At 45.6% G+C, this 144,179-nt stretch overlaps 1 protein-coding gene across 1 annotated transcript; it reads left to right on the top strand.

The window, feature by feature from the left end:
* Nucleotides 1-42,789: 42,789 nt before the first annotated feature.
* On the top strand, nucleotides 42,790-89,105 carry RPL7 (ribosomal protein L7). The gene is made up of 7 exons (XM_069621211.1): nucleotides 42,790-42,905; nucleotides 46,645-46,747; nucleotides 60,567-60,733; nucleotides 61,725-61,862; nucleotides 64,967-65,076; nucleotides 66,882-67,092; nucleotides 89,033-89,105. Exons 1-6 carry the CDS (start codon nucleotides 42,892-42,894, stop codon nucleotides 67,088-67,090), a joined length of 741 nt encoding a protein of 246 aa, XP_069477312.1. The 5' UTR covers nucleotides 42,790-42,891; the 3' UTR covers nucleotides 67,091-67,092; nucleotides 89,033-89,105.
* The last annotated feature ends 55,074 nt before the right edge of the window (nucleotides 89,106-144,179 follow it).

The following is a 144,179-nucleotide window of genomic DNA, read 5'->3' as shown; positions in this document are numbered from 1 at the left end:
TGCACCATCCTGTCACCACCTGGTGGCGTTCAATGGCGGTCTGACTGTAAATTATTACACAATTCGGAATGTACCCAGAAAATGGGTAGGCACTTAATTTTTGTGAAGATACTCATTACACACTTGGATCATATATATGCAAATTGGGTGCTAGTGTACAAATGGGCCTTTGGATCTTTGTATTTACTGTGCTTTTGTTGTAAGTTATTTATAGTGCGTGCCTTTGTCCCGTGGGGCATCAGGCACTGACAAGCTAAATAGGGAAACATCAGGGTGGTAAATTTGTCATATAGGGTGGCTGTGTTTCTAAATTAAGTGCACCATGTTACTTAGTTAAGATGATCGCAGGGTTTTAAAATCCTTTTTTTTTTAAATTATTTATTTATTTATTTTTTTCTATGGCTCCTCTCACACTTCTCAGGGCGTGCCTCGCAGTGAACTGCAGGCACTTTAAGCTGGTACTAATGAAATCCGCTACCAATTTACTCTCATTCTCTCTATCCCACCCCATGTCCACTTTTTAAAGCTTACCTACTCTGTTAATTACTCATTTAATCTAGTATTTTATTACTCCACTACTGTAATTACTGTTACATTTAAACAATATATATTTCTAATTACTGTTACATTTAAACAATATATATTTCTAATTACTGTTATATTTAAACAATATATATTTCTCCCCCCAATATCTGCTTTCAAATTTTAATACAACCATCATTCTCCAGTTCGTGCAGCAATGACCTCTTTCCCTATGTGTGTTGGCTAATGCATTTGTGCCAGTGTTATTTTCAAAAGCGCTAGTGGCAGTACTACTTGCACTGTTATTTTGTCGCCAAATTAATTCTGTTGGGAACATGGATCATCCACTCTTTACCCCTATTTCTCTCCTCCTGTGGTGAACTGTCAATGAAATGTAGTCCTCCCCCCTCAAGTGCACCTTCTTCTACCTTGTGTGTCTCATTTAATTGTTCTGTGTTAATCGTGTATTCATGAGCCCAGTCTCCTCACTGAAAGATGTGTGCTCAAAATGTAGCTAAATGTACTCTCTTGTGATGCGCTATCATTATGCACCCCCCTCTGTATCGTGCACCCCCATTATTCTTAAACAATCTTCCTTACTTTCAACATGTGTATGTCTGGTGTTTAACAAGTTATGTATTTCTCTGTTAATAAGGTGGTCATATCCACATTGCTCATGATGTCACAAATGTCTCTTCCCTAATGCATGGCCTAGTCGCCCCACTGTCACCCAGAAAAGAAAATGTTTTGATACCTATCACCACCCCTATGCAATTGTCCTCTGCATTATTGAGTGTGCGTGAGTGTGTGTGTCGGCGCGCGTCTCGCCCGCTCTGTCGGTGAAGCGGAGCATGAGTGTGTGTGGCAGAGTGAGTCAAATCAAGTTTGTCTTGGGCTGTCCTATTAGCGGTATAATGTCAATCTATGTCCTTTGAAAGATTTGTTCCCCATCAGGAAGACCCCACCCAGTCATGTAACCGGTACCATTGCTATTGTGTCAGTGTTCTGTATGGGTGCTGGCTGCTGTGCAGTGCCCCTGTGTTGTTATTCTAGTCAGTCCTGGGGTAGTGGTGCTGTCATTTGTTGTGTCTGTACATGTAGTGGTGACAGTACCTGGATTGGTGCTTGTGGTGTCTGCTGAAATGATCCCATCCTGCCCCATGTATCCTCCCCACATGGGCGGTGCATATTGTGGTGATTGTTGACACTGCTATTGTGTGCGTGAGTGTTGAAGCTGTTTTTAACTGCCCCTCCCATCGCATGCTTGAATTATTTATTTTGTGCCTACTTGTCCTCAACTGCCTTTCTCTGCCCCTGTGTCATCAAATATTACACTCCCGGAGGTTCAGAAGGGTGAGTCCCCTCTTCCCTCTGCTCGTGTTTTTTCAACATCAGCTGACCCCTCGCATTTTCCTTTTCCTTCGTGCACACAGTTCAACTGTAGCCATGTGCTTTTTAAAGCTATTCCCGTGTAAGTGCTGTGTATGTGTGTCCTTAGCGATTGCTGCACATGTGCTTTTAAAGCTATTCCCGTGTAAGTGCTGTGTATGTGTGTCCTTAGCTATTGCTGCACGCTTCTGGAGAAGCCGCCTATGAGCAGCCATTGTCTTTTTAATTTACCTTCAGTACTTTTGAATCTTTGCACACTATGTTTTACTGACTTATTTCAGCATGGAAGCTGTGTGCTACACAACAAGTGAAGGGGAGTCATTTCTGTATTGTGTGATACATTTTACCTCTATTCAATTCGAAAATTTCGGTAGTCCGCTGTTCAGGGAGCAAAAGTTAGAAAATAATTGAACATTTTTTCAACTTCTGTGAGCCTTCTTTGCTCCGCACCTTAGCCAGTGCACTCCACGTGCAATCCATCTTCACCAAACCATTGCCTTCTCCGGCACACCCCCACAATCTTGCGCATGTGTCTTCCACACACCGCCTCTGGGTCACCTATTCTCCAAAACCACACCACTATCTCCTCACCATCAAAACTTTGTGTCCTTATGCATCAATCTGAAGGTGACGTCACCAAACTAAACACACAATGCAAATGAAAAGACAAATGTGCATACACAGAACAATAACCCATTTCTCCCAACCCCACAAAAAAATCCCAAAATAAAACCCCACAATCCCCACAGCTGTCTTCCTGTCTCAACTGGAACAAGGTAAACCACAATAAACTCTTATAATTGGACTGCACACACTGCGTCGCCTAGTGCATGATACGCTCCTCACCAGGGGACCTTAACCAGCCAACTATCTTCCGCACTCGGGAACAATGTAGCTACCTCCTGCGGGGAAACATCATCCACTCACTGAACTAAAACGCTCAATTAGCAGGGAACCTCATCTACTCATTGATCTATAACGTCAATTCATAGGAAATCCAGACCCCGTACATGCAATCACCATCCAGACCAATCAGCGCGGCAATCCTGTTCTAGACCAATCAGCGCGGCACTCCTGTTCTAGACCAATCAGCGCGGCACTCCTGTTCTATGTGTAGGGAGTCACTACCCCACCCAATATGCTCAAAAACACAAGAAGGGACCACTGCCACCACCCCAGTCCCAACTACAATTCACGTGCCGATCACTACCAATGCGCTGAATTTTGTGACAATGTACAATCACCCACCACCCAATTTACAATCCCTCCCTAAAAAAAATTTTTAAAAAAAAACACTTTAACATTTCTACTTTAAACATTTCCCCCCCTCAGAGCCCATGTTGCTGGTTTACTTACATTTTCCTATGCTGCACTGGCAATTGCACCACTGCTGGACACTCCCTCAATGCGCTTCACCGGACCCCTTCTCCTGCAGGGCTCTCACCTGCCCTCAAGCGGGGTATTTCCAAGTGGCCCCCGAAGCCTTTAGCCGGTTACGCGTTTTTCCGGTGGTCTTCAGGTGCAGGCGAGGGTCTCACAGCTTCCTTGAGTCGGCGGCAGGGAGCTCAGTCCATCACAGGGCTTGCGCAGGCAGAGCTCAATTACCCATGTTACAATGAGCAATGAGCCTCACAGAGGGCACCAACTTGTCGGGGAGAAGCTGGATCCCCCCCCACCCCCAGGGCAGTGGGGGGCCAGCAGCCATAGCCTCACCAGCTATGGGAGGCCCCAACACCTCCCATATGGCCCCCAGAAATGCAACAGAGTTCCAAGCAGGCAGCAACATGTTTCAAACTGCTTTATTTCTAGGCACAGAAGAGAAAAAAAAGCCAAAGAAAAGCATCGTGTATCGCGAGTTCAGGCGCCGTCTCCCCCGGGGCTGTCTTGCAAGTAAGTTTTATAATCACACTGCAGGCTGACCTCACAAAATTGGATCAGCTCCCAGAAACCTATCTCCTCCCGTTATTGGCTGCAGAGTGGTGGGTTACATATGTAGCACTTATAGAGAGCCTGATAATTGGATATTTACCTCCTGCGTCAGTGGGTTGATTTAGCTGTGCCAGCCCCCATTACCTAATTCTAATCATGTTGCAATGTGACTTTGTTCCCATAACTTTTTAGCTGGACAAGCAGTTCGCACCTGGTTCTGGCTTGTTACAAGTTATGTTTCAATGTTGTGCGTGTCCTTGAGAAAATGTCTTTCTTTCCCAGAAAGAAAAAAAGCACACTGGGTTGCCGTGATTTACTCGCATTTGTGGATAATTAAAAAATGTCTGTCTGCAGAAAGTAGTTTTATCTTGAATTTGCGGCCTTGGCAAGTCGGACTTGTTTTGCGAGGAATGTTGATAAGGCTCCCGCAGCCAGTGTTCAGTGTTCAGTGAGTGAAATGAACTTAGCTGTAATTTTCCTGAAACATAGCTTTACACTGTGCATTTAGACCATGTTAATTCATATAGGCATTTGCAAGCCTTTAAACAGGGATTTTTGTGTTTGTAGATTCTGATATTGCAGCATTGATTCTAATGTAGCATAGAAGTTGCACTGTTGGTGAAGTGGGTGTGTTTCAGCATATTTGTCACTCATGGGTGCGCTGGGGCGCTTGGGGTGCGGGGGCATGGATTTGGTCTCCATTTTCCCTCTTCATGTGGACTCCTCCAGCCCATGGGGGGGTGAATCCAACCAAGCACCTAACTCAGGGAAATTCCCTCCTAACTTCCCCCAGGAGGGCAGAAATTCACCAAATCCTGGGCAGAACTTTTTTCCCAGGTATCCACAAAATTTCCAACCCCAAAATCATCCATCCTTCTTTCCCCACTTCCCTGAGCCCAGACCACCTAATCCGGGAGAGGGGAGGCCAAGGGTGGAGGGGTACTCAAATCTTCCCAACCCGGGGTAGTACCAGAGAAGGGATAGCTACCCTTCCCGGGATCAGCCCAGGGGAGAAAACAGAACCCTGTATCAGCCTGAGCGGGTTTCACAGTTAGAGCACCAGGTCCAAAATATGGCACAGGATCTGGGTCGTATGCTCAACAGAACCCTCAGATGAGCATGCCAGCACAGAATGCCCCAAACTCTGGTCCTGGTGCTCCAGAACAATGACAGGGGCAGCACCCTGACAACCCACCGGTTCCCAGGGAGGAGGCACCAGGGGAAGGGGGGTGTAAAGCTTTGGAAGAAGCTTCCTACCCCACTTGTAAACAGCCCCTGGAAACCCAGGAATCGGAAACAAAATCTCCTACCCCTGAAAGTCTGCCACCCAAGGAGCAGAGGGGGGTAGGAGAAACAAAGGACCCAAACAGACCCACTTTGTGGAGGAGATACAGATCTTCCAATTTGAGGGAGAGGAATCCTCAGAGGATCCTGGGAAAAGGATCTTCTCCTTCAGTGATGGGGGAACTCCTCCCAAAGAAAAATGGGTCCCAAGGGATTCAAATCCCGACTGGGTAGATTTGGGGACTGAACTAGCGCCGCCCATCATCCCATCCCAGAACCAACAACATCAAAATCCCCTGGTTCAAACCCATTCTGGTGACTGCCTCCAAAAAGGGGGGGCAGCCCAGAACCGGAACCAGGAGAACCCAAAACTTCTCCTACCTCCAGTTGCCAACTTTTTCTTTCAGATTCCCAAGACTCTCCACAGAATTCTGCCCAAATCTCTTCTCTTTCCATGTCCAAAACCAGAAAATGAGCCCACCAGTTGTCCAAAAATGTGCATTATCTATGCCCCCTTGCGGAGAAGGAGGGAAGATACTATGCCCCGGTTCAAGTACAGAGGCAGGGTACAATTTTGGCACTGGTGGACACTGGATCCCAAGTTACCCTTCTGTTCAGAAAGTCCTTTGATGAACTTAATTCAGGAAGGGGGGAGAATTACCAAATTCCTCTCACCTCTCTTCATGGACAACTTCAGAACTTTGATGGGAAGGAAATTCCTGTCAAGGGGACTGCGGATTTGAACATTCAAATTGGGCGACACAAGGTGAAACACCCGGTCATAGTAGTGACTCCAGAGGGCACCCCTTGTTTACTAGGGAATGACCTCCTGAGAAGGCTGTCACCCCTAATAGATTGTGTAAACAAGGTTCTCTGGACCCAGACTAGCCGACCCATAAAATTGAAACAGAGTGTCAACCATGTTAGTCTAAACGGCACATGCCACATGGTTGAACAAAAATCTGACCAAGTAGAATTTCACTTCCAGAACAACCAAATTCCAGACGTGACAGTAATAGCAGTAGGACAACAGACTGGTGATGGGGGGTCCTCTCTATTTCTGAAAATTAACCTTCCTTCCAGTTTAAGGTGGTATTCCACACTGGAAGGAAACACTCTGAAATTCTTTACCAATCCACAATCAGACATTCCCTCTCCAATAGTCCAGAAAGATGTGAAATCAGCCCAGAGACTGGCTGATATTCAGCAAATTGGAGAGCAGTTGTTCATCCCAATTCAGTTAAATGAAGGGAAGGACTCTGTTCTCGCCCAAGCGTGCGCGAACAACGGTAAGAGCTTCATCAGCGAAGCCATGTTCCGCCAACTCCCAAAAGATCCAGCCATTCCCACATTTAGACTCATAGACAAAGCCAAGCAGGTGTATGCTCAAAATCTCCATAGGCAACAAGAGCATAGTCCATAATTGTTGGGTCGTGCGAGACTGTCATGCATGCTGGACATTTTGCCTCTGGATCTGGTACTCCGTCTGTACGCAGAACGGGTTATGCTCATAGAACTGCTAGACCGTTTTATTCGAGGTGGAGGTTGTTTGATGTATTACCAGGAAAACGATGTCTGCATTATTCACGTCGTTGAATTCACGTGATTCAGGTTAGTCACGTGTTTTACGGCAGAACGTTCATAAGCAGCGTGGATACGTGGCTCGCTGCTTCTGATTGAACGTTTTGGCATCTTGGTAGCTGAACTTTTCATCTGCGTCCTCACATCCCGTCAGTTGCTTCCTTGGCCTTCATCGACGTGTTCCTTCACACGAGATCTCCTGTATCTGCCTTCAGCAGGTTTTGTTAGCGTGTCTCCTCTCACTCGGGTTCCTGTTTCATTTGTAGGCAGTGTTCCTGTCCGCGTGTAAGTTTCCGCTTTTAATCCCACGCGGACGCTGGAACTCTTCAAGCGCGGCTGTCCTGGCTGCGTGTACTTGGTTCACGTGTAAAATCACACGCGGACACTGGAACTCTTCAAGCATGGCTTTCCTGGCTGCGTGTACTTGATTTGCGTGTAAAATCACACGCAGGCACTGGAACTCTTCAAGCGCGGCTGTCCTTTCTGCGTGTACTTGGTCTGCGTGTATCCAGTATGTGGTTGATTTGAACCTGTGGGGAAATAACAGGTGGACTCATTTCTATTTTGTTCTGTTCGTGGTGGGAAAGGAAGGTGAATCTACAACTTTTATTTGAAGGTGTCTGTGCACAGAACTATGGACGCTATCCTGTGGTGCACCAACCCAGTATCTAGCGAGAGCCTCGTGCCGTTCGTGATAAGTCTCCCTTACTAACCTTCCCTCCTTTGTCGTTGGTTTTTTTCCTGGATTTCTCCATTGACTTTGGTGGATACTCCAGTTCTAAGCCTACAGGTTAGTGTTGGAATTTGCATTATTGCCATTCTATCAGAGAGGTTAGTTGAGATAGTTTCTCATTATGCTTTATTTTTCCTAGGCTGCCTTCCTATTACTCTCCCACACCCTTTCCAGTGATCCTTCTCTATGCCTGTTTTACCAGTCAGAGAGCTGTATCATTTGGAAGGTCTAACTTGTCATCACTTCTATCAAATCGTGTGAATTCAAGGAACCCGGAAGACCCCTATCAATTGTATCCTTTTTGGTTACCGTATCCTTTTCATAAAATACTTTGGGGATTTATGACAGAGACGACACTGCCGCCTTTTACTTAGGCAGTGACATTCTCAATCGCTTTTCCATTAGTTTGGACCTAAGAAAATTCAAGGCTTGGTCCCAATCAGTGGATGATCCCATGGGCCTTGATGACCAAGAGAAAGCATTTAGGTCAGCTCAATTGCTACCTTATGCAGTTGAAATTCAGATTGGAGAGGAAGTCACCATCCCAGAAAGGACCCGACAATTCTCCCTGGAAGTGAAAGTTATAAGAGGACAGAAATTGAAAAACCCTGATGCCTATATTCATTTAAATGCTGCTCTCCAACAGCAAGGGTTGGGGGTAAACCCAACACCATTAGTCAATATAGAACATGACACCATTCCAATAGAGGTGGATAACAGTGAATTAAAGAGTATCACTCTGGCCGCAGGCACCATTGTTGGAATGGCGGTTGATGGCCGACATTTTTCCATTGATCTAGGTAATGAACTGTTAGGACCAATCCCCAAGGACTGTTTTGACAGTGACAGTGCCAGTGATGACAATACAACACCAGACAGGATCTTCACCCAGCATGGGGGGAACTTCCTGGTGTACACTTCCTGCCCTTATGGCACGGAAGATGTGACTTGTGACTTCAGAAGGGATGAGGTGATTTTCCAGGTCCATGAGGGCTGCCTTTCTCACCTGAAGCCACCAGTCCAAATCAGCACTCTGACCAGGGACTTCCCCACCCAGTTGGAGGAGGCTGCTGACATAGTGAAACCAGAAGTCTTTCCAGGCTTCAGGCAGATGGTTGAAGAAAGAGTCAACCTAGCAGATGCCTGTGAGACTCTGGAGCAGAAGCAAAAGTTGAACAAGTTTTTTTGGATTTTCAAGATCTCTTTGCAGTGGACTCATATGACTGTGGTCGCACCGACATCCACACAACAACAATTCCCACGGACCCTGGCATGACTCCGTGTTTGTGAAGCAATTTTGCTTGCATCTCGCATCCATGGAGTCCCTTACTGAAATAATTAAGAACCTTGAGTCCCGGGGGATAATCCGTCCAGTCCACAGCACCTTTAATAATACGGTGCTGGGGATTTTGAAGCCAAACGGCCAGTGGAGACTCTGTGCCGACCTTAGGGAGCTCAACAAACGGGTCCATACTTCCCGATGGCCTCTTCCCTACATTGACCAAGGGCTGGCCCAGATCCAGGGGTCACAGGTATTCACTGCAATAGACCTGACCAATGTATACTGGACTGTACCTGTCAGTAGGGAGGACTAATAAAAGCTGGCTTTTACCTTTGGGGGCCAGCAGTACACATGGACCCGGACTCCCTTCGGATACCTCAACTCCGGTAATGAGTTTAAAATTTTCCTACATAAGGCCATGCCCGACCTGGGTGCAAGGGGTAACCTGGCTTATGTAGATGATGTCCTCATCAAGAGCTCAACTGTTGAGGAACACATAGCGGAGATCCATTATGTTCTGGCACAGTTGAGGACCGCTGGAGAAAGCACAGTGGTGTAGAACCTGTGTTAATTTCTTGGGGCATGAGATTACTCCTCAGGGTGCCTGTCCCCAAGAAAAGAAAGTGGAAGCACTTCAGAAACTGAAGGACCCCACAACTCTGCGGGAATTAAGGAGCCACCTTAGACTGACTAATTACAGTAGAAAGTTCATTGAGGGCTTCGCAGAGATCACCAGCCCCTGATTCATCTTTTGAAGGGGGGGGTCAAGTGGGAATGGGGTCCAGAACAAGCCGAGGCAGTAAGACAGCTCAAAAGATGCCTCTCACAAGCGCCTTGCCTAGATTACCCTGTCAGAAACAAGGAGTTCTTCTCGGAGACAGGGTTCTCTAATACATGCTTGACTGCAGTATTATACCAAAAGCATGACAAGGTCAATAAAGTAATCTCCTATGCGAGTAAAACTTTATCCTCTGTGGAGGAAAAATTCAACGACTGTGAGAAGGTACTCCTGGCAACGATGTGGGCATTGTAGAATTACCGCCCGGGGAACACATCATGGTGGAGACTCCACACTAGCCTCTGCAATATCTCCAAAGTGACAGTATCCAGGCCGGAAATATGAGTAATTCCCAAATTACTTCCTGGATTCTGTCAATGCAAGGCTTTCCTGTGGAGGTCAGATATGGCCAAAACAAGAAGAGTCCCCTCGCGCAAGGTCTGGCTGACTTGCATGATTGTGCCAGAGAAAACTGTCTCGAGGATGAAAGTCTAAAAATCAAGGACAACATGGAGGCATACCTCAATTCCCCACACAAAGTCTTTGAAGAAGACAAGTGTGAGGGAATGCCCACTGTCTATGTGGATGGATGCTCTTACCACGTTGACACCAATAGGGAAAAGAACTCGTGGCCAGCGTAGGGAATGCATGGGTGAATGAGTCCCCAGAACCCTCCGCTGGGTGCAAGATTGGCCCCTGAAGTACTCAAGTGGCAGAGCTGATGGCTGTGCATCAAGCCACCCTCACTGCTGTCCGACATCAACTCCACGAACTGGTCATAATCACAGATTCGGATTATGTATGGAACGGGTTCGTGGAGCACCTGGTTAATTGGAAAACCAGAGGCATGTTATGTGCTAATAACAAACCCTTGAAACATGGGAAGTTAATTCAAAATATTGATGACCTGGTCACCTCGAATAGGATGACCATCTACTGGAAAAAGATCAAGGGTCATTCCAAAGTAGAGGGACCAGACAAAACTGGATGACTTAGCTGATCAGCTGGCCAAAACCGGGGCCCTCCAAGGGGATCTAATAGAGATCGAGTCCCTGTTGGGGGAAATCCAGGTCACTGCTATCACTAGGTCCCAGACAAATGCTCACAATGATCTTTCAACTGCAAAATGGAGTAAGGAGACCCCAGATGCTGATTTGATTACGGCTCAAAAGGGGGATCCAATAATTGGTAGGTTTTATCAACACATTGAGGACCCTGAGAACTTTCCCCTGACGGATACCGATTACATTGGGAAAGAGGGCCTCAGATTGTTGATGAAATGTCCAAAAATGTTCCGAATCCAAGACGGTTTGTTGGTAAGGAAATCCCAAGCTGGCCATGATCAGTGGGTGGTTCCTACCTCATTCCGAAGCCTGATGTTAAGTCAAGCCCATGATGCGGCCACAGCCGGGCATAGGGGGTTTCATACAACACTTGAAATCTTAAGAGAGGTTGCATACTGGCCACGCATGGGGCAGGACCTCGACCAATACTTGAAGGGGTGTCTTGTGTGTGCACAATTTCAGCCAACATCTCTCACACACCGTGCACCTCTCCAAAAGAGGGGGATGACACTGCCATGGTCAGATTTGCAAGTTGACTTTATCGGCCCCGTGATTCGCTCCTCTAGGGGGAATAAGTACATGTTGACCATGACATGCTTATTTACTAAATGGGTGGAATGTCTCCCGGCCCCAAACTGCAAGGCAGAAACAGCAGCTGCCCTGATGATCAATCACATCTTTTTGCGTTTTGGACTACCCCAAAGGATAGAGTCAGACAGAGGTAGCCATTTCACCAGCGAAGTAATGACAAAGATGTGGGAGATACTTGGGGTTGAAAGGAAGCTACATATTGCTTACCGGCTAGACTCTAGTGGTGCAGTAGAACATTACAACAAAACCCTTGTGAGCATCTTAAAATGGTTTGTGGCAGATTCTGGGCCAAATTGGGATATCCGATTACCTCTTGTCCTAATGGCCATCAGATCTACCCCTTCATCTGCAACTAAAATGTCACCATTTGAGTTGATGACTGGACGCAGGATGGTGCTTTCCCAGCATCTGCTTTACAAGACACAAGAGCAGACATTGATCAATGCCTCCACAACTCAGGATAATTTTGAAAATTTAAGAAAACACCTTCAACATGCTTTTACCTATGCTCAGCGAAATCTAGAAAGATCGGCCGATAGCATGAAGACCCACTGTGACTTGAAGACTACCAGGAAAGAATTCAATGTAGGAGACCGGGTCTATCTATACAATTTCCAAAGGAACCAGGCCAAACAGCAAAAGTTTCTGCCTACCTGGAAGGGACCTTTTGAAATTGTAGCGTGCGCTGCTGTTTTACTGGAATGACCTGTGCCTGAACGTTTGTTGGGTGAAACACTTACTTCCAGCATTGTGAGCTGTCTAGGGGCTCTTGCTGGCATACGCTCGCTTCCTGGAGGAGGCGGAGCTCGCTCTTGACACGTGATTCATCACGTGACCATTCTACATTACAAAGTGCAGAGGAAACCTCCCGAGTGGCGTGCGCTGCTGTTTTACTGGAATGACCTGTGCCTGAACGTTTGTTGGGTGAAACACTTACTTCCAGCATTGCGAGCTGTCTAGGGGCTCTTGCTGGCATACGCTCGCTTCCTGGAGGAGGCGGAGCTCGCTCTTGACACGTGATTCATCACGTGACTATTCTACATTACAAAGCGCAGAGGAAACCTCCCGAGTGGCGTGCGCTGCTGTTTTACTGGAATGACCTGTGCCTGAACGTTTGTTGGGTGAAACACTTACTTCCAGCATTGCGAGCTGTCTAGGGGCTCTTGCTGGCATACGCTCGCTTCCTGGAGGAGGCGGAGCTCGCTCTTGACACGTGATTCATCACGTGACTATTCTACATTACAAAGCGCAGAGGAAACCTCCCGAGTGGCGTGCGCTGCTGTTTTACTGGAATGACCTGTGCCTGAACGTTTGTTGGGTGAAACACTTACTTCCAGCATTGCGAGCTGTCTAGGGGCTCTTGCTGGCATACGCTCGCTTCCTGGAGGAGGCAGAGCTCGCTCTTGACACGTGATTCATCACGTGACTATTCTACATTACAAAGCGCAGAGGAAACCACCCTTGCGGTGTTAAGCCCGATGGTGAAAAGCCAACTGGCTGTTGAGCGGCTGTTTGGTGGCACATTCAGAAGGGAGACTCCAGTGTCTAGGCACTTTGATCCCTGAGGCTCTATCCCAACAACCGTTTCAACACTTGTAATGTTCTGGTTTGTTCTGAAAGTAATGTACTATATTATATACTGCTAGATTACGAAGATCCCACAATTTCATTACACGCGCTGGTGAGCGTGGATGAGGTTCCATTTTAATAAATCGTTGACATTTAATTATAAAGTGTTAGGTGTCTGTTACCATACACCGTGCTAATTGGTATTTTATCAGATTTTGGGTGTAAAGCTATATTACTCTTCATTGATCTTTGTTTTATCCCGACAGGCTGAAAATTCTGTCTCTTTATTAATACACTGCACCAGTGCTATATTTACTATTTTAACTATGGCTAACGGATTGCATAGCGGGCGGTACACTGGGGCAATATTGAAAACTTGCACTGAAATTAATACTGACTTCTTAGACCACAAAGGAACTATTTCTGACAATGAGCTACTCGATAATGACACTTCAGCTGTGGTAGCTAACGATGATAATATGAATCATACTGATACTCCAACACGAACTACTTACGTGGCCCAGATTCATGCCGATCCAACTTCACTTCATCCAATTCCATAAAAAAGGAAGTAAATAATTATGCTAGGGTGAGTTTGGGGAGTTGCAAAACCCCACTACTACCTTGCACTTTTAATGAAGACCCATTTAGAATAACTATGAAGAAAATGGCTGAATTAGATGAACAGGTTAATCAATATATTGAAATGATGACCCCATTGGTTTACAGATCATCTAATAAGGAGATTTTCAAACCAACCCATAGAAAGGGCATTGCAAAAACTCATAATGGAATAACAGGTGAAGGAGGCTCTGAAGGGATTTCGCATGCTCTATTGTATTCTCCTGAGCAACTCAAAGACCAAAGAAGGTCTATAAATGATGATCCTGAGGGTAATATATCAGAGAGGTGTAGTGTTGAACATCAATCTCCTAGCCCCCTTCCAGTGATCACAAAAATATTAGATCTTCTTGATAAGGGTCATGAGCTTACCCACTTGGAATTAAAGGAATTAAAGGCAATTATGCATTATTTCTGTTCCAAGATGGATAAAATTGAGGGCTTCATAACTGCAATTGATACCCTGAGATCTTTGCAATATGAAACGGGTGGCCAAAGATCAAGGGAACTTACAAATGAGTTTTATGAGAAAAGCACACAATGTTCGCTACCTGCTCAATTAGAATGTAACAATTCTGGACAATCACATGGGGTATCATCTGAGCCATTGAAGTGCAATTGTGAGAATGATTTGAGTGAGATTAAATCATCGATAACTGCATTAAATGATATTATAGTTTCTCATCTATTTAACAAAGCACAGCCTTCCGATATGCTGCGAAGTCCTATTACTAAAGTTCCAATTTTAGATCTGCCAGATAGCCCTTCTGTCTTGTTGGATGAAATTGAAAAACAGAATAAAACGGAAATTGAAAATACTCACACTGAAGCAACTCCAACCTTTATGTCTCGCCGGGTAAAAAGGATGCATATGCGTGCTGTGAAAAGACTTGCTAAAAGAAGGAGGGAGGCGAAGAACACTAAATCAACTTCTATCCTAGAAATTGCAGATGAGGAGCATATCAACTTGGAGGAGTTGTCAAAAGAGAGCCAGTACGCCCTCACTCCTGCTACTGAAGTAAAAGTGGAAAAAGGAGGAGGAGATCTAGGCACCCCTTCACTATTGAAGGAAGACGTGCACACCAACATGGGAATCATAAAAACTAGTACCACACAGTTGGCAAAATCAAATTCTCAAAAAACCTCAACTTCCAGAACTGTGATACATCAAAAAATACCTATGAATATTACAAAAGACCATTCAACTCAGCAAAATGAAACCGTAAAATCTAACACAGATCTCATTACTCAAAACTTGGCAAAAGCCACTTTATGTGAATATTTCCCTATAGTAGGTAGATGCTGTACCTCAAAAAATCAAATAAAACATCAAGACGAAGCAATCAGCGCCCCCTTAAAAACACCTACGAGGAAATCCTATAGCGAGATATGTACTAATGTTCCTAACGATCGTACACATGTAAATAATGTGTGCACAGTGAGGAATGAAATACAATTAGAAGTAGCAAATAGATACAGTAATAAAATGAATGTAACACGTGATGAGTTAATAAGGTCTGAAAATTGTTTATTGGATAAAAAGAAAAATGTAGTGATGGTGAATGGCCAAGGTAAAAAAGCGGAAATTGTTGAGACACATCTCAGGATCCAGCCTGGGAATTTATCAATTGATGAAGTAAATAATGTGGATGCCCCCTTTGCACCGAGGTATATATCTATTCATGGTCCTCCTTTAAGAAGGTCCTTACCTGAGAACCAAAATAATACGAATAAAGAATACGATCTTTCCGATAGCGGGAGCACATCTTTACTTAAGTTGAATCCCCGTGTGGCTACTAGGGCATCCCCAATGGTTACTACATTAATAAATACAGGAAAAAATACACCTCCAACTAGGCACCGAGATAGTGAATTGGAAACACAGTACATTATTGGATTTGAGGGGGATGAAAGGATATTGGCGGATAAGCGCATTAATCGATCCTTTACATTCTCCAAATTCTCAAAAATACCTCAATTGAGAATAATCAAGTCTGAAGATATTACAAGGGTTTCTTTGGCAAGTGTAAATAATCACAGGGCGTTATGTTATCTTACCTCTGAGGCTATTATGAAATTTATCTGGTCTAATCACGAGGAAATAAAAAAGGAGGGTTTGACGATGTTTACGTTTGACTGCGAGTCGGAGGCCTTAATATTTCTAGAAACACCGGCCAAGGGTATTGAAAAGATAGAAGAAACAGGTAGGCCTAATCCGCAATTTGAAGCAGGGTTGGATGGGGGCATGTTGGAGATTTTGAAAGTTGCAGCGAATACAAAAGGGATACCATGGCTGGAACCTATGCTTTCGGTAATTTTATGCCCAAAATTACCTACCCCTGCTAAATAGCCATCCAATGACACAAATATGCAAATTATTTCCTGGAATTCTTGCGGATATGTAAACTTAATGAAGTGGCACTCTGCTCTAACTTCTATAGATCAACCTACAATAATAATGGTACAAGAAACGATGAAAACTGAGCCATTCGTAATTCCTGGGTATTTAACTTTTACCTCACCTGCAAGAAGATCCTTGCTAGGACGTCCATCTGGGGGTCTGTTGGTTGGAGTTAAGATATCCTTGCAGGCTCAAGCGGAATTAGTTTGGGAATCTGCCAGTATACTGGGGATTCATCTTACAATACCCTCATTTAGATATTCCTCACTTATGATAATTTCCCTATACTGGAATCCAGCTGCCTTATCAGTCGACGAGATGCTGGACGAATTAGATGCATGCTTATTATATATATCTGGCAGATACCGGACTTGTGAAATCATTATAGGCGGTGATTTTAATTGTGATTGTAGAGATTTGACTGAATCCCACAAATTTAAATCATCCACTCTTTCTTATAGTAGAGGAGTTAAATTTAGAGAACTCCTCACTGAGTGGGATATGGATTTAATGGTAAGAAATGGCATGAATCTACGAAACACATGGGAAAGAGGAACGATGCACTCAATGATAGATTATATATTTGTATCTCACAATCTTATCATGCATATGGCTCCCCTAGTAATAGGACAGATTGAGATAGGAGATCATGCACAACTTTCTACCTTTTGTCAACTAAAATGCCATTCGCTCATGCCAAATATTACCTTGGCAGTGGTTGAAATTGATCGCCCTCTGCATTCCATCAGATGGAATCGAGGGATCTGCAATTTTGTTGTTAAACAAATCTCCTCGGAGATTGAGAGGATCAGACGTGCAGGGGGAAATTATGAATATATATTGTGCTTGCATTATTCTGATATAGTTGTCACAGCACTTGAGCGACTTGGCAAAATACAAAGTAAGTTGCAACATGCACATTCGTATGATCATACATGTAAAGTATTAAAAAGGGAAAAGAATAGGGCGCTGAGATATTTAAAGAAAAGCAACTTGGGCATCGAAGATAGCAAGGCAAGGAGGAATAGAATATTATCAGCCTATAAACATAATTTGAGATCTGCTCGTATTTTAAGATACAATGATGTAAATTGCACATTAATTCGAGCCATTTTGGCTCATGATACACGAGTAATTTGGCGCACTTTAAAAGCTAATAATAAATGTGTGGCATTGAACTCGCTAAACTGTATTCCTGAGCAGACTTGGCAAGCATTTATAAAGGTTAAATACCAATTGCCTTGCAATTTTCGTTTTGTCCCAGATGTTTCTCTTGAATATTCTGAAATCCCAAGGCTGAAGTGGGATTGCATTGACATCATGTGGGCAATCTCCAGGTTGACATATTCAAAAGCTGCAGGACCAGGTGGTCTTCCCCCGTGTCTTTATAAGGCGGATCCCGTGTTGTGGGCTGGCATCATAAACCATAAGTTCAACTCTATCATTAGGTCTGGGGAGGTTCCACCCTCATGGCTCACTGCTAATATAGTACCCATATTTAAAAAGGGTGATCCATCTCTCCCAGAAAATTATCGTCCAATATCTTTAATTGATACCGAGGCTAAGATTTTCTCTATCCTTCTCTTAAACGAATTGGAGAAAGTAATTGAGGCGAATAACGTGTACTCGAAATACCAAACTGGATTTAGGAAGAGCATGAGTACAACCTTAAATGCTCTTATCATGTCACATGTCATTGCGGGAGTAAAAGAAAAGAATTCTAATCCTGTTTATATAGCAATGATCGATATGAGTTCAGCTTTCGACACGGTGGTCCGCAATTTATTGTGGAAGAAAATGATGAAGATAGGGATTCCAACTGTGCTGATGTATTGGATCATTAAGTTGCACACGAATACTTCGTATAGAATAAGAATCTCTCCGGAAGGTGGGACCACTGCCCCCATATGTACAACAATTGGTGTGAAACAGGGTTGCAACCTGGCGGCTACCTTATTTAATTTATACCTATCTGATCTAGGTGAAAATTGGGGAAAAGAGAATTTGTTTTCGGTTAAAGTGGGGAGTATTCATCTGAAATGGATTGCATTCGCTGACGATATCATCTTGTTTGACCCTACTCCAGTAGGACTCCAAACTAAACTCTCATTATTTGAGACTTTTGCAAAAGCTAATAACTTGACACCTAACCCAGCAAAAACTGCCATTATGACCTTTGGTGTTAAATCAAAAGGAGGGAATTTTAGATGGCAAATGTTGAATACACAAATTTGTCGTGTGAATAATGCGATCTATCTAGGGTATCATATATCAGCCCTCAACTCCATTAACGCTTGGTCAATTATAATTAGAAACAAAACACGACCACTACTGTCCCAAATGAAAAGGATCTATAGTCAATATTGCAAATTCTCTTTAATCCCGCTAATAGATTTTATGACATTACAAATTGAAAGTGTTATCTTGTATACATTAGATATTTGTCTATGCGACATGACAAGCGTGTTGGACAACTTACAGGGCTCTCTTTTGAAATCTGCAATGTCTCTCCCTATGTCAATTCCAAATGCCATTATTCGACATGAATTGGGGCTGGTTGCATTATCATCTCGTTGGAAATGGAGACAGCTGTCTAACTATGTCAAGATTCATTATCCTCCAATTAACTCATTGTATATCGATCTAAATAAAATGTTGGGTTCTCAAACTCCAAAATCCTTTTCTTATTATCAACTGAAAATGCAACAAATTTTGGACAAAGCAAATACTACTGTTGAGGATATTCATTATCGTCCTGGTTTTGCTAAGAAAAAAATCTTTGAAATGGATTGGTGTATAACAATTGATTCTATTAAAACCTATGGGCTATATAAAGAATATGGTATACATGTAAAACAGCGCATTCCACGTTATGATCATGTTTTGTTATTCCCCTGTGAAAATATCCGAAAGGTATATATTCGATTTAGACTAAACCTATACCATACTAGGGAAAGAACTAAGAACTGGGAAATGAATAAATTAAATAATTGTGTGGGATGTCGATTTGCTGAATGTAATGAATCTTATGAAACATTGAAACATCTTATATTGTATTGTCCGCATTTTAAGAACTTAAGGACACTTAAATTGAGGAAATTTGTAGAAATTGAATTTGAGGACTGCCTGGAAGTTTTGTGGTCCAGAATGATGCAGGGATCATATAAACCCTTAATATATGAAGTGGCAAATTTTTGTAAATACATTGAAAATGAATTAGAGTTATTTTCCAAACTGTAATGATTGATTAAATGAGTATTTGTAAGATTTTAAACTTTGTAAAGGTCCTACATGAATTGTCATGTATTTTGAACCAAATGCAAATAAAAAAAAAAATAAAAAAAAAAAATAAAAAAATTGTAGACAAGATCTCACCAGTCGCCTACAAGATCCGCATCCCCAAAGGCAGTTTGGCGGAAGGGGAAGATAAGAGGGTCCATATTAATCAGCTAAAGTGTTGCCATCCTAGGCACACTCTGCAGCAACTGGAGGAGTCCTCTGGAACCCCAGAGGGGGCCACTCCAGATCCATAAAATTCCAACTCTAAAATATTCCACCTATAGTCTATAAAATACAATAATAAAAATACAAATGTCTCCTGATTATAAAATGGATATGCCCGCCCCACTACATTAATAGTGGTGGGGAAATGTCTACGAATATGTTGTTGCCTTTTTGCTTTGTCATCCTAGGAGAAAGAAACCATGGAGACTGACCAAGGAGGATGACCCGGGGACCGGGAGCAAAGATCCGAGGGGCCAGGGGTATCGCTCAATACTTCCATCAGGACTGGCGAGGAGAACCAAGCGATCCACCCCTGATGGAGGAAAAGACGATGAACTGTGCCATTTGTGGAATCCGGGGAGATGAGGCTGACGTCCCAGTCTTGTGAAGTTCCATCAATGCAAGCTCAACGGCCTTCGCAAGAGGGGGGCTTGTGGGATGTATCAACCCATTCATCCAAGCCCTGCAACATCACTGTGCATTGCTGGCAGCAGAAACATCATAATGGCCACTGGAAAGCATGCTGCTTGCCAGAAATCACCAGAAAATGTGCAGTAAAATCCTGAAAAATAGGCTGCCATCCACTTTTGCCTATCTTAGTGAGCACAGGAGATCACTGCCTAAAGCCACCATTAGGCTATCCACAAAGCAGCCTGAAACCACTTGGAAATAGCAATGCTGATTGCCAAAAAAAATACAGAGCTGTTTGGGAATCCGTTTCTTGAGTGTCAAAAATGTGCTAAAATCATGGCTCACAAAACCACCAAAAAGATCCAACCTTCTTGTTGGGTGTTCCACATTACTCTACTGCAAGAATCCACATCAATACAATATCAGCAGGAATCATATGCTTTCAGAGCAAAATACCCTTTTAAAGATACTGATGGAAAGACAGCTGTCAAAATGGGTGTAGTACTGTTGCTCGCCTCTACCAAGAAGCCAGCGTCTTAAAACCATTTTTGTAAAGTTGAACATGGAACCCCAAACTATGCCAAAGAAATACTTGCTATCAAAAGCCTAAGGGGTGGAGACAATTTAAAACTATATTCTGAAATGACTTGAAGGAAGCAATTGTTTAATGTATGTATTAAAAATGTGGGTTATATTGTAAGAGAAGACAATGTGTAGTCATTGGTTGCAGAGTTAAAAAGTTTCCCACCCTGGGATCAAACAGATTCCACACCTTTTCCCTGGACAAAAGAAGCTTCCTTCTGCCCTTGGCCAAGAGATTGACAGACTGGTGTGAACAGGAACTAGCCAAGGCACCCTGGCATGTTGCTCTCAGTCAAGACAATGGATTCTTTGGGATGAATAGGAATATGCTGATTTGGGTGTAATTGGTCAACAACTGCTCTGGGAGAGACAGGACATGTGACCTCTGAGGCAGCCAGCTCTGTAAGCAGAGACAAACCATTGTGTGTATTGAATTGTAAGCAAATATATGTTTTTATAAAATTGCTTATAACAATTTTTACCAAGCTGACAAAAATATGAAACTTTGGGATTCTTAAAATGAAAAATTCACTCACAATGTAAGAGTAAGCTGGACGCTGTGTGATGTTCTGAGACCAAACCCCGAAATTTATTAATATCACAGCTGCAGTGTTGTTGCTATGAACATAAGAACTTACAGTAATATGCCCAGGGAGGATCTGCATGCATGTATCAAATTTGTTGCAGAACCAATATTGGGAAACTCACCAAAAGTGCGAATAAGTGGTCATTTCTGAACCCAAGCTCGTAGGAACATGGGACTTGAACAGAGACATGCCTTAATTAATCTGTGATGTGTATATGTATTATGAAAAATTTGTGTATCTGGGAAATATGTTTTTTGGGAAAAATTGATTTTCTAGGTAAAAGCAAAGGGGAGGGAGTTCAGTTATGCCATAAACACAGCATCACTCTGAGTCATTCTGACACGCTGATCCTTTCTCGAGTCAGGGGATAGGGAATTCTCTAACCTATCAAATCCTTAGAGGGTTGGGCATAGAGAATCAGCCTAACCACCCTCTTTGGAAACACATAAATAGAGACTGCGTAGGACAGATAAGGGACTCTTTCCACTCTTCAACCGATTTCTTACGGATCACCCTGTCGGAAGACACTCTCTTTTTCTACTACTCACCGATTCCTGCGAAGCACTCTGCCAGACCAGAATCAGACAATATCCAGACAGAGACTCCAGACTCCAGATCTAGATCCAGAGACCAGAACTTAGAATCTGGACTCTAGAACCTTGAAGCAGAGAGGCCTAACCCAAAAGCTGAATCCTTTTCAGCAGGCTTTAGAATCTTTTGCAAACCTGATTCTCACATTCAACAGCCGGGCTGAGCTGTCTGCTTCTAGCTAAGAACGCTGTGCTAGAACCGAGGTCCAGACCCAGAAAGCAGTGCTGTAATCTAAGACCCGTCAGATCCAGTTCAAGAGGCCGCAGACCGCTGTGCAGTGCTGAACGCAGAACCCAGAGGGCCTGAGACCTGTCCGGTGGTGAGAGTGAACCCAAACCCCTTGACCAGATCTTTGACGAGGCCCATTCAATTCCAAAGCTAGGAGTGAGTATCTAGTCTAGAACTGTCCTTAACCAAGCTCTTAGTTTAAAGTAATCCTCTTCCATCCATTTCAACCTGTCCAGAACTGCATTATAATATCTTGTGTCCATCCTGTTGATTCCAAATCTGTAACGCGCAATCTGTCATTTGAAATCTTGACTTTATTTCTGAAAATCTACCTTCACAAAAACTTCTGTAACTTTTGAACCGCACATCCTAGAAGCAAAATGTAACTGTCATTTTAAAGCTAAGATCCTAAGCTTTCCGATTTACGCACACAGACATATTGCCGCAAATTGCAATTTGGCTCAATTTCATTTTATGTCAAAATAGCTGTTTCTTGCTTTCCACTGCTGAATTTCGTTTTCAATCCGATAATCATTCATGAATGATTGCTAGTGTTGACCTGAACCAATCCAAAGTAACTATCACTTATTCTGAATATCCTTTAGTGAATTAAAATCAATTTAGCATATCTTCACTTTCACTGCATTCACATTCAAAAGTATTTTTGCCTGTTTTAAAATCATACCCGTTTCTCTAAGCCTGCTGGGGGAACTTGAATTGAACTGCCTTTTTGATTGTATTCCGGAAACCTGTGTGCCCTCATTCCCATCTCTTCACATTGCATAGGGGGGAGTGAGTAGTCACAAGGGAAAAAGTGACCATATTATCTTTTGATTGAAATCATATCGAGTCTATTTCTGTGTTACATTCTTTCCCATTATTGAATTTCCTTGAATCACATAAAGTATTCTCTGCTACCGTATCCTCCATATTCATACTCCTAAGTGATTAAAGAGATTGTTAATTTTGTAATATTACCCATTGTTGATTACCATCCATTTTCATAAGTGTGCTATTCAGATATTATTTTGTTCATAAAGTGTGATATATATATTGTTTAATTCTTCAAATAAATCTTTTAATTTGCAAAACAAACCTACTTCTTGGCTCAGTTAGGTCAGGGGGATTCAAAGAGAGGGGCGTTATATAAGGGTTCATCATCCAGATTTAAAGAACTTTGACATAAAAATATATAAATAAGGGCTTCCATTGGGCATCCCATCCTAAGCATTGACTTAGTTGGATTGCTGGATTGAAGTCACTTACAGATTGGGGGCTCGGTAGCCGGGGATTCTGGATTAGATCTACCACTTGTGCAGCTTAATACAGTGTGCTAACTGACAGGATACATAAATCCTGTTGGGCTACTATGCTGTGTTACACTGTAAAAGGACCCCTCAAAAGGCAACGCTCTAACGAAGCAGTCTGTTTTGCAAAATAAAATAACAAACTTCTGTAAGTCAGGAAGGAAATCAATTTCCAGAATGGCGACATTGGTAGACATCAAGATAGCTAGAGAGCACCTTTTACATAAGCTATTTGTGAGAGATGAGTGGACTGAGCTGGACCAGAATGTGTGGTTGCAGGCGATCACACAACAGGTCACTTCAACTGGGTTAGATATCTGGAAAGATCAGGGTCCCTTACATGTGGCCCTGAGTGAACTCTATATGGCCCCTAAGGACAAGGATGAGCACAACAAGATTGCCAGGGTAGCGGCATATTTATATTTATATATGGAAGCCATACAGGACAAATGTGCTGAAGGCCAAGATCTGGCAAGTAGGCAACTGTTTACATTAGAGAAGGCCCAATCTGATCTGGACTCTTCTGAGCAGAGGCTGCAGAGGAGCGAGGAGTAGGAAAATGATAGTAGGCAGTATATAATTAAAATAAAAGAGGATATTGGTATCCTGCAACAGGAAAGGGTAGACCAGGATACAAGAATTCTGGCCTTGCAGAAGAAGTATCAAGAAGGTTTGGACTCCCTACTGCAGAGCCAGAAAAATCTGGAGCAACAGATAGATTTCAACAGGGCATGCACAAAGCAGGTAGCCACCTTGCAAAACCAATTAGATAAAGAAAAAGAGGAGAGCAATACATTGATTTTGAAAGACCTGGATACCTAGGCAGAGTTTGATGAAGAGCGCCAGAAAGCTGGTGCCCTTCAAAGGCAGAGGGACGACCTGGTGGCACAGAGGCAGGCTCTTGCTCAGGAAAGGGATACCTTAGGCCAGGAAGTCTGCCACTTAAAAGGGAAGCTGGAGGAAAATCACCTGGCCCTCCAGGGACTGGGTGATCTCCAAAAAGAGTAACAAAACTTGTTGGAGCACACCAGGAGGGTGGAAGATGCTCTGGCAAGAAAGGAGCAGGCCAGTAGGGATGGGACTCAGGAGGTAACCCTCCTGCAGCAAAGACTGACCCAGTACTCCAGGACAAACCAGGAAGCACAGAGGGAAAATGAGGTTCGCTGTCAGCACAATGATAGGCTCCAGCGACAGGTAGCCATGCAGGAGAGACTGATAGAGTCTAGTAAGGCCTTGATTCAGGAGCAGAAAGCTCAGGCTCTTGCATGGCAACAGGGAGCAGGGGCCGATAGAGATGAGGTTTGCTGGGAAGGGAAACTCCTGAGCATAACCTCAGGAGCCCTAGTACCAGAGGCCTTCATCTCTCACAGTCCCTGGACTCTGCCACCCCCATGTCTTCTGGCGCACATGAGCCCAGGGCCACGAGGATGGCAGATTACTATCCAGTCAGAAGTAGGGGGCTCATAGGCCAGTACCTCCCATGAATGAATGGGCATGGGCACCCAAGTACAGTGCAATTTAGTGGGGAACCCCAGGAGAGTAGGCCCACTAAGGGCATCCTGAAATCCTCTGCCCAGTTAGGTCAGTGGGGGGGGGTACCCATCAAATCCTGGAAGCAAGGAGGAATCAGAAGACTCCTCTGAGTGTCCCAGGACACAGGAGACTAGGTCCCCACATTCTGCCAGCCATTCCCAGGCTTGCAGAATCCGGGAAAACCTGGAAGATCAGACGGGCACCCCTTGGTGCAGTGCTTCTGAGTCAGAGGATGAATGGACCAGGGTTACCCGAACCAAAAAGGCCTATGAGGCAAAAAGGGCCTTGCTTAAGGACCCCTTAAAACAGATCAAAGCAATAAGGAGCGTCATCACTCCTTATCATAAGAACTCCAAGAATTCTGTTTGGGAACACTTGGAGCTCTTTGAGCAAATGATGGAGACTTTCCATTTGAAAGACAGCAGTAGCTGCATTCGGTACGTAAAAAGGACATTCTCCCCAGAATACTCTAGTTTCTTTGCGGGGCTGGAGGACCAAAACCATTCAAGATGGTCCACATATAGGGTGGCCATTGTAAAGCACTTTTCTGTTCATACCAATCCCCAAGAGGCTCGCAAGGCAGCCTACAATTTCCAATGTGGTGAGGATCAGACCCCACAAGAATGTGCGCAGGAGTTGAAGCATGCCTTTGCGCAGACTACCAAAAGGGTGCGCACAGACAGTAAGGAATTTGTAAATATGTTTTTCCATGCCTTACCCAAATACATCATGACCCAACTAGTGAGAGATTTTCATGAGAAAAGGTCACTAGACTGGGTCATTGAACAGGCCACCAGAATCTATGAGGTGCAGAAGCCCATAGAAAATAAAAATAATGTTCAGAAAAACCCCAAACCGACCAGCACCCCTGCTGCTGCCAAGGTGGCAGAGGTAAAGGTTGCCCCCATTTTAGATTTGGAGATGGAGGGGCCTAAAAACCTGCCTGCAATGAATAATTCCAAGGCCAGAAGGCCCTCGGGCCAGTCACAGATAGGGAGTCAAGGAGGTAGTCCCACAAATGGGGTCCCTCACTCCCCTGACTATGTAGGTCCTCGCTACAAGGGAAACCGACCCATCCTGGGTTATGTGTGGACTCCTCCAGCCCAAGGGGGTATCCAACCAAGCACCTAACCCCAGGGAACTTCCCTCCTAACTTCCCCCAGGAAGGCAGAAATTCACCAAATCCTGAGCAGAACTTTTTCCCCAGGTATCCACAAAATTTCCAACCCCAAAATCATCCATCCTTCTTTCCCCACTTCCCTGAGCCCAGACCACCTAATCCGGGAGAGGGGAGGCCAAGGGTGGAGGGGTACCCAAATCTTCCCAACCCGGGGTACTACCAGAGAAGGGATAGCTACCCTTCCCGGGATCAGCTCAGAGGAGAAAACAGAACCCTGTATCAGCCTGAGCGGGTTTCACAGTTAGAGCGCCAGGTCCAAAATATGGCACAGGATATGGGTCGCATGGAGGGCTCAACAGAACCCTCAGATGAGCATGCCGGCACAGAATGCCCAAAACTCTGGACCTGGTGCTCCAGAACAATGACAGGGGCAGCACCCCGACATCCCACCGGTTCCAGGGAGGAGTCACAAGGGGAAGGGGGGTGTAAAGCCTTGGAGGAAGCTTCCTTCCCCACGTGTAAACAGCCCCTGGAAACCCAGGAACTGGAAACAAAATCTCCTACCCCTGAAAGTCTGCCACCCAAGGAGCAGAGGGGGGATAGGAGAAACAAAGAACCCAAACAGACACACTTTGTGGAGGAGATACAGATATTCCAATTTGAGGGAGAGGGATCCTCAGAGGATCCTGGGAAAAAAAGATCTTCTCCTTCAGCGATGGGGGAACTCCTCCCAAAGAAAAATGGGTCCCAAGGGATTCAAATGCCGACTGGGTAGATGTGGGGACTGAGCTAGCGCCGCCCATCATCCCATCCCAGAACCAAAAACATCAAAATCCCCTGGTTCAAATCCATCCTGATGACTGCCTCCAAAAAGGGGGGGCGTCCCAGAACCGGAACCAGGGGAACCCAAACCTTCTCCTATCTCCAGTTGCAACTTTTTCTTTCAGATTCCCAAGACTCTCCACAGAATTCTGCCCAAATCTCTTCTCTTTCCATGTCCAAAACCAGAAAATTAGCCCACCAGTTGTCCAAAAATGTGCATTATCTGTGCCCCCTTGCGGGGAAGGAGGGAAGATACTATGCCCCGGTTCAAGTACAGGGGCAGGGTACAATTTTGGCACTGGTGAACACTGGATCCCAAGCTACCCTTCTGTCCAGAAAGTCCTTTGATGAACTAAATTCAGGAAGGGGGGCGAATTACCAAATTCCTCTCACCTCTCTTCCTGGACAACTTCAGAACTTTGACGGGAAGGAAATTCCCGTCGAGGGGACTGCGGATTTGGACATTATAATTGGGGCGACACAAGGTGAAATACCCGGTCATAGTAGTGACTCCAGAGGGCACCCCTTGTTTAGTAGGAAATGACCTCCTGAGAAGGCTGTCACCCCTAATAGATTGTGTAAACAAGGTCCTCTGGACCCAGACTAGCCGACCCATAAAATTGAAACAGAGTGTCAACCATGTTAGTCTAAACGGCACATGCCACATGGTTGAACAAAAATCTGACCAAGTAGAATTTCACTTCCAGGACAACCAAATTCCAGACGTGACAGTAATAGCAGTAGGACAACAGACTGGTGATGGGGGGTCCTCTCTATTTCTGAAAATCAAAGGTGGTATTCCACACTGGAAGGAAACACTCTGAAATTCTTTACCAATCCACAATCAGACATTCCCTCTCCAATAGTCGAGAAAGATGTGAAATCAGCCCAGAGCCTGGCTGATATTCAGCAAATTGGAGAGCAGTTGTTCATCCCAATTCAGTTAAATGAAGGGAAGGACTCTGTTCTAGCCCGAGTGTGCGTGAACAACGGTAAGAGCTTCATCAGCAAAGCCATGTTCCGCCAACTCCCAAAAGATCCAGCCATTCCCACATTTAGACTCATAGACAAATGGGAAATGGATCTGGAAGAACCCAATTCCAAACATCTCCTGCAAAGCAGGTGTATGCTCAAAATCTCCATAGGCAACAAGAGCATAGTCCATAATTGTTGGGTCATGCGAGACGTCACTGCCGCCTTTTACTTAGGCAGTGACATTCTCAATCGCTTTGCCATTAGTTTGGACCTAATAAACTTCAAGGCTTGGTCCCGATTAGCGGATAATCCCATGGGCTTTGATGACCAAGAGAAAGCATATAGGTCAGCTCAATTGCTACCTTATGCAGTTGACATTCAGATTGGAGAGGAAGTCACCATCCCAGAAAGGACCCGACAAATCTCCCTGGAAGTGAAAGTTAAAAGAGGACAGAAATTGAAAAACCCTGATGCCTATATTCATTTAAATGCTTCTCTCTAACAGCAAGGGTTGGGGGTAAACCCAACACCATTAGTCAATATAGAACATGTCACCATTCCAATAGAGGTGGATATCAGTGACTTAAAGAGTATCACTCTGGCCGCAGGCACCATTATTGGAATGGCGGTTGATGACCGACATTTTTCCATTGATCTAGGTAATGAACTGTTAGGACCAATTCCCAAGGACTGTTTTGACAGTGACAGTGATGACAATACAACACCAGACAGGATCTTCACCTGAACTTCCTGGCGTACACTTCCTGCTCTTATGGCAAGGAAGATGTGACTTGTGACTTCAGAAGGGATGAGGTGATTTTCCAGGTCCATGAGGGCTGCATTTCCCACCTGAAGCCACCAGTCCAAATCAGCACTCTGACCAGGGACTTCCCCACCCAGTTGGAGGAGGCCGCTGAGATAGCGAAACCAAAAGTCTTTCCAGGCTTCAGGCAGATGGTTGAAGAGAGAGACAACCTAGCAGATGCCTGTGAGACTCTGGAGCAGAAGCAAAAGTTGAAACAAGTTTTCTTGGATTTTCAGGATCTCTTTGCGGTGGACTCATATGACTGTGGTTGCACCGACATCCACACAACAACAATTCCCACGTACCCTGGCATGACTCTGGTGTTTGTGAAGCGATTTTGCTTGCATCTTGCATCTATGGAGTCCCTTAGTGAAATAATTAAGAACCTTGAGTCCCGGGGGATAATCCGTCCAGTCCACAGCACCTTCAATAATCCGGTGCTGGGGATTTTGAAGCCAAACGGCCAGTGGAGACACTGCGCCGACCTTAGGGAGCTCAACAAACGGGTCCATACTTACGATGGCATCTTCCCTACATTGACCAAGGGCTGGCCCAGATCCAGGGGTCACAGGTATTCACTGCAATAGACCTGACCAATGGATACTGGACTGTACCTGTCAGTGGGGAGGACCAATACAAGCTGGCTTTTACCTTTGGGGGCCAGCAGTACACATGGACCCGGACTCCCTTCGGATACCTCAACTCCGGTAATGAGTTCAACATTTTCCTACATAAGGCCATGCCCAACCTGTGTGCAAGGGGTAACCTGGCTTATGTAGATGATGTCCTCATCAAGAGCTCAACTGTTGAGGAACACATAGCAGAGATCCGTTATGTTCTGGCACAGTTGAAGGCCGGCGGAGCAAAACTTTCCTTTCAGAAAGCACAGTGGTGTAGAACCTGTGTTATTTTCTTGGGGCATGAGATTACTCCTCAGGGTCTCTGTCCCCAGGAAAAGAAAGTGGAAGCACTTCAGAAACTGAAGGACCCCACAACTCTGCGGGAACTAAGGAGCCACCGTAGACTGACTAATTACAGTAGAAAGTTAATTGAGGGCTACGCAGAGATCACCAGACCACTGATTCATCTTTTGAAGGTGGGGGTTAAGTGGGAATGGGGTCCAGAACAAGCCGAGGCAGTAAGACAGCTCAAAAGAAGCCTCTCACAAGCGCCTTGCCTAGGTTACCCTGTCAGAAACAAGGAGTTCTTCTCGGAGACAGGGTTCCCTAATACATGCTTGACTGCAGTATTATACCAAAAGCATGACATGGTCAATTAATTAATCTCCTATGCGAGTAAAACTTTATCCTCTGTGGAGGAAAAATTCAACGACTGTGAGAAGGCACTCCTGGCAACGGTGTGGGCATTGAAGAATTACCGCCCGTTTATCCAGGGGGAACACATCATAATGGAGACTCCACACCAGCCTCTGCAATATCTCCAAAGTGACAGAATCCAGGCTGGAAATGTGTGGTAATTCCTGAATTACTTCCTGGATTCTGTCAATGCAAGCCTTTCCTGTGGAGGTCAGGTATGGCCAAAACAAGAAGAGTCCCCTCGCGCAAGGTCTGGCTGACTTGTATGATTGTGCCAGAGAAAACTGTCTCGCGGACAAAGGTCTAACATGGAGGCATACCTCAACTCCCCACATAAAGTCTTTGAAGAAGACAAGTGTGAGGGAATGCCCACTCTCTATGTGGATGGATGCTCTTACCATGTTGACAACAACGGGGAAAAGAACTCGTGGCCAGCGTAGGGAATGCATGGGTGAATGAGTCCCCAGAACCCTCCGCTGGGTACAAGATTGGCCCCCGAAGTAGTCAAGTGGCAGAGTTGATGGCTGTGCATCAAGCCATCCTCACTGCTGTCCGACATCAACTCCACGAACTGTTTATAATCACAGATTCGGATTATGTACAGAACAGGTTCGTGGAGCACCTGGTTAATTGGAAAACCAGAGGCATGTTATGTGCTAATAACAAACCCTTGAAACATGGGAAGTTAATTCAAAATATTGATGACCTGGTCACCTCAAATGGGATGACCATGTACTGGAAAAAGATCAAGGGTCATTCCAAAGTAGAGGGACCAGACAAAACTGGAAATGACTTAGCTGATCAGCTGGCGAAAACCGGGGCCATCCACGGGGATCTTATAGAGATCGAGTCCCTGTTGGGGGAAATCCAGGTCACTGCTATCACTAGGTCCCGGACAAATGCTCACAATGATCTTTCAACTGCACAATGGAGTAAGGAGACCACAGATGCTGATTTGATTACGGCTCAAAAGGGGGATCCAATAATTGGTAAGTTTTATCAACACATTAAGGACTCTGAGAACTTTCCCCTGACGGATACTGATTACATTGGGAAAGAGGACCTCAGAGTGTTGATGAAATGTCCAAAAATGTTCTGAATCCAAGACGGTTTGTTGGTAAGGAAATCCCAAGCTGGCCATGATCAGTGGGTGGTTCCTACCTCATTCCAAAGCCTGATGTTAAGTCACGCCCATGATGCGGCCACAGCCAGTCACAGGGGTTTCATACAACACTTGAAATCTTAAGAGAGCTTGCATACTGGCCACAATTGGGGCAGGACCTCAACCAATACTTGAAGGGGTGTCTTGTGTGTGCACAATTTCAGCCAACATCTCTCACACACCGTGCACCTCTCCAAAAGAGGGGGATGACACTGCCATGGTCAGATTTGCAAGTCCACTTTATCGGGCCGTGATTCGCTCCTCTAGGGGGAATAAGTACATGTTGACCGTGACATGCTTATTTACTAAATGGGTGGAATGTCTCCCACTCCCAAACTGCAAGGCAGAAACAGCAGCTGCCCTGATGATCAATCACATCTTTTCGCGTTTTGGACTACCCCAAAGGAAAGAGTCAGACAGAGGTAGCCATTTCACCAGCGAAGTAATGACAAAGATGTGGGAGATACTTGGGGTTAAAAGGAAGCTACATATTGCTTACCGGCGAGCCTCTAGTGGTGCAGTGGAACGTTACAACAAAACCATTGTGAGCATCTTAAAACAGTTTGTGGCAGATTCTGGGCCAAGTTGGGATATCCGATTACCTCTTGACCTAATGGCCATCAGATCTACCCCTTCATCTGCAACTAAAATGTCACCGCTTGAGTTGATGACTGGACGCAGGATGGTGCTTCCCCAGCATCTGCTTTACAGGACCCAAGAGCAGACATTGATCAATGCCTCCACAACTCATGAGTATGTTGAAAATTTAAGAAAGCACCTTCAACATGCTTTTGCCTATGCTCAGCGAAATCTAGAAAGATCAGCCGATAGCATGAAGACCCACTATGACTTGAAGACTACCAGGAAAGAATACAATGTAGGAGACTGGGTCTATCTATACAATTTCCAAAGGAACCAGGCCAAACAGCGAAAGTTTCTGCCTACCTTGAAGGGACCTTTTGAAATTGTAGAAAAGATCTCACCAGTCGCCTACAAGATCCGCATCCCCAAAGGCAGTTTGGTGGAAGGGGAAGATAAGTGTGTCCATATTAATCAGCTAAAGTGTTGCCATTCTAGGCACACTCTGCAGCAACTGGAGGAGTCCTCTGGAACCCCAGAGGGGGCCACTCCAGATCCATAAAATTCCAACCCTAAAATATTCCACCTATAGTCTATAAAATACAATAATAAAAATACAAATGTCTCCTGATTATAAAATGGATATGCCCGCCTCACTACATTAATAGTGGTGGGGAAATGTCTACGAATATGTTGTTGCCTTTTTGCTTTGTCATCCTAGGATTGAGAAACCATGGAGACTGACCAAGGAGGACGACCCGGGGACCGGGAGCAAAGATCCGAGGGGCCCGGGGTATCGCTCAATACTCCGATCAGGACTGGTGAGGAGAACCAAGCGATCCACCCCTGATGGAGGAAAAGACAATGAACTGTGCCATTTGTGGAATCCGGAGAGATGAGGCTGACATCCCAGTCTTGCAAAGTTCCGTCGATGAAAGTTCAACGGCCATCGCAAGGGGGGGGCTTGTGGGATGTATCAACCCATTCATCCAAGCCCTGCAACATCACTGTGCATTGCTGGCAGCAGAAACATCATAATGGCCACTGGAAAGCATGCTGCTCACCAGAAATCACCAGAAAATGCACAGTGAAAACCTGAAAAATAGGCATCCATCCACTTTTGCCTATCTTAGTGAGCACAGGAGATCACTGCCTAAAACCACCATTGGACTACCCACAAAGCAGCCTGAAACCACTTGGAAATAGCAATGCTGATTGCCAAAAGAAATACAGAGCTGTTTGGAAATCCGTTTCTTGAGTGTCAATAATGTGCTAAAATCATGGCTCACAAAACCACCAAAAAGATCCAACCTTCTTGTTGGGTGTTCCACATTACTCTACTGCAAGAATCCATCAATACAATATCAGCATCAATCATATGCTTTCAGAGCAAAATCCCCTTTTGAAGACAGATGGAAAGACAGCTGTCAAAATGGGTGTAGTACCGCTGCTCGCCTCTACCAAGAAGCAGGCGTTTTAAAACCATTTTTGTAAAGTTGAACATGGAACCCCAAACTATGCCAAATAAATACTTGCTATCAGAAGCCTAAGGGGTGGAGACAATTTAAAACTATATTCTGAAATGACTTGAAGGAAGCAATTGTTTAATGTGTGTATTAGAAATGTGGGTTATATTGTAATAGAAGACAATTTGTAGACATTGGTTGCAGAGTTAAAAGGTTTCCCACACCGGGATCAAACAGATTCCACACCTTTTCCCTGGACAAAAGAAGCTTCCTTCTGCCCTTGGCCAAGAGATTGACAGACTGGTGTGAACATGAACTAGCCAAGGCACCCTGGCATGTTGCTCTCAGTCAAGGCAATGGATTATTTGGGATGAATAGGAATATGCTGATTTGGGTGTAATTGGTCAACAACTGCTCTGGGAGAGACAGGACATGTGACCTCTGAGGCAGCCAGTTCTGGGGGCAGAGACAAACCATTGTGTGTATTGAATTGAAAGCAAATATATGTTTTATAAAATTGCTTATAACAAATTTTACCAAGCTGACAAAAATATGAAACTTTGGGATTCTTAAAATGAAAAATTCACTCACAATTTAAGACTAAGCTGGACCCTGTATGATGTTCTGAGACCAAACTCCGGAATTTATTAATATTGCAGCTGCAGTGTTGTTGATATGAACATAAGAACTTAAGGTAATATGCCCAGGGAGGATCTGCATGCATGTATCAAATTTGGTGCAGAACCAATATTGGGAAACTCACCAAAAGCGCGAATAAGTGGTCATTTCTGAACCCAAGCTCGTAGGAACATGGGACTTGAACAGAGACATGCCTTAATTAACCTGTGATGTGTATATGTATTATGAACAACTTGTGTATCTGGGAAATATGTGTTTTGGGGAAAATTGATTTTCTAGGTACAAGCAAAGGGGAGGGATTTCAGTTAAGCCATAAACACAGCATCACTCTGACTCATTCTGACACGCTGATCCTTTCTCCAGTCAGGGGACAGGGAATTCTCTAACCTATCAAATCCTTAGAGGGTTGGGCATAGAGAATCAGCCTACCCACCCACTTTGGAAACACATAAATAGAGACTGCTTAGGACAGATAAGGGACTCTTTCCACTCTTCAACCGATTTCTTACGGAGCACCCTCCCGGAAGACACTCTCTTTTTCCACTACTCACCGATTCCTGCGAAGCACTCTGCCAGACCAGATCCAGACAATATCCAGACAGAGACTCCAGACTCCAGATCTAGATCCAGAGACCAGAACTTAGAATCCAGACTCTAGAACCTTGAAGCAGAGAGGCCTAAACCAAAAACTGAATTCCTTTTAGCAGGCTTCAGTATCTTTTGCAGACCTGATTCTCACATTCAACAGCCGGGCTGAGCTGTCTGCTTCTAGCTAAGAACCCTGTGCTAGAACTGAGGTCCAGACCCAGAAAGCAGTGCTGTAATCCAAGACCCGTCAGATCCAGTTCAAGAGGCCACAGACCGCTGTGCAGTGCTGAACGCAGAGCCCAGAGGGCCTGAGACCTGTCCGGTGGCGAGAGTGAAGCCAAACCCCTTGACCAGATCTTTGACGAGGCCCATTCCATTCCAAAGCTAGGAGTATCTAGTCTAGAACTGTCCTTAACCAAGCTCTTAGTTTAAAATAATCCTCTTCCATCCATTTCAACCTGTCCAGAACTGCATTATAGAATCTTGTGTCCATCCTGTTGATTCCAAATCTGTAACACGGAATCTGTCATTTGAAATCTTGACTTTATTTCTGAAAATCTACCTTCACAAAAACCTCTGTAACTTTTGAACCGCACGACCTAGAAGCAAAATGTAACTGTCATTTTAAAGCTAAGATCCAAAACGACATTCCAATTTATAATAGTTTTTCCGTAATCGCGATTTACGCACGCAGAAAAATTGCTGCAAATTGCAATTTGGCTCAATTTCATTTTCTGTCAAGATAGCTGTTTCTTGCTTTCCACTGCTGAATTTCGTTTTCAATATGATAATCATTCATGAATCATTACTGGTGTTCACCTGAACTAATCCAAAGTAACTATCACTTATTCTGAATATCCTTTAGTGAATTAAAATCAATTTAGCATATCTTCACTTTCACTGCAATCACATTCAAAAGTATTTTTGCCTGTTTTAAAATCATACCTGTTTCTCTAAACTTGCTGGGGGAACTGGAATTGAACTGCCTTCTTGACTGTATTCCGGAAACCTGTGTGCCCTCATTTCCATCTCTTCATATTGCATAGGCGGGGAGTGAGTAGTCACAGGGGAAAAAGTGACCATATTATCTTTTGATTGAAATCATATCGAGTCTATTTCTGTGTTGCATTCTTTCCCATTATTGTATTTCCTTGAATCACATAAAGTATTCTCTGCTACTGTATCCTCCATATTCATACTCCTAAGTGATTAAAGAGATTGTTAATTTTGTTATATTACCCATTGTTGATTACCGTCCATATTCATAAGTGTGCTATTCAGATATTATTTTCTTCATAAAAATGTGATATATATATATTGTTTAATTCTTCAAAGAAATCTTTTAATTTGCAAAACAAACCTACTTCTTGGCTCAGTAAGGTCAGGGGGATTCAAAGAGAGGGGCGTTATATAAGGGTTCATCATCCAGATTTAAAGAACTTTGACATAAAAATATATAAATAAGGGCTTCCATTGTGCATCCCATTCTAAGCATTGACTTTGTTGGATTGCTGGATTGTAGTCGCTTACATGCGACATGCTAACGGTACACACCAACAGCAGGAAAGTGCAGGACAAGTTTATTTTAGAGAAAGAACTACAGCTGGAAAAAGCCGTTAAGATTGCGAGTGCGGTTGAGGAGACCGCAGGACGACAGAAAGAATATGTCAGTGGCCCCGGCCCAGCAGAAGTCCAGGCTATCGCCTTTAGGACCAAGAAGGAGAAACCAGTCACTGATGCAAGAGAAGGGAAGTGGGTAAGGAAAGAACCATTGAAGTGCCACAGATGCACCAGCACAAAGCACTTGGCGAATGACAGAGAATGTCCTGCAAGAGACAAAGAGTCCTCGGTGTGCAAGAAAATCAGAAATTTTTTCGATAGTGTGCAGGTGGCGAAATAAAAAGTTTACCAACGTCAATGCGGAGTACAACGCAGAGAGAGAATCTTCATCCGAAGAAGAAGGGAGGCCCACTGTGTTAATGGTGAACAGCCCACCAGTCAGGAGAGAAAAGCCCCACTGTGCCATCAGAGTAAATACCATGGAGACGGGAGTCATGGCAGATTTGAGTTCAGACTTAACCGTACTGCCCCTTCGCACATAAAAAGAGATGATGGGACCGAAATGGTTGAAGTCCTCAGTACCCATCACAAGCCCACAGTGTTCGGAGGTGCATCCATTGATCTACTAGGATACATGAAAGTGGAGCTCAAGGGGAGAGAAACTACCACCAGAATATATTTCAGCCAAGAAGGCCCAGCAGTCCTAGGTTGGGACGATCAAGCCAAACTCAAAATCAAACTTAATCCCAGCACAGAAGATCAAGTGTTAACAGTCAGTACAAGAGGAGCGCCGGTTGTCAAAGAGGATCTTCCCAAGCTGTTCTCAGAAGGGCCAGGAAAAATTAAGAACTTCGTACATAAGATACTGCTCAAAGCAAATGCAGTCCCTGTAAAACATAAACTAAGGCCTGTGCCAGCGACAGCCAGAGACATACTCAGGACATAGCTTGACAAGATGATGAAGGAGGGCGCCATTGAAGAGGGCAAAGCCTCAGAGTGGTTGAGGCCCGTTGTTCTCATCAAGAAACAGAACTCACAAGACTTAAGGGTGTACATTGATCTTCACAGACTCAACCTGGAAGTCATCTCAGATAGCTACCCCCTTCCAAGCATAAATGAGCTCATTGTCATGATGAAAGAAGCAAGAGTGTTCTCCGAGTTAGACATGAGGGATGCATATCATCAAATTCACTTGCACAAAGACTCCAAGCCATTAACTGCGTTCATCACCCCATTCGGCACCTGCCAGTTCACTAAGATGCCCTTTGGCCTGTCGTCTGCAGCTTCAGCGTTTCAGCGAATGATGGACTTATTACTACGAGACATAGGAAATGTGTCCTACTTCCATGACGATATACTGGTATACGCTGCAGATGAACATACACATGACGTCACTTTAAAGAAAGTCCTCACCAAGCGACAGGATACTGGAGTCAAGCTAAGGTATGAAAAGTGTGTCTTAACCTGGCGGGAAGCCCAAAAGGAGGCTGTTGAGAATATAAAAGGGTGCATAGTGGAAGCTCCGTACCTACAGCTGTTCAATTCTGAATGGAGTCCAGTCATCACCACGGATGCCAGTGCATGCGGGTTAGGTGCCGTACTCACCCAGAAAAAAGGGGACGCAGAGCATGTTGTGGCATTTGCCTCTAAAGCCCTATCCACGGCCGAGAAGAACTACTCCACAGTGGAGAAAGAGATGCTGGCCTGCGCATGGGCTGTTGAACATTTCGGGACTTATGTGTGGGGCACTAAATTTAAACTGGTCACGGACCATAAGCCCCTCATTCATATGCTCAGTCCAGGAGGGACAAAATCGTTAACACCCTGGTTGGCACGCATCGCAGCCAAACTGCAGGAATACACTTTTGAAATGGACCACATTGCAGGATGGAGAAATGCCCATCGGACTAAATGTCAAGGCTACCGGAGGACAAAGACAAAGCCTCCACCTTCCTGCACGATGAACCTATTGTAGCGTCATTCCAAGACCTCAGGGGGCCAGATTTCCTAGAACTAAGCGAGGGGCATTGGAATGAAGAAGACATTAAAGACCCCACTCATGCTCATAGAAGTCCTCACATCCATATTTCAGAGGGAAGGTCTTCCCAAAGAGCTAGTCACAGACAACGGAGTACAGCTAGTGTTGAGGGAAATTAAGTCATTCTTGCACAAATACAACATTAATCAGAGAAAAGCTGTGTTCTACCATCCCCAAGCCAATGGACTTGTGGAGAGAGCCAATAGGTTCATGAAAGGAGCCATCCAACTAGCAATCGCTTCAAGTATGGATCTATCTGCTCAAAACAGTCAACGAGGCCTTTGGGGTTCACAGGTTAACTCCCAACGGGATCACCCAAATTTCGCCTTTTCACATTTTGAGAGGGAGAAGAGAGGCGTCTACACTGGTACCACCATGATTGACCAGAGTAGGCTCTCAGAGCAGCCTTAAGCATTCCCAAAAAAGCTCACATCTCTGACATAAGGAGATCCAACAACTGACTTACCACAAAAGACAAAATCTCATTAAAAGTAGCCTCACTAACACACAAATCTCTCAACAACGCTTCCCCACAATACCTCATAGACAAATTCCAGAGACAGTCCTCCAGCCGCCCCACCAGAACAGACAACTCCAACCTCCTGATTGTGCCGAGATTTAAACGCATCAAAACCGGAGGAAGCAGTTCCCGGTTAAAGCCGCCCAACATTGGAACTCCCTTCCTCTAGGTTAAAGAGCAGATCAGCCATACCTACACTTCAGGTATAACCTCACCCACTGGATCAAGGAAAATGACCATTAACGCAACACAGCCACGCCTTACTCTCCATGCCTACATTATTTGTACATAATCTGTATATTTACCATTGGACCTCACAGTAATGTAACCCAACCGTTACATCTTTGCTTTGTACCTACTCTGTATATTCTGTATATGCCTATTTAGCATTGTTCTTTTATTTTGACTGTACAGAGTCGCCAAAAACCTTTGCTTGTACATATTTTGCACTTCTGTATATATCCTCACAGCAATGTAACCAAAGCTGAAAACCTTCTTGTTGACCCTTTGCGCCATGATACCCTTGGGTCTGGTGCGCGTTATAAATAATAAAACAAACAAGTAAGAGAGGATGACGAAGTGGATATGACTGAAGTCGTGTGGAGACTGGAGAATAGCAAAGCATGCATGAAAAGATGGAGCGATCAAAGAAGAACAGCCCAAGATCGCAAAGTCAAGGAAGGAGACTGGATCAAAATACGACTACCAAGCAAGGACCACATGACAGGTTCGAAGTTCAGTCAACCAATAAGAGTTATCCATAGAGGGACAAACTACGTCCGCACCGAGGATGGCCGCCCATGGAACATGGAGCGAGTGGCCATGTTTGAGAAGCATTGTGAAGCAGAAAGGTCACAAGAGGAACACAACCCCTGCAAAGGCCCCAACAGAGAGACTGCCCAAGAACAAGAACCATAAGCCAGTGTGAGAGAGACCATGGAGCAGTGGCAGATTTAAGGCAAAGGGCCCCGTGGGCAGCACCTGACACAGGGCCCTAGGTGGGCGGGTCATGGAGGCGGAGCTTTGGGTGGGCGGAGTTAATTGTGGTAACAAGTGCACAATGGCAAACTTTAGGGACAAAAGCTATTTTTTATGAAGTTGTCTTTATTACAGTGACCTAGGGGTCAGTTACGCTCCAGTCGAGCTTTACCTTTCAGAACTTTGAATCTCTCTCGGACCCCTCCTGAAGCTCAAATTAATGACTTTCAACTTTGACCACAGACAGTAACATTTGAAAAAAGAAAAAAGCAGATTTCTCTTTAGTTTATCAGTGTCCCGATTATGCTCCATTGGGGGGGTGAAGGGTTGACAAGCAACAACCCAGGGTAGCACTGCTGCACCATGCGCATGATGCCCTTGTACACCCATTTTATCTCAACAGCAAGTTAAGGTGGCGAGTCACGTGTTTGATCCCTAAATAGTCACGTTTCACAGAGGCCCATCCATCCCCACAAGTCCACCCTTTCAGACAGGGGCGTTGCTAGATTTGGAAAAGATCTGGGCTATGCTAATGTCGGGACTGTCTGGACTCGAGGCTAGCTAGCCTTTTGGTTGTAGCCTCTGAGCTTCTAGCTCTTTGCAACAGATATATACGTGAGATGTGTTCTAGTTATATCAGGCGTGGCATTGCTTGTCTCGTGCCAATCATTTAAAACCAGATAGACTCAGCATATTGGTGCAAGATCCATGGGGGAAGAAAGGGGAGATGTGTTCTAGTTATATCAGGTATGGCATTGCTTGTCTTGTGCCAATCATTTCAAACCAGATTGGTGCAAGATCCACGGGGGAAGAAAGGGGAGGGGGCTGTGGAGTGAGGAGTGAAAGAGAGCAAGCTAGGTGGAAAGAAAAAGAAAAACAAAGGGGGACAAAGAGTGCTTTTTAGGCGGATGAGAGGGGGGACAAGGGGAATACGATGAAAGGCGAGAGAGGTAATGATGGGTGCTAGAGAAGGGCGATGAGAAAGAGGAACAGGAGGGGCAAGTGAGAAGTGGGATGGAGGGATGAGAACGAAGGAGAAAAGAATAAGGAAAAACAGGGAGTCTAGGAGAGGGAGTAAGAAAGATTATATAAAGTGAGTTAAGAGAAAGAAAGACAGAACATAGGATGGAAGAGGAAGTCGTGGGTAAAGGGGAAGGGCGATGGGATGAGATAAGAATGCAGGTGAGAGGATTGTAGAGAAACAGATGAACGAGATGGAGGGGAAGGGAGAAGAAGGGCGGACAGGACGAGAAAGAAAGACACAGAGGCAACGAAGTGGGCCCCTGGTGGCATCGCACTACTGCGGTCCATGAACTCCCCCTCTGAGCTGGGCCCAGAGCCTCTGACTCACTGTGCCAGGGATGGTCCCTGTGCCTGGTGACCATTGGATCTGCCTCTGAATCAGGGCCGCAATAACCATAAGACAACTCTATAGAGTACTCTTCCCCAGCCAAAGCCTGGCCACGCAGCATATCAAACGGGCAGCCGTCACTACATCCAGCCCAGGGCACGCATTACAAATTAGACAACGAATCACAAAACTGACTGCCGAGACCTTCCAGAGTTCACCACACCAGAGGAGAGGCACCGAGAGGCCAAGCAGCAAATGGGTGGGAGGCCCTATGGCCGAGCACTGAGTGAGCAGAGAGGCTAGACTTCTCCCAGCGCCCCCAGAGAAGAAAGAACAATCACTGGATGGGCACTGACTGCACTGCTTTTAACACCTCGGCAAGCCCCATAGCTAAGCATCACCCACCGAAATCCGCTAATTCCGAAATTCCACCACACAAAGAGTCCAAGTACGGAATGTGCGCGGTGGCTGCAGCTGCACACTTCCGTCAATAAGAAGGCCAACCACCTACGTGTCCCATTTGATCCCCACAGCAGTAGCTATGTCGAGGCCCAGCAAAGACAAACAGTCAAGGAGGCAGGCAGTTCAGGACACATCAGCCTAAACTCTACAATGAATTTAAAACGAAACGAAAACACACAGTTGCACACCCGTTAGTTTCGGAAGCACTGACGACATAAAAAATAGTAAATCTGCCATCTCTGTCCTCCCTCTCAACCTGTCTCCCCTTCCACTCCTCACCCCTCCCTCCAGCGCCATGAAGCGGCTTACAGTGGCATAGCGCGGATTACACACACCCTTTAAATAAATACATCCATTTCCACGCAAAGGCCTGCAGACAAATGCTTAGAAACACTGGAAACAAAAAAACACTGGAAATAAAAAAACACCATCATAGCCCCCAAGCCCACAATAGCCAAGCTTACCTGTTTTAGTAAGCAGCAGCAGCAGACAGCAAACACTGCTGGACGACAGCCTCCCTCGACTCGAGTAGCAGCACCTTCTCTTCTGCAGCTAGGCCCGGGCAATGGCGATTGGCGACTCTTTCCTCGTGGCACCACCACACCGGCACATAACACTGAGTCACCTGGCAGAGGCGGATCTAACGGTCTCCTTTCTTTCTCCCTTCCAATCCTGGGCCAGTGTAGGGACGTCACGAGACGTGTCTACGTCACGGTCGTCTCTCAGGTAACACTACCTACACTGGCCCAGGATTGGAAGGGAGAAAGAAAGGAGACTGGACTCTGGAGTGACGTCCAAGACGTCCAACAGAAAGGGCCCTGTGCTGCAAAGGGCCCTCTGCTGCGTGAAAGGGGCGGGGCCTGGCACAGGGGCCCAGTCGCCATTGGTCTGCCTGGCGACCGTTAGATCCGCCTCTGCCATGGAGGAAGGAACAGAGGGAGATGCATGGGAAGCCTCCTATGAAGCGAGTCAGATACTGGACACTAGTGGCAGGAAAGAAGATCGGCCGAGAAGGGAGCACAGAAGACCGGTGAAGTATAATGACTATGTTATGCATTAAACTCTGCTGCGTTAGGGGAGGTGGGTTGAGATCTTGCATGATGCCCAGTCTCGCGAGACCTCGCTCGGCACCCGGAAGAGCCGGGTTGCGAGAGCGCGAAGCGGCATAGGAAGCGCCAGAGGACACGGAGCAGGTCGAGCTCCCAGCACTCCTCTCATGAGAAGAAATAAACATATTATAGAGACTTTATAGACTGCACCATCCAGCACAGTTAAGGGCCTGTTGACCATGGACTAAATGATATATGTTTTGTATGCCCTGCATTGCTGGTGCAAGTTCAACAATAAAGAATTAAGCTTGTTACACAAGAACTTCCCTCCCATTATTATACAAGAAAGCTGAATATAAATTGGAAGGCTTTTTACACAAAAAAAAGTGCATTATAAAATGCATCATTTTAGCCCATTATTTGTAAACGTTTATATTGTTCGGGCACCCACGTTGCACTTTGTTGCTCTCATGACCAGGACATAGTTACACAGATCAAGTTACAAAAAAAAGAATCATCAGCTGCTTTTTAGAGTACTCGATCGTTTGTACCAACACTAGATCTGAAATGTTGATGAGTTTTTTATTTAGAATGAATGATTGTGTCAAGTGCATATATGTTTAATTTTTTATACGGTTTTTGGCTTTTGCAATTCATGCACACTGTATATACAAATGTGACCTTTTGTGCAGAATTCGTGCCGTAAATGTGATGCGTCGTTCAGAATGTTTACAGTGACTATTTATAATATGCAACGGTGCAAGATGGTCACCATCTTGCTCTGCTGGCGGCTGGCAAAAAAATCCGTATCCAACATGGCAGCCACAACTGTATCCTCGAACGTTCTAGTTATTTGTACTCTCTGTCACAGACTTCAACACGCCCCCATGTCTGTCTGGCCCTGAAGAAATACGTCGGCAAATGTGTCAAGGGCGCCGTGCGCATGCGCAAAACCCTCTTTTCCGGTTGCGAACATGGCGGGCACAGAGTGAGTGAATCTCTCCGCTGCTTTAATCGGCTGACATCCTCTCATTAACGCGATTCTACCGGGACTGGTTACCCCGGCTGGTGTTTTATCAGGATCTTTCTTTTATGTCGCCCCGTTATTATAAGGGAACGTGTGGTTTGGAATTTGTCCTTTAGTTAAAGCTGCTGGGATCTCAGTGTTCGGGACTGACAAGTGGCCGGCCGCCGGCTACTTGCACGGTTGTGTGTGTGTGACTCTTGCTGGATCCCCCCAGTGTGTGCTGCCATTTTTGAATGCGGGTGTGATGCCGTTTGTGGTACAGTTGCGGTTAAAATTCCAGTCTACTTAACACCTGTTGTTGTGCAGCCAAAATTGGGAAAAGTTCCACGCACGGCTAAGAAGCCAGGCTTGCAATACAATGCATACGGTGTTTGGGCGTACAGACATGCACGGAAAAGGGACACGGTATTTTGAAGTTGACAACTCCTCCTACTAGTGTTGGTGGAGAAACCCTGTCCATGGATCTACGAACTTGCACTTTCTTTATGCTCCGAAAGCCAGTATTTATGGTAAAAAGTAAATCCGGGCCCAAGTTTATTTTGCGTATTGACTCCCGTGCTAACTCGGGTAGTTTGCTTCTGCGCGACTCAGTTAAAACGCAACATGTCCTGATTGTGTGTTCCAAAATGGAGGTATATAGTACACCTCTGCCTCCTCTCATGGTAGACTTAGTGTAGACTTCAGCAATTGTTGTTTTTTTTTTTTTTTTGTTTTTTTTTTGTTTTTTTTTTGCTTGGGACTGCTTCGGTCTGGAGCGTTGCCATGAACACCTTTATGGACACGCTTCAGCGTCTTCGGCTGTCCTGTCATGAAGGATGCCAATGCAGTGCCAGAAATTAGGGTGATGTTGGTGATTGGTCTACCTGCCGGATTCTGGAGTATTTGCAGTTTATTTTAGAAGAGTGGTTTGCAGCTTCCAGTTTAGTACTGCAGTTTAGGGTAACGTGAGTTTCCAGAGCATGTTGGAAGTGAGCAACCTACCAAAAGGTAGGTTTTTTAACCTGGCCTCAAATAAGACTGCAGATTGTTAGCTCACCTTGACACTCTTATCCTTCCATCGGTAAACAAAGTTCCGAGCTACTCGCTAGGCATACATTTACACCCCCATCAATTCCCACATGCACACATTTCTTGTATCGGGAGACCATTATTACAAGTTAGGGGCACATGCACCTTTTGGTCCCTGGCTTGTCTTTTGTAGCTTTAGCTATTGGGTGATGCTGTGGAAATCCGTTTTGGGTTTATTCTGTGTTGGCATTCATCCACGTTACGTTTGCAACTGGCTCATGTTTGAAGTGATGACGTATTGGTGAGCGGAGAGCTTCCTGGGAAGCTAGCATATAGTTACAGCTACTTTGTAGCTGTGGTTCTCATGCCTAAACAAGTTAGTACATTGGAGGGCGCGTGAAGATGTTGAATAAGGAGGGGGAACATCGTAGAGCCTCGGGCCACTGCAATTCTATGTAATATCTGTGCTGCACAAGAGTGTTGGTAGAAACAGTGGGATTGGACCGATTTTATACATTTTAGAGTTGTGCAATATAAACCGCAAGTTTTGTGACCTCAGACTAGGTTATGAGGAGTACCTGAAGCTCATTTTCCAGTTTACATTGATTGGGTGAGGACACTCGTTTTAGTTACTTTAACATGTTGTGCCTTATTTTGTTTAAACTGATGGCCCCATCCAAGTGGTCTCGGAACGCCATACAAAGTTTAAAAGGGAGGAGAATAAAGAAGCTAAAATGCTTCCAGAATAAAATGAGATTAGCAGAAGGGTTTGCCTGGTTTAGGTGTGGGAAGGTAGGTTTTGAGGGTTTTGCGAAACGTGATGTACGCTAGAGATGTTGGGTGGGACGGTGTTCCAGGTTCTGGGTACCTTTTTGTGTTGAAGTTTGTTTTCGTATGCCAATTGGCTTTCGTGGCGAAAAGTGTAGATTTTGGATGGCTTCCTTGTGTTTGTATGTGTTTCAGTTATTGTGAAGGTTTTGTGGTGAATGGCTTTGTATACCATGGAGTCATTTGAAAGCAATCCTCTGGGGGTATTGGGAGCCATGAGAGAGATGGTGTGATGTGCAAGTGTTTCAACAATTTGGTTGTTTTGGAACTTTGTGTTATTAAGCACAGACATGTTAATGTTGAGTTCTCTGGGACGCTGGCATGCTGCAGTGCCAACTAAAATTTAACTGGCCAGTTAGACAGATTCACTATTAACTAGTATGCAAAAATAGTTAAAGGCTAACTGTTGGTGCAAAGTCTTTCTAGCTGGTCATTTGAATCTTCAAAATTCTTTCCCCCTCCCCACCCCTCAACACAGAATGTAGCTTGTCCTTCCTCTATTTATTAAAAGAATTTTGAGTTAGTTTCCTTTTTTGTGTGCAGTATCAACTCTTTATACAAAACCTAAATGAAGCACCCCGTCCTACCATTAAACCTACTAAAACTCTCCATATCCAAACAAAATGACCAGTTCATCCACACACACTACCACAACACTCCAAAATTATACAGCAAAATGCACACCTTCACAACACATTCAAATGTTGTGCCTATTCACACAACCTATAGACTTGCACACTTAACACCCAACGCACCTAGATGCAAAAGCAACACACATTTTTTTTTTCCCTAAATGAAACTTGGAGACATAACGGCTAAAGCACTCTTGTGCGCTCACACTGACAAACCCTCCCCTTTTCAGATCAGAGCGCCTTTTGCCCTCTGTACATAGCAGCGTCGTGTGGTTATAAATAACATGCATACTTGTCAAAGTAAAGCTAGACCCACAATTAACTTAATTACCAGGTCACATTATGCATTAATAACAGCACAATAAGAAGGGAAGATATCACAACTTAGTTACCACAGTTCTAGGCAGCTAAAGTGGTGGCCAGATCATCGCTCATCAATAAGGCTTTTCACAGCATGTGCTGTTTTTTATGATCTATGGGATTATGCTTGCCAAGATATATGGTTTGAACCCTTTTCTATCCAGCACACAATAGCAGATGCATCATTGCTTCAAACTAAGAATCAATCTTTCATGTGCAACACTACCTTGTCCTTGGCGTCTTTCCCCTGGTTACAGAACTTTGTAGGAAGGGTATTACATTTTAAGCGAATGCAATCTCGCCAAATTCTAATACAGGGAAATTGTGCCATGCTTCTGATGAACCCCCCCTCTACATGGGGGGTTATGGCAGTTAAACCTATGCAGATGATTTTGCAAACAACCTACCAAATTCTGTTTATAATAGTTGCTTAATTTGGTGTCTCTTTAAATAGTGTTATAAAGATTCATATTTACCATAGTTACGTGTTGATTTATTTAACCGTCCTCCTATACGCCAGTGATTGAGTTGTTGCATGATATAATTTTGGAGAACATTACTTCATTGATAATGCCACAAAGCAAGTTGGTACTGGGCAGATATGTTTAGGAATACATTTGGCATGTCACTGCTGTGTACCTATAGCTAGTTTGTGTAACGTAGTGCTAATTTTGCAGCATAGTAATCAACATATAACTACTTTATTTCCCCCAAAACATTTGTAAGAGCATGTACAGTGCTCTTTTTGGTGCTGATCAATTGACTTGCCTCTCCAGGGTGCCTAGCAATACATGGCAAATATGTAGCAGCGTTGTTTCCACAGAAGTCATTGCTATAGTATTTTGGAATTTGATGACGGTTTTGTATTTCAGAGGGAAGAAGCTGCCGTCCGTTCCTGAAAGCCTTGTTAAAAAGCGAAAATCTTTTGCAGCTATGAAGGCCAGTCGAATTAAGAAGACACTGGCACTAAAAAAGGTGAGGCTCTTTAATTTGTATGAACATCTGTGAAAAATACCGCTGCCCTGTTGTTTTTCGGTTGCCTTTATGATTTTTAATCCATGTTTTGGACATGCTACGGAAAGTGCCTCTGGTTAGCTTATTTCAGAGGTCTGCAACCAATCAAGTTCCCAACAACCTCAAAGAAGCATGGGTTATGCCCCTTCTAAAAAATAAAATAAAAAAAAATTGCGACCCAAATGTTCCCACGAACTACAGACCAATCACCACTGCCCCTTTCCTTCAGAAAATTATTCTGGATCGGGTGGCTTATCTGCAAATACAGAAACACCTTGAGGATAACAAACTCCTTGGTCTTAGACATCAGGTTTCAAACCCAGACATGGAACTGAGACTGTCCTTCTAGACCTAAAGATCCAAATGGACGAGGCAAAGGACAGGGGTAAGCTCTCTATCCTCCTACTACTAGACCTTTCTGCAGCCTTTGACCTCGTCGACCATCAGATCCTTGCCAAAACATCTGATCACAGCAGCAGCTTTCCCCACAAATTCTTCTGACTGCACCAAATCTTTTTTTATCAAACAGGACTACCAGTCTTCTCCCCATCAGCTTCAGCTGACCCTACATCAATCCTATGTGGCGTCCCTCAGTGGTCGTGTGTCGCCCACATTGTATAATATAGTTACGGAGCTACTCTTTGACCGTCTGGATAACTCGGGTGTCATCTACACCAACTATACAGTTGATACCCAAGTCCTCATCCCCCTCACTGGCTGCTATGACAATGATTCCAAACTTTTTTCTACCTCATTCAGGCCTGGATGGCGACCAATGCTCTGTCTCAATGACGATAAGATGGAGCTGATGATCATGGGAACTCGGGCACGCCTGAACAAACCCGACTCGCAACTACTCCGCCTTCATCATTGATGGCAGCACTATTAGGGTTTCCAGAGAAATAAAAACATTGGGGGTCTACCTTGATTCAACTCTCTCCCTCAAACAGGTAAACTGCCTAGTATCCTCCACTGCCTACACCAACAAACTGATCTGCAGTTGTAAAGCCTACCTGTCAACAAGTAGCTACCTAATACTGGCCAGAGCTCTTGTGCTCTCCAAACTCGATTACTGTAACACCCTTTTCCTGGGCTCTTCTGAACAAAACCTAAGCAAACTCCAGGTACTTCAGAATAACTCTTTTTGAGAGCAGCACTCGGCCTCCCTAGAGCCTGCCACATCTCCCATCAGACAGAATGTCAACTGGCTACCATCCGGGATAGAATAACGTTACGCACCCTAGCCATCACTCACAAATGCCTAACCAATTCTGCCCCAAAATATCTGGCTAGTTTTGCAAACACCTTCCCACTCGTACTACCTGATCAGCCTAATCACATAATCTGATAGTACCAAGATACAAGCTAAAACAGCTGGAGGAGCCAGCTTCCCAGTCCAGGCTGCCAAAAGATGCAATTCCATTCCTTTCAGACAGGAACCCTCATTACTCACCTTCAAAGCCAATATAAAGAATTGGCTGAGCAGCAAGTCTCCTCCCGCTACCCTGCATACGTACTATTGTGTATTTAAGAACTGTAGTTAAGAATTAACTCATCTTGTGTTTTTCATATTCGTATTTGACTCTATCCCTCCTTTCTCAAGCACCGACCCAGGTTCCTTCATCGTTCTCTTTAATGTTTGAATTATGCCTGCACCTTTGTACATGCCTATAAGTTTCTCAAGCACCCAGTTACCTCAGGGTTTGGTGCGCGATACAAATACAAAAAAAACACAAATGTACAGCGCCTTTATCAACAAGCTTAGAGAACTACATAAAACTGAGAACGGCAGAAGCACATTGGGAAAAGTGCCCTTCAGTAAAAAAAAATGAACTAATTGTAGCAACTTCTAGCTATAAACAAGCTATTATACTTGCCAAAAAAGACACCTATAACAAAAGGATCGAACAAGCGGAATCTAACACACAAGAACTTTTTAAGATTCTAAAAGAATTAGAATCCCTGATTGCCCCTATTGATGTGTCACAGATGCACTATGGTACAGCAACATCCGGAAGGCACTTCTAGATAAAATAGCCCATTTACAATCTAAAATCAATGCGAAAAAAGACCTGTTACTCGCTGACCCTGATCACAAACAACTTCCTAACAAGTCACCTACCTTTGAGCCAACCTGTAAACCATTTAGTTTCTCACCCCTCTCAATTTGGGAAGTAGAAAACATCATTAGGAAACTTAAACCATCGAATTGCCAAGACGACGCTTGTCCTGCTCTGATTATCAAAGCAGCAGCTCATGAACTGGCACCATTCATTACTAATCTTATCAACGCCTCCTTCAAAACGGGAGTAGTGCCTGATAACTTAAGACGTCTGGGTCAAAAAACCCACTCTTGACCCAGCCAACCCATCTAACTATAGGCCGATAACAACTGTACCCTTCTTACTAAAGATACTAGATGGAGCATCCTGCAAATACAAGCTTATCGAGAAACAATCTTCTGGGACTAAGGCAATCCGGCTTCCGACCTGTACATGGCACGGAAACTACCCTAATAGATCTCACTACTCAGATTCAAATTTTAAAAGACAATGGCAAAATAGCACTGCTCTTATTGCTTGATCTGTCAGCAGCGTTTGACTTGGTCAACCACCAAACGCTTTGCCACCACCATCTGCAGCTCACTTTTCCGACGCAGCCACTGCCTGGATCAGCTCCTTCTTGGCTAACAGAACCATGAGGGTCTTTTCTCCTACTGACTCGGCTGAACCCTCACCAGTCCCTTGTGGTGTCCCGCAAGGCTCTTGCGTGTCCCCAACGCTCTATAATGTATTTACGTAGCCCCTTTTCGATATACTTGACTATCTGGGTGTCACGTATACTAATTATGCGGATGACACCCACATACTCATTCCTATCTCTGGCGACTATGAAACTGATAGCAAAACCCACAAGCGTGGATGGCACACCATGGACTTTGTCTCAATGACGAAAAAACAGTTGATTATCCTTGGTACACACGCTAAACTAAAAAAACTAAATACTGCTTTCAAATCGTTCAGTATTGATGGTAAGCCCATCCCTGTCTCTAATAATACTAAAACCCTTCGTATCTACCTCAATGCCACATTATCCTTCACAAAACAAACCAATGCTGTAGCGTCTTCAGCCGCCTACACATGTACACTTATTACTGCATGTAGGCCGTTTATCTCCACTCCCAACTGCATTACTCTTGCTAGAACGTTAGTCTTGTCCAAAGTAGATTATTGTAATGCCCTCTACTTGGGCACTAGCCGCAAAAATATTCACAAACTACAAGTAACTCAATAACGCCATTGGGGCAGCCCTCAACATCCCCAAGAAGTTGCATATGTCTGAGACTAGACATAATCTGCATTGGCTCCCAATAGAGCACAGAATATCCCTCCGTTCTTGCCCTTACCTACAAAGCCAGGGCTAACCTCGCACCATCCTACATCTCTAACCAACTTACCCCACACACATCTACAAGACCACTCAGAACAGCTCAAGTTAACACTGTCTATACTGAGATTTAAACTCCATAATTCAGGAGGAGTTAGTTTCCCTGTACAAGCCTCAAAGCTATGGAACACACTACCTGTTTCAATCAGGTCTGTAACCTCCTTCAACCTATTTAAACACAACACCAAACCTTGGCTTCATGACCTGGACACATTGACAGCTTAACATCCTAGAGCTTAGATTTACTGCCTACCCGCTGTAAATATTGTAAATAATATTACTATCTGTCTCACCTTCGGCCCGCTGCCTTAATTGCAACATGTATGCTTGTACCTGTAATACCTATGTATTTATTTGTAACCGCAACTATTGTAACTGTTGCCTACTGCTTGCTAATGTAAGTGTACTCTTATGTATCTTAAGAAACGTATGCGCCCGTATGCCCCTGGGCCTGGTTGCGCTTTATAAATAAACCAAATACAAATTATGACGGGGGAGTGACGCCCTCAGAGTGCAATGAATGGGAACATTGAAAGATTAAAATGCATCTGCATTTTTGCCAAGGGAGTTGGGTGGGCAGGCTGTGCCTCAGAAAAGGCTACCCATGAAGGTTGGGCATGTGGGTGGGTGCTTAGGTGGACTGGAATGCACCAGTAGAGGAGACGGTGTCCAACTAAACAGAATATTTGACATTTTGAAGCTGCATTCTAATCGCAGAGATGTTGTGCTTTGTTTTAAGTTTGGTGTATGTCGTGCCGGAGAGCGGCCGTGCCTGCGACTATAGTTCATAAGCATGGAATGCATTGGCTATAACTTAATGAATGCTTGGGTACTCTTAACTACATTCACCATTCTCCTAGAATCTACCCTCACCTGGTTATAATGCACTGGATAGATTGTACATTGATTGTATCATGCTCAAAACACGTCTCAGAGCACAGCAAGGCAAGCAAGGGGATCAAGGAAGACAAACTGTCTTACTAGGCACAGTGACATTGAGAACCCACAAGTGCAGGGGCGGGGGGGTGCAAGGGAGAGTGGAAAGTGCTGAACAGCACTGGTAGTGCAGCCAGCATGGTGGCGAGTTCAGGGTTTAAATCGCAGACAAGGCGTGTCTGTTAAGTGCAGGTAAGGGGACTGTAGTGATACAGACCCAAGTGCAACGGTTGCCAGGAGGTAGTGCGGGCGAGTGGCTGGGTGGGCACGGGCCTGAAATCAGAGGGTAGCCAGGTGCACACAGATCAACAAGGGAGAGGAAGATCGAAGGCAGAAGCAATGGGGGAAGGTCTTAAGGTGCTTCTGGAACCAGAGCTGGTTCTTAATTTTCAGAGAGGCTGTTCCAGGGGGAGGGAGGGCCCCAGGTGTGGAAGGCGATCTACCCCCAACATGTTGCTTGGAGAAGAGTTTGAGTGGGAATGTATTTACGGGGGGAAGAGTTGAAGGTATTTTGGACCAAGTCCCCAGAATGCCATGTGGACAATGCAGAGGGTCTTAAATGTAACCCTTGCAGCCATGGGAGCAAAGGAAGAGATTTCACGACTGGAGAGATGCGATCCCAGGGCTTAAGGTCAAGGACAAGTATCGCAGTCCTGTTCTGGATGAGTTGCAGGTGGCGGAGAGTAGAAGCAGGCAGATCTAGAAAGAGGCTGTTGCAGTAGTCAAGCCTAGAGTGCTAGAGACGGTAAGCTTCTTGGGCAAGGAGAGGAAAGGAAGAAAACCTCCGAGGAGATGCAGTTGGTAGTTTGATTGGGGGGGTGTGGAGTCATAGATGACACCAGAGTTCTTGGCCTCATAGGTGGGAGCAGGAAGAGGGCCAGTGGAGGCTGTCCAGAGAGTGACCGGGAAGAAGGGTGCAGGTGTGCCGATGAGGAGAATGTCTTACTGGCATTTAAGGCAGAGATTATTGGCGGCACACCACTCATGGATGGCTGACAGTCTGAGATGAGGGTCGGAGAAGAGGTGGCCTAGGGAAGTCTGGAAACGAGCTGTCATCCGCATAGCACTGAAAGTTGGAACAGAGCGGCAATGACCCCTGGGTAACACCACAAGTAGAGTGAGATGGAGGAAAGGAAGGACCCAAGTTGGACCTGAAGAGGTCGGCCAGGGCCTGATTGGTGATACCCAGGTTATCACAGAGACTGGCATGGTTGACCGTGTCAAAGGTAGAAGAGAGATGGAGTAGGATGAGTAAAGAAGGGATGTTGGGGTTGTTGAGGAGAGCAGTTTCTGTGCTTCTGACAGCTCTGAAGCCAGACTGATGGTCATGGAGACAGCCAACTGTCACTGTGAAGATTAAGAGCTAGCTTTTCCAAGAGTTTGTCCTGGAAAGTAGTGATGGAAATCGGGTGGTAATTGGCAGGGCAAGATGGGTCGGCTTTGGGTTTTTTGAGGGTGCGCAAGAGTGCTTCAGAGGGGAAGGCTCCAGAGGCGATGGAATAGTTGCAGAAGTCTGCGAAAGCTGGAGCAAGGGTGTCAATGTGGTCCTTGGTGGTTTTGGAAGAACAGGTAAGAACCTGTTTTGAAGAGACTTGCATAGATCGTCAGGTGAGAACAGAGGAAAAGATGAGAAGGAGAGAGGAAAGGCGGCTGCAGGGGGCCAGACTTATGAGAGCGAGATGGGGGTGGGTGGACAAGATGTCCTGTTTTTTTTTTTTTTTTGTTGTTGAAGAAATTAGGCCATGTCTGTGCAAAGGGACTAGGTGACGGGAGAGGTAGACTGCAGCAGGGTTAGCTACCTCCTTGTCGATGAGTTTGGTCGAGTTGTTAGATGCCGCAGAGACGCAGGCTTCGATATGGGCTCTCTTGTTGTTGCGGACAAGGAGCCAGTAATGTCTATGGAGCAGGAGAGGCCAATTTGTTAGGGGATGCACTAGAAGCCCACCATTTCCTTTCAGCCACCCTACACTTGGTTTAAGGGTAACTAGGGCAGAATCGTACCAAGAGTTACTTAGCTTTGGGTTTCAAGCGGATCCTAATGATGGGCAAGAACGTAAAGAGAGTGTGAAAAGGGATGTCAGGATGGGAGTCAGCCAGAGGTTGGGGAAGAGAAAGTGGTAGCGAAAGCCTCAACTGACACGTCTGTCATGGGTCAGGTGACTGAGAAGGTAGGTGGAAGGATTGGAGTTGGCTTGGCGTGAGGGGTAGCGAGGGAGAGCAAGTGCATACTTTCTTGCTACTTACTACTGTTTTTCTAAGCGTGACACAAGGCTACCTGCACACTTCAAAACATGGGCTAACCGATCAGTAAGCACGATATGTGAGCCTTGCCAGTAGATTTGTGGCTAGCTACATCGAGCCCAGCTAAGTCTGAAAATCGCTGCCCACCCTCAAAATAAACTAGTGCAACACTTTGCCTGCCCCAGGAGACCTCCAAGTGAAACAATTGCTACACAAGGAGCACAAACAGTGGCTGTCTAGAGCGCTCCGTTATTAGCAGCTGATATATTAGCAGCTGATATATTAGCAGCTTATAGAAGTGTACTAGTAACAAAACGCGGAAGGGTTTTACCAGAGCACAATAATGGCGGTATTCTCTGCCCATGCCACCATACCTTGGTGTAGATCTAGGGTGTGATGTTGGGGCAAACCGGTTCAGAGCTGCCCTAACGACCTGTCCTTTGCCCTTTTGTCAGCTGCCTTGTGAAAACTGCCCTGATGAAGTCGATAAAGAGCCCATTCCGGTCACGTGGGGGCTGCCAGTGTATCGGCAAGGGGTAAAGTAGGAGTGGGTCATGGCAGGGAGTACAGCGAGGGATGCGGGGGGGGGACAAAACGAGAGGAAAGGGGTGCTCTAGCTCTCTATCAGGAGCAGAGATGACTTGTGGTTCCATGAACCTGCATCCCCATTATCGAGTGTTAATGCTGCTCCCTGTGGCACAGAGAAGCCGGTGGCTTGCTCAGGCAGTGCTATTTGCCCATGCCGCCTATCCCAGGTGTTGCTGGATGTCACTCCTGCTGCACAGCCTGTCCGCACCTGCTGTGGATGTCTGCTAGAGAGGAGTACGGTCAGAGCTTGTGCAGGGGAACTGTGCAAGGTTGGCCCGAGTGCTCATAGAGCATAACGGCACTGCACACAGTCTGCAGTGAGGGGACTCAAAAGGAGGGCTTTCCCAGCCAACCATGACTGAGTGGGGCCAGCAGATAGTACATCTACAATGAATTGCCAATCTGGCTGGGACAGTCGTTTGCTTCACCGAGGCCCTGAACTGCTGCAGTGAACAGGGATTCCAATGCGTGGGAAAGTGATGTCTGCTGCGTGCCTACAGTAGCGCAGGCTCGGAGAAGGGATGCAACTGAAATGTGTGCATGGTGGTGTCTGAGGGACACATCACTGTGCAATTGAGTGGGCATATAATTGTATGCTGAGGGCCATTCTAATGACCAGATAAAGTAGATTTCTGGCTTGTCGGAACGTTCATACACCCCTGGAAGTTTTATTCATAAATGTCTTACAAGAACGGTTAGCAGTCCAGTTGCAGGGTCTCTTCGTGTTTTCAAAACGGGCCAGGGACTGGACTAAAAGATAGGCAACTGTCCGGTTGCCACTATGACCATGTGCCTACAATGTGTCAATGGGGACCGTTTTGTACAATGAGTACATTGGAGCCTTGGACTGGCTTGTGAATGTGCCATGCTTGGTGTTGTATAACAAAGCATGTCTATCCATGTATAAGTTGTAATTAAAGGAATTGCACTCCAAGTAGTTATATTACTGGTTGCTTTTCCCCATTCAGCTAAACACCCCACGTGCCCTTCCTGCTTTTCTGGAATTCATCTGATAGAAGGGTGATGGCAAGCACAAGTAAAAAGTGCACAAAGCATTAGCAGACCGTTTCATTGCTATAATTTGTGGTCCACCATATACTGCTTTTCTGAGAATATTGTAATGCTCACTGGTCTTTCATTAGCTAGCTGCAGGGGAGGGGTTAGTAAGATGGGCAGCATTGTCAGCACTTTGCCTCCATCAAACCTGCTCCCTGGACTGATAACCACACCTAAAACCGGACTCCCCCCGCAACGCAGCCCATCAACGCGAGACATACCCGTAAATTACCCAAGGAACTACTAAAACCCAAAATTCTTGCCTGCCTGGACCAGACACCGCTGACGAATATACTTTAGGCAGTTCTTCACTTACCGAACCCTAACAAAGAGCCAGTCCAATCCCTGTGAAGGGTGAAGTCTAGCGCTCCAAAGAACTTTTGGTGCTGACGCCTGCGATCTTGCGGTAGAGTGAAAACATGGTTTCTTGCAAGGGCTGTAGTGACTCAGGGCGGTGGGTGAAGAATAAGTTCCCACTATCGAGGGCGGTCAGTAGCACAGGCTACCTCTAAGTTAGTGGCCCTCAGGGGACACGTGCGTAAAAATGGATGCGCCAGGGGCTACCAGTAAGGGTTGCAAGTATCACAGATCCAAGGCGCGCGTCTAGTCCACTTCGGTTGCAGGTTCAAATTCTGTAATGTGCCGTTCTGTGGCTCAGTTCCCGGGATGGTTTGTAGCAGGACCGTGAATTATCCTCTCCTGGTGAAGGGATCAGCTCGATTTCACTGCAGCTTGTCTCGGGGCACAGCAGCAGCGCACCCTCTAAGTTGGTCACCCCGGCTGGGTGACGCGGTGACCGCGTGCACTCTGGTTCAGGCATAATCTCCTAATTCCAGACGTAGGGCACCGAGGTGTATGAAACTCGGCTGGAGAGTGCCTTATACCCAGTGCTTACGATCTCCAGTCTCAAGAGTCAACTCAAGGTGGCAGAGGTTCCAGAGCAAAGGTCCTGTGCAAGCTGGTCAGTTCACTTGTTGGCCCAGGAACACTTTGAGAAGGCTTGCTTTCAGGTTCAGATGCCGTGAATAGTTGGTCCCACTATTCAAATGGGTCGAAGTGCCTTTGCAAACATAAGTTCGATCAGAGGCAGAGAGGGGTCCTGCAGGACAACCTCTGGCTCGGGGTTCCAAACCTTCCAGCGAGAGTCACCAGCAGTTCCTCTGCTTCTTGGTTTTAGGATGCTTGGATCCTATCATAGGTTAAGTGAGAGCTCGATCGACCTGGTATGGGTATTTGGACCCTTCTCTTATCCAGAATTGCCTTTGCACCATAACTAAGAGGACCCAATGAGAGACCTGCTCACATAAGCCAGGCGTGGACCAATCACGGTCCACAGTGGTCCCAGTCATTCCCAGCACACCACACTCTCTGGCACCCTCTGTGTATTGGAACTAGACCGTCCAGCCCACATCCTGGAAGCGCATTCACAGGGCATGCAGAAGCCTGCGAAAGCTTGGCGTTTTGCAGGAGAATGCATGACCGAATGACTGTCCCAGGTTTGCTCAACCTGGGTAAGGCAAAAGGACAAGATGGCCAAAGGACAGAACAAAGGACTTTGTGTAATGGTCATTTTGGGGCCAAGCCACTGTCCAGGGCCAAACTCGCTGAATGCAATATGGACCGAAAGCAAGGGTTAAAAATGTATGAAAAAATAACAGCTGCCACCAGCTCTGTCCAAGGCACATTTGTACTTCTACCGAACATCCTTTGAGGGTTCTAGGGCCTTAAAAACGAGACCGACCCCAGAGCACTGTACTGTGAGGTACTTTGGGCACTGGTAAAAAGGATTGCAACAAAGCGAAAGGCTATGGGAAACTTAAGTCTCCCAGTACTGACTGTTTTAAGGGCATGTCAGTTGCACCGGAACAGCTGGAGAGAAAAACCCTCCCCGTCCAACAGGCATTTAGTGCCACTGCTAAATCCTACTTAAAGGTTATTGCTACCAAAGCCGGCAACACCAGGCTAAATGAAGCTTCCTCTAACAGACAGCTAATCCTCAAGGAACTACCCCACCCCCCCTCCCACCCACCACCACCAATTTCCTGAGCCTGGTGCTCCTCAGTACAATCCGCATTTGAATAATAAAATCCAAAACTTCAGAGGGAATACAATACTCAAAGCTCTGCTCACTACCGCCAAAACAGGCCCCTGCCTCCCTCCCCAACACCACCTCCATTCTGCTTCTCCCTGTTGTACCAGCTGAGGTACTCGCCACCATCCAACAACTCGGCGTCCAATTGCTCAGGCCATATTTGCCCTGCTAGCATCAAGCTGTGTGCTGACCCTTGCTCCCACCATTGCCAAGTGTATAAGCCCACTCAGTGCCCACCCCATCAAAGAACCGTGGGGCACACTTCTCCTGGATAAACCCACCACTAATGTCCTATCATGAGTCCCCTTCCTCCTGAAAATTCTGGACCGCACTGCCTACACCCAATTGCAAACCTACCTAGAAGGCCATAATCTTCTCAGTTCTCCCCAATCCAGCTTTAGGCCTAGACGCAGCACTGAATCGGCCCTCAGCTTGATCAAATTCGTGACACAGGACCTTGACATCCTCCTCCTGGACCTCTCGGCTGCTTTTGACCTAGTTTATCACAATATCCTATATCATCTCACTGCCACTTTCAACCTTTCCACCGAAGCGGCTGTCTGGATCAAATCCTTCTGGAGCGACAGATCTTCTGGGGGTCTTAGTTGGGGCTGAAGCAACCAATCCCATTCTCCTGTGGAGTCCCTTAAGGTTCCTGCCTACACTGTAAAATATGTACGCTAAAGCCCTTTTTGTTCCCCTGGTCAGCACATACCATCAACACGTTACCGATGATACGCAGGTTCTCCTGAAACTCACCAGCAATCATGAATTGGATTCTGCAAACATCAAACGGATTTACAGCATCATTCTGGCTTGGATGGCTAACCCCCACCTTTGCCTGAATGATGACAAAACGAAGCTCCTCATTGTAGGGTCTCCAAACCCTCTGAAACATCTTGATCCTGCATTTAACTCCTTTTGCATTGACTGAAATAACGCTCCTGTTTTGACACATCAAAACATTGGGAGTTTATCTCCACTCTGAGCTAAATATGCACAAACCTGTTAAGGCTGTCGCCTCATCTGCAGCCTTCTCGACCAAACGTATGAACCTTTCCAGGAAATTCCTCACCTCCCCCACCCCCCAAAACAACTGCCCCATGCAGGGCCATCGTTGGCAGCCATCCTTGAAGGTACTGCCACCAAAGATAATGCCCGGAGTGCAGTCTGGGGTTTGAAACATTCCGACCATATCTCGCTAGTAAGACGCGAAGCACATTAACTACCAATCAAGGCGCGCATGCAGTTCAAAATCCTCACCCATCGCTGTCTCCTAACACAGCCCTTCCACCTCACCCATCGCAAGAAACCCCAACCCTCGCCTCCTGCAGTCATCCGCTGCCGCCTCCCTGTTCACCCAGAGATATACCATAAAACGGGCCGGAGGGATCAGCTTTACTGTCATTGCCCCCTCTCTGGAATGCCCCGTCCACCCCGTACCCAAGAGGAAGTCTCCTATCTGATATTCCGAAAAAGTAAAAACAGCTTTATTCAACAAATGCCTAACATCATTCCACCTGTTGTCTCTCTGCTACAATGTCTGTAGTCATAACTGACCTGAAGTGACCTAATGTAACTGTCACCACATTTTAAGAAATCCTCTCCTCACCTTGACTACTCTGTAACCCACAGTCACAATGTACTTACTGTAATGCAATCCTCTCTAGTGCCGGGATGCCTTCGGGTCTGGGCGCTACCAACAAATGAAATTTTTTTTATTTGTCAAGTGTGGGAGTCGCTCTAAAAATAAAGTCCAAAATTACATATTCTCTGGGTTGGTTCCCTCACAGCGGGGTCTAAAACCATGGTTTAGCTCACTGCCTTTCATAGAGGAGAAATATCAGTTTGCTTATCCGTTTCACCCGAAGTTCTTAAAGGTAATACAGAGGTCCCCCTCTTGCTCTGTGCCTATAGTGGCAATGTTTTACCCCACGGACTGCCAATAAGGTAGGAATGTGTCTGGGATTGCTGTTGGTACTCTTTTTCAGAGTGGCATTTTAGGATGGGCTGTACTTGTAGAAGGAACCAGACTGATATGCAAATGTGTATTTCTCCTCTGGTAAAGCCTTGTACTGAAACTTAACCTTCCCACAGAACAGGCTATTCAAGCCAGGGTCATTCTCTGTATAGGGTGTTAAAAATACCTCCCAAGTATATTGTATTTTCATTTGGTGTTGGGCCTCCGTGCTCCTTGTGTCTTGGGGAGGTGCTGCACAGTAACAAATGGCCTGTGGCCATTATAACGAGGGTCATCAAGTTCTCTTTAAGCTCAGGCTTGTAAATGTATCAACTTTTACTGTTTATGGGTTGCCTAACATACTTTTCATCTTGTTTGGAAAGGGTAGTGGGTGGAGTTTCTCCATCCTGGCAGGTAACAAAAACCAGCCACGTTAGGTGAAGCATCCAACTAGGTTACACACGTTATGGTGTTCATGATGTAGTTAAATGGATTGGGTAAGACTAGTGTTTGGGGGCATTGGAAAAGGGGCTGTCACATGGGAGTGGGCGGAAAGGCAATTCGCAAAACAAGTCGGTCTGACTTTGTAAATGGTAGGATCCTGCAGGGTGGGAAGGCTTCCAACACAAATTCCTGTTTACAGATCCAGGCCTACTGGTTTGCCAATGCCAATTGTGTCGATTGTTTAGCTCTTTGAAAGGGTAGGATTGGTTAACCTTGCCATTCTACATTTTTTGTGAACTTGTGAAAGATGACCTCTAGACAGGAAAAGCTAAACCATATTCTGGCCACCTGTTCCAAGTACGACATTGGGCTCCCCATGACCACAAATACAATACATTATTCTTGCACATTTATTTCTTTGTGCACATTACACATTAATACAGTGATCTGCCTAGCTGTTTGGTGGCAGTGCGGTCACCCTACTTTTGGAGCAAATAAAACTAGTTTGTAATCCCGCCCATGAAGGGCAGCTCCAATTAAAGCTGGTGGTGTGCTTCATGCTACTGTGCTGATCACTAATGTTGAAATTTGGTTAATCGGACATGCCAGTTATACATGTCGAACAGTTGCTATCTGATTGCTCTCCAGTTTGGTGTCTAATGGTCTTGCCACCCGAGCATAAAGTGCTATGGAGTCGTTCACTTGGCAGTGCATAAAGCACTAGGATCACCACATATTCGAAGATTACCTTGCATAGTTTCCCACAAGTGTAAATCCTTCAGTAGCAAATGTGATGCATGCATGTAATTGTCTGAGATTCATAATTGGTAAGTGAAATGAAGACTTGATTAACGTATGCTTAAAAGCAGCTTGTGGTATTTATTGATCTTCATGTAAGTAGGGACTTTCTGATGAGCTACTAAATGCAATACGCGTATGTAACTTGTGTGTGTGAAATACAAACTACAACTTCCGTTACATTGTCCTTTGTATTTAAACATGGCATCCAATTTCAGCTTCGCAAATCAAAGAGGAAGCTCATTTACAAGAGAGCAGAGTATTACCACAAGGAGTACAGACAAATGTACAGAAGTGAAATTCGAATGAACAGAATGGCTCGCAAGGCTGGAAATTACTATGTGCCCGCTCAACCAAAACTCGCTTTTGTTATCAGAATCCGAGGGTAAGCAATAGTATGAAACTAATGTGCTTATATGGAGAGATATATTGGGTTCTGTTTCGATGTCTGTTTTTGTAACGATTATAAAGCCTTTTTAATATGCAGTCCCCCAAAACAAGCTTTTTGACCAAAGATTTTGATGTGATGTCATAAAAAGGTGCATATCTGTGTGCCTTCACTCTTGTCTGAATTTGTCTGTTCGCAAGTAGGACATACTTATTGGGTGATTTAGTACTTGCGCAGGGATCAAAATAAAGATGTAATGTATTGTCCAGTAAGCAGAAGCTTCCTCTGATCTCCACTTAGACTACCTAGAAAGGTTTGCATAATGCCAGCTTTTATGTTTTGGTGTAGTTTTTATGTTGCTTCATAAAATAGAAATTAAAAAACATGAAACCAGCCTTGGGTACTTTGGAGTAAGCACGTGTAAACGTTTGTCACTAGTGCCCATAACAAGTGGCTGTGAAGAGTTAAAGGGTTTCATGAAAGTTCTTAATACCTTTGTCTTGCCATGGGCCACTTGTCTGTCAATGGGTGAAAAGCTGTGCTGGAGATCAGTTTCCTCACTTTATTGCAGAGTTAAGTCACTTTGCCACACAGTAACTATAAAATACCAGAAAGTTAGATGTTTATGGGAAAAAGAATTAAAATAACGGTAGCAGATGGAAAAAATAATTAAAATAACGGCAGCATCAGTGATGAATTTTCAACAATGGCACGTGACGTTAATCAAGATGCCAGGATAGCTAGCTTCCATTTTGAACACACAGACCACGTCTTCTCTGACCCAACCTCCAAAGTCTGCCTGAAGTGCCTGTGGTGAAGAGGGCTTGAACCTCAACATCACGTGTCGTTCTTTGTTAATCAATTGGAAATGCCCTTGTTTGTTTTGCTTCATAGTATGCTGGAAACGTCTTTCACTGTGCCAATTCCAAACTGTAATTCTCCTGATTGTGTGCATACATGTTAAGCCAGATGTTTTTGCTCTTTCCAGTATCAATGGAGTTAGTCCTAAGGTGCGTAAAGTCTTGCAGCTTCTTCGTCTGCGACAGATTTTCAATGGAACTTTTGTGAAGCTCAATAAGGCCTCCATCAATATGCTGAAGATTGTGGAACCCTACATTGCATGGGGGTATGTGAATTTGTTTCTTGCTAACTTTTAAAAACACCCATGCTTAAGTTAAATTGAACCCTTGACCACAAGTAGATCTTAGGAATGGTGGGGTTGGTGTTTCTGTAAAATATTCCGAATACTGTCACATGTGTCCTTCACTCCTAGCATGTAGAGGTCAGACATGAAATGGAATCCTTGGTTGACTTGACCCTGGATGAATTTGACTGGTTGAAGTGGTTGGCCGGTGGTAGTGGTGCCTTTTAGGGTAATCTTGGATAAAACATATTTGAAGAATTTTGACATTTTTTCTTATCCGATTAGCTAAATGACAATGCAAGCAAACCGCACAGGAGGAAATATATTTGGTAAGAAGGGGAAACCATGGTTATCGTAACTTGCTTGGACATTGGGGGTTCTCAAGAATGCTCAGTGGCAGCAAATGTTGGGGGCCCTTGGATCTAGGAATACTCATTCCAGGAAAATGTTATCACAAGCCAAGGGTGAAAGGGCTAAGTTGATCGTAAACTAAAAGAAACCTGCGAGACTTGGCTAAAAACCGGTGATGAAATGGGCCCTTGTGGTGCACTAGTAGATCAAACCCAGAGCTACAGTGGCCTGTGGATTTCTTACGAGCTGATGGTTGAGGCTATAGTGAAATTAAAAAGTTAGTGAGCACCAGGTTCAAATGGATTGGCCAACCTGGTTCCTAAAAATTGCCAGAGGCATGGGCAACAATTCCTCTGGTACAGATTTAAGAAAATCCTTTGGCTCTGCTACAACCCACAACATAAGGATTTTAGACCGGTTATCGAAGGGGTAAAGTTAGACCACCCTTATATGTAACTTTTGTGGACTTAGAATCCGTGAAAAACTGGCAAAAGCTACAGAAGAGGGGATGGTGCAGAATGGCTGGTGTAGGCTATACTGCTGCTGCATAATAACTCCAAGAGTTTGCCTGGATAACGAGGGGCGGATGTGGTGGGCATGTCTGGACTGATAGTTATTTGTAGGGGAGTCGGGCAAGGCTGTGTGCTGGCTCACTTGCGGTTTAATCTCTGCCAGCAAGCGGGCAGATAGGTCTGTCTGGTAAAGTTGAATTGCCCGCCCAAAATGGGACATATTGGAAGCACTGCGTTTGACCACATGTACAGTGGTATAAGACATGTTTGAAAACGAACTTGTGATAACATCACCAAGACAACACACACGCTTCTAACAGGGAAAATTGTATAAGACGGAAATTACATCCAAACTGGCCAGGGTGGCAACATCACCAAAACGAGGACACTCCTATTAACACTCCTCATGAGCCTTTAAGACAGCAGGTTGTACAATCCAGGTTGTACAATCCAGGTTATTTTAAATCTCTATAGTGCAATAACCCCATATTATATGGGCCTAAAGCTTTTATCTGTGAGGGACCTTGGTTGGATCGTTTGTAGGGCATGTTCTGGTGCAAGGCCTTTAATCTAGCAGTCACAACTAAGAGTTGAGCTAGGGATCATGTTAAGCACCCAACTGCTTAAGGGTGTGGCAATTATACGTGAAGTCCACAATGACCCCATTATGTCCCTTATTAAATGATCTGAGGCACAATGACGAACGGGATGTTGGTGGCCAAGGGAGTTTTAAATAAAGATTTCTTTCCAACTATTAACTGGATACCATGGCCAGAATTCTGGACTTTGAATTTAGTAAAGGCCTCTCTCTTTAGCAACGTTAACCTGTGGGATTGAACTAAAAACGACACCCATTTGTCCAGTAGCGCAGGTTACACACATCCATGTAAATACAAACTGAGCCCCGCTGTATTAAATGTTTTGCTAGTGCTTGGAACTAATCGGCTTCCACTATTAACAATCGGAGGGTCGCATTTGGGAATTCCGAAGCAGGAGGATATGTTTATGTAAGCTAACAGACCTTTTGTAAACAGCGAAGCACTTTTTGACAAAGTGTAAGGTACTTTGCTCGGTGTACATGTGTTAGGAGACGGAGTGTACAATTACGATCAATCGAATCAAGAGCCCTTTTGGGTATCGTGGCATTTTACTGGGTTTGGAAATCTGTTGGAAAGTTATGGAAATTGCTTGAACCTGTAAAAGTAGGAAACTGAACGAAAGGACAGAGGGAGTGGTTTAGAAATAGACTGAAACTCAATGGATAAGTTTGGAATTGTGTAATACGTATAAATATGAATTGTCGGTTTGGGAAACCTGGTTTTTCAACTATTTTATTTGGATATTCGTATTACTTAAATGGTTCACATGTTTGGTAAGAATACTTATAACCGTTTCCCTATTTAGCATAGTAATGTGATGCCACGTTAGTGTTGTGACTCGATTTAACTAAATTGTTCTATTTAATTTTATTCTCTTGAACTGTAAACATAACGAACGCTAAATTATTTTGTATTGAGTTAATCTCCTTTGTCCGTTGAGAACCCCCCCCGTTCACCAGGCTTCCTGCTTTTTTGGCACTTAACACAGTAACAGGTGTACCACTTGATTGCCTGAAATAAATCTGAGGTGCTGTTGTGGGGTATCCTCCTGAATTCTAGAAAGTTGCAAAATTGACTGCAAGGCCCTTTATAATTAATTGCATGGATCATTCTCTCCTCCTTTTGTGCAGGACTTTTTAACTGTTATTCCCCAGCAGTAGTGCAGCTCTAGATATTGGTCACTCTGTAGTGCAGCATCAAATGTTGGGTTTAGTACCTCCATTTGTTGCAAACTTAATGTGCTCCATTTATAAAATGGTGACAATTACCCTTTACTTATTGCTTGAGGACTGGGCAAGGCTGCCCATCTCTCTGCTTTTGTTTTAGACTGGTTTCTTAGACGTTTGCTGTTGGTTTAGATTGCTCTCCTTTTTTTCTGTGCTCCGGTTCCAGCATGGCCTAGACACTTCTGCGTTATTGTAGTCCCACAAGACAATGGCTATGCTACTGCAGTATTTCTGACCCATTTCCCAAGAGTCGTCAATGTAGTTACTGTTCTGTAATCCAGCCCTTTCCCGTGGGATGCTGTGATGAATATGGTTCCAGATTGTATGCAGTTGTGAGCAAAATATGTTGAATTGTGCGAAAAGCTCCTTTGCCTTAATGAGGTTGACTTTGTTTTTAGGTATCCTAACCTGAAGTCTGTACGTGAGCTGATCTACAAGAGGGGTTACCTGAAGATTAAAAAACAGCGCATTCCCATGACTGACAACTCTCTAATTGAGAACCAGCTTGGTAAGCATCCATGCATGCATGGTGGGTTTAAAACGGTCTTCTTAATGCAGACCTCCCACTTCGTGGACGTTAGCCGAGGAGAGGGAATGAGGAAGAGAAAAGGAGTGTCTTGAGGGGACCCAGTCAATTCATCTGAAACATTAGTGGTACATTTCACCCTGACACTGAAAAACACATTAAATATATAAAGGGTGAGGTGTTAAAATGTGTTGGGATGTGATTGGTGTTATAACGGTGGCAAATCAGGCGGGAGCCCAAATTAAAATAGTTCGAAGTTCGGTAAAATCGCATATAGCCGGCTTGAGAAGCTTTTCGGAACTTGGTGAGATGATCTGGCTCAAGTCTGAGAAGGGCTGGGAGGCACTTCAGGAGGAGAAATGTACACCCCTCTCTGCTTTGAAAAGTCTGAGCTAGAGCAGGGAGGTATTTAGGGAGGGAGAGTTTATGTAGCTGGGTCCCAGGCCCCAGAAGGCCTTGTGGATGATGCATAGGGCCTTGAACTCGATCCTCGCAGCGACCGGGAGCCCATGGATAGACTTTGGGGTTGGAGAGATGCGGTACCTGGGCTTGAGGCAAAGGAGAAGACTTGCGGTCCTGTTCTGGATTAGTAAAAGGGGGGGGGGTGAAGGGAAAAATTGGGCAGAGCTTGGGAAAGAGGCTGTTGCAGTAGTCCAGCCTGTAGTAGACCAGAGCTCTCGAGACATGAGTTTCCGGGGGAAGGTGTGGAAAGAGGTGCAGCTGAAAGTGGGCCGCCTTGGCAAGGCCCGTGATGTAAGGACACAGGAATCGAAGATTACCATTTTTTTGCCTCACAGGAGGGTGAGGTGGCCAGAGTAAGGGGTGTGGGGGTGGAACCTGGGGTCCAATAAATCTCAATCTTGCTGGCATTGAGGCAGAGATAGTTAGCAGTGCACCATGAGCAGTGCACCATGCCTGAATAGCAGAAAGACAGTCGGGAATGAGAGAGGAAGGAGGCGGCAAGCTTGAAGGAGAGCTGTGTGTCTGCATAACACTGGAAGTTAGAGAAGGTGCAGATCAATTGGGCAAGAGGGGTAATGAAGATGTTGAAGAGCCAACTTTAAGGAGAGTTGGAATCGAGATTGGAGAGCAAATCTTCACCGGTGTTCAGGAGTGCAGTTTCTGTGCCTCTGGCTCCTCTGAAGCCGGACTGGTGGTTGTGGAGACAACTAACAGATTGATGCCCTGATTCATGGATTATTTGCACCAAAGAGAACGGGATTTGTGCGCCATTCTGCCCACAAATCCCTGTTTAACAAATGGGGATTTGCGGGCAGAATGGTGCCAAAATCCTATTTTTTTATTTTCATTTTTTTTCCCCCCGGCGCAAATCCATGAATCGGGGCTTTAGTATGGTGGATAAGCTGGGAGATGGCCAGCTTTTTCAGGTTTGCCCACTAAGGAGGTAAGGGTGTTGTCAGAAGGCTTTTTGTGAAGAGGGGTGCGCAAGGGACTGCTTGAGAAGTTGCAGGAAGGAACCAGTGACAAAGAAGTGATTTCAGATCAGCCATGGCTTGATCAAGAGAGGCAATGTCCTTGATAATTCTTGGGGGGCCTGTTTGGTTGAGACTCTTGGGGTGGACCTGTCTAAAGACCTTAAGTGAAATGGGAGAGGGTGTCCAAGTGAGGCATGAGAGTTGGTGAGGGAGAAGGGGGTGGTGGTTTCTGGTTTTTGTTGATCGTCTTTCCCTAAAATCTTTTGTGGTGGTTAGTTTACTTTTTTTTGTTTGTTTTTTTTGTAAGCAGTCCACAATTTAACATGTTTCTTTTTTCCCTCCCGTTATAAGAGAAGTGCGGTATCATCTGTGTAGAAGATCTCATACATGAGATTTACACAGTTGGAAAGAACTTCAAGGTAGCTAACAACTTCCTGTGGCCCTTCAAGTTGTCCTCCCCAAGAGGTGGCATGAAGAAGAAAACTACTCACTTTGTAGAAGGTGGAGATGCTGGTAACAGAGAAGATCAGATAAACAGGCTCATCCGAAGGATGAACTAATGGTGAGTCCTCGCCCTTCGATGATTGCTCAGTTGATTTTGGTGGTTCCTTGAAACTTGATAGAGGCGGGGTTTTGGTTTAATGGTAAAACTTTAAACACAAACTGTTGGAGCCAAGCCAACCCACTGCCACCTACCTTCTGACATCTGGCCCATGAAGCGTCAGTTGAGGCTTTTGCTGCCACCTTCGCCCCAAACTTCTGCCCCTGGCTGGCTCACATCCTGACACAGCGCTGTCTATGCTCTACTCTTCTCTCTGATACTCTTGATGCTCTTGCCCGGGTCATGAGTATCTGTTTGAAGCCCAAAGCCATGTGCAATTCTTGGTTCGACCCTGACCTAGCTACACTTAAACAGAAATGTAGGGTGGCCGAGAGGAGATGGAAGGAAGGCTTCTTGTTCATCCTCTGAAAAAACTGGCCTGCGCCAAAGGCAATACCGACTCTGTCCACACCAAGAAGAGACCCCACTTCGTCTCTGCGGCATCCAACAACTCTGCCAAACTCTTTAAATTCTGCAAGGAGCTGGCCAACCACGCTGCGTCTGTACCTCTCCTGTTGCCTCCCGGGCCCTTTGCACTACCCTTGCTTCTTACCTGGCCCCCTCTTGTCTCCTCCCCCCTCTTCTCCCCTCTCCTTATGTGACCTCTGGCCCTCCTACAGCCACCCCCGCCCTTTCTCATTCTGTCCTCTTATCCCCAGACGAGGTCTCTAGAAGTCCGATCTATGACAGTCTTATAACAGGGTCTCCCCTGTTATTCCAAAACCATAAAGGACCACATTGACCTCGCTCCTGCCCTGGCTGATTTTTGCAACCGAAGCACTCTATTCTCCAGAAACCCACATCTGACCCTTCCTGCCCGGCTAACTATCGCCCGATCTCCATCACTCCTTTTCTGGGCAAACTCCTGGAAAAGCTGGCCATCTCGCAGCTTAACCTTCGCTCTGATTCTGTTGGTTGTCTCCACGACCATCAGCCTGGCTTGGAGCTGCCAGAAGCACAGCAATTGCTCTCATGAACATTTGTGAAGATCTGCTTTCCAACCTGGACTCTTAACCCCTCTGTCCTCATCCAAACCCTCTGTCCTCATCCTACTTGCTCTTCTGCCTTCACGGTCAACCATACTATCATGCTCCACTGTCTCCATGACAACCTGGATCACTGATCAGTCTCTGGCCTGGCTTGACTTGTTTCCTCTCTGATCGACCCTCTGGTCCAACTTGGGTCCTTTCCTCCATCCGTCTAGCTGCAGTGTTCCAGGAGTCTAACCTCTGACCCTGGCTTTTCAACCAATAGCAATAGCTGGCAACTCTCACCACAGCATTGTCATGTTCTGCTCCAATATTCAGTGCTGTGCTGAGGACAACTCCTTTTCAGGCTTCCCTCGGCCACCTCCTCTCCTTCCCTCATCTGATTGCTTATCTGCCAATCAGGATAGGTGTGCTGCCAACAATCTCTCGGCACACTTTTACCCTCCTTTTCTGTCACTCTTTGGCCAGCCTCCCTTGGCCCTCCTCCCCTTACCCCCCCCCCCCCACCAGCAGCTAAGAACCTCAGGGTCGTCTTTCCTTCTCTGCCTAAATCTGTCTCAAGCCAGTCCTACTACACCTCCCCAGTTATTCTGCCTTTCCTCTCATTCCCTCCTCCCCCCAAAAAGCTCACTGTTTGTTGAGCCCTGGTTCTCTCTAGGTTGGATTATTGCAACAGCCACTTTCTAAATCTACCTGATTTTAACTCTCCGCCTTTGCAACTTATCCAGAACAGAACTGTGAGACTTGTCCTTGGCCTCAAGCCCTGTGAGACTTGTCCTTGGCCTCAAGCCCTGGGATTGTATCTCTCCAGCCCTGAAGTCTCTACTGGCTCCCAGTGGCTGCAAGGATTCAATTCAAGACCCTTTGCATTATCCACAGGGCTTTCTGGGCCCTGGGTCCAAAATGCCTTCCCTCCTGCGCTCTTAGCTCTTCCACCTCGAACTCCCACAGGGTCAGTTGTTTTTCTAAGAAATGAGCCAGGGGTAGATAATGTCTTTGGCTGGGGCCTCCCTTTGGAACAGCCTCCCTGCAACTCTGGGAACAATCTCCGGTTCTGGAAGCACCTCAAGACCTTCCTCCTCTTTGCTTCTGCCTTTGTTCCTCCTCTCCCCTGCTGATCTGTTCTGGCTCAGCATCGTGCACCTGGTTACCCTGACTTTTGGGTCCAGATAACTACTCGCTTTGCCACGCGCACAGACTCCTGGCAATCCCTTGCATGATCTGTAACCCTACAGGCCCTCTCCCTCCCTCCCCCCCCCACCCCTGCTCCCCTTTTCTGTACTTATCAGACACACCCTGTCTGTTACCTTAAACCTTGCACTTGCCGGCTGCACTACCACTGTTTATTTAGTCCTTGCTCTGCACTTCCCCTACCCCATGCACTTTTTTCCCTTTTCCCTCTCCCCTGAACTTGCACATTCTCAATGGGCCTAGAAAGGCTTTGTTTCTCCCTTGTTCCCCTCCCTTTCCTCGCTGTGCAACACAAGCGCGATACAAATCTGCCATGGCATCACGGGTGACCATTAACAGACCTAGGGTGTTTTTGTTACAACTACGCCGAGGTAAACTTACTGTCATGTCATAACGAGGCAGTTGATGCAGGATGTTTTTTTCTGATGGTAGTTGCCCTTTCAATGGTGAAATTGAATGTGGCCTTTTTTTGGTATGAGGTAACAAGGAGGGACACAAATATTCCACTAAAGGATCAGGATTTTGTGCAATGTAGGCCATCTTGAATTCTGTCATTGTCAGATGACCTAGTCTGTTTCGCCATATGCAATTGTCTGCAACTGCCTGAGGGTCAGGCAAAAGATGTTAACGTATCATCCTACTGTATTTATGGATATTTAAATGTATGCTTTTATGGAAATGTGCATTTCCAAAGGAGAGCTACAAAGCTTTGTTTTCTCTATATCCTTTTTTAACAGTGTACCTCTTGGTGGCAATATATACCTCTTCAGCAATGTTTGCAGCCTCAAAAATGCCCATATATAAAATGGGCATGGCTCTTTATTGGCTTTGTCCAGTTCTTGTCTTTGTGCCCAGTTGCCAGGACACTTTGCTCAGCTAGTTGTATTGTCCCCTTATGGAATCATTTTATATTGTGCCATATAAGTAGGCTTGTCTGCAGGTTGGTGTATTGTGCCCCTGCCTGTGGTATCCAGATTTTAGTCTGCTAAGCAAAAGGAGCAGGGATAATTGAGGTTCTAATTCAGGCGAATGTGATGAATTGGGTCAACGATGTTAGTGTGGGCGCATGTGGAATTGTTATATAGTGTTTATAGGATTAGTTGAGGTGCTTGGCGAAGAGGGACATTTTCACACTAATATTTGGAAGTGTGCAGGGTTGTGTGCTTGGGCATTAATTGAAATGTGTAGCCTAGTGTTAAGCCTGGATCTGAACCAGGGTGGGAACGTGCTGTTTCATCAATTAGCAAATGTCATGCGTCACTGAATTGCATTTTTAAGGATCATCCCCATTACTAAGTTGTGACTGCTTTTAGACCCCTTAAATGTCCCCAGTCGCATTGTGCTATTTGGCTTGTAAACTGCTGTTTGTACGGAATTCAAACTTCTCTGGAAATTGCTACACATTTCGATACTCCTAAAACCATTGCTCAATAACTCGCTTTACATTGCTTACACGAATCTTGCTATTGGTCCACACATCATTCACTTCCAATCTATATTTCTCAGTTACTATACGTTTTTAAAAATGTCTGCTTTTTAATCTAAATGAATTGCTTTTAATGAATGATAGCATTTCAACATGAGGCAAGTGTTTGTTTTTCCTGCGAGTGGAATCGGAGAAAGTTACTGTACAAGTGTGATGTAGTGAAGGCGTACCCTTTGTGTTGGTCATTAAAATGTAGACAATGGTCCCCTTTAATTTGACTACTGCAGGTTTTAATTAGAAATGTGATCTCAGATTTGTTTACTCTACTCAACACACGTGTGCAGTCAGAATATGTGCTCTTTCCAGATCTGTTGCATTAAATACAAATGTGTGTGCACTGCTTTCAATCTGTTGGAAGTGTTCCTTCAGTACAATAAGTTTGAGCTGGACATTGTCCCCAGTAAAACGTTTTGAAACATCCTTTCCCTGTCATATTACGAATGGGTCTGTTTGTGCATAAAGGCCTTCATAAACTTAAATTACGACTATTCACAGTGGGTGAACATTTGCATATATCACATCACACCAGCCGATAGTGGGTTGACCACACTAAAGCCTGTATAATTCTGTGCCAGCATGAGCAAAGTATTACATTTTGTGATGCTTCAGTGCATCAAAGATGGGTTCAGGTTTACATCTGGCCTCGCAATACAAAAGGCATTGGGCTTCAATAATCGTTAATGTTGCTTGGTACTCAATCTAAAGGTGAGGCACATGGCACCATATCGAAAAATTAACCTGTAACTTTCTTATTTCCCTTGGTTGGCTCCCAACCTCTGTTCCCTGGGTTTATACCCTGCGCAGTCTAGACTAGCAGTTTGGAGTTTGTGTTTTTATGGAATCTTGTATTTGGAGAATCGTCGGACTCCCTCGGTCTGGAATTACTGCATCAGTAAGGACAGCTGGTTGTCTGGAAACCATCTTCCAATATGTGCATGGGTTTCTTTTCTACAGCCTGTCTGCATATAAACCAACTCCAGGCTCGAAGCCTCTCTGCTTTCCCCAGCCATCTCGTTTATATGAGCATTAATCTGTATCCCCCCCCAGTCTTGGGAGGATAGCTCAGGGGCAATGTGCTAGCTTTGGAAGAAAGACAACATGGAGCAACACAGGTTTGATTCCCCCGGGTCCGCGTTTGGAAACCTCTGGGTATTAAGCACGTTTTAACCAAACAATCGTATCATTCCATAACACACTTTGTTTCTCCCATTCCTATTAAACTAAAAGAAGCAGCCAGATCACACCGGGGTAAAAAATGCCAATTTCGCTTTTGGGCCTTGCTTTGGCTGCAAACGGGAGGGATTGGGAAGACTAATACCAAGTCGGTGCGCACAATAACGTTTGGAGTGTTTGTCCATTATTTCCAATCTTTACGTGGTGGCTTACATGAATACTTACATGATTGGGTCGTCACCATATACTCCTGTTGTCTTTCCTTAAACTGCATCACCAAGTCCCAGTCCATAAGGAATTTCTGCTGTTATCCCCCTGATCGCATGCGTTAACCTTCCCGTAGCTGCTATGTTCCATATTTTCCATAGCTTCGTCAATTCTGATCTCCTTTCAGAAACATTCAGAAGTTACTAAAATATCATTATATGGTCGTCCCATTTTTGTTTTGCCCCATTCAGTGGTTTTTATACCCTTGTGTGTAATCTGTAATATTTGATCAACTATTTTTTTAAATAATTGACATCACACTTGTGCTGCAAAATATTTTATGTCTGAATAAAAGTTTTATTGGCTTTAAGGAAACACATGAGCTATGTTTCATGGCGGCAACCTTTAAAATGATCGTCAAGTGAATACATTTTGTGAAGTACCAACATCTGAAATTTTGTTTCTTGCTGATCATTCTTTAATTAGTCCATATAGTGCTCCCATTAGGTGTTTGTCACCTGAGTTAATGGTTACATTTTTCGAACTAGAGTCACTACCTTTACCCTGGGGTCCTGGGCCCAGTGTCTCAATTGGACATAATGGAATCGCTTTTACATTGGGGGGGGGGAGGATCTCCTCTCCTTCAAACAAGTTTCTTAGCTTCTGACAATCCCCTTTGCTGTCATTTGACAAATCTTGTCCCTGCCCACCCTGGCGTGAATTGCGGGCATCAGTGCTTTTTGGACCACTGCACCACTTCATCCCATGTGTACCCTACTAGGGAGTCAATTTCACTGCAGTACATATTACGAGGTCTGTCCTCCCTGAGGTGTAACCATAATATTTCTCTATATGTGGTCCCACCACCCTTCTGTCCATATTCCTCCACTTTTTCCCTCTGTCATCCCATAAAGTCCCTTAAGACTCTAATGTAGGCTGCGCACTAGTACTTTATGGGGTCGGGCTCCAGTCCCCACCCAATTCCTAGGCTGCAGCATCCACTTATATGGAACTCTTGGTTTCTTCTGCTCCCAAATGTGAAGGCATGCATGTCTGTAGTGCTCGGAAGACTAACACGTGGACCTTGTTGCAGGAATTGCCATGAAAACATATAACAGTTTCGGTAAGAGGACCATTTTCAGGGCATTGATCCTACCCATCCAGGATATGGATGGAGGGGGGTGGGGGTTTGAATGCTGCCACCCTATGCTCGTGCTCAGGTGTTCTAGGTGGATGGCGTATGTTATGATTGGTTATTTATAACGTGCTTAATACCCAGAGGTTTCTAAGCGCGGACTTGGATCGAACTTGTGTTGCTCCGTGTTGTCTTGCTTCCAAGGAGAGCACGCTGCCCCTGAGCTATCCTCCCAGTATATAAGCAGGGATGGGGGGGGGGGGCACTCCTGTATTGTTCCTCTGGATACTGCCACCGGGTCAGTCGGGTCCCCATTTAAGAGTAATCATGGGGAGGGGTTTTGGTAGTTAGCAGCTCTTTTGTGAATAAAGGCCTCCAACGATTCCATGTATTAAAATTGCGGCAAAAAGGCTGTAGTTTTGCTGCCGCAATCCATGTAAAGGATGCAGGGGACACTCCTGCATCCCCCAGACCATTATACTATTTACAGGGCCCGGGGGGGGGGCACTCCCGCTTCCCCTTAAATGGTATAACGGGATACACATTTATCGAGTCAAACCATTGTATTTTTGCTGTATTTTGCACTGTCGACATTTTTGACACCCAACTGCATACCCTCCAGACCCCATTTTGCACGAGAGGAAGAGAAATCTCCACTTCACCCGGTCAAAGGCCTTTTCCGCGTCTAGTGCAACAAGGGACAAAGTTCGCCATTTGTGAACTGAAAGTTGTCGCTTTTCCTGGTATTGTCATGTGTCTGCGCCACATATAAAGCCCAATTGATCAGGGTCTATTATGGGGAGAAGTGGTTCTAGGCGATTTGCCAGCATTTTAATATTTTGGCATCTGTCAATGAGCGCAATTGCCCTGTATGAGCCGCAGGCTGTCTGGTCCTTTCCTTTCCTGGCTTGGGTAGTACCTTGCCTTTTGTTTGTTCCATTGAGGGTGTTATCCTATTGCCCCCTCCCCCCCACGACCACCCAACTTGTTAAACGGGGAGGTCCGGCAAGAAGCCAGGACCTCCTTGTCCGACTTAAAAGTCGGACGTAAAGCAGTCTAGGGCCCAGAGCGTTATTGGTGGGGAGTGCAGTGATTGCTTTGCATGCTGCTCTAGCTTTCTCGAAGTCTGCCCTTTCTTGGGCCGTTACCCCCGGCAAGTTGCGTTTTTCCAGATATCCTGCCTGGCCATGCTCCTCTGGGTCCTCCGTTTTATACTCCCTGACCCACTGTAACCCCCCCCCCCTCCCCCCCATAGAATTTAATAAATTCCCTCTTGATGGATGTTTAATCCGTTCACCGGCCCCACATCCTCAATATCTTGTGTCCTAATTTTCAGGATAGTAATTTCCTTTTCCACATTCTTGGCTAGAATAAAGGTTGGGGACAGCTCTTGACGTTTTGAGCCTCAATGTGCACTAGCCATATGTGTGGACAACTGAAGGATCTTTTGTCTGCCTAGTAACTTGCTCTTTTAACCCCTGGGTTGTAGTAATAAAAATTGGTGTCGAACCCTATGTCCTTTGCATCAAACAACCCAACTCACTAGCGTTTTCAATGTCGGTGCTTCAGCTGATTAAAAATCAAGGTTTTGGTGTTTAAGTGAATCAAGGAGTCTAGCCTTTTTTATATTATGTTACATGACATTTGTATTGCCATTGTTGCTTTGAAGACCTCGGAGCCCGGTGTGGCCTTTGCCAGAGCATAGTCTGATAATAAAATCTGAGAAATTACATTGCAAGACACTAGAATTTATAATTGTAAGCAGATGACCAGCGTAGACTCATTGGCTTCGGTGTTTGTTTGCATGGATTGCTGTCGGAACATGTGAAAGGTGGGCATATTTTTCGTAGGACTATTGGGTGCAATGCTAGTGGAAGGTGAGCAGTATCTAACCCAAAGGCAAGTTTAAAGTTGAGGAATTTGCAGCACTTATCATGCACGTTATACGCTTTTTTCTTTGGCAAACCTCCCTGCTGCATAGCCGTGTATACAGCCGATGTCCAGTCTTAGTACTATGAAAACCATCAGATCAACTAAAGACAGCTACCATTTGTGAAAATGTGATATTGTATGACGGACTGAAGGATGGGAAACTATTGTTGGATAACTAGTTTGGTCGGGTTTAATCTGGGAGCAACCTTTCGTGTATAGAATTGTTAAGAACTCTGACTTTTTCTTAGTTCATTTGCCTTACTGGACCCGTAAAATAAACTTATGCCTTGAAGAAATGATCCACATGACTTGCCATCAGCAATACATGATTAATACAATTACTTTTTTTTAAGAAGTTCAATAAGACTCTTGCCCTTAAATTCTTTGGGTCGCTCGGGATGGTCACGACTGAAATAACATTTTATTATAAGGGATTCTAGTACATTGCTAGCTTTCAGGTAGTAATGAGCCAGGTTATCATTTTAGTATAGCTTGAATTGACTTTTACACTGCAGCAAGTCTAGTGAGATGGTTTTATTTTCTTCTATTGGAGAGGGCGTTTTTTCAAATTTTCGGTGAAAGCTGGCAGCTATTAATTCTTTCAAAACAGGATTACTAGTTTATTCTCAAAGGATGGGTGCCCTCAGTGCAGGGCCTTGAATATATCAATCATGAACTACCATTTTCTTAACGCCATCCTTTTTAGTAGAATTTTGCTTGGTATAGATATTGACCTATATTAGAGTTGGTAGGATACCTTCTTTTCTTGGCCTATTATGGGGTGTTAAATAAAAAATACATTAGCAATCGGAACAATGGGGGAATCTCAATGTATCACATGAGCTACCTCTTATAATCGGTGTAACATTTTAAGTTGCAATATAAAAGCCAGGCAGCAAGCCGCCTGTTCCCTCAGTTGTCCACTTGCACACAATTTATTTGCCACGGGCTAGTGTACATCTAGGGGCTGGCTTTAGCCTTTGATATTAACTTAAACCATGCTTGTTTTGTAGTAAGTAAAACAATACCCACATACGGTCTCATTTGACTAATTTGAGGGTAGACTTGTCACCCCCGGCCCCTTGTAATCTGTGGGACACTGTATTGAACATGGCGTTGCTATAAACGGCCCCTCTGCCATTTATCAGTGAGGAACTTTCAGTGCTTTCTGAATCGTTTGACACCATGTTAAAGGATATTTGTACCGGGCACTGTCGCCACCGGAGTGGTCCCCTGGTGGCTCTGAAAGAGGAGGGGGGGGTTGAGTTAGTGGGAGGAAGCAGGAAAAATGCAAGAGCAGTAGCACTGTATGCAATTTATGTAACCATTGCTTTCAAGATATGCGCCCGGTAGCCTCCGGGCCTGGTTTGCGCTATACAAATAAAACAAATACAAATGATGTGCTGTTGGCGGCCTCAGCCCGGTGGGCCCGTTGGCTGGGCCTGGGGTGTTTGCGGCCGTTAGTCGTCGTGTACTGTTGTGCGAGGATGTTTCTTATTTTTTTTTTTTTTTGTTGCATGCGTGTTGTGCTGTAGGTTTTTGGTTGTTTGACTTTGAGAGGTTTATGCAGAGGGTGAAATTGTTAGTGGAGTTGGTTAGTTGGCATCTCTATCCTGAATTGAGGTGCTGGGCTGAAGTATTTTCCCCTGGTGTGCTGCTGTCCTGATCTGGGCCCGTCTGGCATTCAAGGGCCCTTTCTCATCTGGCTCTCATAGCCCTACCTGTCCTCCCTTCATACTTGTGTGGCCAGTGCACCTGCCAATGTCAACAACTCGGGTAGTGTGGTGATTGCCAATATCTCGACAATTCCACAACACTGTGGTAACTAAGGGGCGGGTGAGGATGTTGAGTGGGGTAGGCTGGGGTAGTTGACTCGGTCTCCATGCGTGTCGCCTGAGTTAATCTATCCAGAGTCACCCGTCCAGGTGCCGTGGGGGTTTCCCTGTCAGTTATGGGGCCATCTGTGTCCTTTCCAGTTTAGGCATCCTTTTTCTCTGTTTCGGTTTTCAGTTTGAGTCTGTGGTGTTGAAGAGCCAGTGATCTCCTGAATTTTAGGTGATCTTGTTTCTTATTTCTTTTGGGATGTTCCAGGTTTTTGTGGCAAGTGGTAGAAGGAGGTGCCTCCAAGTATTTTCTTAAGGTATGGTTTAAGTTGCAGGCAGATTTCGAGGGGTCTCGGTTTGCAAATTTTCTTTTGTAGGAATTCTGCTCCTTGTCTGATTGCCCTGTGCATTATGCACATTGTTTTGAAGGTGATGCAATGTTTTACTGGGAGCCAGTGTAGTGTTTTTAGGGCAGGAGTGATGTGGTCTCTTCCATGGTCCATCAGCAATGCTGGAAATCACCTGGCCAGCTCATAGGACTTCTAACCTCTTCTGATAACAGATTGCCTGTAAACTGGCAACAAAGGGCCTACATTGGGTTAAAATGTTCCCCACATTACTACGAAACCTGGTGCTCAATTAATTTGCAAGCTACTAGCGAGCCACTCGCCACATCAATTCTATACATACTGACAACACACCATTTCTTCAAGAGTCAATCGCCCACTAGTGGCAGTGCACGTTTTGCAGCATGGTAGTCCGCTTGTGGATGCGTAGCAAGTTTAAACGTGCATGTTATACTGAGGGCTCAGATGACGCATGCACTGAAGGCAATATTTAATTTACTTGGACATACTTCTCGCCGGTGTTCCTTTTCTGTTCAATTATTGCAAAGAAATGGTCATCTTGTCACTGGTATTTTTGCTTGGAGGCAAGCATTACATATAGTACAACCTTCAATTACCACACATGGCAACTTTTGAAAACGGATGTTTACTTTGTTCATTATTGCAGTCTCCACGTTTACCCCAGTTTTCAAGAAAAATCGCAAACTTTAAAAAAAAACATTGTGCTAAACTCACATTTTCTACTCTGATGTCCCCCCCTTTTTCTCCATACTGAGGGCAGTCTGTCCCACAGGGACTTGATTAGAGCCTTTTGCAACTCAAAAAAATAAAGCTTCCTGTAAATTTGTTGTGCCTGCCCATGAGGACTCCTTCACCAGCCTTTTTACCTTCAACTCTTTCCTGCCCAACGAAAAGTTCAAGCTAACTCCTTCAGATACTGGGCTTGTGTTAAGTGGACAACTGGTTTTGTGCTGTGGACCGCACCACCTGCCCGTATGGGGACCCCCTTGAGAGATTCCTGAGGTTCTTCATCTGCAGGAGACATTTTCCACACAGGGCCCTCCCTCTTTAACTGAGCCATGCATACATGTCTAGCCATACTTGGGCAATCGGCTGGTCCAAGTACTCTCGTGATCAAGTAACCGCTTCGATTCAGGCATTGATGGATACTCTTCCGTCTTCATCGGCCACCAGAAACCACTTTGTTTCTGTCTGGAGACTCCTTCCTGGGATTTGTTTGGCGATTCTGGCAGTAAGTGGTAGTTTCAGAGACTTCTAAGATTGACTACATGTGTGCTATGTCTCTAGCATGCTTGAAAATTAGGCATTTTGGTACTTGTCTACAGGGTTTATGGTCAGCCCCTTTCCCAGCTGCCTTGGACTAGGATTTGACATGGAGCCAACCCTCCAACTTGACTCTGGGAATGACACTCGGGAAACGGACCTAGTGTGTGTCCAGACTCCTCCCTTTAGTGTTTTGAAACCACCTTAGGCCCCCTAAACACCTGGCCAAGTCCCCAGAGCAGTCTTCTCATAAATATACTAGAGCTTCAGGCAATATTCAATGCCCTGAAATCCTTCCTGCCAGTACTCCAAAGGAAGAGTCTTCATTCAAACACAGCATAGTATATGCATTAGCTTGGGTACCAAGATTTCACCCCACTGCCAACTTGTTAACAGTGCACATATGGGAATAGGTCACCTGGCAGCAGAATTTCCCTGAAGGCCATTTATCTGTCGTGACTTCTCATTGCGGACTACCTCAGCAGAATGTTCCAGGATCACGAATGAGAGCTCATGATCGTCTTGGAGACCACCTTTGTGCCTTTGGGGGTTCACCCTCAAATGGGTGGCTTCACTGTGGCAGTGGTTAGCCCCAAAACTGATTCTTGCTCCTGGTACAGGCTTGGGAGGAGTGATTCCCCTTCCTGCAACACAAGCTCCTATATCTGCAGCAAGGGGCACTTCACCATTCACCTCATTGCTCAGCTTAACCGAAATGGTTCCCGAGCAGCTCACCCTACTAGGCCATCTTGGATTATCTGCAGAAAATATGGAAAGCATCTACGCGGCCAAGAAGTCTTCTACCTGGGTCCAATACAGGAGAGTGAGTAAGACCAGATTGTGCTGCTGGGCTCTGAACCAGCGAGTGAATCAATTGTCCTGCTTTAAGTGCTTTCTTGAATTTCTTCTCTTGCAACCTCTGGCTTGTCTACGGATCATGTCGAACAGATTCGTCTGCCATTGGGGAAGATTGTAATCTGGTTATCCTTCACCTCATCCCACCTTTTCGCTAACACTTTAAGGGTCTCGCCAGACTCTATGCTCCGGCCAAGAGACCCCACCCAGCGTGGGATCTGAGCATCGTCCTATCATCTCTTGCGCTCAAACTGTTAGGCTTCGGCTGAGCGGAATTTCTTGTCATGGAAGGCAGGAGTTCTATCGGATGTTACCTGCAAGCCATTTGATCCGTTTATTAAGAATACTCGCAACCCTGCTCCAGGTTCTCACCAACTGTTCTCCCTCGCCTAAACTCCTTCCTAAACATTCTAGTAAACATGGAGCAAGGAACCTAACTAAATACAGAGATGCATATATATAACCTAGAAGATGCAACAAAAGTTTTGTTGGTGGCACTCACGTCTGCACATGTGAGGCCAAAGGCCTCAAGACACAAGTGAGTGAAGACTGAACAGGAGGAACAATGACTGATAGAGACACAAGGACAAGGAAGTCGGAGATCCAGGCCCTATCTGCTTCTGAGCTGTACAGTCTTCCATAAGGATAAGGTTGTCTTGCCTAAGGTTGTCCTTCCAGATCAATGAGGTAGTACACTCCACCTTTTTTCAAAACTCAGTCTCCTGCTGACGTTGCCCTTCAATGACGTCGGAGCCTTAAAACATTACTTGCATCGATGAAAGCAGTTTACAGGCCAGCAAACCTTGGTGCTGACTGCCAAAAGGTAATCATGAGCATCTAAGCTCATGATCGCCAGGTGGCTAGTCTTAAGCTTCAATCATCGTTATGCCATCCAGAAGTGAGAGCCCCCAAAGGGCACCCATGCAATCTGAGATGTGACCACTGCAGTGGCTTTTCAGCACAACGTACCCATCGATGTTATCAGCGGGGCCAGCACATGGTCTTCGCCATACACCTTTTGTAAGCACCGCTGTCTGTACTCCAGTTCTTGCATCCAACGTAAACTTTCTGCTGTGGAATCTCCCAACAGTGTGTAAGGGGTATGGGACCTAGAAATAAGAAACGAGTTGGTCACTATAGTGACTGCTGTACTCTCTAGTGCAGTCTCCTTTCCTCATACGACCCATCCTCCGTTCCCCATGAACCAGTAAGGTAATGGCCGACGACTGGTCAAGGACTGACGGGCGAGGGCCATGTATCTTATCAGTGCAAAGGCTCCGGTCCCATCCCCTTCGGAGGGACTTGCATCACTGTGTAAGAAAGGGACTATTGACTAGGACTGGCGGATAACATTCAAGTTGCAAGCTACTAACTAGCCATTTCAACGCATCCATTCTATAGATGCACCCAGCACACCATAGTCAAGAGCCAGTAGACACTATGGCGAGCAACTTAAAGTATTCACACTTGTCAGTTTTCAGTCCAGCTGAATGCCTGGGTCTGCCAGCGGTCAGTGTTTAACCTGCAGTAGCGAAACGTTAAGCCTACATTGGATATATCTGTGCCCTTGATGGGGGTGCACTGGTTAATGTCATTTTGGTGAAACGTCACTCATTTTAATGTTGGCTCTCACTGGTTCAACTGAAGCAGAGTTTAAGAATTAAGTGCTTATATGGAGAGGCTATACGCAGAAATTGCACTTGATGGAACCTAGTGACATTTGACTCTTGGCAAGTAAATTGTGTGCTGTGTGCATCTGTAGAATTAGAGGTGGCGAGTGAGCTTTTTTTATGGCTGACTAGTAGCTTGCACCTTTTTTACAATCTGCACACAAACTGCTTACAAAGGAAAGGTGGAGTGCTAACCTGCTGACTTTGCACCTTAGGAACTGCATCTTAGTCTTTGCTTCCCTGATTAATACAATGGTTAAATCTTGAGCAAACTTTTGTTCCCTTGTTTGCTGTAATCTTCATCCCCATTATAAATCCTCCCAGTGGGCTAAATTCATTTTTACCTCCAAGTGGTTGGACGATGAGTGCTTTTCCAAACTACCAGCTAAAAAGCTTTACATAGTGCAACTTGTGCCATTTTGGTAGCCTCTTGGTGCTTCCCATCCTCTAAAGGGTTAGTTTTAGTGGGGGGATGCAAAATGTGAATGCTGCAGTTTTGTGTGGCAGTCAAATGAACCATTGTTCTATATGCCTGTATGTTTATGGTTGAGGACATTTGGATTTGGGAATGTCTAGTATAGGGATTATTGTGCATTTATAAGGCGCTTATACAAGTACATTGTGGTTCGGAGACCACAGGGCAACAGGAGGGAACATGCAAATGAAATCAAAAAGAGGACATTCTAGTGACTTACTAGGCCTTGTGAGCATTCAGAACGTGCAAGAGTAGGGAGGTGGGGGGGGGGGGGGCGGTGGGTGTACCGGGAGGGAAGTGCTAGGAAGTGAGCTGCTTGTGCCTAAGTGAGTGGTCAGCTGCCAATAAGTGCAGGTCTATGGTGGCATGGGCCAGTGGGTGCCAAGGCAAGTGCTGGGAGCGGACACAGGCTGATGGCAATTGGGTGTGAGGCCAGGACTCAAGAGGACACAAGGGTATTGGTAACAACTGCTGCAACTGTAGGGGTTTAGCAGAGGAAGTGAAAAGGAAAATCTTGCAGAGCTTCCGGAATTTGAGATCCGGCTCAAGATTAAGGGGATGCTGTTCCATAGAGAGCCTGCTGATCAGCCACCAGCTCGTCGTTTGATACAGCGTTTGATACAGCGTTTGATACAGCGTTTGATACAGCGTTTGATACAGCGTTTGATGCCGAGGAGCGCAGGGAGTGTAATCAGAGCAAGTTGTAGATGGCGTGGTCCCAGCCCAATATAGCCTTATGGATGATGCAGAGGGATTTCAATTTGATCCTTGCAGCAACCAGAAGCCAGTGGAGTTTGCTCTGCAAGCAGATATCTGTAATCTGCATGTGTCATTCTGGTGTAAAACTCTTCGTACTGCATGTTAACCTGCACTCTTGAGGCTAGCCGATAGTGGAATGGTGGGGAGCAGATGGCGGGAGTGGAAACCAATAAGATATGGACGATCCAATATGTGAAGCGACCTGCATCGTAAATTACCATTATGAAAGTTGCAATACATGAAATGCAGCCACAATAGATAAACATGTATCGTATAAAATCAAGGAGCTATATTTAAGGTGCAACAGTCCAACTGGGGATAAGAATGAGATGCAGCAATCTGAATGTATGGTGTAACATGGTATGTGCAACAATTGCTAGTAGAAGAGGTGCAAGAATCGCAATGCCCGAACTTCTTCTGCCCTACTTATCCATTTGTGGTCTGCTGATGTTCTTCCACACCAAGTTCCAGCATCTCATGCCTCTCTACATCCTCAAACACACCGGCTCCCGAATGATTGCCCCCTTTGCTTCTCCCACACAGGGCAAGGGTTCTAATCTGTAGTGACAGCAAATTATGTTCATGATGCTGATGAGATCTGGATCTTGTCGCCCCAGCAAATTGCCTCTTACTACAGGGGTTATCCCAGTGTTTCTGCCACCAGCTTCTCGGGCTCATTTTTTTGATTCTTAACACGGGAGATCCTCAGAGTGCCCACACCTGGCAGGTGTCATCGCTGGTCCAGGTGTGTGTGTGTGTGCGTGGGGGTGGGGGGGAGCTTGCCTGACACAGTACTATTTCCATTCCTTTTAAAGATAATTTTGAGTGGATCGCAAGCCTTTGCCCTCTTCTTGGCATTCATGCTCTGCCTGTGATATTCAGCCCCAAGATGGAGACCATTCCCAGGCATTATCTGGAATTCCTATTGTCTGGGTGCAGAAGTAAGGCTCGGACACAATGGTGGCATGTTTTGGGGTAGAACACTATTTGAAAACCGGTTGGAAAAAGCCTCTGTCCCTTAAACTAAGGAGTTTCCTGGCCTCTAAGGAAATTGTCAGAATATCCAAATAAAGTTAATCACTGTCTCAAAGCCTACTTCTGTCCCTGGCATTAACTTAAATGAACTGTGCAGGGATGTTCTCTTCCTAAAGTAAAGTGTTCTTTGTATATCCAACCAACTGAAAAGTTTCCTGTCTCTGGTAATCACAAGTGGCAAAAATTAACAAAAAAACCTGTAGGACTCCAAGGTAGGGTTGTAGTCCTTTCCCCCTAGATTACTTGCATAGTATTTCTGTCTTTGGGGCCTCTCATGCCTGTATTTATACAGATGTCAATCGGCAGTTCACAAGAATATGCCCTTTATGCTACCCCATCTATCACACCAACATGGCACACTCCTTTTGACAAGCATAGGAAGTTTCACTGTTTTCTTCACTTATTTGAGGGTCCTAGACTTGCAGTGTTCAGAATGGCTTGGCTTACTGCTATGACTAGCAATATAACTGCTTGGTTCACTCTCCTGACAAACAGTTAATCTTTCTCATTTGGGTGTGGGGCCCAGACTTGCAATATTAAAATCGGCCTTGTAGACTCTCCTGCCAAGCCTTCGTCCTCTCATGGACTGTCTCTTTGGATGTGTGCCCAGGGTCCCAGACCCTCTTGATCAGCTTCTGCCTTCACTCCCTTGCTCTCTCAGACCTCCAGCACCACTCTGACAACCTGTGTACCTGTTTGCTTCCTTATGGAAGGTACTGGTGTTTCCCGAGCTGCTGCTGCGTCTCTGGATATGCCAGTTGCGTTCGGGGCTTGGTCGCTTTCGACAGCTGTCCTCTGCTTCTTCTTTTTCCCCTGCAGTGCATACTCTACTAGAAGCTGGTGCTCTGGATGCCCGGAGGTTCCACGCGGCAGCAACGCAAGCAGTCCTTGCTTCCTGGACCTCACTTGCACTCCTCTGTTCTTGGCTTCTCTCCTGCTGGCTCTCATCCCCTTTGCCGCTCCATGGCTCGCTGGATTCCTCCTTGGAGGATGCCTCTTGTGCCTCAGCTGTCTGGTGTCTAAACACCTGCACTGCGTTGCAAAAATTGCTTTGGCCCAATCACTTTTGTTAAGCTAGTGACATTTCTGTTTCTCCATAGTGATCCTTGGATCATCAGTACATAAGTCAGATGTAACCTACTTTGGATTCTCTAATGTTTCAGTCTTGTGAAGTAGATTAAGGTTACCAATACTTGAAATGGAGCCATATATTAGGTTGGCTAACTTGAATGTAGCATAGATTGATCAACAGAAGGACAAATGGATTTAACATTGGGGAAGAGTTTAGGTGAACTGACGCAGGGAATGCCTCTCCATATCCAATCCTGCATCTCTGAGGCCACAATTGACACCTGAACTTTCCAAAATCTGCAAGGAACTTGCCAATCCTACTGCTGTCTCTACTTCCCCACTTCATTCTCAGGCCCTCTGCACTGTTGGCCACCCATTTCACAACCAAAACACAGGACCTCCTGTCCCCCTCCCCCGATTGCACAGGCCTCCCACTTCCACCTAAACTCCCCCTTACCCATAGCACCTGATGAGGTCACCAAGACAGTCTGCTCTATGGAATTCTCGTCCAAACCGGTGCCGCCTTGCTCCTCTAGAACCATCAAAGACAACATTGCCTCTCTCGCTTCCTCCTTGGTTGAGTTCTGAAACAATGTTTTTGCCACTGGCTCCTTCCCTTCACTCCAGCACTCCCTTGTGCACGCTCTCCTAAAAAAGTAGTCTGCGGACCCTTCCTGCCAGTCTAACTATTGCGCCATCTTCACTAGCCCTTTCTTGGGCAAACTCTTGGAGAAGCTGGTCATCTCCCAACTAATCCTTCACACTAAATCTGTTGGCTGCCTTCATGACTACCAGTTTGGTTTCAGAGCAGCCAGAGGCACAGTAAGTGCTTGAACACCATAATGACTTGTGCTCAAATGCTCTCCTTATGCCCTTATTCTCCTCCAACTGTCCTCTGCCTTTGACACGTTCAATCATTCCAGCCTCGTAAATAGGCTCCAGACTGGGCACTGGATTGGTTAACCTCTTGCCTCTCAATCTGCCTTCCCAAGTTCAACTGGGCCCCTTTCTCTCCTGTACCTCACTCTCATCTTGCGGTGTCCCTCAGGGCTCTGTCCTCTAGCTGTGGCTTATCAACATTTACCTTGCCCCTCTTGATAACCACCTCATCTCATTTGCAACACAGCTCTCCTTTAAGCTTCGCGCTTCCCCTCCCTTTTCAGGCATGATGTGATGATGATCTATGCTTTAACACCAGTAAGACTATCCTTATTGGCACTCGTACTCCTTCCTCCTACACTCTGGCTGCCCTCCTTGGGGGGGGGGCCCCCTCCCCGCACCCTTGTGAGGCTAAAAATGTGGGTGTCTTCGACTCCTGATCACCTCAGATCTGACTTTCTCAAGAAGGCCCACTATCTGCTTGACCTCCTCAAAGGCATTCTCGCTTTCCTCACCTTTCCCCAGAAACCGTCTCCAGATCCCTGGTTTTCTCAAGGCTTGATTACTGCAACAGCCTCTTTTAATCTGCCTCTTGCCGCCCTCTTCAACTAATCCCAAATAGGATTGCGAGATTTAACCTTGGCCTCAATCCAAGGGACTGCCTCTCTCCAGCCCTAAAATCTCTCCACTTGCTTCTGGTGGTTGCAAAGATCAAATTCAAGACTCTGCATCATCCACAAAGCTTTCTGGGGCCTGGGACAATACATTCAGCTCTCCCTAAATACCACCTGCCTAGAGTCCTTCGGTCCTCTAGCTCCAATGAAGATCGCTTCTCTAAACGGAGAACGGTTGTAGATCGCTCTTCGGCAGGAAACTCCCGCTTGAACCGCCTCTCTGGCTTGAGACAGATCTCATGTTCCTTTTCCGCTACTTGTTCCCCCTTCCCGTTGGTCTCCCCCTACCGATAAGACTGGATGCCCCTCTCCTGGTCTCCTCTTACCGATAAGACTGGATGCCCCTCTCCTGGGTCAGGTCCTCCTTTGTCCCGTCTTGCCCTCACCCCTTCCTACCCACCACTTGCCCTCGGGCACCCTTCCCTGACTAGCCTTCCTAGGCTGCCCCCTCACCATTGACCCCACATCTTGCTCCCCCGCCTCCTGGCAATTGCACTTGGGCCCCCTATCCCCAGCACTTCTCCCTCCCCATCTGCACTTGTTCTTGATACTGCACTTGCACGATCTGAAAGCTCACGGCCTAGTAGGACCCTTTCTCCTGTCCCCCTCTCCTTTTTGTGGCGCCTGTACAATTTCTGCTGTATAGGCACTATACAAGTGCTCAATTAATGAAATGCATTCTCTTTACATGGTGGTCCACAATCCTATAAGGGGGTTCCTCCCCATGTGATCCTTTCTCCTTGCACCACCCCCAGGGGCACTATTGAATTATGGACGCACCGCCCTGGCCCCATGAGAAAGCCTTTCTTCTATGGGAGAAGGGGGCCACATCCTCACATTCCACTGTTCAAAAGGAAATCCTCCCCTTAGCCTCCCAAATCTGGGGAAGAGGCTGTGAAATGATTCTGAGGAATCGTAGATCATGCTTCACCCCATGCAACCACGGACCACAACAAATGTGGTGTTTGCCCCTTTCCCTTGAGGCTAACGTGTATATGCCCAGGTCAACTAGACTACATTCAGTGTCAAGATTACTGCTCTTTCTGATTTCAGGAGGGTGTGGTGTTTTGACTGCCCTACCTGTCCTCCACAGCCCCCTCATCCTGCCCTCCTGATAGACTTTTATTGCAAATTTAATTGAGAGATACGTTAAGGGAGTGGTTCCACCCCCCCCCCCCCCCCCCTCTGCAGAGGTGCCTGGGGCTTCTAATTTCATATTCTTTGTGCCCAATAAGCACCATGCTGGGCTGGGGGTAGTGCTGGACCCCCTTTCCTGATTAAATTCTCGAGAGAATTTAAGATGTTGACGTTAGAGCAGATTGAATCATCCCGAAGTGCAGGGGATTTGTTTGGACCTAAAGGATTCGTATCTGCATGTGTAGATTTGAAAAGTGCCTCCAAAATTACTTGCGTTTCTCTAGAATATGCTGGCATTTTCAGTACGCTGTTCTGCCCTTCGGCCTCATATTCGACTTGATATTAACCAAGATCATACATTCTATTGCAGATGTCATGAGAACATGTGCATTGTATCTGGATGGTGAATGCTCCTCTCCAAAGGAGTTTTTCTCTTCAGATTCTTCTAGACCTGTTTGACCCCCTCAACCGTTTGAAGATTGGCTTGGGTGGGACAACGTAGCAACTAGGGTGTTACCTACACCAGAGAGGACAGTGGACCTATATAAAGCAGCCTCTGGCTTCCTCAGCAGGCCAAGCGCCTAGCTAGTTTCAGAAGTTGATGAGCTTTCCGAGGCTGTTCCTTTTGCCATACTTCAAATTGGGCGAATCCATTTAATTTTTCAAGGCTTTGATTGCTGTAGCCTGGCAGGTCACATTCCCCTCAGTCACCCGAGTGGCGTTGGGGGTTTTCTTTGGCAGCAGTTGCATGCAGAAGCTCGTAGGTGAGCTCCTTGGAGAGCTTCTGCTTACTTTGTAGGAATTCCAGGGCTGGGGCAGTGATTGTATCTTGCCTGGAAGTAGTTTATTTCTGTTTAACAATCTTCAACTGATTCTATTGCTAGGTGGATCATTGAAGCAATTGTGGAAGCTTATAAAACATGTTCATTCAGTGAGGGCAAAGGCCACATGCACATGGTCGCCTTTCCGAGTCCGGTGTCCTGGGAAGTGATCAGTGCAGCCACCTGGTTGACATTTTTCAGGAATTGTGGGGTGTGCTAGCTCTCGCTTTGCATCTGTTGGCCATTTTTTCTTTTTTCCTTCTAGACTAGATTGGCTGGTTTCACAGCACAAATTCTTTAGGAGGAAACCATACGGTAAAGGGGTACAGGACGTAGGATTAAGTTACTCACTGTAGGTACTACTATATTCATAGTACCCTTTCCTCCATATGACCCTCCATCCAGCCTCATAACTAAGTTATCAGTAGACCTTATGCAAAATTCGGGGGGGGCTGAGAGGCAGTGGGATTGAAAGGTGTAGCCATGCCCTATGGCTGCGTTTAAAATGCAAGGGGGTGGGGGGAGCATTCATGCAGTGCAAAAGGCTGCAATGCCCATACAGTATGCAGGAAACTGGACTATGGACTAGTAGGCGTACAATAGTGACTGTCACTCTGTGAATAACATACTAATTTGATTGCTTCAGGGGGTCTTGTACACTGAGGAATTTCACTTAAAGGTTCTCAGAACATTGTTGCAGGTATCTACAATGGACTGCTAGCACAATACTTAGGTGAGGTATGGCTGCCCACTAAGGGCATCAATCTTAACTCGGTCTATCAAGTTTAGCTTCATCTAATGAAAGCTGTGTGAATATTGACTATTTGACATATTTACAATTTACTTGTGCAATATAAGCTAAAGCAGTTGCTCATAAGATGGTGTTCGTGTTTTGTATTTATCTTATAAAATCAACAAACTAATGTTTGATATGTAACTTGTTCTCTTTTTCTTCTAGATGCCCGACTGAAGATCCCACGCTTGCCTGTTGCCAACATGTCTGTTAATAAAGCTCGGTGTTACAAAAGAAACTGGTGCTGTCTGTAGTCTAGTTTTATTGTCTGGCTAGAGAAATTCTATAAATGGGGAGCTGAGTACTCCACAACTCATGGCTGAATACTTATTTTGTTTGGCCAAAAACCTGTTTCCCCGAATATTTACACCCCTCAATTCCCAACCACCCTCGAGCTTTAACGTTTACTTAAGTTAGAAGGGGGGCCTGCCGCACAAGACTAGCATGTAATCTTCCTGAAATGATCAGCGTGCATTATGGTGAAGTATGGTTTAGGGAATGCCATTTCGTAGAAGCCAGGACTGCTGTACATGATGGGATAGATTTTGTCGTAGTGTGGGTATTGGGAATTGCAGTGGCTTTTCTTGCCGTGGCCTATAATTAAACTTTCAGTTCACCCCAAGTAAGAACATATGCCAATATTGGTGGAAAAAACAGGGGACTCTAGGACTGAGCGCCAGTGTAAAGCTTGATTGTTTAATAGCACAATCTGTTACACATCGTAACTATATGGAAAAACAGTAGCCCTCTACTTGGTTACGCGTTTCGGCTCCCACAAGCCTTTGTCAAATCAGGGCTATATTAGTTTAAAACGAAACCATAGTTGTATTACAGTATTGACATTCATACCATAATTCAAAATCACGTATGGCATGTAAAGATTGCACATTGCAAAAAGTCCACATATTGAAGTTGGACAGAGAAACAAGGGTTGGTGAAGGAGGATTAAGCGGTTTCAAGAAAACATGTCATATAGACATATGAAACCATAACACAGTAACATAAGAAAAATATTATGTAAGAATAGCAATAAAAATCAAAAGAAGTAAAAAATGCCCATTAGTTCAGTTGTTGCAAGAAATATTACTAAGTGTAGTTTTGTAATTGCATCGAGTAATGTAACTTTAGCTTACCCAATATTAGGGCTATTATGTCCGTATGACTGTTGTCGATATATAATAGGGACAAATACCAATGGTAGATAATCTGTAAACACAAGAATTAAAATAACCCCCAATTAGTCTGACAATCGAATGTTCACCTGGTGGGTTGCCTCTGGTGCGAATGGAGGCAACCCATATTTAGTAAGAGATTGAGGGCATGTCGCGGTCAAAAAGCCATGCTGCATTGTGAGGTGGAAGTTAACGTTTAGTGGCACCGCCACGTTGTACAAGCAGCTCGCTAATGGTGAGACACCTTATCGAGTTCAACAGTAAGCCGTATCGAAAATGAAAATCAGAAAGCGTATTGTCGCATTGACCATGTTCCATAGAACCTTAAATATTTGTGGGATAACGCTGACGTACCAATCATACCCATACTCGCAAATACAAAAGCTTGCATACGCGAGTATTAAAAGTGAAGCGACTTACTATGCCGCTCTGAATTTACTCGCGTCGGCTGCTCGAACGGTGAAAGCAGCCGGTGCCATTTTGGACAAGCTTAAAGTGTTTGGATCCCCACGGCAACGCAACCACGCGTTGCCATGGAGCTCTTTCCTGAGAGGCGAAGCAGCCTCAAGTTAAAGAGATCTCTCTCCTAGACCGCATCGCTGCCTTTTGCCACCCTATTAAAGAGCAAGCTATGCATACAGGTGGTGTTCGAGACAGTTACTCTGAAGGACATATTTACGTGCATTTCCATTGCATATTAATTCTCGACCAGTTCGTTGTAAACCGCATGATGTCTACAATCTATTAAAGAAGAAAATGAGCAACCACGCGTTGCTCGGGAAAAATTCTCTCCTAAATCATATTACTGTATGTTGCTGCCGACGGCCGCCATACCGGAACATTATAGCTGAAGTGAAGGCTTTCTGGTTGCTCTGAAAGACAGGAGTGCATTTTCATTGCATAACTATTCCCAACCGATTATTGTGGAAAAACATTGTGTATAACTCCATGTATACAATCTGTTTGAAAGGGAACCTGTGGAAACGCAAAGTCCCTGTGCGTGGCTAGTGTCACTAAGCCTCCCACAACCCCTCAAGCAAAGATTATTGATTAATGCAGTAAACTAATGAATGCATTCTATCACGCTATTGCACACAAGTCAAGTCACCAACTCTTTAGTAGAAGCAAGTGTCCTATAGGAATGAAGCCATCTCCTTGTCATTGTTGAGACCTGTAACGGTGGAATTGAAAAAGCATATGATGCGTGCTTCAGACTGCCGCAGGGCCTTTACTGTCTCCTCCTCGTTTGCTCAGTGTTACTCGTTTCAAACCTATAAATCTAATGTCACATTTATTGTGCATCTGGTGACAATTTTGCCAATGTTCGGTTAAGGGCAAGGAAATGTCTTTACTGCCAATCCTGGCCAGGTGCTCACAAATACATACTCTGTTCTCTTTTGGTACTACCAATGTAGATCTTTTTGCAGACACAAATGATACAGTACACCACGAATTTGGTTTTGCAATTGAGCCCTTGCTGGATTAGCCATTGTCTGCCATAAGGATCCATAAATTTGTCCGTCTGATGGTGCGCATACCTACATTGTGTGCACATTTCCTGAAACCACTCAAATTGCTGGACAGCCAGGTTGTACGGTTCATTTGTTCAATATCCGGCAACAAAGATGGACTGAGCATGGCTTTGAGAGTTCCAGCTCTCTTGAAAATCATACGAGGTCTCATCTATCAATTTTGTAATGTGTTCAACAAAAATTACCAGTGGTTTTCCAATATTCGTTTGATCTGCTGATGATCCCTGCAATATTGTGTTATAAAACTTGGTCCATCTGTACTTTTGTCAGCTTTGGGTTGAAGAGTAACTTGCTGTTGCATCGATTTTGTTCTCTTGTAAGCGGCCTTGACACATTTTCTGAAATGATATCGTAATAGCGAGCATTCCTCTTTGAACTTGCTATCCTGTTGGCAATTCCGTCTGTCTCTAATATACTTGCCTAATGGCATATTCCGAATTGTAGGATGACAGCTGCTTGCATGAAGCGTGGAATTGACCTCTGTCTGTTTCCTGAATGTCCTGGTGTATAGCTGATTGCCTTCTGGTTGTATCGTCAAATCCAGGAAATGAATGCTTCTGTTATTGCACTCTCCCACAAACTGGATGCCTTAGCAATTTTGATTCAAATGGTCGACAAAGTCTTGAAACTCCTCAGTACATCCATCAATGATGCAAAATACATCATCAATGTACCGAGTCCACATTTTAACCCTGTTGAGAAAAAACAGAACTGTGTATACTATTTTATCTTCAAGCATGCCCATAACAAGGTTGGCTAGGGATGGAGCATATTTAGTGCCCATGGCCACTCCTTTAGTTTGTTGATATATATTGTTGTCGAATGTGAAAAGGTTTAGATCTAAGGTAAGTTGCAACATTTCCTTAAGCATTTGAATTTGGTTGTATGAGGCAGTCATTCCTAAAGGTATAATCGATGGAGGCGGTTGCCCACTTGTGGTGAATGGAAGTATAGAGGGCCTTAACATCCAAAGTGGCAATATTAGTGGTTTCGACAGTGTTTGACCGTGAAAGTTAGCTAGCTCTAGCTTTAAGGGGGTCAAAGTAGTGGAATTTGAGATTTGCAAATCTTAGACGTGCATGCTGTGTAACAGGCTAGCTATCATGTAGTGGTCGGCTCGGAGTATATTTTCTAATTTAAAAAGGAGCCTACCTATCTTTTTTTTAGATCTGCCAGAGCGCCCAGAGACATGAAAATGGCAGTGGTGCACAGTAGAATTCGCAACATAATTTAACATACTATCCCTATCCTACATATACAAGGGTTCATGATGCTTCATGCAATCGCACATCAATGTAATCACAACAATGGTGGGGGTTTTTCCCCAGGCTTTTGCAACACGTTTGCCAATACATGCAACCCCACCCGGTGTCATGGGTATACTGGGGTTTTTTTTTTGGGTAGCCCAGAAGTGCAACCAAGGGAGACATCTCTACTGATTCATCAGCTATATCATGGATTCTACAGTAATCTTTGGACCAGAAAGTGGCCACGAAGTCCCTCTCCCAGGCCATGTGTATGAAGGTGGCCAGTACATATGCACATCTCGCTGATGCCTCTGAGATGTCTTGGTAAGGGTTTTGTACCCAGGCCAAACGCATGCAGTTGGCCGCATTGGCCCTATAGGTCCTCCTTGAGTTGGAGGGAGCTTAGGCGATGCTGCTATTGCCTTCTATCTGGACATGAACTCTTATCAGGGTGAGTCGAAATTGGATTTGTTCACCAGTAGCAAAAAGCTTCTTTGTATCGGCCATCATGCGGTCTGCTCGGGAACCCGGAGTCTGCCCATAGCCCACAGCAAATGTAACATGAGCGCTAGATGCAAAATAAAACTGATCTGTTTGCACATTTTAGAATGTGCTTTAAATGTCCCTTATGTGTGACCTTTATTCTCCCAAACTTGCACAGTTAAAATCATATAGCTGTTTGGTACCACTTGCATTGAAACAACTAAACAATCAAACGGGAAACACAACAGGTTAACAGAACTTAAAATGACAGACAACACCCAAAACCGACTAAGGGAAACTCTAACAAGAGACGATGCTAGGTGGAATAGGGCACAAACGACAACCCCATGAGGAAGGAATTGGCATCCCTGCCCAATTCATCCTACATCCTCGCCCACTCCAACGCTACCAAGTACCATACTTGGATGGACTTGTGAATGTTGACTGTTGCCGCGTTTGGACAGAGTTGTGGATGTAGGCATGCATCAGGACCGGACGGAGTTGTGGATGGCAGGTGCCATGCTTGGATGGGGTTTTGAGGGGTAGCCTGCATAAGCAGCTAGATAGGATTGTGAATGCTGGCCACTGCCTCATCTGCATAGAGTAGCGGTTGTTGACCGATTGCGCATCTGGACTGCATTAGGAATACTATTGAGGCCAGATCTGGTTGAGTTTGTGTTGCCACCAGTCTACAGTGTAGCTTGCTCTTAAATAGTGATACTCTTTAATATGGACAGATTAACAGCAACTTTCCTGGTTGCTGTTGGTCGAAAATGTAATTGACAAAATGTAGTGCTATACGCATAAGCGGCTTATTCACTAAACACAGCACTCTTCTTACCTGCTGTAATCCCTTTCAATGCTAATGCACTGGGGGTCTCAATCCACCGATACGGCTTCCTACCTACAGAGGTATGGACCAAGAATTAGTGGCCATAGGTCACTCATGTACACCAATATTAAAACAAACACCATTCTCAACCTGTAAGTTAATCACCAACAGTCACCTCAGTGGTGCATTGAGCAGGCATAACAATCTATTTTAACTTTTATATTTGAAGTCTGGAGGAAAACTTGTGTGGATAGTAAAACATTAACTAGGGATCGTCTTGGAATACCATTGCTCCCTTAAGAGCATCTGTATCATTCACAATAGAATGTGGTATTCAAGTTTTAAAAACTTGTGTCACTACTGTACTACAGCTACTAGTCAAATCACATATACATTAACTATCAAAAATCAGAGCTCGAAGTACAATTGTGCTATCGGTTTCACACCATACACACGTGGAAAAGCTGGGCGTATTCACTGTTCCTCGTAGAATGCGCTGGTCTTTACACAATTATTGGAAGTAGGAGATGCAAGGTAGCTCAAACGGTATCTAACAAACTATTGCTTCAATCCGAACCGTCTGAATGATCAGTCCTGCCGAGCCAGCAGATTGGCTGTCAACAAGAGGACAAAGGTCTGTCTTAGTCCTGAGAGTTCTAAAACGTGTAAGTGATACTAACATACTCTGCTCTAATGGGATGGTGCCCAATCGACAAATCCATGCAGGTAAACTTACTTTATCGTCTGTCAGTCACTCGTCCAGCATCCTTATACCCATATAGGTATTGCGCCAGTAGCTCACTCGTACCGCGCCATGATCTAAATAGGCGTTTTAGGTTAAATGACACAAAACCGTGTGACTACACAGTTTGCTGTACATAATGGTGGCCATTTTGGAACAGGATAGAGAACGAGTCACGTGAATCCAAAGTCCAATACCATAACCACTCATGGTGGGGACCCCAAACTTAATTGCTTTAAGAAGACATTACAGATGTAAATGTATGATCTTGTTCTTAATGTAAATGGTGGATTCTCCATCATGAGCCTCGTCAAAATATGCTGGTGTAAATGATACCAGTAGGCCATCTCAAAAATGCCAAAATGGTTATGTTCAGCTGTATTTAGCATATATTATACCAGTTAATCATGTCGTTCATCCCTGCCGTATATCTTGCATGTCTTCTCTTAGCTTTTGTTTCTCTTTGTATATTGTGGCTCTGATCTAGTTAATTTAGTATTGACCACTTAACCTCATCGCAAAAATGTCCAGCCATCAAAACATTTCTTGCCATTGGTGCTGTTAGTACTTATTTCTGATGCAACTTTTATTTTTGGCAGTCTGAACTTTAATTGGCCGTTCTGTTTTTCCAATGTAGGTAGATCTACACGGGCACCAAATCATAGATCGCCTGTGGGGTATTGCAATTTGACTGTTTAGACAATTGTCTACTACTGTAGCTCTAGTTGTTGAGCTGCAACATCTACAATTCCTGCAGGCACTATGGCCCGTTATTTTAGTTAGGCCCCATGTTGGTTAAGGTTTGTCTTTTGGTAGGTTCATATGTTCCTGATTGGTTCCTTACTTTAGAAAGCACATCTAGATATCTTGACGGGTTTAGTTTCCTGTGGCAAAATGCCAGTTCTTCACTGTTCTATTGATTTGGTTCAACAAACATTAAATGTGCTTACAAAGACAATGCATTAATAATTTTCAGTCTGTTCCAATAGGCCTTCTTGGTTATTTGATGCTTTTAAAGGCTCTTTTAACAATATTCACATGATATACCCACGTTCCTTCAAATTTGTACTTAATACTGTTTTCAAACTCTTTATTAGTGCCGTTACATTTTAACCTTAAGAATCGTCCAACTGTTTTCTGGAGATGTCTAGGGTGGCCAAATAGCTCCCAGGTCCTAGCAATTTCGGACACTTGGGTTGGAGAGGATCGAAAGCTTAAAGGACATCACTTGACATAACACATGCACAATGGTGAAGTTGGGGACGACTTGTAAAAACGTGCAGTCAATTTAGAATACCTTTTTGTTCCCCTTTAACTTTACTGGTTGGCTTGCTTGATCATCTTAATCTCAATGGAAGAAACCCCCTGTAGCACTAAATTCCCTTGGCAGGACATGCATTGCATGTCCAATAACTGCCTTTCATGGGACCACACTAAATTGTTGCCATGCTCTGCACCAAAACTTGATCTGAAGACCCTAAAGGAATAGTAATAAGAGCTGGGCTGCACTTGTGATGCAGGACAAAACTCTACCGCGGAGCAGCTCATGCATCTGGCTTGAGCCAGCTCTAAATCCTCAGTCTGCAAAAGACTGTACAACCCAAAACCTGAGCCAGACTGATTGGCATCTGGCCTGCGACAGACAGAAGGCTTCTGCTACAGTAGGCGTCGACAGAACATAACTTGGTCACTCCCAATCGAGGAGATTGAAGCACAAAAGACTTCATGCTGGACCACTATCCTGTGGGGGGTTCTTATTTTCACAATTTAAAAGGTGTCTATTCAAACAGTCTGTAGAAGATTTGGGAGCAGGAAGAGGGCCTGAGAAAAACCACGTGATTGCTACCAGACATAAGACAAACACAAGTTAACTTTGTCAGGGGACTGATTTAACACCACAATGGCATGCGGTTTTCATTATAGAAAAGTGAATGTAGGGCACAAAAGAGAACCAGGTACTGTGGACTAGGGACATTGCCCGAAAAAGGCTAAGGCACATACCGACCTAGACATGCAAAGTGCTGACTTGTTGAAAAAGAAAATTATGAGCAGGAAGAAAAATATTGATCTGCTTAAATATCTGATCCCTCACCTTGTCCTGTTAAATACTCTGCTGTAGAGGATCTGTTTTTAGACACCTTTTAAGGAGAGCTGCAAATTGTTTTTGAATCCATGCACCAGAGTTAAGCGCTTCATTGAAAATGCACTCCCAAGGAAAGTGGCAGATCTTGCAATGCTTCACAATTCGTTTATAAAAATACATTCCTTATAAACCTCACCGGTGCCCACAAACCCAGTAAATCCCCAGGTTAAAGTTGTCTCCAAATTACCCATTTGACATAAGGTCCAGTTGTGGTTTGGTTTTGTTGTGACTAAGGAACCTGGTGCTAACACTAAACTATAACCGGAGTACTGTGGTGAGTCAGGAGGCGGACAACACTGACTGAGGATATGGTGTACAATATTTAATTTAAGTGAACTTGTGTTTGTTACTTGTCATATTTAAGTAGTTGATCTTAGTTTCTTTATATATAACTTAGTGTTCAGTTTCTGTGGTGTAGATAAAAGTTCCTAGCAGAACCCTGCTTTGAGGTATGCTGAAGAATGTTTGTGTTTGATACTGATTCAAACAGTTATGTTTATAAGGAAGCCACTACACCCAAACCAATTTCCCCCCCTCCGACCCTCCCCGTCTCGCGTGGCATAAAGGTGGATTGAAATGTCGAATTGACATTGCATGAATTAAAAGCGCTGATGTTGGATCCCAATAGTACTCCAAGAGTAAACGTGTCCAAGAAGTCTGGTTCATTGAACAAAGTAACACAGATATCCAGAGTATGGCGATGACTGGTTACTGGTTTACCAGGACCTCCTTTGAAATGGGCACAGTGGGAAAAAGGGTTTCAACACTATCGGAGCAGCATGTGAAAATTCATTTTCTATGGACAGAAAAGTAGCATTGCTCATGCGTTTTCTAGGATGAGGGCCAAAGAATGACACGTTACCAGATTTCAATGACGGTGGTGAAGGCGATGCGATGTCCGAGTTGAACATTGCAATAAAAAAGCTGGACATTTCAATCCCAAAACAAGTACTATACTTGAAATGTATAACTTTGGCGTGAGGGTTCAAGAACCAGGTGAGTGTAGAATTTGTTGCGGCCTTAAGACATCTGGCTTTGTCGTGTAAGTTCAAACTCATTTGATGAACCACAGCTACAGGATACGACCCTCTTTGGAGGAAGTTTCAAGCATAGCGAAAGGAGTGGAACATTGCATGGCCTGTGTGGCAAAGATATTTGAGACGGTACTGAAGGGAATGTTGAGGTTCTCAATGTGGTGGAGTCGAAGCAGAAAAGAAAGGGGAAGAACAGACCGCATATTAAAGAAAGTGCACTTTAAAACAAATAAATTGAAAAAGGAGCGATGAAAAAGATAGTTTCACATATTTTGCGACTTCCCTTGCCTGTCCAGGAAGAAGTGCGATTTTTGTGCCAAATGTAGAAGAGGGCATTTTGCTAATTGCAGACATTATCAAAACAACCAGTTGAAAGTTTTATGGTGGTTAATGATGATGGAAATATATTTCTGATGTTTGTTAATCTGCTTAGAATCACATGCTGTGCATAGGTCCGACATCCAGTGGTCACTGCGGAGTATTGCATTTTGTTTTTCGTAGTCGAAAAGGGACGTCGACAAGGCGTGTCTGAAATACTATCCCTATAGTGACGTGCGTTGTACCCACAATCCCTCACGCGTCGAGGTCCCTCAGATTGTTTTTTCCGCCCAGCTACTGGTCGCCTTTACGCGGAGCTCCTCGAGAGACATTGCAGATTCCATCTCCTCGACCTTTGGTCGTTTTTTCCTGTTTAAAAATTTAATATATCGATCCCTCCCTCGACGCAGTGGTGAAGCTGTCTCCGCCGAGCAAGATCTTCGACGGAGGGGACGAGCGGAGGAGATCCGTCGGCGTTGCCGAACACGTGGCCTGGCCTCGCAGGCCAAATACAGTAGGGAGAGTGGGGTCGTGGGACATCTGATTCTTTTTCTGAGAATGCCTTTCCTTTTCCCCTTCCTTTCCCTTGGGGTAGTTATCACGCTTTATTGCCTCAGCTATGGAGAGGACACCCTTTAGGTTTTGCCCACTTTGTAAGGGCAAGTTTACCTGGAAGGACAAGCATTCACGGTGTAACCGCTGCTTGCCCCTGGATCACATAGAGGAGGGTTGCTCGGCTTGTCGGCTTCTAAAGCCAAAAACTCTAAAAGACCGTAGGGTTCGAGAGGTGGGCGGCCTACGCTATGTCGAAGGCCGGGTCTTCACCCGCCGCTGCTACCACAGACAGTGACGAGGAACGTGATAACACGACCTCCGCTACGGAAGTCGTACACCCCTCTAAAGAGCGCTCACGCTCTTCGTCGTCTGGCCCCGGCCCCGACGGGCTCGGCTCACGCCCTTCTTATGGGGATGAACACCCCGGCGACACTGACGCACACGATACAACACATAAACACACAACCCATAGCTCTACTTCGTCGAAGACGAAGAGAGCATCAGCGCCCAAGGAGACGCAGGTTATACCGGCGGCCTCCTCGGACCGTTCGGGTTCGAAGCCCCTCTCGCAGCCGCGACCAGCGACGGGGCTTTCGGCAAATAAGGGCGCCTCCCCCAAACCATCGGCCGGCGCGCACCAGCAGAGCGCACGCCGCTGTAGAACGTTCGACGCCCGTAACGTCGAAACCACAGCCCTCCGCTGACAAACGAGTCACGGAGAGCTTGGCGAGGATCGTTGTAGCCGACGCCCAGAAGCGTACGCCGAAAGACACGCCGAAAAAGCCCGAAGAAAAACAGGGACTACCCCCTTCAGTCGGGGGGGACCCCCAGCACACCAGAAGGCTTTTCGGAGGGCGACGGGACACTTTCCTCGACTTTGTGGGAGAGGTCGAGCCGTTTTCAGCAAGAAAACACTAATTTTCCCCCGCTAGAACGCTCAGGGGTACCCCATGAAACCATGGAAAGGCTCCATCTCTGCATGGAGAGAATGGAGAGGTTTATGAACACCCAAAACCCTCCCACTCCCAAGAGAACAAGAGAAGGGCCTCAGGAGGACCCCAGGGCCAAATACCCGAGGCAGGACACAGCCTTAGACTTCCATAATGTGTATGACCTCACTGGTGAGGAACAATACTTAGAAGAGGAGGATGATTTTGTGGACAAGGACAGAACCAAGAGGAAGGTCTGGAAGACAGCCCAGACATGGTAGGAGAAGGCTTCGGAGAAAATCCAGAAGGACCTTCTCATCCCTGGCAATCATCAGGATATTCGGACACTGATGTCCTGAATCTAAATCCTCCAGACAATTCACCTGTTAGAAACACGTCTCCCATTGACTATCAGCCCACATTCAATGCACTGTTGCGCAGAGCAGCAGCACATTTCGAACTGGACACTGGGGAGATCGCTCCGGAAATAGACTTTGTGGAAAGAGTAATTAAGGAGAAACCCCAGTCAGCCAGACCATTCCCCTCCTCTCTTCAGTGAAGAGAAGAATCATCCCTTCGCTATCCACACCCGCACTAATCAGAGGAGTTAATCCAAGGATTGAAAAACTTTTCACTCCTTCACCCTCAGACCCGCTGTACATCAGGGGACATTCCATTCTGGATTCCCTTGTAGTAACTAATGCAAGGAAGAGGGCAGGGGTGCAGCTGTCCACCAGTGAGGCACCACCTGACAAGGAGGGCAAGAGGTTATATGCCCTTGCTAAAAGAGTCACATCCTCGGCTGCCTTTTCGGCAAGAATTGCGAACAACAATTCTTTGCTAGCTAGCTACGTGGACGCGCAGTGGGCCAAACTGCGCAAGGACGCCGAAGAAGTGCCGGAACCACTACGTACACGTCTGCTTTCAACAATTGGCGAAGGAACCCAGGTCAACTAGAGTATTGTAAAGAAGTCTCTGGATGCTGCTGAGACAGCGGGACGTTCCCTGGTTCAGCGAATACTCCTAAAACGCCATGTATGGCTGCGCAACTCGGGGTTCAAACCGGAGACACAGGCGTCTTTAATAAATAAACCTGTTGAAGACGCAAACCTCTTCAGGAAGGCGTTGGATGAGGCTCTAGAAATGGCTAAACAAAGAGTTCGATACTATCAAAACTCTTGACCAGATCTCTAAGCCCACTACCAGACGCGACTATGGCAACAAACGCTTTTTTCGTGGCCAACGCCAAAAGCAGAATCAGCAGCAACAGTACCCTGCCACCAGTTACCAGACCAATAGTGGGCAGTACAGCCAAAGAGGACAGCGCAGGGGCAAGGGGAGAGGGCGGGGGTCCACCCCCAGAGGCTCCCAAGCCCCCAACAACACCAAGTGACGCGAAGATTTGCGTCCCCTCCCATGCAACACCGGTCGGGGGCCCGATAACATCCTTTCTTCCAGCATGGGAGGGAATAACGTCAGACCGCTGGGTACTTTCCACCGTAGCCCACGGATACTGCATCGAATTCAACAGTTCCCCAACATACAGACCCCCGAGGGGACGACGCATGACACCGGAACACCTTGCCATCCTTCTCCAAGAAGTACAACTGCTGGAAAAAGGAGCCATAGAGGTCGTGCCTCTATCTCAGGTAACGGAAGGTATTTATTCAGTGTACTTCCTTGTACCCAAAAAGGATCTAACCATGCGCCCTGTATTAGATCTGCGCCCAGCGAACATGTTTATCAAACCTCAGAAGTTTCGTATGGTGACCTTACATGAAGTGATCCCACTGCTTTCACAGGGAGATTACATGACAACATTGGACATGAAAGATGCATACTTTCATATTTTAATGTTGCCAGCGCACAGAAGATACCTCAGGTTCATGATAGAGGGCAAACACTACCAGTTCAGAGTGCTACCCTTCGGCATAGCATCGGCACCAAGGGTATTCACGAAGGTACTGGCAGTGGCAGCGGCCCACCTGTGCAGGTTGGCCATCCCAGTTTACCCTTACGACGACTGGCTCATAACAGGGGATTCTTACGAAACATGCTTCTCCAATACCCAAAAGACTGTAGACCTTTTGTTCCAGTTGGGCTTCTCCATCAACGAAAAGAAGTCCAGCCCAGACCCCAGCCAAATCAAACAATTCCTAGGGGCTCTAATTCAAACAAAGGAAGGCCTCGTCTTCCCCTCCAACGAGAGGGTCCAAAACATGCTGTTTCAGATCCCTCAATATGTGACCGGTCGAGAGGTGACGGTACGCAAAGCAATGCGCTTGCTAGGCATGATGGCGTCGTGTATTTATTTGGTACCTCACGCGCGCCTGCGACCTATGCAAGAGTGGCTCAACAGCCAGTGGTGTCAGGCCAGCGGACTATGGGACGATCTAGTGGTGGTCTCGCAGCCCTTGGTTCTCTCGCTACGGTGGTGGACAAAGGAAAACCTGGTAAGAGGGAAACCCTTTGCCACACCCGCGGCGGAAGCCACTCTAACCACACTCATCCCTCACAGGATGGGGGGCTCACCTATCCCATCAGACTGCTCACGGAGTGTGGACTCCGAACGTAGCATCCAAACACATAAATCTACTGGAGCTACTAGCTGTGTTCAAGGCGCTAAAAGCCTTCCAGGAACACCTACAAGGCAAGACTGTGATGGTCCTTACAGACAGCACCACAGCCATGTACTACATCAACAAGCAGGGGGGCACCCACTCTCCAGGACTGTCCAAACTGGCCCAACATATATGGAAGTGGGCTCTCAAACAAAACATGTTCCTACTGTCACAACATGTACCAGGGGAACTCAATCTGCTGGCAGACAAACTCAGCAGAAATTTCCCCCTGCCCGAAGAGTACGAATGGCGACTGCACGAAGACCTAGTCTTCGACGTCTTCACACAATGGGGTTTCCTAGAAATAGACCTGTTCGCAACCCTGGAGAACTCACAATGCCAAAGTTACGCCTCCAGGTACCCCCAGAACCAATCCAAGGGGAACGGTCTGTCGATGCAATGGTCAGGGAAATTTGTTTACGCTTTTCCCCCGACTCCCCTTCTCAACAAGGTGGTGCACAAGATGCACCAGGAACAAGTGACCATGATACTGGTGGCCCCAATGTGGGCCCGACAGCCATGGTTCGCTCACTTGATGGAGATGTCTCTATCTCCCCCAGTGAAACTCCCCTGCCCGTACAACATGCTGTCACAAGACAAGGGCAGGACTCTGCATCCATGCCCCCAGAACATGACCTTAGCAGCTTGGCTCCTGAGATCATAGAATTCGGACATCTACAGCTCCCGCAAAGATGCATGGACATCCTCAGGGAAGCCAGAAAACCTAACACTTGCCACTGCTATTCTAGCAAGTGGAAGAAATTTGTCATCTGGTGCAGGGGAAAGAGCATCAGCCCGATTGACTGCTCTCCCACACATATTGTTCTATACCTGACCCACTTATTGGATTCAGGTCTAGTGTTCAATTCCATTAAAGTCCACCTAGCGGCACTTTCTGCATACACCACTTCCCAACTCAGTGTCATGGTGGAAGATCCCTGTTATAAAGGCCTTCATGGAGGGAGTAAAAAGAATACACCCCCCGATAGCTGACCCAGCTCCCGGATGGGACCTGAACGTGGTACTTACCAGACTCGTGGGCTCACCATTCGAGCCCATGCACAAAGCATCTCTTAAACACCTCACTCTTAAGACTGCTTTTCTAATAGCTATCACCTCCATCAGGAGAGTAAGTGAACTACAGGCTCTTTCTGTTCTAGACCCCTTCGTTAAAGTTCACATAGAGAAGGTGGTTCTACGCACGCCCCCAAGGTTTGCTCCGAAATTCATCTCGAAATTCCACGTAAACCAGTCTATAGAACTGCCAACGTTCTTTCAAAATCCTTCCAACTTGGCAGAAAAAATTCTGCACACACTAGATGTGCGCAGAGCGGTCATGTTCTACATGGAAAGAACCAGACCACTGAGGAAGACTAATCAGTTCTTCGTCTCGGTGGCAGCAGGAAGAGAAGGGGATTCAGTTTCAAAGTCCACTATTTCTAGATGGATTGTTCAATGCATCACTCTGCTATACTCTTGCTAAGAGAGAACTGCCCTTTAAGCCTAGAGCACACTCTACTCGAGGCATGGGGGCGTCCATAGCATTCATTGCAAATGTTCCCCTTGAGTCCATCTGCAAAGCGGCTACCTGGAGTTCTGTGCACACCTTTACAAAACACTACTGTCTAGATGCACACTCGAGATCTGACTCCCAGGTGGGACAGGCAATATTAAGACATCTTTTCTCTACTGTTCCTTCTCATAACCCACCGCCAACTCCGGGTACTGCTCGCTAGTCTATGCACAGCATGTGATTCTAAGCAGATTAACAAACAACAGAAGACAATGCATTACTTACCGTAAAAGCATTTCTGATGGTTGTATCTGCTTAGATTCACATGCGCCCACCCTTCCTCCCCGCTCGGATGGAAGGAACATAGACTGCCTTTTATCTCTTTTCTGTACTCACTCACGTCTAGAAGGCTTCCTCAGGGCAGAAAAATACAAACAGAGGGACCTCGACGCGTGAGGGATTGTGGGTACAACGCACCTCACTATAGGGGATAGTATTTCAGACACGCCTTGTCGACGTCCCTTTTCGACTACGAAAAACAAAATGCAATACTCCGCAGTGACCACTGGATGTCGGACCTATGCACAGCATGTGAATCTAAGCAGATACAACCATCAGAAATGCTTTTACGGTAAGTAATGCATTGTCATTCGGAAGAGGAAAATGCCCACATTGAAAATATTACTGTGAATGTGATTCAGGATGATGGTGAATGTGAGCATCCCTATGCCAGTGGCAGAAGTGAGGATGGCGGATTCGGGATGAAACATATCCTTGTCTAGAAAGGTGTTTGCCTCCCATTTGCTCCTCAATGTGAAGAATTTAATTGAACCGGATATAAATCCGGGCGTGTATAATCTGGATCGGCTAGAGTTACTGGGATATTTTGTTGCAGATTTCGAGTTAAAGGGAAGATGTGCCAAGGGAAAAGTCTTACTAAAAAAAAAAGGATGACCGTGTTCGGGTGGCGGAATCAAAGGAGATTAAAAGTGAGATTGATCCCAACCTGAACGATCGAATGTTGTAAATAGACGCACACATTGAAGATGCTCATGAGAGGGTGTTTAGGAAGGGAATAGGCGAGGTGAGATGGATGCAACATTAGATTGTGTTGAAGAGGGGAAGCGTGCCGTTAAAGCCAAAGGAACCGGTCTCCGTTTTGCATTTAAGAGAGTATGTAAAGAGAGAATTGGAAAAATTGAGATGGGGTATAATTAAAGAACCGGTGAAGTGGAACGGACCTCTCCCTTGGTGATTGTCAAAGCCTCAGGGGACTTGCCCGTGTGTGGATCTGAGAGAAGTGAATTGCTCAGTACTTGTTGATAGACATCCTTTGCCAAATATGAGTGAAATGCTTTCCATGGTAGGTCATGGAATTTTTTTTCTAAACTTGATATGGCAACTGCCTACCAGGTGGAACTTGAAGACAAATGTAGAAGGCTAACAGCTTGCATTACACATGAAGGTGTTTTTCAATACAAGAGGGTGCTGTTTGGCCCTGTATCGGCTTCCTCTGTTTTTCAGAAGATAATGGCAAATTGTGGTTAAGCATGACGAAAGGTTGGAAGCAGTTTTGAAGATTTTGGGTGATAGAGGGATAACATTAAGGAAGGAAAAATGTGTTTCGCGTTGACAAAGTGGAATACCTGGGGCATGAGATTTCTGCCCAAGAGTGCCTTAGTGAGTGCAATCAAGGAGGTGGTGGAACCCAAGAATTAAGGGGAGTTGTGTTCTTTCTTGGCTATGGTTGAATTTGATCAAATTCATAAAGAATTATGCTGAGTTACTGAAATGAGGAAGTTAAGGAAGGGAGAAGAATTTATCTGGAGTTTGAAAGGCTCAAGGAGGAAATTGATTTAGCAGCTCTGCTGAAAAGATTTGATGCCAAGAGAAGTATTCTTACTGTTGATGCGAGTGACGTAGGATTAGGGGCAATATTATGCCAGGTGAATTCAGAAGGTGACGAAGAAATCATAACTCATGCATTAAGAGGTGCTGAATTAAAATACTCTGTTGGAGAAGGATGCTTTGGGCTGTTTTTGGGCAGTGGAAAAGTTTTGTATGGGGGACAAATGTCATGATCTAAACGGATCATAGACCGCTGAAAGCGTATTTTTTTTTATAACATAAAGGATTATACCAGTTTTCTAGAAGAGTAGCTGGATGGGGCACGAGGTGACGGTGCCATCGTTTTTAATAGGTTTAGTGTCAGGAAGAGAATGTATTAGCTGATTGCTTATCGAGTCTGGCTCAAAGAAACTTGTTGAGAGAATATAGTTGTTTTTTTACCACGGGTGATGTGCCGTTAGTAAAGAATAATGGATAAGTTCAATTGAGAATGAGGTGTTATCCAAAGTGAGGATGTATGTGGAAAGATGTTGGCCAAATGAGTGTTGGTTCAGAAGGAAAGGCTAGTTTGGGAAGAATTGAATGTGGAAAATTTAGTTGTGCTTGTGTGAGGTAGGGCACTTGTGCCATATCAGACCATGCATAAAGGACATATAGGTATCAGTAAAATTAAGGCTGTGTGGAGGGCAGATTACTGGTGGCCTGGATTTGATAGAGGTAGAAGAATGATTGGGAGATTGTTTTTGTTTTTAGAAAGTTGTAAAGGTGTAATGGCGAAAAAGCAATCGGTAATGCTCAATGATGATCCAGGTAAGGTATGGGATGAGTTAGCCTTAGATATGCATGGTCCTGTGGAGATGGGTTTTGTATAGAGCAGGTTTGTAATTGTGTTGGTGGACATGTTGAGAATAGTTGCGTTCTTATGTATTTTGACTGTTAATGCCCTACAGTTTACAGGAGGGTGTGGATGTGGAATTACCCATAAGGGAGCAGCCTTATACCATCCGGAAGGGAAGGGATTGGTGGAGAGGATGAATCTGTGAATAATGGAGGGTGTCAGTTTGGCGTGTGTATGTGGTATGTATAGAAAGTTGACTGTTGCAGAGAGAATGTGTGCATTGAGGATGGTGCCACATTCTGTCACTGGGGTGTCTCCTTTTGAGTTAATGAGGGCGAAAGGGGTATTTGGAAGTGTATCTCCATGGTTAGGAAGAGGGAGTGAATCAGATTGCGTGATTGGAGCACTAAGGAAAACCCTCAAAAAGGAACAGTATGTTATGAGGGAAAATATGAGAAGAGGAAATAAGGAATTTATGGGAATTAAGAGGAAATAAGAAATTTATGGGAATTACGCGAGAATCTGAAAAGTTGTGATAAAGGTGATCTTTATTCCAATCCCGTTAGTGGTTGTGGTGATGACAGGGGCTGTAAGAGTGAGCTGGGTACAGGTACGGAATAAAAGTAGAATAGCTGTGTGTGTGGTATGAGGAGGTAACATGTTAAGATATGGTCTAAACCGCTCACAATGTTTAGTCACCTGCAATGTGTAAATAGTTGATTCAACACATAGGAGGGGGGGGATATGTTATGATGTTACTTGTCATATGTAAGTAATTGAACTTAGTTCCTTTATGTTCCATTTTTGTGATGCAGATAGTTACTAGCAGAACCCTGGTTTGTGAGGTATGCTGAAGAATGTTTATTTGACACTGGTTCTGTTTGTTGAAGTGCCCCAGCTTGCTGTAAAGCCGTGCTGGGGGTCTGTACTGTTGAGGCTTAATAAAATGCTTTTGTTAAACCCCTTGTGTGCCTGCATTGTTAATAAATATCACTAGGGGAGGTCCTTACCTATGTTACTAAGGTGCTTGTCAGTTGTGAATGTCCAAAGATATAATTCTGTCCAAAGCTGCCCTTACTATGAAAACTAACGAGTCATGAGAATTCTCCTGAGGGTACTTCTAGTATCAGTCAGTACACAATCTGCAAATGGTCTCTTAGATCAGTCTCTTAAATTCTTCAAATGGACTGAGTTTTCTCTTTGGTAATCCCTTTTGGGGATGTTCCTGGCTGTTAATCTGTGTATTCTGGGTATTGCCCTGGTGGGCTTTCCCTCCTGAATAATTAGTTCAGCTTGTTTTGGTCTACTTGACTTTGTACCTGGCTCAATTGTCTAGTTCCTCTAACCTCTGGCTCACATCTTTCTCTTTGGTATGATATTATACTTGTACAGAAAATAATTAGTTTACCCTGTTCCTATAATATCAACTGGTCGCCTCATTCAGTTTTTCAATGTGTCCGGGAGGGTTTCCCATGTGGTCTCCTTGCTTTCCTGTTTGGCTGCTGTGCTGAGTCTGTCCTTGCTGGCTTATACACTGAAGGTGGAGCCAATTCATCAAAAACGAATGCACTTCAGTGTCCAGGAGTGTTTCTTGTGTTTTCAGGGTGGAAGAGCAGGCTCTTAGGAACTGTTGCAGGTGACTGGTAATACTCACTCCCTTTGGGCAATAGCAATATTGTGTGACTGTTGGGGGAAGTACAATGACAATGTGATATACCTCCACTGCTCCAAATGGGCAGGGGGATTATGAATTGTGAAGCAATATCTTCCTGTAGAGAACGCAGCAACAAACCCGATCCCTTGAAAAAGAAAGGCAAGTGTTCATCAAAATCTATACACTCCTGATATCGGTTCAACCCACAAAGCAACTGGGGTTCTCCCTGACCCAGTCAACAAGCGGCGGCAGGTCTTTGAGGAGACGGTTTTGAAAGATGCCAATACACGGGTAGGGGATTTAACACTAGGTGTCGAATGTGCTGGGCTCTTGAGCCTTGAAGGCAAAGAAATCACGCTGTACCTTGACCACCTAGCAAAACGAATGCAGTTCCAATTACTGAAAAAAGTAAATCCAACCCCACTGATCATTACCAATGTTTGATTCCGCTAATTTAAGGAAAAACACCAATGATGTAACTGGATGTAGAGATCTTGGAGACAAATCTTTCACCAATCCTCCCACTGGCTCCAACATGACTCTGGGAATGCCATGTAGCATAAATGCTTCCAAGTGCACAACACCTTTTAATGAAAAGTCAACTTCTGCAACTCGGGGAGGACTCCTGCTCTGCTGCCCTTTCATTACCACACAGTTTTGTTAATTCGCCTACACCTCAGATGCCCATTGTGGAGTGCTGGGGGGGGGGGGGGAGGAAGAATAGGCACCCTTTTGGCGCTCTTGGCATGCCTAGTCAGACATTGCTTGAATAAAGGATTTAAATGACCAGGTTGAAGGGTCGAAATGTAGACTTGATCAATTAAATCTAAAAGTTTAGTCTATAATGTGAAAATGCAAGTGGCTACTGCTACCCTCCAGAGCATGGGAGGGAAGTATGCTGGCAACATGAGGGTTTTAAAATAGCCCCGAAGAGGTCTCTGAAAGAAATCGTCCTCGGCTGATCTCCTTTTTCTAATGATTTGCCAACCATTGATGTCTTCTTCATTAGAAGATTTTTTTCACCCAGAGAACACTTCAGGGTCCTTCTCACTTTGGAACCTCCATCACCAAAGGGAATGCAACTACTGCTCTAGTGCTTTACATAAAACTGTACGAGTTGGTAAATTAATCCTTTAACGATCAAGCCACTCTTGGCAATGATTTACATAAATGATCTATATTGAACCATTTGTTACATTGCTTCAGTCAAGGGTTGACAATGAGGCAGCGACCTCGTCTCGTGTGCAGAAAAAGCTGCAAGAAGCCTTGGACTTTGAGCGTGTTGATAAATGAAACCTACTGGCTTCTCTCTTGGAAACCCTGCACTTCGGAACCTGATTTCCACCAGGCCTCCTTAACTCACAAACCCCATGGCAAGCTGGCTGACCCTCGGGTAAAAGCTACAGCTGAAAATGAGACAAAAGGAGGACTATATGATAGTCTTAATGAGTTACCACGTGCCTTTAACCCCTTAAGTGCCAAGGACGAGTGCTGTTTTTGTTGCATAGACTTGCATAATAGCCTGACACTTATTAAAAGGGGAGAAACTGAACACTCCCCTGCAGCAACCCAACATTGATATTGAATATCCAGTCTCCAAAAGCTGTTTTAGGCTCAAGGAGAAAAATTGAGGCATTGCTGACCTCTGAAATCCTCAGTGAGGAAACCGCAATGAAAGCCAACTGTGGCATGGATTCTACATTCCCAGTTTTTCAAACATAATTGGATACAAGGCACGCATCTACTACAGCAAAAGGAGTCGAACATATTGCATTTAAAATAGAAAGTCCAATGGTGCAAAAAACATTTTCCGCAATCTACCATCTTTGTCAACTCTGGCTGAACCAAGACATGCAGGGCCAACGTACATTAACAGGGAAGCCTAAAATTGAGGGTGCCCTTTTGCCAGCGGTGAATGAACCTTCTGCACTATTGGAGGACAGCAATCTTTTGGACTTGACAACCTACTTGCTTGGGGGAGGCTGACTTCTGTGCTCCCCCTAAAGGGGCCTTGGCTGTTGTAGCACCCCACAGTTCAAAGTTCACGGTTGATGCTCGGGAGCGCTGGATTGCCCCAACACTGAATCAGAGGTGTGGGTTTGACAAAATGTTGATTTCAAGATATCACTTTGCTGTCGGTGTAATTACATGTTTGGGGAGGGGATGCTTTGAAGGACGAGGGTTTGCCATTTGGCTCATTGGATAAAAAACTGAAGGTGGATTCATAATTCCGGTTGGCCATCAAGCTGGGGCAGCAGGAGTTATCGTGACCCCAAATTCAGTTGACAAAATAGTCTCAACAGGATTATTTGGTTGGCCAACCTGACTGCTGGGGGCTAAGACCTGCAAGCCTAGTGATGGATGGCGATGGGGTGCGTCTGGGGCTGTATCTGCAGTTGGAGCGTATGTTAAAGGCTGACAGTTTCAACCTCAACAGGTTGAATTTATTGAGATTACTGCATCATATCCCATTACTCAGATTTGTTAACCCAAATGATGACATTTTGGAGTTTCAGAGGGAAAGTGATCTGGACATGGTCTTTGTACATCTGACCTAAATCTCTGATAAATCGTTGTTGTTGGAAGCAGCCCATTAACTCCTTACCATGGGCTTTGAATTGTCGGACCATTTTGACCATATAAAATCGAAGCGGAATGTGGATCATACTGCAAACCCACCAAACAAAGAACAGCTCTGATAGGTGGTGGTGGTGGTATAAGTATAATAATGGTCAACTTGACTCATTGCAAAGGCACATTGAAGTTGTGGACAATAACTCCGGGACAAAGATACTGCTCAATGTTGGCTGAAGGTATCTAATTCAGAAACGAGTAACATCTAACATCCTGCAAAGAAGGATGCATTTTTGGATCCTGGAACACCTGCGGGTTCAATAACCATCAACTGCGCAGTAAAAACTTTGATGTTTTGTACCTTCTGGAAACATGGTTCCGATCTCTTCCATTGGCTGAGGGCTACGCTACTTTTCTAAATCTGGCCTGTTGTGGTCTTCGAGGGAGTCTCCTTATCCTAGTGAAACATTGGTCTGGGTTGTCAGTGGCCAAAGGTGTACTGAATCCTTTAGTGCAGTTTCTTGTGCTGCAATGCAATCTGCTGGTTCCCAATGCAGGGATGACTATTCTTTTTGTGAATGTGCATTGGAACCCAGCTGATATTAACGTGGATTGCTTCATTGATTCGGTCTCTGAAATCATTGAAGCCTATGCCCAATTCGATGACCTTTCGAGAGTTGTATGCTGGAATTTCAACATTTCCTGGTTGGTTATGTTGGGGTGGGGGAGGGGCTGAGACCATGAAGGGGGTACATGTGGAGATGACGTTAAAATCAGTGGGTGAATTTGAGGAGTACAAGAGATATGCATATGCTGAATGGGCATAGAGTGGGGGGCATCAAAGTAGTCCAATGGAGCACAGAGTTCTGAACTATTTTTGTTTCTTAGAAGTTGGTAGACCAAGGTAAAAATCCAATTGTTGGTTAAATAGCAGCCATGCACTATTGAAATGAGTGTTTTGGGTACGAGGCAACATGGAGATTGCTTGCCCCATATGCTGAACGTTACACAAGGCAGGAACCGCTTACGCATGAGTCTAGCAGAAGTGGTGCATTTCACTTAGGGTTTTAGTGAAGAAATGAGAGCTGTTCAGATACCAACTATGTACCCCTATTATTGGAATTCAGTGCCAAAGAGGGGAAAACTATTTCACTCCAAAGCATGTCTTTGACCAAAAAGTGTCCCTGGAAAAAACAAAGCGTAGGGATCTTCGAGCGATCACCAAATATGGTGCTGCTCAATGATTCCTTTCAGCTAAAAAAAAAAAAGGAAACTGATGCAATAACTGGATTTGCTTACACAAGGTCAAATGCACACCTTAATCAAATAAAGGTAATAGAATGTTATACCTATTTAATACAAAATTCTGAAGGCCAGTAATGGCACTAGTTCCAAGTCTTTTTTAAAAAAAAATATATTCATAAATTACAATGCTTCCCGACTAACTCAAGTGATGGCACGGGGGGGTAGGAGTGTACCTATTCCCTCCATGAGTGAACTCATCCTAGCACAAATACTGCTCTGGGGTTGGCCACTACTGAGACCATAGCCCTCGGGTTCCTTTTTTAGACCCAAGAAAAAAGCTACGTTCAAACCAAAAAAGAATGAGCACAATATTCTAGTTAACATCCAGAAAACCATAGAATGATCAACAACTGAGTCTATTGAATATCGGATTGTCTTTTGTACCCACATTTAATACCACACTATTCACAGAAAATGTCAATTTCCATAAACTTCTCAGGAAAATGCATTTGCAAATGTTTGTTGAATTACAACCTCCCATTGAAAGTGAATCCATATATTTTGATCTTTGACCTAAACGCCAATAAAATTTTACTTTCAATAACATAGCTCTCAACATGTTTGAGAGCCAGGTTATCAAACACATGCATGAAGTTTCCTATGAATATAAAGAACCAACTTAAACTTATTGAGAATCTAGCCAAAGACGAAAGTGTGATCATTAACTGCAGATAAGGCAGTGGCTATTGTAGTTATTTTATCATACAACTGTCTTAACCTTTATCTGGGAATGTGCACATGGGACTTGATAGGGACCCTATCACAGATACCTAATACAGACTACATTAGATAATGATGATCAAAACAGTCAAGGTCGATCTCTTCAAAGGATTTCCTCACAAATCAGTTTACTTAAGTATTCTATGCCCTTCTGGAAATACGCAAACATGCAACCTTACCACCATTTATACTGATAGTTGCAGGCACTGAACGTGTTTTTGATCCTCTGGCTTTCTATGTTGATAAAGTAATACCGCCCGCTTGCAATCTACTGACACATACTTGTGGGACATGACTTCCTTAACCATCTGGAAAATGTGGAAACTCCACATACTACATACTATTTGCACTGGATGTAGGGAGTCTGACTGTAACATGCATATGCACAAGTGTTTCAAGGTGTGACGAGGCAGGGAGGGGAGCAAGGGGACATGCAACAATCCTACTAGGCCAGGTGTCATTCAGATCGCAAGTGCGTGGGAAGGGAGGAAAGGAACGTGCAGTACATGGGAGCAGATAATAACAATAAATAAAATAGCGGGCAGCATGTGGCAAGTGGAAGAGTAAGTGCGGTCATCAGCTATCGAGGTCTGGTGGGGGGGACTGAAGGGATACAGAATGGATACAGAACAGTCCCGGAGTGTGGGGGTTGCCAGGTGGGCAGTGCCGGTGTGATGCTGGCGGGAGAGGGTCATGGGCCTGGGATCAGAAGGGTGTCCAGGTAGCCAGTGCAGTACCGGTATCTGCCAGGAGGTCCAGGGAGAAAGCTGAAGCAAAGGGAGGTTTTGAGGTGTTTCCGGAACCGGAGATGGTTCTCCAGTTTAAGGGAGGCTGTTCCAGAGGGAGGCACCAGCCGAGGAGAGATCTACCACCAACTTGTTGCTTGGATATGCGATTGACCCACAGGGAGTTGGAGGCAGATGAGCGAAGAGCTCGAGAAGGAAGATATTTAGGAAGAGCAAGTTTGGAGGTATTGAGGCCCCAGACCCCAGAAGGTGTTGTGGATGATGCAGAAGGTTTTGAACTTAATCCTCGCAGCCACTGGTACACGGTACACATCCATACCTCCCCAGGATGGTTTAGAGGCAGTGGAATGCCTTCTGTTGAGAGATGACACAGTAAGAGGTAACAAGCAATTCATAATTGAATTGCTCTACATTATTGTACATCACTATATCAGTTACAATGCTCAAATCTCAGGGGTTGCCATGGGTTCTGCAATGGCTCCAGCCTATGCTAACATATTGATGTACTAGTTTGAAAAACACATTCTGGAAAACTAAAACACACTTTGTAGTTTGGAGAAGATACATAGATGACATTTTTTTGTGTTTAGCCTGCCTTGACTGTTTTGATCGTGCTTTAGAAATGCTGCAGTGTGTTTACACTGCTGGTGGTGCAAGGAAGAGGAGTTGCTGCCTTTTTAAAACACCTGCCTATAGCGGAGTGTTGGGCTGAAGTGAAGGCTTTGCAGCGGTTGACACTGCCTGAGAAAAATAACTACGCATGGTAAGGCCACAGTGGGAAGGAGTGGGTGAGGAATAAATCTGAAAATGAGAGACAGAACTTTGAGCTGGTAAGTGGATTAGACTTGTACTTCGGGAGGTCAGGAAATTACCGGGGGACTTCTTTGATACTGACAGCCCTGCCATTTAAGGGCTGACATACAGAAATTATTTAAACAATTATTCAAGGAACTAAGGAGAAAGATTTGCTGGTGATAAGAGAAACTTGCCTTGGTGCTACAATTGACAGTAGCGAAGAAAGGGAGGTGCTCCATGGAGTAGGGTGCCTACGCTGGGCTGAAATCCGCACCCTACAAGTTTTAAAGAGGCTGGGTTATTGAATGTCAGGCTTGGTTGGAAATATTTGACAAACGTGAAATTGGTTGGAATCACTGTCCATTTCAGTTTGCTGTGTAAAAATAAGTGCCTGAATTCATCGCAAACTGCAGTTAAATAATGGCTGAAGCCCTTAAAGAGGTGGGGCCGAATGGTCAATGAATGGGTCGGGAGGATAGAAATCGAGGGGATTCTACCCCACAGTGAGCGTTGCTGTTGGAGCCAAGGGGAGACACGCCCTTGGAGATAGGAGAAGAGCCAGGGTCTCCCATCAGGGCAAGAAGTGTGCCCAAATGGATTCATGTTTAGACAATGCAAATGACAGCCTACCGAGGGACACCAGCATGGAAATAACTTCTTTGGATACCAGACTGCAACAAACAGAGGTGCCTTCAAACTGAGTTATGGAATCTGTGACTGCATTAGCACAGGCCAGGGGTGAAAAAGGGGGCGGGGGGTCTGATTTAGGGTGTCCTTCTGATGAGTTGTGCCTGTCCTTTTCAGGGTTGTCCTCGCTGAGGGTGTACAAATTTGGAAGGACCAATTCTATCTACCCCCTCCTGCCATGAGCAGAATGCCTTGGAAAAACTCCACGTTAACCTTGGAAATGCTAATATCCAAGCAAAGATTCTTTCGTAAAACGGAGCAGGGGAAGAAAATGCCCCCATGCAGAAATCTCAGAAGGATCGAGTGCCTGGTCTACTGTAGACTCTACGTCCAACTCCAAGAAGCACAACGACTCGAATAAATATGTGGACCTCGGAGTACAAGCCCCCAAAAGCAAGGGGAAATCTACGGCGTCCACTGTCAATTCAGCCATTGTCCTGAAGGACGAACAAGTAGAAATAAACTGGTGGAGACCACCCACCCCTATGTGAACTGTGATCAAGTTGATGAAATATCACCTTCAGATGAGGACATAGAGATGGAAATGGCAAATATGGAGGAATTGCCTAAGAAAAAAAAACATCTATTGATGCAGAGTTAATGGCAGCATTAACCATAACTTTAACATCATACATGAAGCTCCATGATCAAATAAGGGATCAATCCACTCTAATAGCTGTTGCATTCTAAATTGATTTTCATAGGTTTTGCCATAGCTATCCAATCAAACCTTGAGAACATCTTACATTGCATAAGATCCCTTTTTATATAAGAAAAAAACAAAAGGAGAGCCAAACAAGGCAGTTATTAATTTAAACGATGACATGGTGTCACGGGTTAGTGAAATAACTGAGCCAAAGCAGGTGATCCCGGAGTCTCCGAATAAAGAAGGTAGGGCTAATGAAGAAAACACCTTGGTCACTCAGCACGTAGGCAATATTCAAAAGAAAGACTAAGAAAAAAAACTGGGGAGTCCACCTAAAGGCGATCTGAAAGAGATGGCCTCAGCCAAAGTAAGAGTCGTAAGTCTCCAACCCGCTCAGAAAAATGGCAAGCGAAAATGTGTTAGACCTTTGGGGGGAAGCTCAAGACTCAGATAATGGCCCTCCGAATAAAAGAAAATATTCTATTTTCACGAAATTAAGTGAGGAGGAGCAAAAAGTAAATTCGCTGAATGCTAAAACAGCTTTTAAAAGCAAGCCTGTTAAAACAAAAGAAACGGCAAACAAATTGGGCACCTATATCCGACTCACTGAACCGAAATATTAAAACCCAGAGTGTCTTACATCTGGTAAATATACGCCAATCTGGAAGAGGCTGAATTAAACATGGAGAACCATGAATTATTGCTTGAAGATATCTCAAGTGAAGTCTTGCCATCCAGTGATCTGGTGGAGGCACCTCGGAAACAAAAGGGAATGCATAATGAAATAAACCAGGAAGATAAGAGAGATACTTATGAATATCTACTTATTCGATAATGGAGGGAGAAGACTCTGTTTCCGAGGTTGAAAGGAGTTCTTCTGCACATCGTGGCAGGATAATTCAATATGATGCTACCATGGATTACAAGGAGTCGTCGGAGACTAAAGAACCCTCTATGCAAGATTTTGTTAAGGTCGAATTTCACTTTAGAATGAAGTAAACCAACTCTGCCAACAGATCTACCTATACTGAGGGCGAGAAGCCAGAGAAAAAGCTTTGAGTGGGAAGACGCTGAAGAACCCTTTTTAGAGAAAATGTTGACCTTTTTAAAGACCTAAAAGGCCAGAAAAGTAGCCGGGAGAACAAGTTCTTGCAGCGGCCTGGAGCAAAAAGGAAGCGGGTGTGCCTTGAGTCAGATAAGGAAGAGGAGGAATTGCCTTCTAAATTTGTACCCCTGAAAGTTAGACTGTATAAAAAGAAATGAGTATGCATTTCAAACAATTGACCAGATAAGAGCAAGCATCAATAAACGGCTTAGGATAAGTAGAGACGAAGCAAAATCCCCACACAGTGGTGAAAGTTTGGTACAGAAAGGAGGGCTGTCTGTCTGAAAATATAAAGACAACAATACATATCGCCTGTTGCTATAGCGTAGGTGCTAAATCGGGCCAATATTCTATGTCTGATGCACTGTATGCCATCACTGAGAGAGAGATTGACACTAGCGATTGCCACCTAATTGAATTCCTGGAGGATAAAAGATTGGATAAGGCAATTATTTAGGTCTCCTCCCAGGAGAAGAAAAAACGGATGATGGAAGCAGCAGAAAAGCTACTACCTATGGGCTTCTGGCTGCTTGCGTATGACAACGAGGAAATGCAAGGGGGAAGATCAAATGGGCAAACAGGACATGGTAATTCAACTGTCTGGAAGGTATAGACAGAATACACCGGAGGTCAGAAAGTTCAAGGATAATCAAGAGCTAAGTTATACAGACATTAAAACCAAAAGAAGATGTTTACAAATAACGGTGGAAAATAGGATAAAGGGGAATTCCTCCATACAAAACGCCTCAAGCAAGAAAAATGGAAAGGAAGGGTAATTGGTCTTGGCTAGCTGGAGCATTGGTGGGTGGGAAATCTAGAGCAGACAGTCAGCCTATGGACACGCAGGGCTTTGCCCATCTTTTGTGCCGGCGAGTTAAGATTTGATGACTGAAATAATGTCTCCAGGAGCCATGGTTGCAATAACTTCCACTATTAGGGCTACGATGTGTACATAAACCCTGTATTTAAGGGAGTGAAGGGGTGCCTTAAACACCATAAAAACTCAGGTGATTAAAGAATATTGTCCCTCGTCATGGATTCAAGCCCTCTTGATCAAAACCTGCCCGAAGAATCTTTAATCATTAATCAATAATGGAACCCTCTAGTGAAGATTTTGTGAAATTAGTGTTGGACACAATGGACAAGGCAAGGGAGTTAAGACCAAAGCTGGAATTTCTGATCTGTGGAGATTTAAACGTCCACTGTTTTGATGATCAAGCCATAATAGTATCAAACTGGCCCCTTAACCTTAACTTGTATATACAAGTCACCAGAGGGTCGTCCTGGAGAGAGGAAATGGAAGAGAGGAACATCTTCATGGTAAATGGTCATATACAGGGCGATATTCCCGCTCAAGTCACCTGGAGAGAGGAGAGGAACAACAAACCCTTGATTATCTGTTCGCATCGGAAAATCTATACATGAATTTAAGTTCAAGAGAACCAGTGACCATGACATCTTGACATTGTCTATTTGTAACTGGACTAATAAGTCAAATAAAGAAACCAGGGACGTGTATATTCAACATAACTGACTCCAAATCGTTAATGGAAGTAATGAGCAGAAAAGAACGGGTCATAAATTAATGGCCTTTAGAGAGGTGTCCCAGGGGTCTACAAAGTGTGGTTTCAAGAAACATCATGCCTTTGACGTCGAAGTAATGAGGGAAAAAAAAAGGTTCTGGAAAGTAAACTGATTCTAGCCAAGAAAGAATGTCCGATCCTTGGGATCTTCAAAAAGCTGAAACAGCAATATTAAAATTGGATAACAAGCCATGGATGGCTTTTATACCAATGTGACGCTGAAGTAATGCTATGTCTGATTTCAACAAAAAAAACATGGGTATCTGGAGAATTATAAACAACTTTAAATGCACCCCCAGAATGCCTTAGTGACAAAGGGCGTTTCAGCCGAGCACTGACGGAAACACTTCAAAGCTCTGTTTAATACAGATAAAGAGATGGGTGGCGAACAGCTACTATCTAGTACTGGTCAGACCTTCCTGACAACGAGCTGAAATCAAATCTCTGATTCTGTTTGCAAGTAATTTGAGGGCGCCAGGGCCAGATGGCCTGACTGTTAGTTAAAGGAGGATCCAGATGGATGGGCCGGAGTGATGTTTGATCTCTTTAAGGAAATTAAGAGGCCCAAGAAGATTCCAGAATCGTGGAGTACCTCAATTGTTCCTATTTTTAAAAAGGACGGTAGGTCGAAACCATCTAACTATAGTCTTATCTCCCTTCTAGATGGGTAAAACCTTTTGGAGCTCTAATCTTGAAGTCCTTCAATACCTGGAGGGAAAAAAAACTATGGACACTACGACCAATGGCAGGCAGGCTTTGAGAAAGGCATAGGAACTGCTCTACACCTTTAATTAAACAAATCAAAGCAATTGTTAAAGCGAAGTCGAAGAGGAGGGTCTATTTAGCCTCCAATCGATCTCGCACAAGTCTCCGATCTGATTTGAGAGAGCCACATTGTGGGAAAAGCTAAAGATATGGAATTGTCTGAATGACTTAAGAGTAGCCCTCATGGTTATGCACACCAATACTAGTGTGCAGGTGATATTGGACAAAAGCGGTCACTTAACAGACCCAATAAAAACAAAAGGCTTTAAACAAGGGTGTACATTGGCCCCTACCATGTTCAACCAATTAATCTTGGATATACTGAATGCCTTTGATATCAGAATGTTTCCCCCTAGATTGGCTGGGGAAGCGGTGGGTTGTCTGCTATATGCAGACAACTTAATCCTGTTAGATCAGGCTGAAGTGGGCTTGCAAAGACACCTTGATGCAAGAGCGAAATATCTGGATGATAATGGTTTGAAAATTAATGGGACAGAATCAAAAATCTTGGCTTTAGGATGGAAAATTGGTCATAAAATATGCAAAAAATAATCCTGGTTTCTTAAAGGAGAAAAAATCTTAGTAGTCTCAAGCATGGTATACTTGCGGGAGGGCATATAAATAACAGCATAGTAGAGGCTCCTCAAGAAACCAAATTAAGAATGAAGATCAGAAGCCTGACCTCGCAGGCAGGAATAATTTTCAAAAAATACTGCAAATTCACACTAAAGCCTGTAATTGACTTTTATAAAAATGAAGGTGGTCCCGATAATCACTTGCGGCTCAAACTACATTTCTTCTTCCAGTGGAGCTTTGGCCTAAGCTTGAAGGTTTATATTAAGACAAGATTTGGCCCTCCCACCCAGCCTGCCTATTGAGCTAATATGAGAAGAGATGGGTTTGGTTTCTCTGTATGCAACTGTTCAATGGAAAACCTTGGCCTTCTATTGTAAATGCCTTTTAGGTACCTTGGAAGGGTTCCATGTGATATCGCAGCAAAGATATTGCCAAAAAAAAATTCTGCCATATTTTTGCGGCAATATTACCCCATGGAACCTGCGGGGGACACCCCTCCACCCCCCACAACCCCCATATATTTTTAAAGGGAGCGGGGGACACCCCTGCAACTCCCCCATACATTTACCCCATAAATTATCCCCACCAAAAATATCGCCTATGGCCGTTCCCGACGACCATATGTACGGCGATATTTTTGGTGGCGATAAGATTACCTGATACCCTTGGAAGGGGGTTTTAAAGTGTTGAATCAAGTTCAAGAAAATTCGGAATGGGCTCTAAAATCTTGGAAAAGTTTTTGTCTAAACATCCTTGCAGAATTGAGTACATTGGAAGAAATATTAGTGAAAGATCCTGCCAAAACTAAAAGAAAACTTTTGGACCAAGATTGGATTTATACAATAGAAAATGTGCGAATTGGAAAGCTTTATGAACATAAGGATCTCGAACATAGAGCAAGAGGTAACCCCCAAGCGATATCTGAAAGAATTCCCATGTAACCAGCGGAGAGCAGATTTTATGAATTTCCGGATGAACCTGATGCCACACTAAAGAGCAGTTGGAAGCAAGAAAAGACTTTATTTTTTTTATTATGATTGTAGACTTTGAAGGGCAAAGGGAGACGCTGTTCCATCTGACTGTTATGTCTCGACCTAGAGCAACAGAGAAGTAGATGGTTGGGGAAATTCCTCCCGCAATTTATGACTAGGTCAGTAGAGGAATGGTGTTAAGCATTACTTCAAGGGGAAAGCACTTCTCTAATATTTGCCCTCCTAGCTTTTCTGAAAGCAGTGTTTGTAATGATAGAGAAAAAACAGCTTCAGAAGGCCTGCACTGATTAATCAAGTTAAGCAAGGATCCTGCTTATAACTGTGGTCTGAGTTGGAATCTGTGAAGGCTACTCTGGAATCTTAATTAGATTGATTTTATTGAACATATTGTATTTGTTATGGAATTGAATATGATTATTTTTGCTGTTTTTTTCGTGATTTATCTTGCTTCCTATTTGGTCGGTTTTATTTTCATGTATTTTGTTTTAGTATTTTTGATATTTTGGTAAAAGGTTTACAACTGTAAAACCAAATGCTAATACATTTTTTAATATATTATAACTTCGCCCCCCCTGGATGAGTCCTCACCAAAATGTTTTTGCAAAGTTTGGTGCGGATTCGTCTAGGGGGGGGGGGGGGGGGGGGAGTCCCAAAACGTCTTTTTTTTCCCATAGACTGAATGGGGGGAAAAACTTTGTCCATGTCTACAGCCCAAACCGCTGGATGGATTTTCACCATATTTGCGGCAGGAGCTTGGTCCCGAAAGCGTGCTTTTGTAAATTTGGTGTCCATCTGTCCAGTAGTTTCCTTTAAAACGACCAAAAAGTAGCTCTCAAAAAATGTGTGATATCTATGTCCACTCCGCGGTCACACTTCCCTGTTCGCTCCGCGGAAAAGATACTGATTGGCTAAGGGGCTGGCGTTCTGACCGCGGACACGCGACATCTCTGCCGATTGGTTGCAGCGAGCCGTGATGAGCGTCACAATGTGTAGATGCGCCTGACATCTTGGATCCCAAGACAGCGCGGTCGGCATCAGAGGCGAAATGTTGTTTCAGAAACTGTTTTGCTCTCCTACAGTGCGTTGGGAAGGTTCATGGAGTAAGAAGTGTTAAATAATGTACTTGTTTGGGCGGCAGGTGTTAATGATGTAGTCTCCATGCGAAATGCTGTTTAGGAAACTATTTTGATCTCCTACAGTGCTTGGGGAGGTTCAGAGAGTAAGAGATGGGTGAAATACTGTACTTGTTTGGGCGGCAGTTGTTAATGATGTATTCTTTATGGGCACCTTGTTCGCCATGTTTGTACGTGCAGAAAATGAGGGGTTCGATGAGGGTAGTATTTCAGTCTGCTGTGAACAGGCACCTTGAAACTGTTGGAGTTTGAATTGATTAGTACGCCGCCATGGTTGTGACATGCTGCAGTGGTTGTGGCCCGGGCCTAGAGTCTTGGATGCATGGCCGTAGGCCATACTTCCAAGACTCCAGGCATTGTGATGTCATCTTTGATGTCCTGGGTGTTAGTCTTAGCAATGCATGTAGGTGGTATGAGTTCTGGTTGCTTAGCTTACCATAACTAGCGAATGTGAAGGGTTTTTCGATTTTACTTTGAACCATAACGTTCTTTTTACAAAGTTTTTTTACTGAAATGTGTGTGTGTATATATATATATATATATATATATATATATATATATGGAAGTGAACAAAAACAAAGGGGCTACACATGTGATATCATCAGTGAAGTCCTCAATGACATTTGTGATGCCATCTTTCAGGTCCTGGGTGTTGGTGTTAGCAGTGCACAGTGGTGAGGACAGGTATGGTTGCTTAGCCTACCATAACTGGCGAATTTCAGGGGTTTTTCGGTTTTACTTTGAACCATAATGGCAAGTGTTTTTAGTGAATTGCATAGGTTTTTAGTAGTGCAACTTAACCATAACGTCCCCTTAAAGTTTTTTTTTTTAATGAAATATATATATATATATATATATATATATATATGGTCAGGCACCACATCACAATGATATTTCATCAGTGTCTAAATGAAATGCATCCTCAGATTAAAGTCACCTTAGCGATGGGACAACCACATTTACATTTCTTGGATGTGGAACTTAGAATATCTGACACTGGGTTAGAGACAAATGTTGACCACAAGCTTACCAATGTTAATATGTTTTGAATTATGCAAGCTTACATCTGAGACAAATGGTGAAAAGTTTACCCTACAGCGAATTCTTACGCGTCAAACGAATAACAACCAATACTGTGTTACTCGAGGGAATATTTCGACCAGCAAAAAAAAAATGTATCGAGAGAATTTATCCACTGGCCAAAGCCAAAGAGAAGGCTGATGCAATTGATAGAGCTACACTACTTCACCCTGTTCCAAAAGATAAGGGAATTCCACATCTCTATATTTCTGAATTTTCCAAAGTTTTCATTTGCGCAGAATTATCAGACAATTAGAAACATTTACACCATGATCCACTACAGAAATTGTTTCCTAAACCACCTATGATGGCTTACAGGAGAGGGAGAGGGAGAAATCTCCGGGACAGACTGGTGAAAGCTGAGAACTCCAGTTAAACAAAGAACATTGGCAACACGTAAGGGTACATGCTCTTGCTTGCATTGTATTAATTGTAGTAACATCAAGGATATCACCATTCAACACCCACATGCTGGACAGAAGATTGCACTTAAAGATTTTGTAACGTGCAACAGCACAGGAGTAATTTATGCGATAGAATGCCCATATGGCCTTTTATATGTGACAGATCATCGGATCAGCACGGGAAAGATGGCTAGAACACCAATCAAATATACATACTCAAAATACAAATTCACCAGTAGCCTGACACTTTAAAGAACATAGATCTATTCTAGCCCAAATCAGATTTATTTTGGATGTGGTACAGACCCCACACAAAGGAGGTAATAAAGCAAAGCAGCTTTTACAGAGAGAAATGCACTGGATCCACTTGTTGGATACAGTACATCCCAGAGGATTGAACGAAAAGTAAAAACCACACTGTTTTGTGTGATTGGACTTGACATACTCTAGACTTGGTGAACTTTATGGAGATCCATATGGGACTGTTTAATAATTACTGGTGCCTATATTTGATGCAATCCATTTTTAATCTGTGCTATTTAATGTATTCACTTTGTTTTATTTTTTGCTGTTTAGACTGAATACACAAGTTGTGACATGCTCTGCTGTTCATTGCAATTAATTATGTACTCCTACATTGAATGCATGTGATCATGTCTTCTGATTAGTTTCATACTTGTTCACATAGCCATATAAGGTTTGATTAATTAAATTAATGTTCCGATGTTAACACAACAAATGCATACATATGTATATCCCTGATGCCTAGAAAATGTTTGTTACCATGTACACTTCAGGCTAAAGTCCAGTTTAATGGGTAGTTATTAGCAATTTTATTGGATCCAATACTTATGCTATTACTTTATTTGTTGTCTTTTCTCAATGGGTATTAACATCTTTTCGCTTTTACTTGCAATGCTCTAACCCTTTTCTACACTATTTTCCTTTCATATGAGCATTATCTACATTCTACTCATTTGCGCATACCCATCTATTCAAGTCTAGTTGGTCTATATTTTCTCTAGATATAACCTTGCTCTTCCCTTAGCTGGATTCTCACTAGTCCCATTTCCACACTATTGGATTGTCTACGAGTCCCTTAGCTATGTTGACTGATCTCCAGGTTGCACACATTTTACCTTTAGTTCGTTCTTTGTTTACTTACCGTGACCATGGCTACCTTTTTAATACAACAGTATCTGCTGCGTCTGTTGGCCCTTAAGATGCAAGCAGACCGCCGTTCTAAGCGAGAATACAAGTAAACGCTTCTACCACCCTCAGTTTTGTCTCCTGATGGCAGAACCTTTCTCTTTTGAAGGCATATGAAGTATATTACTTCCGTATAAATCTGACTTTAAATTTGAACACAATTTTTCTTATCTTTGGCAGCACCCTGCTATAAGGATATGCATGGGAGGAATATTAATTTGATTCTAGCTGCCCTTCCATTCTGAGGATCTACAGTGTTTTTTCTTAGCACTCCTAAGCTAGGGACACTATAATCCTGGTAGGATACTTTGCACATTTAGCCCTTTTCCGTGATCAATCGTCTGGCATTTCCCTTATGGACTGTTTTTCTTTCTTTTGATTCCAGTCAGAATTTGGAAGAATCATCTTCATTAAGGTAATCTTCGAGTAACCTCTTTCTTTGCCTCTGATTTGTTCATGCTCTCATTACATTAGACCCTTGTACTTTATTTGTCCTTTTCACTGTTTTGGTCTCTGCTTTGATCCTTACGAGATGCCATGACTATCCCTCATTTTCTGTGACACTGACAGTTAATGTTTCAAGTACAATCTATTCGATTTTTTTTTTCTCTATACTCTATTCTTGACACTTGTTAACAAGGTGCTTGCCCTAGTTTCTTGATCTTTCTTGGGCATGTATTACTCTTGAATATTCACATTACTGTTTCCTTTGAGTCACAGCGAATACACTGGGTATTTGATAAATCTCTCAATGGCCTATTCGCCAATGTAATTTGACCCGCCATTCCTCTTCACGCTACTACAAAATGCAGTTAGCAATCACATTTATGATTGCAAATTCTTATGTGGTATTCTAATACGGTTGTAAATGGTATCCAATGTGATCAATCACTTATTACCATATATTTATACTCTACATGTACTGACTTTGAGTTATTTCCAATTGCCAGTCTGCTTATTATATCTATTATGTTGTAGACCTATTGAATCACACCTGATGAAGGGAGTTTTCATCCCGAAACGCGCTGTGCTACTAATTTATGAATATAAAAGAAGACTTTGACACAGAACCTACCACTGACTAGTGTCGTTACTGGTCTTCAAAAATGTGTATTAAATAGAATGTTAGAACTATTACCTTTTCTTTGCAAATGGTATACTCATTTTTGACACAAGATTGGCTGATCTTCAGCAACAAGGTGTGCAGGGGACGGGAGTGTTCGATATCCTTCGGACACCATCTGTTTTGCTATTGTTTTTCCAACTCTGTGTCCGGGTGGTTACCTCCTCTGCACCCAAGTTTTCCTTAACCCTTTTTATATACCTATAATTTAACAGCATCATACTACCAAGGTGTGCATCTATATGACATTTACGACATTTACGACATTTGCTTGCACAAGGTCCAACTGTTCCAAAATGTCTTGGAAACAGTGCTTTGAGCAGTAAGGGGCAGAGATTCCAGATAACTCTTGCATCTGATTGGGGCTCGAACATCCTCAGGCAGTGGTTTTTTTACCAATGGGTCTCCAAGCATGATTTGATGAAATGTTATGGCACCCCCTTCGGTTAATCTAAGTCAATGCTACAATCGCCACCTCAAGAGGAGGGAGTCTTGGCTAATCCCCCTTGACCAAGGTGATCTTGAGTATTTGATTAGTAAGGCAAATTCAGTACGCCCTCCAGGCCCAGATGGCATCACTTATCAAGCGGAACTTGGATGTATGGTTGCCTTTCCTAGTTGGTTTGATTGGGTAAACAGACTGGGTATAATACCGGATACATGGAAGTCTGCCATAATAGTGGCAATTTTGAAGAGTGGCAACAGAGCTGATCCCTTCAACTATTGCCCTTTTGGATGCAACTCTATGCGTCACTAAACTTCACATCTGCAAAAGTGGGTAGTTGCGACTAACCAAAGTGATCCACGTCAAATAGGGTTTGTTAAAGGGGTAAGGACGGACCTGAACTTGCACATGTGCCCAAATAGATGTTGAGCAGAACATCCATACACAAATCAGAGCTCAAGTGCCACATACGTTATTTTGCAGAGTCTTCTCCTAGTCCCCAAAACCAAGATGTTTGTGGTTTATAGTGAAAATGGCGACTGCAAAAATATCAACAAAAAAACGCTGTTTTTTTATTTTTTAGGGTGTTCCCCCAACCCCCATTTATTTTTACTAGCTAGACCCCAAAAAAACATACAAATAAAAAAAACGCACATTTGAATTTTTATTTTTTCCACATTTTCTTTTTTTTCAACATTTTTGCATTCGACTTTTTGCAGTCAGCATTATAACTGGACATCAGATCTCATAGCACAGGGGCAGGTAATAGCTGGGAAATTTAGGAAGTTTTCTATTAATCTGGTGCTGGGTCTTTTACAACCAAATAGCAGTTCCGGCGCTAATCTATGGTGCAGAGACCACCTCCTGCACTTTGCAGAAGTTATGGTTGTCCTTGGAAGACTCCTTTTGGAGAGCAGCTTTACGACTAACATGTAGAATTCCAACTGTGATCATTAGATACGAGCTAGGCCTAATTTCACTAGCTGCAAGAATGACTTGGAAAACTCTCTGCCTCTTTCAGAAGTGTATCTTATCCCATTCTAAGATATGAATTGGAAACAGACAATAAGAGCTTGCTGCTACACTGGACATTTTGGAACAACTAGGGACAAACCAAGACGCCCTGGTGACCCATCCAAAAGGAGTAAAATACATTTTTTTTTTTTTTTTTAAAAGGCTATGGCAACAGGATTGGATCTGCATGCTGGAAGCCAAAAATTATCATTGTTGATTTGATGGTTTGAGCCAGGGAAATAGCCCACAGCTACCTTCCAAATTTCCATGTCCCAGACTTAGATATTCCTTCTTGAGATTGAATATCTCAAGAAGGCTACATTTTGCAACATTTGTATCCAACAAGGCAAATTACATTACTTTATGATCAATCAGTTTATGATAATAGTTGCAGATTCTCTGGTGAGCGGGAAGAGATGGAATCATTGAAACCTAATACTCTTATGCACAGGTCTTGCGGATTTGAGAACTTGCTAGTTAGGAAGTTTTATGGAAAGGGTGATATCCTACAATGTAGAGGGATTTGTGGGTTATGCTGAGGCTGCACTGGTTACGTTTTTAGAAAGGGTTTTCTTGTTTTTAGATCTTGTGAATTTTGGTCATTAATGCAGAAAGTTATTTTGAAAGGATTTAAATCAATGGGTTTGAAGTTGAACGATGTGTGGAGGGGTGGCAGGCATTTGATCTTTTTTCTTTTATTGATGAAGGTTTGCAATAAACTGTCTAATAAAAAATTCTCTTGATTCTCCAGCATGGGGTCTGGCATGGATTCACATGCTCATGAATATTCCCCGTCGTCAGGCTGGGAATCCTCGGTAAAGAAAAAACCAGTATCAGTTTCGTTTCTGATCTGTCTTTCGCAGTAATAACCAATCACTGGTCTCTGCGTCATACTGACCACAGCCAATGACTGCCCTCTACCTAAGCACCGCCTCTGGCAGCCATCTTCAGATTTTTACCGCACGTTCATGTGTTGGGATCCTCGTGCTATTGCTCTCGAGCGTTAGTGCTTTTTTTCGCGCTTTTTCACAAAAAACTTCGATTCTTTCGGTCAAAAGAGCCTCAAGCTCCACCGATCCTACATCCGATCAACGGGGACCTGTGTCGGATTCATCTGTGCCCCTCAAGGGTGAAGATTTCGTCGAGCTACACTTCGGAGGACTCCAGAAGCTTCTCAGGCCCGGTCTCGGAGATGGCCCAGGAGAAGGGAAGCTCGACGCCCGGAAAGCTGTTCAGGGTCTGCCCTGGATGCCAGCTGCAGAACGTCTTCAAGGAGGACGAACACTCTTTCTGCCTTTACTGCCTTCATGAGGACAAGACGCACGTGGAGAAGGACTGTGCGTTTTGCGGCAACATGTCGGAACGGACCATGAAGGACCGCCATCAACGTCTCGCCAACTGGCTGGAGGGTAAGAGCCCGTCTGGCGAGAAGAAGAAATCCGAGCGGTCTTCTAAGACCTTTGAGGGCGCCCCAGGGACGGGGGCCCAACATAAGGCCAAGCACCGCGAGTCCGCTGGCACCGGGAGCGCCGAACGGTCGGGCTCTACGGGCGCCAGGCAGGGCGCACCCTCCCCGGCACCATCAACCACGAGCCAACGCTCTGGGTCGGGTAAGAGGAAGGCCGAGCACCCGGCGAAGCTCCTGGAGAGGCCCCGGTCGAGCTCTAAGGCAGAGGAGGAGCGTGGCAGTGCCCCCTCCCTCAAGGATAAGGCGGTGAGCGCACCTAAGGTGGTGAAGGCCTTGATCCATCCGACCAAGCCCTCTATCGAAACGGTCGCGGCGGCCCTGGCTCAGCCTGTGGTGGCTGCACCAGTGGTGGCGACCTCAGGGCCCAGAATCTCCCTGCCTCCTCGGAGGGAGTCTTCCTTTGTGCCCATCGATAGGACCCCCGTGAAACCCTCCGTGGGGAAGAAGAAGGGGGGGCAGGGCGTCGTCGTAGATTCGGCCTCAACCTCAGAAGAGGAGCTGATCGAGGTCTTAAGCCACGGCCTAGGCGTGGAAGAAGGCCAGCCCGTCGGAATGGACCCCGACGCAGGTGACGACGACGACATCGTCGAGGATACCGACGGGGCCCCTGCTCGCCCGTCGGATTCCCCTCTGCCAGCGCCGCAAGACAACTCGGCGGCCATTTTGTTGGCCATACAGTCCTTATGCTCCGAGATAAGGACGAGGCTACCGTTACCGACGGAGGAACCTCTCCCGTCGGGGGATCCAGAACCGGGACCTTCTGGTGTTCCCCCTACCAAGAAAAGAAGGATCCATCCACCACCTCCTTTTCAACCGTCGCGCCCCGTCCAGCCCTCCTCCCCGTCCACCCGAGGGGATGATACGGGGACTGACACGGCAGCGACGGGTACGGACGACGAGGCATACGACGAGGATTTTCCGTCGTCGCCTCCCACCAGGGCTTCTCCGCCCGACGAGATCGGATCTTTCCACTCCATGATTTCCAGGGCTTCCGAGCTTTTCCAACTCTGCCCTGAGGAGAAGAAAAAGGAAGGCTTCCTTTATCAGCGGCGCGAGGCCAAGAGGAAGACGGTCCTCGCAGTGCCTCTGTTGGACGACATTTGGGATGAGGGCCTTTCCCTCCTCAAGAACCCTTCCACGACGCCAGCTAGAAGAGACCGGTACGAGAAAAAGTACCGGGTCCCGGACACGGCCCCCCTATGCCTCCGGGCGCAGCCTACCCCGGACTCCGTCGTCTCCGCGGCAGCCAGGAAGAAAGCGGGGAGGGGTGCGGCCTCCACATCGACTTCCCCGCCGGACGGCGAGGGAAAGAAATTGGATGCTATGGGACGTAGAGTCATCTCGTCGGCAGCGACGACGATTAAAGCGGCCAACGCCTTGGCTATCGTGGCCCGCTACGACAGGGAGCTCTGGTACAAGATAGCTCCCCTGCTGGATTTTCTGCCGGACGACAAGAGGGCGGAGGCCCTTGAGATCCTGCAGGAAGGTGAGGTGGCGTCGGACCACGCCATCACCGTGGCGACGGACATCGCCGACACTGGGTTCCGCCAGCTTGGCAACGGCGTTTGCCTTCGACGTCGTGGATGGCTCAAAGCTACGGACTTTCAGCAGGACGTCCAGACCAGGGTCCTGGACATGCCCTTCGACGGGAACAACCTGTTTGGGAAGACAGTGGACGATTCCCTTCAGGCCATCAAGGCGGATACTGAGACGGCCCGGGCCCTTGGAGTCCTGCAGCAACGACGAACGCCCTTTCGGAGCGGCGGAGGCAAGGGCGCCTCCAAAGGTTCCGGCGGCGGTTTCGCTTCCTACCGTCAAGCGGCCCGCTCGTCGTCGCAAGAGGCCTACAGAGGACGAGGCAAGTCTAGCGGACCCCGCCGTCGTCGCCAAGGAGGTCAAGGCGGCAAGGCCGCGTCCAAGCAGGATTGAACCGGCCGTGGGGTCGGGCCCCCACCGAAGCACCCCGGTGGGAGGCCGGCTGGCGGGCTTCGTCAGCGTGTGGGAGTCCATCTCCACCGACCGTTGGGTGCTGGACGCCCTGGCCCGGGGCCACGCGCTCGAGTTTCAAAGAAGGTGCCCGCGCGTCCCCCCCGTGGCCAGGAAAGAACTTCACGTCCCTCAACTTCTCCTGGAGGTAAAGGCGATGCTCAGAAAGGGCGCCATCGAACTCGTCCCAAAGAGGCTTCGGGGCTCCGGAGTCTACTCGCGATACTTCCTCGTGAAGAAGAAGACGGGAGGATGGCGCCCCATCCTAGACCTGCGACGTCTGAACAAGTTCATCAAGGCGCAGAAGTTCCGGATGGTCACCCTCCAGCACGTCCTGGGTCAGCTGGAGGAAGGAGACTTCCTATCGTCGTTGGATTTGGAGGATGCCTACTTCCACATTCCCATCCTAAAGCGGCACCGAAAATTCCTCAGATTCGTGGTCCAAGGGCGTCATTACCAGTTCAAAGCCCTTCCCTTCGGACTACGGTCGGCACCCAGGGTATTCACCAAGTGCCTCGCACCGGTGGCGGCGCAGCTGCGCCGCGAGGGGATTCACGTCTACCCCTACCTGGACGACTGGCTCATCCGCGCCAAGACGAGGGAGCTCGCCGTGGTCCACACGGCAAGGACCGTCCAACTCCTCACGGACCTGGGATTCTCCGTGAACTACGCCAAATCCCACCTGGTGCCCGCGCAAGTCGCACTGTTTCTGGGAGCGAGGCTCGACACAGTGTCCCTTCTGGCCTCCCCGTCGGAGGAGAGGACCAGGACCATCTTGGGCAAGGTGCAACGGATGTTGGTGGCCGACGCGGCCAAAGTGAGGTCCATCAAGTCCCTCCTCGGGATGATGTCTTCCTGCATCTACCTCATTCCCATGTGCAGGCTCCGGATGCGCCCGTTGCAAGAATTCCTGGATGCGCGCTGGATCCAGACGACGGGCAGCTTCGAGGAAAGGATCAAGCTCGACGAGAGTTTCCGACGAGCGATACGGTGGTGGGGCACCCGCGCGCATCTGACGGCGGGCATGGACTTCCAGACCCCAGCCCACCAGGAGACTGTGACCACGGATGCCTCCCTGGAAGGGTGGGGAGCGCACACCGAAAATCTGCACGCAAGGGGACTCTGGCTCCCGACGGAGAAGTCCCTGCATATCAACGTCCTGGAGCTCCGTGCAGTGTTTTGGGCCCTCAGGTCCTTCCTTCCGTCCCTCAAGGGCAAGGTGGTGAGGATCTTCACCGACAACACCACCACCATGTTTTACATCAGGAAACAGGGCGGAACCAGGTCCCCAGCGCTGTCCAAGGAGGCGCAGGACCTGTGGCATTGGGCCGTCGCCCAAGGGATTTTTCTGGTGCCGTTTCATCTGGCAGGGATAAAAAACACCATCGCCGACTCACTCAGCAGGGAGCTGCGCTCGTGCCACGAGTGGGAACTACGGCAGGATCTGGTGGATCGCCTCTTCCGACGGTGGGGCACACCCCAGATCGACCTGTTCGCGACGGCGACGAACACCAAGTGCCGGAGGTTCGCCAGCAGGTTTCCCCAGACGAGGAGCATGGGCGATGCTTTCTCGTTCCCCTGGGAGGGCCTGTTCCTCTACGCGTTCCCTCCCTTGCCTCTGCTAATCCGGCTCGTCAACCAGCTCAAGAGGTCACGGTGCAGGATGATCCTCGTCGCACCTGCGTGGCCGAGGCAGATATGGTTCCCGGACCTTCTGGACTTGTCAGCGTCCCCGCCGATCAAGCTGCCGGCGGACGCGGATCTACTCTCCAGGGAAGGAGGCGCCATCCTCCACCACGACCCGAAGTCGCTGAACTTGCAGGCCTGGCTCCTGCAGCGCTAGAGTTTGGAGGATACGACATACCGGCCGATTGCAGAGAGGTTCTTGCAAAGGCCAGGGCGTCCTCGACTCTTAAATGCTACGGACACAAATGGAAGAGGTTCTCTGTCTGGTGCCACGCACAGAAGATTAACCCTCTACGGATTACGGCTCCCCAAGTACTGCCGTACCTGCTGACGCTGGCCAAAGCTGGTCTGGCACACGCGTCCATCAAGATTCATCTTGCTGCGATCTCCCGATACACCAGAACCACGGGGCGGACGTCCTTGTGGTCTCATCGTCTGGTGAAAGAGTTCATGAAGGGACTGTTCAGATCGTTCCTGCCGGTGAAGGCTCCGGCCCCGGCGTGGGAGCTCAACGTGGTGCTGACCAAGCTCATGGGACCTCCGTTCGAGCCTCTGCACTCGGCCCCGTTGAAGTTTCTATCGTGGAAAACAGCTTTTCTTGTGGCCATCACCTCCGCACGACGAGTGGGAGAGATCCAGGCCCTTTCCTGCAAGGCCCCGTACTTGACTTTCCACGACACGAGGGTAGTGCTCAGGACGCACCCCTCCTTCATGCCCAAGGTACCGTCGGACTTCCATCTCAACGAACCCTTGGTGTTACCTGTGTTCTTCCCGTCGCCTTCATCGCCGGCTGAGAGGACTTTGCACTCGCTGGATGTAGCTAGAGCGCTGAAGTTCTACGTGGACCGCACGAAGGGTTTTCGGAAGACGTCACAACTCTTTGTGAACTTTGGACCTGTCAATCAGGGGAAGGCTCTCTCGAAGGCTTCCATCTCCAGATGGCTCTCCGGCTGTATCATGTGCTGTCACCGGTTGGCAAACCGACCGCTGCCTGGCCGTCCGAGAGCCCATTCCACCAGAGCGATCGCAGCTACCACGGCGTTCCTATCTGGTGTGCCCCTGCTGGACATATGCAGGGCTGCTACGTGGAGGTCGACGCACACCTTCACGAAATTCTACTGCGTCGACCGGGATTCCAGGGAGGAGTCCAGGGTCGGCCAAGCAGTGCTACGCAACCTGTTCGCCTGAGGTGAGCCTGGTGAGGAGGTAAGATGCTTAATGTTGAGTTGATGTGATGCTTAATGTTGAGCCTTTGCCACCTCCCGTGGTTGTGCATGTGTGTACTGCTATGTATTCTTTATTCATGAGCATGTGAATCCATGCCAGACCCCATGCTGGAGAAGGAACAAGTTACTTACCTGTAACTGTTGTTCTCCAGCATGGGTCTGGCATGGATTCACATGCGAACCCTCCCGCCTACCCCTCTGCGGCTCTTCACTTGGTCATACTGCCACTTCACGTGCTTCCAAATCTGAAGATGGCTGCCAGAGGCGGTGCTTAGGTAGAGGGCAGTCATTGGCTGTGGTCAGTATGACGCAGAGACCAGTGATTGGTTATTACTGCGAAAGACAGATCAGAAACGAAACTGATACTGGTTTTTTCTTTACCGAGGATTCCCAGCCTGACGACGGGGAATATTCATGAGCATGTGAATCCATGCCAGACCCATGCTGGAGAACAACAGTTACAGGTAAGTAACTTGTTCCATCACATTTGCAGTTCATTTGCTTCCAGGTTAACTGTTTCTTAGCTACTGAGATGCGTGTGCAGTATGAGGATTCCCTGGGGTCCTCCGGTTCTCCCTGTTACCTCTTTGTTCTTGAAGGAGAACGTCTTAGGGAGCCCTCTTCCGCAGGGACATTCACTCCTGTCATGGAACGCTGGTGCATCAGTCTTTGTTGTCTCCCTCCTTGTACTGTGGCTTCCTCGCAGTGTCCTGGTGCTCTGCTGCATGACCGGACAACCTGTGACCTTTTATTGTCGGTGGTTTGTGGACCTGCTGTTCACCATGGATTCTCTTTTGTGGTCTCACCACCACCACCACCACCTCCTGGGCTCCTTCCATAAACAGTTTCTCATGCTTCGGCTTATTCGTAGGTCTGATGTCCCATTCTGCAATATCAAGCAAGTTAGAAGCTCACAGGCTTCCTGGTTTCCATCTTCTCTTGGTGTTGCACATCTTGGGGCCTTCCCAGGCTTACGTATGCATTTCTCTTCTCCCTGAGTTCACGCTCATCAACTTACTTGTCACAGTTGTTTGGCTACTTGGATTTAAAGGAACATGTCATTTTTCCATAAGATAACCTCTGTTTCATCGTCCCAGTATTGGTACTTGAGTTTCTGGTATTTGAAAGCATCTCATGTAGGCCACGGTATGTGCAGCTTTAGGGAGTTCCTCACAGAACGAGAGTCCTTGTCCTTTAAGATGGTATCTCCCATTGAGGTCCCACATGCCACTACTCCTAAATGGGTATTGTGGAGCAGGCTCTCCACCCTACCCTCAAGGGGTGATTCCCCCTTGGGGAGAAGGCATTAATTGAAAAACAGATGGTGTCTGAAAAGTATCAGACACTCATGTCCCCTGCACACCTGTTCCCTGAAGGACAACCAATATTTTTATCAACAATTAGTCAACAATTTGTACAGAAGAGCTACTCCATGTAACATTCATGTATGTAGTAAAAAGCTATTTCTTGTGAAAGGTTAGAAATGACACCTACTACGGGATTCTTCATCTGCCATTTAACTATTCACTGGGTTCCATTTCATATTCGATTAATCTATTGTATTGTCAAATACAATATGCATTTATACAGGCACTTGGGCAACCAGTATGGTTCTATATGGCTTCTAATGAGATTTTTCTATTAATTATCAGAAATGTTACTTTTTGTATATACATTTCAGAGTTACTGTGTATTGACAATCTGTTTAATATATATATATATATATATATATATATATATATATTTTTTTTTTTTTTTAAATTTGTTTTAGTTGAATTAAATCAACCTTTCAAATACAAATGCAAAATACATATACATATGGAACTTTATATAATATTTATGCTAACATTAAAAACATAAATTCAAATGAACCAAAAAAAGAAACACAGAAGATTGTTAATCCTAAAATATACAGAAGTATTGAATAATATTGAATATTCAATTAATTAGTTATTTGATTACTTAGGCTCTAAATTTAGGCTTAAAAGAAAATTTACAGTAGCGATCTGTAATGGCAAATAACCTGAGCCCAGGATCAAAGACCAGGTCAAGTCTTGAGACGTGAGACATAAGTAATTACAATGTCGCGCAAAATGAATTTATCATGGTTTCACGAGTGTCCATCGACGTGCAAAAGCGGCAAAAGTTCATCGAGATACTCAACAGTCTTCTTTTGACTTGTAACTCTCTAGTGACCCACAAATTAAATTGTAATTTTAAAATGTGATTCCGATATTTGGGTGGTGGACAACGAATTAGATAAGATGGTAGTGTACGCATATTCTTATGTGGAAAACGAGTTTCATCAGCATAATGATATGCAAGACATGCAGTTCGAGTAGAAATACAGTCTGTATACTATATTTTTAGTTTGGCTTTATCTGGATTTTGCATTAATAGGTCTAATGATACTTCCGCCCGGATTAGCACACAATAGACATTTGTTAACCAGGATTTAATGAACAACTGTTTTGATGAAAAGATATATGATGAAACATATTTTAGTAGAACTTGAGATGTTGTAGACAGCAGACATTTTCTAAAGAAGGAACATTGGCGCCAACTGAAAGATGCCTGTATTGAAATTAGACCAAGCTCGTACCTTATCCAGGCAACTGGGATGCAATTCGGAAGATGTAGTATTCGGCGCCAGTATTTTGGCTCCCATTTTGCCAAGTGAAGAGACGGAATTTCTTGGAAAGTTTCCAGACCATATAATAGAGCTGGAATAGTTTTTGCAGTCCAAAAAAGCCAAGCTGGCAATACTGAAAATTTACCAAATTTGTACATTAGAATGCTGGCTTGCGATATAAATGATGTTAAACTTGTTTCCAGACGCATTAAATGTCCTGTTGGATGTTAAACTCTCAAACACGATGCCCAGATAGTTGTAATAAGGCTCCCTATTGATCGGGGTTTGGTTGAGTGACCATACATAAAAGAGCGGGCATCGCCTTTTTGGAGAGGAGACTACGATTTGAGTTTTGGTAAGATTTATTTAACATATATATTACATTGTAGACTTTCTTGAATTGCAACTGATGAAGGGAACTTTATTCCCGAAAACGCGTTGTGTTGCTTTCTTATGAACATAAGTTTTTGGACAAAACCAATCATTGACGAGTGTCATTTCTAACCTGTCACAAGAAATTGCTTTTTACTACATACATGAATGTTACAATGAGTAACTCTTCTGTATAAATATTGGTTTGTCCTTCAGCGAAAAGGTGTGCAGGGGACGGGAGTGTCTGATACTTTTGAGAAACCGTCTGTTTTTCTACTGTCTTTCCAACTTTGTGTAATGGTTGTTACCTCCTCTGCACTCAAGTTCTGTTTAAATCCCCATGCATACCGTTACTGTGTATACTTGGGTGCGCTACTGTACGATTTGGATACTTGAAGGGATGAATTCCCTCGATTTGTCAAGTACCCACCGGAAAGGGATTTTTGGGGTGAAAAAATGCCACCTCTGCAGCCGATAGGGTGTGAATTGCAAATGCTATTGTGTTGATGGTGAAGTAGAACTGTACTCGGAGGAATAACCTAGACAATCCTGGTCTTCATGTCAGAGCCACTCCACGCAGCCTTAAGTACACCTGTCTAGAAAGGCAAACTATCCTCCAATGCGGGATTCAAAAATCTCTGGACAAATAGCTTGTAGAAAAGTCGCAGCACCCACAGTCCTGAAGGGACGTATCTGGCTTGGACGTAGTGTTAAAACCAGAGAGACAGGCCAGCCGGTTCGAAAATGTATGTATCAAAAGAAAGCAAAAATACTCTTGTTAAAGAAGGGATCAGAGTCCTAAATCGCAAAGGGAAAAAACCCTCTGGCAGGGCAATATTTAGAGAAAATCTCTGCTATTGTGAAAATGAAGACCAGAGTGTTTCAAATAGTGATTTAAAAAAAAAAGAAATGTATACATCTAAATGCTGTAAATAGCAATCAGTTACAGTTGCATTATTTTTGTCAAACATGGTGACCTATTTTGATATTCATTATGTGGTGTACAATAGCATGTCAGACCTTTTCTTTTTTTTTTTTTTTTTAAAACCTTTATTTTTGGTCTTTCGACACAACAAACAACTACTCACCCACATTAGGGTGGCTTTAACTTTACGCCTTCAACCAGTGCCCCGACCTCCCCGCCTCCCTCTGCGACTCCCCCCTCCGCCCCCGCTGCATCCCCATATCGTCCCGCTCTTGCGTCAATTCGCCCCTCTGGTGAACCAGTGGAAGATCTCAAGAGTCTGAGTTAAAACTGTATCAGGGTGTGTTCCCAGTGACCAACGGATCCACTGAGGAGGTGGTGTCGGCCTCCCTTATTAGAAAGGATATTAGCGGGCCCCATATGTCGGGCGGGCGAGCGTGAAGTGGTAAGCATTTTATGAAATCAGTTTCTGTGTCCTAGCAATAAAGCACATCTTTCCGCCATGCAGTGTACGATGGTGGCGGGCCTCGGCCCCACGCCATGGCGACTCTTCTACGAGTTACTGTCAGTAGGAATCCGGTCAGCTTCCTTGACGGCATGGACAGCAACCTCGTCATCCTCAACAACGCTGCTGTGCATCGGGGTTGTATCGTTTCACCGACAATTACGGATGTCGTGTCCAACACTCGGTTCCAGAATGGGGCTACCTCCGGGCATTCCCATGCGAGGTGCACAAAGTTCGCTGATAGAGTCCCGCATCTTCTGCACTCTGCCTGGGCTTCGGGATGGTGCTTGTTAGCTTTTTCCGGCGTATAGTAGGTTTGGTGGAGGAAATGAAAATGAATAAGCTTGAGCCGGGTGTTAAGTGAAATTTTTTGAGTTTGCTTCAGAATGTGACTCCAGTCGGCCTCCGATATACTTGTGGATAGTGCCCGTTCCCATCTCGTTTTCGCTCTTGCATTCACGTTGGGTGATCCGGTGGTCAGCGCTTTGTAGATTAGCGACACCAGCCTGCCCTCTCCCTGAGCTTGAATGACATCATGTAGTAGTTGCCAAGTCGGTGGTTGCCTCGGGAAACCAGGCAGGTGGGTCTGCAGAGTGTATCGGGTCCGGAAGTAGAGGAACACGTCTAGGGCCGAATTACCCCCTTTCTGTTTGGCCTGTTCAGGGGTCAGAAAGCCCTCCTCTGTGAATAGGTCTCCGAGGGATCGTATCTGCAGTTTGTCGACCCACTGGTGAAACACACTCTCCGATGTTAAGGGGATTCCAGGAATATACTTGACTGGCAAGAGGGGGGAGTATCTTGTCTGTATCCCCAGTTTGTTAGCCAGCGACTTCCAAACCTTGTATGTTGTAAGCATTACGTTCATTGTGCGATTGGGGACGGGAAGCCGACCAAACACCACAGCGGTCAAGAAGTTGGGCGTTGCCAAGGCCCTCTCGACCTGTACATGGGGGCGAATCATTTGCTTTGCGTACCAGTGGCTAAGGTACTGAGCTTGGGCTGCCCAGAAGTATTTTTCCATGTCTGGTAGAGCCAGACCACCGCTAGACACGGGGAGTGTCAGCGTTGTGTATGCCACTCTGGCCAGCCTCCCAGCCCACAGTAGATCCAGAACCAGGGTTTTCAGCTTTTTCAGGAAGGATTGTGGCAGTAACAGCGGGATATTGTTGAAGAGATACAGCAGTTTTGGCAGCATTACCATTTTGACTAGAGAGGTCCTGCCCCAAAGTGTCAGTGGGAGTGTCTTCCAGCGTGCGATCTTGTCTTGGAGAGACCTTAACACCTCTTCATAGTTGTCTCGGAATACCTCCAGTGGGTCCAGTGACAGTTGGATGCCAAGATATCGTACCCTCGAGGATTTCCACTCAAGTCCGAAGTCGTCGGCGAATTGCCTCGTGTCCCTGGTCAGTGGCAAGACGACTGATTTTGAGTGATTGATTTTCAGTCCGGAGGAGGCCCCGAATTTGATGACTTCCCTCATGACCGGGTTCAGGTTGGCCTCAGGATCTCTTATAAATAGTGCAACGTCGTCGGCATATAGGGATACAATAAGTTTGTGTGGGCCGATAGTGAGCCCCATTTGTTGGCGCAGTTCCCGCAGGTTGGAAGCTAGTGGCTCCATTACCAGAGCGAAGATTAGCGCCGACAGGGGGCATCCTTGCCTCGTGCCGCGCTGTAGGTTTATTGCTGCTGATTTTGCTTTGCCCACTATGATGGTGGCCTGTGGGTTGGTGTACAGGAGAGAAACCAGTTTGATAAAGCGGGCTCCCAGCCCCATTCTGGTGAGGACCATGAACATGAACGGCCACTCCACGGAGTCAAATGCTTTTTCTGCATCAAGTAGGACCGCTATTGCCTGGTCCGTGGGGTCTAGTGCCTCTATGATTCCAAACATTCTCCGGATGCCGAAGGTCGTATTGCGGCCGGGTATGAAACCAGCTTGGTCAGCTAGCACTAGGGCGGGCATCAGGGGCATCAGTCTATTCGCCAGAATCTTAGCAAGGATTTTATTGTCCAAATTGAGCAGGGAAATCGGGCGATAAGATGCACAATTGTCTGGGGGCTTTCCTGATTTGTGCAAAAGGACGACGTTGGCCAGACGGGAAGATGGAGGTAGGGTTCCATGCTCAAGCGCTTCCTCATACACTGCTGCCAGCAGTGGGGCCAGGGGTTCTGCAAAGGCCTTATAGAATTCTCCCGTTAGACCATCCGGGCCTGGAGCTTTGGAGGGCGGTAGTGCCTTTATGGTTTCTTTGATCTCTTCTTGTGAGATTAGCTCGTTCAGAGGTTCCCGTAGGTGATGTTCGACCCAGTAGAGCTCAGTGCCTTCCAGGTATTCCAGGGGGAGGTGCGAGTCTTTCGGCAGCTTGGCACTGTAAAGGTCTTGGTAGAATGTGCCGAATTCCTCCGCTATCTCTTCGTCCGTGTGGACCACTACCCCTTGGCTGGTTCTGATCTCTTCGATTTGGGACTGTTTGTTGTCAGCTTTGATTAGATTTGACAGCAAGGCACCTGGTTTCTGGCCCTCGCCATATTGGCGGATTTGGTTGGGGCGTTGGAGAAATTTCGCCTCGCGCTCCGCCGTGTCGTTGAATTTCTGCAATTCTGTCCTCAGTGTCGCTGCAGCTACAGGGTCATCGTTGTTCACGTTCTGGGTTTCGAGCTGTTTTAGTTTTTTTTCACAGCTTGCGAGCTCGCCCCTGATGAGTTTGAGAATGCCGTTTTCTTTGGCGAGGCAGACACCTCTGATAAAACATTTAAAGGATTCCCAAATCATGCTTGCTGAAGGGACTGAGCCCAGGTTAGCTTGTAGAAACACGTCTATCTCTTCTCTTAATTCTGAGGCAAAAACCTCGTCCTGTAGTGATCCCTGCTTGAAGCGCCAGCGTTGTAGCGGCGGGGTGGGGCTGGCTGGCTGAAGCTTGAGGAAAATTGGTGAGTGGTCTGAGAGTGTTCTCGGGTGGATGAGGCACTGGCCACATATCAGAGTGCTGTTGGTTGAGGTGAAAAAATAGTCGATTCGGGAGCTTGTGTTATGGACTGTAGAGTGAAAGGTGTATTCACGCCTTTCGCCATTGGAGATTCGCCATGTGTCGTGTAGGTCAAACGCCTTGCAGATTTCCATTATTTGATTAGCAGCTTTCGAAGTTGGTTGATGTGTAGCTGATGATCTGTCCCTCGCAGGGTCCATAACTGTGTTCATGTCTCCGCCCCACACGACCGTGGTGGGGCCAAGCGCGGAGAGCTGTGTCATCACCCAGCTGAAGTTGTTATGGCCATCCACATTCGGGGCATATGAGTTGACAAAGGTCACTTTCTGACCGGCGATGATGCCATTCACCAGAAGTGCTCTGCCTTCCTCGTCTTTTGCAGTGTGTAGTAGCCGGAAGCTGAGCCGCCTGTGTATGAGGATTGCAACGCCCCTCGAGTATGTGGAGTAAGACGAGAAGTATCTGTGACAGCCCCAGCTTTTGGCCCACTGGCGGCCACTCGTCGGTGTGAAATGTGTCTCTTGAATCATTGCCACGTCTACCTCATGTCGTCTGAGATAGTGTAGGATTTTCCTAGATTTAGCTGGGATGTTACCCCCTCTGATGTTCCATGTTAGGACGTTGAACGGGGCGGCTTTGCATTTATTTCAGGTCCCGTGTCCAGGTCAACGGGCAGCTGCGTTCTGGTTGAGCGGGAGCCGCTGACCGGGTCCGTGTGTAGCGGCTGGGGGTCACAGTGCAACGGAGAGGACGGCGTCTGGTAGGGGGCAGGCAGCGTGCGGGACGAACAGGAATTGACGGCGCTGGATTTCTCTATCAACTTTGTAATACTCGAACTTCGGGCAATCCCCAACTGGCCCATAACGTAGTTCTCCCAAGGGTGGGCAACCACGAACATGCTCACCGGGAGGTTCCAACTTACCCCACCCAGAACAAACTCGGCCTTAGGGGTCGCCATGCCGGTACGCGGGAATCACTCCTCGGCAGGCAGACCCCAATCAGGCTAACGATAACTTAACGGTAGCTGCGCTGGGGGTGCCTGGGGCCTCCCAAGTGTCCCAGCCCCGACTTATGCCGCTGTATTTGATCCGGCCCACTCAGTTCAGCTGTGTCGGGTCTTGTGCTCCACCGCATCCACCTGTTTAAGGAGGGTTCCTGGGGATTCTATCCCTTTGCGGTCTGGGGCGAGCTTGATTCTGATCCGGGAGTCCCAGGCGGTCGAGGAACAGATTTGCCTCCTCTGGGGTTTGGAAAAAGTGGACCTTTCCCTCGTGCTGGACTCTTAAGCGTGCTGGGTAGAGCATAGAATATGGCAGTTGGCTGTTGCGGAGCCTCTGTTTAACGCTTGTAAATGTTCTCCTTTGTGTTTGGACTGCCGGGGAGAAATCGGGGTAAAAATGGATTTTGTCTCCATCATGACTCAGATCGCCTTTCTCCCTGGCGAGCCGGAGAAGGGAGTCACGGTCTCTGTAGTTCAGCAGCTTCGCTATTATGGGTCTCGGAGGGGCCCCTGGTGCTGGTCTTGTTGCAGGAATCCTGTGGGCTCTCTCGATTATGAATAAGCGAGAAAGGGCCTCGCGGCCGAACAACGTAATGCATAAGGTTTCCACGAAGTCTTCCATTTTCCCCTGCATTTGATGTTCTCTCACCCCGACTATCCGGAGGTTATTCCTCCTCGACCGACCTTCGAGGTCCTCGCACTTGGCGGCTGTTAGTTTCATTTGTGATTCCAGCTGTAGTACTCTGTTTGTAAGGGTTTCCGAGCTGTCGTCGAGATTTGACACCCTCTGCTCCACCTCGGTTAGGCGTTCGGCCTGGGAGTCCATGCGGTGTTGCATCAGATCGACTTTGGACGCGAGGCCGTCCATTTTGTTACTCAGACTGCCGATCCCTGCTTTTAGGTCGAGGAGGATTTCTTTAATTTCAAAAGGGTTTTCTGTCGTTCCCTCCTGGTGGGGGCCTTCCGACGGTGCCGCCTGCTCCTCGGGTTGGTGGGGGGCTCTGGGGGTCAGACCGCTCTCAAAGTTTAGCTTCCTCTGCGATTTGTCGCTTTTCCCCATCTTGGCTGCCGGTGGTGAGGTCGAGGCAGCCGCCGGGTTGCACTGATAGCGCGGCCCTCCTGGAGGAATTCCGTGGGAGGCTGATATAGGATGTTCGCTGTGAGCCGGGGGGTTGACTGTTTAGATGCTGCGCTGGCCCTTGACGAGAGATGTTTACAGTGGTTTTCTGCCGGCTCCTCTTGGTTCCGGGGGCTCGGAGTATAGGGCAGTGTGATGGTTTGCGATAGAGGGGATCAGGTCGTCCGTGAGTTGGGAGGTGCCGCTTGGTCGGCTCTGCCGCTGCTGGTACGGCGGTCACCCGGTCCCAGTGGCGGAAGAAGGGGGGGGGGACAACGCTGTTACCCCACCGCTCCTTACCCGCCAGGGCCCCGGGCCGACCCCTCTGGCCGACGCCGCCTGGTCTCCGCCCGGTGGGTGTGGGCGGTTCTTGTTGTGCGGCTGGGTGCCGGATCTGCAGGAGCCTGTCTCACGTCCGACTCTTCCGCTCCGGCGATGGCTTCTGGCGGGGGGATGAAGGCGAACAGGGACTCTCGCCGGTTCTCTCTGGCCGCTGTCGACTCCTTGCCAGGATATTGGCCCCCCGTCTCGTGGGCTGCCCGGGGGGGGTGCGTCAGAGTCTACAGTGGGGAGGCTCAGCCTGTGGAGCACGGGGCCAAGTGGTCGACCCCGCTAGTCACGGCAGCCGGGCCTCTCGGGCCGCGTCTCGGGTTGAGAGCTCTGATTTCGCTCGAGACTTCGAGGTGGCGCCGCCGGGGACTTCAGGAGTTCGTGTACCGGGAAACAGGGGGGCTGTGGCGCTCGGATCCGTAGGATTAGCCAGGATTGATGCGGGGCTGCGAGGGAGCTCTGACCTAAGCGGCCATCTTGGATGGCCCTCTAGCGCCCTCTAGACCTTTTCAAAAACAGTAAAAGTGTAGTTTTAAAAAGCTTTAGAGATGAAGTGGTGCAAAAACCCAATACTGTGACATTAAAGTCAAACCAAAAAAACGTCGAGTGAAGCTACTTCAGTTTCTGATGATGGGGTCTCAGTTTGGATGGAGAAACAGCCCAGCCTTCCTGATGTGAGGGATGGAAGGGACAGTACCTTCTTTTCACTATT

The sequence above is a fragment of the Ambystoma mexicanum genome, chromosome 5q (assembly GCF_040938575.1).
Source record: "Ambystoma mexicanum isolate Mex_15411 chromosome 5q, UKY_AmexF1_1, whole genome shotgun sequence".
NCBI lineage: Eukaryota > Metazoa > Chordata > Amphibia > Caudata > Ambystomatidae > Ambystoma > Ambystoma mexicanum.
The sequence above is the reverse complement of the archived record's forward strand: the minus strand, read 5'-3'. Positions and strand labels throughout refer to the sequence as shown.

What these genes read in the sequence shown, in the direction of transcription:
- RPL7 (XM_069621211.1), top strand. An exon ending in AGACACTGGCACTAAAAAAG is followed by an intron (nt 46,748 to 60,566) that starts GTGAGGCTCTTT and finishes ATCCAATTTCAG; the next exon opens with CTTCGCAAATCAAAGAGGAA. An exon ending in TTTGTTATCAGAATCCGAGG is followed by an intron (nt 60,734 to 61,724) that starts GTAAGCAATAGT and finishes TGCTCTTTCCAG; the next exon opens with TATCAATGGAGTTAGTCCTA.